Raw genomic sequence first — 142,710 nt, 5'->3', positions numbered from 1 at the left:
CAGATGCGAGACAAAATGGACACTCTCTATAGCCTTGCATTTTTGTTGCACCCATTGGTGCTCTGCAACAATTTAGATAAGAAAACATTCTCCCCTGAAATTATAGTGGTCAGACTTTTTTGTCCTGTAGCTAAAGAGGCAACTTTTTGATCCATTCCAGAATCTGTTTCACCTCTCATAGTCAGACCTTAAGAAGGAAAGTTTTCACATTCCCCTTGGGCCAAGACTCCATAATTAGCATAAGCAAAAGAAAAGGGACATTTTGAATATTTTCTTAAATACATCTTACAAATGTTATTAAGTACCTATCAAATGACAGGTACACTCTAAGCACAAGAGATAATGGGAATTAAGCCCCAAATGATTAATTGGGTTTATGCAGTGAATGGAGAAAGGGTTGTCAGAAGAGAATATTCAGGCCAAAGAATGTGGTGGGTCTTAAGATGAAGGAGAGCAAGGAGTTTGTGTGACAACATAGGACATAAAGGATCTTAATGACAGCCATGATCTTCTATTAGCCTTTGGAACATTTTCTGCCACAATGACAAGGATCAGGTCAATTTGTTGATATATATATTTGATCACTTCATAACATTTCCCATTTACATAATTACAAAGCTTAGGAACTAGACCACCATACAGGCCTCAGGGGTACACATTTTTCTGAGAACTTGATCTCCTTTCTCTGTCACTGTTGGTCCATCAGAGACCAAAAAGGCTGTTGATATGTTTGTTGGGGTTTGTCAGCACCCACAGATACAAGTTAATAAGATAATGGTGGAATAGCTGAGAGCCGGGCTGTCCCAGTACAAATCAGATGTTTCCAGATGAGTGGTTTGTATCTTAAGGATGAGTTCAACAAAATAGCTCTTCCTCACAGGTTCCACTGAATAAGGGAACACAGATATTGATGGTGCCACTTCTTCAACATCTAAATCCCATGCAATTGATGAAAATGTCATCTAAGATAGCTGGATAGACAGAGATCTTGGGGACTGACTTATTTTTATATGTTATGTGGAAGAATGAAGTGTACCAAATCATCAGGCTAGTTTTAAGTAGATGATATCAGGGATCCCTGGGTGGCGCAGCGGTTTGGCGACTGCCTTTGGCCCAGGGCACGATCCTGGAAACCCGGGATCGAATCCCACATCGGGCTCCCGGTGCATGGAGCCTGCTTCTCCCTCTGCCTGTGTCTCTGCCTCTCTCTCTCTCTCTCTGTGTGACTATCATAAATAATAAATAAAAATTTAAAAAAAAAAAAAAAGTAGATGATATCATTCTCAAAGATATTCTTGATACATTTTTTACCCCAGGCGGTAAGTTGAATTGTGCACCCCTCCCCACAAAAAAAGATATATTGAAGTTCTAACCCATGATCCTGGCAAATGTGGCCTTATTTGGAAATAAAGTGCAGATGTAATCAAATTAAGACATAATCATGGGGCACGCTGGGTGGCTCAGTGGTTTAGCGCCGCCTTAAGCCCAGAGTGTGATCCTGGGGTCCTGGGATTGAGTTCCACATCAGGCTCCCTGCATGGAGCTTACTTCTCCCTCTGTCTGTGTCTCTGCCCCCACCCCTCTCTCTCTCTCTCTCTCCCTCTCTCTATGTGTGTGTGTCTCTCATGAATAAATAAATAAAATCTTAAAAAAGAAAGACATAATCATACTGGATTTAAGTGGACCCTAATCCAATGATGAATGTCTTTAAAACATGAGGAAAATTTGGACATAAACACACAGGGAGGAGAATGTCATGTGAAAACACACACAGAGAATAAGAAGGCAGCTTTGTGAAGACAGAGGCAGAAAATGGAGTGATGTGGCTGCAAGCCCAGGAATGCCAAGTATTGCTGGCAAGCACCAAATACTAGAAAAGGGCAAAGAAAAATTCTTCTCCAGAACCCTCAGAGACAACATAGCTCTATCAATACTTTATTGATACTTCTATTATTAGACTTTGACTTGAGACTCTGGTCTCCAGAACTGGAAGAGAATACATTTCTGTCATTTTAAGCCACCTAGTTTGAAGTACTTTGTTACAGCAGCCCTAGCAAACTCACACACCCCACATTTTCTTCCATACAGATGCACTTCCCAAATTATGATGAGAACCACTAGAAAAGTGATGCAATATACCCAGCTTGCATTGCACAGAGTTTTCAGAAATTTATTCAATGCAAATGTGGGCTTAGCCCTTGAACATTTCACTAGACCTAGTTCCAAAGTTCACCCGCTGGTACAATTATAAGGTGGGAGCAAATCTGAGAGGTCCAGGGCAGATGGAGAGTCAGAGCTAGCTTCTCAGCCTCACTCATAGAAGATGGTAGTAGAATCTCTCTGACCCAGATTATATGAATATACTTAAGTGCTGAAGGGAAATGAGAGATAGAACAGTGGTGTTGACTGTATAAATATCTGGAACCTGCAGGATCCTCAAAATTTCTCCATCATAAACACTACCCTTACTTTTTAATCCATTAAACTGGGGCAGCCTGGGTGGTTCAGTGGTTTAGCACCACCTTGGGCCCAGGGCCTGATCCTGGAGACCCAGGATCAAGTCCCATGTCGGGGACTGCATGAAGCCTGCATGGAGCCTGTTTCTCCCTCTGCCAATCTCTCTCTCTCTCTCTCTCTCTCTCTCATAAATAAATAAAATTTTAATGCATTAAACTGTGTAATACACAGACATAGATGGCCAAGAACATTCAAGAACATTCAGCCAACACAAATGGATAGATACAGGCAGAGCCTCTAGCAGGTTTGCTAGAGTGTTTGCCTTAAGACAAAGGTGAGATCACTTTCCTAAGCACTGAGGATGTAAAATTAGTAAGACACATCCTTAGCCTGGAGGTGAACACAGGCTGAGGTTTAATAAAAAAATTTTTTTAATCTAAAGATTTCCAGCAGTGACAAACTAGGTTATTTAAATCACCCCTTCTATTGAAAACAATGAAAATGCTAGATAAGTACTAGACAACAATAGTATGTAAGTTGGTAAAATGTGAGCTGAGTAAATCTTCTAAAGCTTTGCTTTTATTCAGAAGGAAAGTAAAAGTTTGTATTATTATTAGACTTTGATAAGTTAAGAATTCATGAATTAATTGCTAGGATTGCCACTAGCAGAACAGAACCAGTATATTCCAGACTAGGATGGGGGAAATATGCTAATAAATAGACAATAAAACAAGTAAGATAAGAAAGAAGATAAAAGAGAAATATAGAACAAGGGAACAAGCTGCCTTATGTGGTTTGGAACTGGCTTTTTTCTTCTACTGAATACACCAGCTCCTGTCTTTCCTCTAAAGGTCTTTGCAGGTTCAGGAGGTTACTCCCTCCTTCCCTCTGCCCCCTCAGACATGAGAGAGGGTCAGAGACACAGGCAGAGGGAGGAGAAGTAGGCTCCATGCAGGAGCCCCAGGTGGGACTCGATCTGGGAATTCCAGGATCAAGACTTGAGCCAAAGGCAGACGCTCAACCGCTGATCCACCCAGGCAACCCGAGTATCATCTAGAGTGAAATTTACTTAGGTCGTGGTTGATATTCTTGACTCAGCCCACTCATACAGCCACTCTACATTCACCAAAATGACCAGAAGGAAGAACTTACCACAAAAGAAAGAATCAGAAACAGTACTCTCTGCCACAGAGTTACAGAATACGGATTACAATTCAATGTCAGAAAGCCAATGCAGAATCACAATTATAAAGCTACTGGTGGCTCTGGAAAAAAGCATAAAGGATTCAAAAGACTTCATGACTGCAGAATTTAGATCTAACCAGACCAAAATTAAAAATCAATTAAATGAGATGCAGTCCAAACTGGAGGTCCTAACGATAAGGGTTAATGAGGTGGAGGAAAGAGCGACATAGAAGACAAGTTGATGGTAAGGAAGGAAACTGAGTAAAAAACAGAAACACAATTAAAAGACCATGAGGAAAGGTTAAGGGAAATAAATGAGCCTCAGAAGGAACAATCTATGTATAATTGGGGTTGCAGAAAATGCCAAGAGGGACAGAGAGCCAGAAAGCATATTTGGACAAATCATAACTGAGAACTTCCCTAATTTGGGGAGGGGAAAAGGCATTCAGATCCAAGAGATAGAGAACCCCCCCCCCAAAATCAATAAAAACCATTCAACACCTACACATTTAATAGTGAAACTTGCAAATTCCAAAGATAAAGAGAAAATCCTTTAGCGAGAGACAAGCAGATTCTTAATTTAGATGGGGAGAAATATTAGATTAACAGCAGACCTTTCCACAGAGACATGGCAGGCCAGAAAGGGCTGGCATGATATATACAGGGTCCTATATGAGAAGAACATGCAGCCAAGAATACTTTATCCAGCAAGGCTCTCATTCAGAATAGAAGGAGAGATAAAGAGCTTCCAATGTAGGCAGAAATTGAAAGAATATGTGACCACCAAACCAGCTCTTCAAGAAATATTAAGGCGGACGTTGTAAAAGAAAGAGGAAGATACCATTTGATTTAGCTGAGAATCAATAACAGAAGGAAATAGGCCAAAGCATATGTGGACTCTTAATATATGACAAAGATGGCTGACATAGCAGCAAGAAACAGATAACCTTTCTACAAATGGTCCCAGGACAATAGTGTTTTCATGAGAAACAAAACAAAATCGGACCCTTACCTAAAACTGTACCTAAAAATAAATGAGTGGTGTATACTATATGTTTGCAAATTGAACTCCAATAAAAAAAATACACATATAAAAAAATAAAAATAAAACAAATGAGTGGGGAAAATTAGAGAGGGTGTCAAAATATGAGAGACTCCCAACTCTGGGAAACAAACAAGGGGTAGTGGAAGGGAAAGTGGGCAGGGGGGGTGGGGTGACTGGATGAGGGGCACTGAGGGAGGCACTTGACTCCAATAAAAATGTATATATATATATATATATATATTAATAAAAATAAAAATTAAAATTAACTTCACATGTACACAAATGTGAAAGGCAAATCTACAAAGCCTTTAAAAGATAATAAAGGAAAACATCTACATGACTTTGGAATAAAGAAGAGACTGATAAATTTGACCACATTAAAATTTGGAACATCAGTTCATCAAAACAGATCGATCATTAAAAGTGGAAAAAGCAAACTATAGAGTGGAAAAAATATTTAAAACATCTAGAACCAACAAAAGTCTAATGTTCAAAGATTTTATTAATTTCTACAAATCGATACAAAATAGACAACACATTAGAAAAATAGCAATAGGGAAGCCTGGGTGGCCAGTGGTTGAGCATCTGCCTTTGGCTCAGAGTGTGATCCTGGGGTCTTGGGATTTAGTCCCGCAGTGGGCTCCCCGCTTCTCCGTCTGCATATGTCTCTGCCTCTTTCTGTGTCTCTCATGAATAGATAAATAAAATCTTTTTTTAAAAAACATAGTGAAATACCACTGCACATCTATCAGATCTGCAAAGCGTTAGAGTCTAACAAATATCAACTGTTGGCAAAGATGTCAAGCAACAAGAACCACACCACTGAAAAGTAATTGAATTGGCACAACCATTCTGAAAAACAGTTTAACTTTACTAGAAGACTTGAAGATGCATATACCCATGATTCAGGTCTCCCACTCTAAGATATGAAACCTAGAGAAATCTATGCACATATACGCTAGGAGACATGTACCAGAAAATTTATCAACATTGTTTTTAATGGACCCAAATGAGGCATAATCTAATGTCCACCAGCAGTAAAATAAATCAATATATTGTGGTGTATTTTTATAAATGTAATTTTATGCAGTAATGAAAATGGATGTGATATAGCTTTGTACAAGTCTGCAGATGAACCTTAGAAGCATAATATTGAGTGAAAGAAGCCAGACATAAAATTACATATACTGATTAAAAGAGGTTCAAAACAGACAAAGGCAAATATATTATTTAGGAATGCATAAGGAAAACAGATTACCATATAAAGTTCAGGTATAAATTCCCACTAGGGGGAAAGAGGCATTTGTGACTGGGTCTTTGGCAACATTCTAATTCATCACCCAGGTGGTTCTCTTTATGAGTGTTGCCTTTATAACTAAGTGTTAAGCTAAACATGTGTGTCCAATGTACTTTTCTGTTTGTGTGTTACATCTCACAATTAAAAATAATAATAATAATGACTTAGCTCCGATTCCCCTCCTTCTTCACTGAAGTAGTTACTATCTGCTACTCTGAATCATGGTGTTTCTACTTGGACTTGGATTATCTGAGCTGAGTTATAAAAGGAGGAGTAGGAGTTCAATACAGGCATACCTTGTTTTATTGTGTATCACTTTATTGCACTTCACAAATACTGTTTTACAAATTGAAGATCTGTGACAACCCTGTATCAAGCAAATTTATCGGCGCCATTTTTCCAGTAGCATTTGCTCACTTCATGTCTCTGTGTCACATTTTGGTAATTCTCACATTTTAAACTTTCTCATTATTATTAGATTTGTTACGGTGATCTGTAATCAGGGACCATGAATGCTACTATTGTAATTGTTTGAGGTGCCACAAATTGTGCCCATATAGACGGCAAATTTAATTGATAAATGTTGTGTGTATTCTGACGCTCCACCAACTAGCCATTTACCACATCTCTCTCCCATTCCTCAGGTCTCCTTATTCCCTGAGGCAACAATACTGAAATTAAGCCAATTAATAATGTGTCAGTGGCCTCTTAAGGCTCAGGCAAAAGGAAGAGTCACACATCTCTCACTTTAAGTCAAAATCTAGAGATGATTAGGCTTAGTGAGAAAGGCATGATGAAAGCCAAGATGGGCTGAAAGCTAGGCCTCTTAAACCAATCATTCAGCCGAGTTGTGACTGCAAAGGAAAAGGTCTTCAAAGATATTAAAAGTGCTATTTCAGTAAACACAGGAATGATAAGAGAGCAAAACAACCTTATTGCTGATACGGAGAAAGTTTTCTCGATCTGGACAGAAGATCAAACCAGCCACAACATTCTCTCAAGCCAAAGCCTTATCTAGAGCAAGGCCCTAACTCTCTTCAATTCTGTGAAGGCTAAGAAAGGTGAGAAAGCTGCAGAAGAACAGTCGGAAGCTGACAGAGGTTGATTTGTGAGGCTTAAGGAAAGAAATCATCTGCATAACATCGAGGTGCAAGGTGACACAGCAAGTGCTGATGTAGAAGCTACAGCAAGTTATCCAGAAGATCTAGCTTAGATAATTAATGAAGGTGGCTACACTAAACAACATATTTTCAATGTAAATAAAACAGCCTTCTATTGGAAGATACCATCAGGACTTTCAAGGTGAGAAATGAGAAGTCAAAGCCTGGCTTCAAAGGACAGGGTAACTCTCTTTAGAGGCTAATGCAGCCAATGACTTTAAGTTGAAGCCAATGCTCACTTACCATTCCAAAAATTCTGGGGCCGTTAAGAATGCTGTTCAATCTACTCTGCCTATGCTCTGTAAATGGAGTAACATGCTTAGGCAAGAGCACATCTATTTACAACAGTTTACTATCTTAAGCCCACTGTTGAGACCTACTGCTGAGAGAAAAAAAAAAAAGATTCTTTTTAAAATATACTGCTCACTGACAATGCACTTGGTCACCCAAGAGCTCTGATGGAGATGGACGATAAGATTAATATTGTCTTCACCCCTGCTAGTACAACATCCATTCTGCAGCCCATGGATCAAGCAGTAATTTTAACTTTCAAGTCTTATAATTTAAGAAATACATTTTGTAAGGCTACAGTGCCATAGATAGTAATTCCTGTGATGGATCTGGGCAAAGTAAATTAAAAACCTTCTGGAAAGGATTTACCATTCTAGATACCATTAAGAGCATCTGTGATTCATGAGAGGAGATCAAAACGTCAACATTTATAGGAATTTAAAAAGTTGATTCCAACCCTCATGGAGGACTGAGAGGTTCAAGACTTCAGTGAAGGTTGTACTTGCAGATGTGATGGAAATAGCAAGAGAACCAGAATTAGTAGTGGGGCCTGAAGATGGGGTTGAATTGCTTCAATCTTGTGGTAAAACAAGAATGGATGAAAAGAGGCTTCTTATGGATTAGCAAAGAAAGTTGTCTCTTTTTTTAAGATTTTATTTATTTATTCATGAGAGACACACAGAGAGAGGCAGAGACATAGGCAGAGGGAGAAGCAGGCTCCCTGCAGGGAGCCTGACATGGGACTTGATCTCAAGACCCTGGGTTCACGACCTGAGCCAAAGGCAGATGATGCTCAACCACTGAGCCACCCAGGTGCCCTGAAAATTGTTTCTTTTAAATATTTTTTTTTATTCATGATAGTCGCACAGAGAGAGAGAGAGAGAGAGAGAGAGAGAAAGAGGCAGAGACACAGGCAGAGGGAGAAGCAGGCTCCATGCACTGGGAGCCCAACGTGGGACTCGATCCCGGGTCTCAGGACCACGCCCTGGGCCAAAGGCAGGCGCCAAACCGCTGCGCCACCCAGGGATCCCTGAAAATTATTTCTTAAGATGGAATATACTCCTACTCTCTCTCTCTCTCTCTCGAGTAAGGAAATGAATCTTTTTTTAAAAAATGGAGCACCTGGGTGCCTCAATCGGTTAAGCGTCTGACCTGTAATTTCAGCTCAGGTCAGGATCTCATGGGATGTGTGATTGAGCCATGCATCAAGCTCCACACTCACTGAGAAGTCTGCTTGATATTCTCTCCCTCTCTCTTTGCCCCTCCCCCACTCTGCCACTTGCATTACATTCTCTCTTTCTCTAAAAATAAATAAATAAATCTTAAAAAAAGAGAGAGAGAGAGAGAGATGGATTATATTCCTGGTGAAGGTGCTATGAAGATTGATGAAATGATAACAAAGAATCTAGAATATTATATTAATTTAGTTGATAAAGCAGCAGCAAAGTTTGAGAACTTTGGCTCCAATTTGAAAGAAGTTCCACCATGGGTACAATGCTCTGAAACAGTTATCACATAATACAAAGAAACAAACTATTCACAAAAAGAAGTCAATCAATGCAGCAAACTTCATTGTTGTCTTATTTTAAGATAACATCACGTCACCTCAGCCTTGACAACCACCACCCTGATCAGTCAGTGGCCATTAACATCGAGGCAAGCCCTTCCATCAGCAAAAAGATGACTCATTGGAAGCTGGAATAATGTTTATCATTTTTTAGCAATAAATATCTTTAAGACAGAATCCTATTGCACACTTAATAGACTACAGTACAGTGTAAATGTAAGTCTTATATGCACTGGGAAACCAAAATTTTCATTTGACTCACTTTATTACTGTATTCACTTTATCATGATGGTCTGGAACCAAACCAGCAATCTCTCTGAGGTATTTTTGTAATGAGTAATAAAAAAGGAAATTTTAGAGAAAAGCAATAGCAAATGCATAAGACAAAGAAGATGTGCAAATGATGAAGAATTTGGACAAATGTAACCAAACTATTGTGAACCAAGCATAGCAGGAAATGGAGGATTGATATGATCATAATGGGGACAAAATTTTGTTTCTCTATAAATTCTTTTGGATGGTATTACGGATGATCTTAAAATACTTAACAACCTGCCTGGCACAGGGCACCAACCAGAACTGACATATTGCTAAATGTGGAAGCCCCCCATGTTGTTAGGTACTAACCCGTTAGTTGTTGCATCAAGGAAAATTCTAAAGGGAGATCCCAAAAGATGGACTAGGGAAGCTGAGGAAGAGGTAGGGAGCACCTGAGGCAACTGCTATTTACTAATAAGTACAGAAATATTTTATTATACTTGTGCAAGTGATAGAAATCCAACCCAAGTTAGTTTATAGGGAGAAGGAAAAAATATTTTCATGTACTAAACAAGAAGCCAAAGAGATAGAGTTGGATCCAGGCTTACCTGGATCCAGGAGCTCAAATGATGCATCAGGATATTATCTCCCTCCTTCCAGGTTCTGCTTTCTTCTGTATTGGTTCCATTCTCAAGCAGGCTCTCTCCATATAGTGGCAAAAGATTACTCTGCAAGTGCTTTACATCCATGATCTCAGAAGGGAAATGACTCTTTCCCAATAATTCTAGTAAAATTTCCAGTGAGGCATGTCCCTGGCCCAGATCATTTCATATCCCTTTCCCTAAGCAAACACTGTGTCCAAACATGTTCATTGACTATTCCTGGATCATATGCTTACCCTTCAAGCCACAAACTGAGCTGCGAGCAGTTCCCAAATATAAAAGTTCTGTGGTCGCAAGAAAGAATGGATGATGAACAGGCTAAAACAATAACCACCCACCCTGTCCACCACTGAGCCACCCAATATCACTATACATTTTTCTTTTCAGATGTGCGATATCAAAAATACCTTCCTAACATAATGTAGCTATCCCACATACAACTGCACTCCCCCTCTTCCCAAAGAAAGACAGCCCAGCACTTTGTCCAATTTTGCATCAGCTTCAACTGAAGACTGTTTGGATAAGCAAATTGTGCCAACTCTACTTTCAAAATTTATCCAGAAGGAGAGGAGTTAAGATGGTGGAGAAGTAGGGGACCCTAAGTTCATCTGGTCCCTAGAATTCAGCTAAATCATTATCAAATCATTTTGAACACCTGTAAAATCAATCAGATACCTGAGGAAAGAAATAATGCAATTCTACAAATTGAAAAGCAACCACTTTTTGGATGGTAGGAGGTGCAGAGACTTGAATCCAGAGCCATATATCAGAGGATCATCAGTGGGGAGGGAGCCAGCTTAAGGATACCATGAAATATTATAAGCAGTGGAACACAAAATCAGAACTTTTTTTACAGTGGAAGATACCCTGGCCTAAAGGTGCTCAGGTGGCAAAATGGGGTAGAATCCCAGGCCGGACAGTGTGGTCTTAGGATCCCTGGGGTCACAAGAAGAACAGGGACAAGTGAGTAAGGCAGAGTTCCCAGGCATCAGAGCAGGGAAGCTGGCTGAAAATAGTGAGTTTAGGCACCAGTTTAGGCAACATCAATAGTGTGTTGCCATAAACCACAAACCACTGCATGGTCCCACAACTGCTCTCCAAGCAGGGGCCAAGCAAGCAGCAGAAGTCAGGGAGACATGGTGCAGGTCCACTCACAGGGATTCCATAAAGTTTAGCCACTTGAAATTCAGTCACATGCTTGAGATAAAATTGCTTGATCATGGGCTGGATGAACACAATTTGGATGGAAACCAGGGAGACAAGAGCGATTGACTGCTTTTCTGTGAGGACTTACTGAAGAGTGGGGGGTGCGAAATTTTAGTTCTGGGGCTAGAGAGCAGGGTGTTGACATTTTCATCCCCCACATTGGTGCTAAAAGCCTTCAGGAAGCAAAACAGTGCAGTGTAGTACAATCCAGAACCACTTAGACTAAGCCTACCCCCTGGCAAGGGAGGCACAGCTCCATCAGAGCAAGGACACCTGAGAATCAGCACAACAGGCCCCTCCTCCAGAAAACCAGCAAGAACCAGCTAGCACCAAGTTTACCGATCAGAGAGAACTGCAAACTTCAGCTCTAGCGAAAACAATATATAGCATTCATGGGGTTTTTTAAATTATTCTTTGGCCTTTTCAGGGTTTTTTTCCAGCCATATTCTTCTTTTTTCAAATCTTTTAAAAGTATTTTTAAATATTTGTTTATATATATGTTATTTTATATATTTAAAATTTTTTTATTTCTGTTCATTTTATTTTATTTTGTTTTGTTTTGTATCATTTTTGTTTTCTTCTGGTTTGTTTTGTAAATTATGTCTGTTGGTGGTGGTGGTGGTGTCTTTTCTCTCTCTCTTTCTTCTATTCTTTTCTGGATATACTGACGACAAACAAAAAACAGGAGGTAGTACTCACAGCCAGGGATCTAATCAATATGGATATAAGTAAGATGTCTGACCTAAAATTTAAAACAATGATTATAAGGATACTAGCTGGGCCTGAAAAAAAACATAGGAGACACTAGAGAATCCCTCATTATAGAACTAAAAGAACTAAAATCTAATCAGGCCAAAATTAAAAATGAGATACCATCAAAAATGGAAGCTCTAGCAGCAAGGATAAATGAGGCAGAAGTCAGTGATATAGAAGATAAAATCATGGAAAATAAGGAAGCTGAAAGAAAAGAGAAAAACAACTAGATTATGAAGGGAGACTTTGAGAAATCAATGATTCCATAAAGAGAGAAAATATCCAGCTAATAGAGGTCCCAGAAGATGAAGGAGGAGGGCAAAAGTTTTAAACAAATTATAGCTGAGAACTTCCTGAATCTGGGGAAGGAAACAGGCATTCAAGTCCAGGAGCCACAGAAAACCTCCCTCAAATCAATAAAAATAGGTCAACACCTCAACATATAATAGTGCAGCTTGCAATTTCAGAGATGAGAGAAAATCCTGAAAGCAGCTCAGGGACAAGAGGTCCTTAACCTACAAAGGTAGAAACGTAAGGCTGGCTGCAGACCTGTCCACAAAGACCTGGCAGGACAGAAGGGACAGGTATGCTAAATGAAGAAAAAGATGCAGCCAAGAATACTAGATCCACCAGGACTGTCATTCAGAATAGAAAGAGAGATAAAGAGTTTCCAGGACAAAAACTAAAGGAATTTATGAACACTAAACAAGCCTTGCAAGAAATATTAAAGGAGATTATTTGAGAACAGAGGGATCCTTTGAGCACAGAGAAAGCACAGAAAGTAACAAAGACCAGAAAAGAACAGAGACAATCTACAGAAATAGCGATTTTACAAGTAACACAATGGCACAGAATTCATATCTTTCAATAATTAATCTGAATGGAAATGGACTAAATGTTCCACCAAAAGACATAGGGTATCAGATTGGGTTAAAAAAAAAAAAAAAGCAAGACCCATCCATATGCTCCCTACAAGAGACTCATTTTAGACCGAAAGTTACCTCCAGATTGAAAGTGAGGGGTAGAGAACTATTTATCATACTAACGGACATCAAAAGAAAGCTGGAATAGCAATCCTTATATCAGACAAACTAGATTTTAAACCAAAGACTAAAATAAAATATGAAGGACACTATATAATAATAAAAGGGTCTATCCAACAAGAAGACCTAACAGTTGTAAATATTTATACACCTAACTTGGGAGCAGCCAAATATATAAACCAATTAATAACAAAGTTTAAGAAGCTCATTGATAATAATACAATAATAATAGGAGATTTTAACACCTCACTCACAGCAATGGACAGATCATCTAAGCAGAAGATCAACAAGGAAACAAGAGCTTTGAATGACGCACTGGGCCAGATGGACTTCACAGATATATTAGGAGCATTTCATCTTAAAGCAGAAGAATACACATTTTTCTCTAGTACATATGGAACATTCTCCAGAATAGATCACATACTGGGTCACAAACCAGTTATCAACCAGCACAAAAAGATTACGGTTATTCCATACATATTTTCAGATCACAATGCTTTAAAACTTAAAGTTGACTGCAAGAAAAAAATTCTAAAGGACCACAGATACATGGAGGTTAAAGAGCATCCTACTTAAGAGTTAATGGATCAGCCAAGAAATTAAAGACAAATTTAAAAATACATAGAAGAAAGTGAGAATGAAAACACAACAGTTCAGAACCTTTAGGAAACAACAAAGGTGGCCCTAAGAGGGAAGTGTATAGCCATACAAGTGTTCCTCAAGAAACAAGAAGTCTCGGGACACCTGGGTGGCTCAGCAGTTAAAGTATCTGCCTTCAGCTCAGGGTGCGATCTGGAGTCCCGGGATCAAGTCCCACATCGGGCTCCCTGCATGGAACCTGCTTCTCCCTCTGCCTGTGTCTCTGCCTTTCAATCTCCCTGTGTTTCTCATAAATAAATAAAATCTTTTTTTAAAAAAATTAAGCTGCTTGCTTATTAAAAAAAAAAGAAAGAAAGAAACAAGAAGTCTCAAATACACAACCTAACCTTACATCTAGGGGAGCTGGAAAAGACAGCAAATGAAGCCTAAATCCAGCAGAAGAGAAATAATAAATATTAGAGCAGAAATCAATGATACAGAAATTAAAAAAAAAAACAATAGAACATATCAATGAAACTAGGAGCTAGTCCTTTGAAAGAATTAATAAGATCAATAAACCTCTAGCCATACTTATCAAAAGGAAAAGAGAAAGGACCCAAATAAATAAAATCATAAATGAAAGAGGAGAGATCACAACCAACACCAAAGAAATACAAACAAATATAAGAGAATATTATAAACAATTATATGGCAGCAAATTAGGCAATCTGGAAGAAATGGATGCATTCCTAGAGACATATAAACTACCAAAACTGAAATAGAAAGAAATAGAAGACCTGAACAGACCCATAACCAGTAAAGAAATTGTATCAGTAATCAAAAATCTCCCAAAAAGAGTCCAGGGCCAGATGGCTTCCCAGCAGAATTCTACCAGACATTTAAAGAAGAATTAATACCTATTCTTCTGAAACTGTTACAAAAATAGAAATGGAAGGAAAACTTCCAAACTCATTCTATGAGGCCAGCACATTACTTTGATCACAAAACCAGACAAAGACCCCACTAAAAAGGAGAATTACAGAACAATATCCCTGATGAACGTGGATGCAAAAATTCTCATGAAGATACTAGCTAATAAGATTCAACAGAACATTAAAAGGATTATTCACCACGACCAAGTGAGATTGATTCCTGACTGCAAGGGTGGTTCAACACCCACAAATCAATCAATGTGATACACCACATAAAGAAAAGAAAGGACAAGAATCATATGATCCTCTCAATAGATGTAGAAAAAGCATCCTTAAAAAAAAAAAGAAAAGAAAAGAAAAAGCATCCTTTCTTGATAAAAACTCTCCACCATGTAGGGATAGATGGAGCATACCTCAATATCATAAAAGCTATATATGAAAAACCCACAGCTAATACCATCCTCAATGGGGAAAAATTGAAAGCTTTTCCACTAAGGTCAGGAACATGACAGGGATATCCATGCTCACCACTGTTGTTCAACAAAGAACTAAAAGTCAGCAATCAGACAACAAAAACAAATAAAAGGCATACATATTGGCAAAGAAGAAGTCAAACTCTCACTCTTCACAAATGACATGATACTTTATATAGAAAACCCAAAAGATTCTAGCAAAAAAATTGCTAGAACTGATACAGGAATGGAGCAAAATCACAAGATATAAAAAATGCACAGAAGTCAGGTGCATTTCTATATAAGTGTATAGAGGCAGAAGAAAGAGAAATCAAGGAATCGATCCCATTTACAATGACACCAAAAACCATAAGATCCTAGGAATAAACCTAACCAAAGAGGTAAAGGATCTGTACTCTGAAAACTATAGAACACTTATGAAAAAGATTGAGGAAGACACAAAAAAATGGAAAGACACTCTGTGGTCCTGGATTAGAAGAACAAATGTTATTAAAATGCCTCTGGTACCCAAAGCAATCTACACACTCAATACAATCTCTATCAAATTACCATCAATATTTTTCACAGCGTCATAACAAATAATCCTAAAATTTACGTGGAACCAGAAAAGACCCCGAATAGCCCAAGGAATGTTGAAAAAGAAAACCAAAGCTGGAGGCATCACAATTCTTGACTTCAAGCTCTATTACAAAGCTGTAATCATCAAGCCAGTATGGTACTGGCAGAAAACTGACACATAGAGCAGTGGCACAGAACACAGAACCCAAAAATGGACCTTAAACCCTATGGTCAACTAATCTTCGACAAAGCAGGAAAGAATATCCAATGGAAAAAAGACAATCTCTTCAACAAATGGCGTTGGGAAAATTGGACAGCCACATGTAGAGGAATGAACAGGACCACTTTCTTACACTATACACAAAAATAAACTCAAAATGGATGAAAGACCTAAAGGTGAGACAGGAATCCATCAAAATCCTAGAGGATAACACAGGAAGCAACCTCTTTGACCTTAGCCACAACAACTTCTTGATAGACATGTCTCCAAAGGCAAGGGAAACAAAAGCAAAAATGAATTATTGGGACTTCCTCAAATAAAAGGCTTTTGCAGAGCAAAGTAAACAGTCAACAAAACTAAAAGGCAATCTACAAAATGGGAGAAGATATTTGCAAATGACTTATCAGATAAAGGTCTAGTATCCAAAATCTATAAAGAATTTATCAAACTCAATACCCAAAAAACAAAAATCCAGTCAAGAAATGGACAGAGGACATGAACAGACATTTCTTCAAAGAAGACATACAAAAAAAAAAAAAAAGACATACAAAAAAAGAAGAAGAAGAAGAAGAAGAAGACATACAAATGGCCAACAGACACATGAAAAAATGCTCAACATCACTCATCATCAGGGAAATGCAAATCTAAACCACACTGTGATACCACATCACACCAGGCAGAATGGCTAAAATGAACAACTCAGGAAACAACAGATGTTGGTGAGGATGTAGAGAAAGAGGAATTCTCTTACATTATTGGTGGGAATACAAATTGGTGCAGCCACTCTGGAAAACAGAATGTAGTTTGCTCAAAAAGTTAAAAATAGAAGTACTCTGTGACCCAGCAATTGCACTACTAGGTATTTATCCAAAGAGTACAAAATAGTGATTCAAAGGGGCACATGCACCCCAATGTTTGTAGCAGCAATGTCCACAATAGTCAAAATACGGAAAGAGCCCAGAAGTCCATGAACAAATGAATGAATAAAGAAGATGTGAGATTGATATACATATCAATATATCATGGTTCATTCCTATACTTTCTTCAGTTCTTCCCTGACCAACCTGTCAAATTACCAGCTATATCCATAGCATGTATCACCCTCCCAGATATCATACATGTATTTGCTTATTGTCTGTCTTCCCCGCCTGGAATGTAAGCTCTGTGAGAGCAAGAACTCTACCTACTTTCCTCACTAATTGATCCTCTATACCTAAAACAGTGTCAAAGTAGATTCACAATATTTGTAAATGAGTGAAATGCTTTCTTCTTGATCAGTCCACATCTAGCTTCTCCTAGCCCACATCATAGCCCACTAGATGGCTAGTCATCCTATATAGTAATATAGGATAAACATTTAGCTCCACTAAAACATCCTATTCAGAAAAGAAACCATATCCAGAAGTACAAGTGCACAGTATACACTGGAGCATGTACTCTTTGCCCTGACAGTGGAGGGATTTCTTGGTTCTGCTTCTGGGAGAATTCCTCATTCACTGTTCTACTCTCTCATGAGAAGGAATATTGGGAAGAGACTCCTTCTGAGGAATGGGCAATTTATTGCATTTTTCATTGGCATCAGTGGGCTCTGGAAATTGTCTTCAGGTTTGAGCAATCACAAGCCATTATTTGCCAGAACTGAAGTTTCTCTGGCAATATAACTCTCTTAAAACAATAGTATAATTTCCATCTCTTGCATTTTACCAACTCAGTAGTTTTTGTTGGGTTATGGTCCTTCAGTCTAGACGTGGGACTGGATATTGCTGCCTTTTAGCAATAGACATCTTGCCCCCAATCCCACCGGCAGTCCTCAGCTGAATGGCCTTCATACTGGTTTCAACCAGCCACTGTATACAGAAGCTGTTGAAAAACAATTGCTTTGGGTGGACTTCCCAATCCCAGTCTACATCCCACTGGGAAGCTCTATAAATTGGAGTCATGTCTCCTTTGCTCTACAGGGAGTTCTTGGACAGGATCATTCAGGGGAGAGATGGGGTGAAGGGTGTCAGGCGTCTCCCAGCTCCCATTCTTACCATCATCTCTATGTTTCTAATCACTGATATGCTGGTAAATGTTTAACAATTAGCTCTTTAGGTGGAAAAAATCTCTGATTTGTAGCACCTTCTTATTTATCTGGTGTAAATACTCCCACCATAGCCCATGTCAAGCTACCCACATGACATCTCTGAAGGCATAATGGAGAAGAGATGTGCATAGTCGACTTGAGCCAGTATGAGCTTGCTCCAACACATTCCTATTTCCAACCATCCCACCCTTTCTTTAGCAAAATTAGTCTAGAACAGAAATCTATTTTTCCACTCTCCAAGATCTAGGACCCTAAGACCTTAGGATACTAGCCATAGCCAGAAAAGGCCTCCCCTTCTGCTTTCACATGGATCAGTTGAGGCCAAAATGTGCCAAATGGGAACCTGAACTGTGGATTTTTTAGTCTCTCAAGTAAACTAATTAAAGTCAATAAGTATGTTCACCTAGAACCCCCCACAACATGGACCAGAATGTCAGCTCCCTTCTTCATCTGTGGTGGCAGGTCCAAATCCTTAGCCTCCAGACAAATACTTCCTAGAACCCAAATATCAGCAATGTACTCTGTTTCTGTAAAATCACTCATACACTCCCTGAAGTGGAAATATGTTTGAAGTGTTCTTTTTTAGTGGCCCCAAATGAATCATCATCCAAGAGAGTTTAGGCAGAGAAAGGCGGGATTTGACTTTCTATATCAAATCCATACCAAGAAAGTTCATGTCTACTGTTGATCCTTTAAAACACCAGTTCTGACAATAGAACCAACACCAAAAACAAAATTCAGTCAAAATGATTCATTGTATGAAGATAACAAATTCTAAATAGGTATGCATGAAGAGGATTCACTTATTTTTCCTGACCAGAACTAAGTTAACTGATTACTAGAATGTGGCTGTTCCTGCTTACAGATTTAATTATATTATAAGGCAATATAAAGGTGTGTCTGTGTGTGTGTGTGTGTGTGTGTGTGTGTGTGTGTGTGTGTGCCTGTTGAATAATGATGCTTCTTATAGTTAGAATAGGGAGCCCCAGAACCTCTTGGAGGTTGAGGATATCTGCAAATGACCCACACAAAAACACTCAACTCATCAGGTAAGCAATATGGTGCTCTGGACGGAGTTCTGGAAGAGAGGACAAAGGGTTCCAATTTGATTCCAGGCCTTCCCTTGCTCACATAACATAACCTCTCTGAACAACTTTCCTTTCCTATACAATGGGAAATTCATCTGACTTTGAATACAACCATATGGCTTTCCTCTCCAAAGTCACTAAGTTCTTCTGCACGCAGGCACAGCAGCCCAACTGTGCAAAGAGAAGGGGAGATGTTGACAGCCTTGAGCACAACTCTCAACCAAAGCAGGACAAGAATTGTAAGACAAGTAAATACCCAGCCTCTTAAGCTTCAGACTGACAGTTTGGATTCAGGTTGATCAGAGGAGGCCAGAAAATCTGGTTACAGGACCAGCTTTTCACAAACCTGAGAATAAGTGCCCCATTAACTTTTGTGCTTTAGGTGACTCTTTCAGCTCACACTACCCCCTGTGCTACCCCTTTGCCCACAGCACTTCCAGCTATTTTTGGAGTTTCTCCCTTCCTGAGCTAACTCTCTCTGCTTCTTTACTTTTGCCACCTTCCAAAAACTACCTGCCCCCAATTCTTTGTCTTAGCTCCTGATTTGAGGGAACCCAAATTAAGACAAGCTCCCAGATATCCCATTGCTCAGAATTAGGAAGCTGCTTTCTCATGCTGTCCATATACCCATCAACCCCTTTGCAGGCTTGCTGTAATCTCATTACTGGATAAAAGACCACAGGAAGGGAATAACCTCCCTTAGGTTATGTAAGGTGTATGCAAGGCCCTACCCAGAAGTGATAATGTCATCTCCTTGTTCTAGATTGCTACCCATCACCCCCCTGCTTCTGATTGATGATGCTGGTGGGGCTCCTCTCCCCATCCTCTCAAGGTACTACTGAAGATTTGCTTTTGGTGGTAACTGCATTAGGACCAAATGGATCCTTGTGTCCCCTTCAAAACTGTTCTGTGATCAACAAAAGGTTCATTACAAGTTCAAGTTTTGGCTTTTCAGTACATCTTGTTAACTGACAAGATTCTTGACAAGACTAAAAGTATCTATGGTCCCTTTTTCCATCACTGTATTGTACTTGGCACCTTGAAAGTCCACAATTTGCAACAAGACCCTCAGGTTGAGACTTTACACAGAAGTTTTCATGTGCTTTTTTCTGGCATGTAGCATTATGACACATGGCACATGCTAAGTGGCCATTAGTAAACAAGTAGCTTTATTTGTGCCACTCAAACAGCAGAGGACTATAAGAGAAACTTCATGGATTCTGCTTTGCTATCCACTCCATAAAAGAAGTCAATGAGCATGTGAAGCTCTCTCCTGAACACCAAGAAATAAGGTGCTTTCATTCCAAGTGGCATCATATGTGTGACTGTCCACTATCCCATCTTTGGACAGAGTCTGCATTGTGTTTTACAAAGTTCTAAATCTCTGGATATGAATCTCCTTGAGGATAATAGAGAGCACTTCTAGATGTCTTTATCCTGCCAATTAAGACATTTCCTATAGCAACCAGTTCTCATAATCTCTCCCTGGATCTCTCCCATAGAGAATCTATAACCAAGACAAACTTCTCTTACAACGTGATGGGGAGAGGACTCTGGGTCATTCTTTGCCCTCCAAGAGCTGATGTCAAGTCATAACTATATGTGCAAGATATTAATTGGGTAGACCGTTATGAAGAATAAAAGGGAGGAAGCAGGAGTCTTCAGAGAGAGCCTCTCAGATTGCGATGCAAGTCTGATGCTCTGGAAAAAGAAAAGGAAGGAAGTAAGATTGGACAGGAAGAGCCTCAGACTGCAGTGCAGCTGTGAGAGTTGGTGAGGAGTCCCAGAAAAAAAAATACTGCCGGGGATCCCTGGGTGGCTCAGCGGTTTGGCGCCTCCCTTTGGCCTAGGGCGTGATTCTGGAGATCCCGGATCGAGTACCGCATCCGGCGCCCTGCGTGGAGCCTGCTTCTCTCTCCACCTCTCTCTCTCTCTCTCTCTCTCTCTCTGTGTGTCTCATGAGTAAATAAATAAAATATTTTTAAAAATACTGCCCAGTGGAGGACTGAGCAAAAATGGCCAAACCAAACTCTAGTTCTCCCACCACCTTCAGTCTTTGGTGGGAGTAGCACAGAGAAAGCAGAGCTTCTGCATCGCAGTAGATCCTAAAGGTGCCACAGCTGGAGTCCACCAGAGCAGATATTCAGCAATGTATTGTCTGAGAATTCTTAACCATATTGGACCAGAAAAGCTGTTTTCTAGTTGTATCTAGCAACACCTCCCGCCACGTGCCCATAGTTCTCATGGATTGCCCTCAGGACTGTGGAGCAGGGTTTCTGAAGCAGAGCTCCATTCAAGAAGCCCACACACAGTAATTTTGACCTTTCCCAGTATGCAGAGTACTTCAAGAGGAGGCTAACCTCCTCCCCTCTTTCAGGGACATCCTTTCCCCTTTAGTACCATCTACTGGGCTGGGACTAGAATGAGGCAAGCAAGGTGTCCTGAGCACAAAATTTAGAGAAGGGGTCATTCTCAAGTGCTGACCTTGCACTTGCACTAACACAAGAGTGAATGCCTCCTTAAATTTTAAATTTTATACCTGGCACCTTTTTTGCCTCATCCTAGTCCTGGACCTAATGACCAGTGCTTCTGATCCATCCACTGAACTTTGGGGTATCATCAGCAGTAAGTCTAAGGTTATTTTTCACCATTCATCAATGCCATGGCCCCTGGCTCACTATTCCCAACTCTTTTCTTGTCCTTTCTGAGTGATTTGTCCAAAACACAGATTTCTCAGGCCCAGTGATGCTATCCTCCACCCTACATTCACCATCCACTCAGGCCATCATATCCTGAACCTTGTCATCACTCGTAGCAACACAAATCTCCTAATTTTGCCAACTCTCCCTTCTCACATGTTTGCAAACATTTTCAAATGTTTGCCACCTTCTCCCTGCATCTTACACATCTGATAAAACCTTGAACTTCTCCATATAAACCCAAACTACTACCTTCTCTGCTCCTGCTCCAGCCAGTTGTTGGTCATTTCAATTTCATGACCACAAACTTTAGATGGGTTCTAAATACTGTGCAATGATCCCACTGCACAGTTCATTTTCCTTCTCACCAAACTGATATTTTTGAGCCTCTTTCTCTCTTCTCAAATCTCCAACCCTCCCAACCCCTGCCTTCTTCCCTGCCTTAATTCTCAGTTTATGCAACTTCACTTGTGTCGTTAACTGTCCCTAAAATTTTATTCGGGATGGAAATTACAACACTTCTGAATGAAATCTTGGATTATCCCATAACTTTTCTGATTACTTTCATGTAATAAAAAATCCACTGATCACTCTAAATCCAAAAATATAATTGATTTGATGTTTAGAATCTTGGTCTCAGGGCAGCCCAGGTGGCTCAGTGGTTTAGCGCCGCCTTCAGCCCAGGGCCTGATCCTGGAGACCTGGGATCCTTGCATGGAGCCTGCTTCTCCCTTGGCCTGTGTCTCTGCCTCTGTGTGTGTGTGTGTGTGTCTCTCTCTCAGCCTCTCATGAATAAATAAATAAAATCTTTAAAAAAAAAAAAAAAAGAATCTCGGTCTCATGTAAGATCCAAGGCTTCCATCTTCATTCAGAGTTCTGGCTCCTCCCCCTCCCTCAAGCTGAGGCCTGCTGCCCACTGCCCAGGAAGGTGCTCACTCACCTGCTTTCCCCTCTCTCATAGATACTCTGTTTGACTCTTGCCGGGCTTGGGATTGGAGAGACAAGGGAAGTGGAAAATCCTCTGCTCTCTGAGCCTGGGCAATGTTTAAAGACCACTTTTGTGGAGCTTTTATGAGTTCATCTAAAAGCTCTCATTCTTGGAGATATCTCAGCTACAGTTCCTTTGTTTGGAGTAGTGTGCTCTTCTTCAGCTCATCTGCCCACTCACTTCTTTCCACAGCCTTGAGAAACCCTGAGGTGATCCACCTCCAGATTCTGTCTGCTTAGAGGTGCTGCTACTAGATGATCTCAATCTCTCTTTCTCCCCCCGGCCCCCACCCCCATAACTCATATCTGATGCATGGGAACACACAAGGTCCTCTACTTGGACCAATTCTGGGAGGGTATGTCTATCACAACACAGCCACCCCTCCTTCAGCTTCTCTGCCAGCAGAGAGACATCCCATCTTCAGCTATTTAATGTCCCAAGCAGGAATTAAACACTAGCCACTATATCTCCCATCCACATGGCTCTTAAAAAGGACCTCCTCACAAGGTTCAGACAAAACACAAGCACCCCACAGAATGCCTCTCCCAGGCACAGGTCTCTAAACACTGTCTCAGTACACACCAGTCTCTCTATCAAAGAACAATCCTCAAAAGCCCTTCCACCTTCATCCTGACAGCCTTACTTCTTCATCCCTCAACGTGGATGCAGTTTAAGAGTCATGTAACTATTTCTCCAAAAATGTGTATCTTGGTCTAACACCTCACTTCAGCATGTCAGTTCTATTATATCTTGGTGTCTCAATCAACACTTTCAAGTGAACATCCTGTTACACTTCATTGAAAGAATAAGGTTATCGGATATCTTCCCACCAGCAAGTAGATGAATCCACTTGGCTCTATGCACATATTCACTGAATTCCCTGCTCTTAAAAAATGGAAAAAAAGAGTTTCAGCTCTAGTGAAGTCATTCTGTGCCCTGATCACATTATACCCTCATCCCCACTTCATTTGTCCTTTCTTCTTCATCATCAATGTCATCATTCCCATCAGCCTTCCAGGATGTTCTATATCCCATCTTAAAACACACACACTCTTTCTCCCTCATCCCCACATTTCCTTCCAGATACATGTCCCTGCACTCCTTCACAGCAAAATTGGCTAAAGAATTGTCTAGATTCACTCTTTACTCACCTAACTCTTATTTGGTTGCTTTGGAGGATTTCTTTATTTCCAATTTTTATTCTAACTTTAAGATATAGAGAAAAAGCACAAAGAACAATTCCACAAGCAACCACCCATTTACCTACCTCTTTGAATAAAAAATGCCAGCTCTTTAGTAGTTAAGGGAAGGGCTCTGGAGCCAACCTACCTAAAATCCAAATCTGCCCACTTGGGACTTCTGATGAGTTAGCTGATCTTTCCTGTCTCATCTTCCTCTCTGCAAAAAGGGCTAATAGTTGCAATCCACCTCATAGTATTGTGAATACTCAGAGACTAAATCAAAGACTCAGATCTGTTCCTGGAGCACTGTAACTGTATAGCAAATGTTAGCCATCCTATTTACTTCAGGTCTCTTCCTTTATTCTTGAAATGTATTAAAGATGAGTTGAGGTGCCTCTTGTACCCTTTCCCAATCTCTCTTTCCTCCCTTTCAGAGTGACTACCACTTTACAGTCCCTCAGCATCTCTGAGTGATTAATTCTCCACATTCTCATTAACGTTTGGTGCTATCACTATTTTGTATTTTAGCCATTGGAATAGGTGTACAGTGATATTTCCCCATGATTTTCATTTGCCTTCCTTAATGTTTAATGATGTTGAACATCTTTTCATGTTTTTATTTGCCACCTGTAAATCCTCTTTATGAAATGTCTGTTTGTGTCCTATGTTCATTTTTCTTTTTTCTTTTCTGGTGTTTATTCAGGGTTGTTCAATGTTTCCATGTTGGGATTTAAGAATTCTGTACATATTCTAGGTAATAGTCCTTTGCCAGATATATGGTTTGCAAATGTTTTCTCCCTGACTGTAGCTTGTATTTTCATCCTCTTAACAGGGTTTTGGGGGCTGTAAAAGTTTTAAATTTTGATGAGATACAATTTACCGAATTTTCCTTTTATGGATCAGATGTTTGGTGTCAAAGTCCAAGACCAGATTTCTGATATATATTTCTAAGGTTTTTAGATCTACATTTATATTTATGTGTATGATCTACTTTGAGTTAATTTTGTGATTTAGGTATACATTTTTGCCCACAGATGTCCAATTGCCCCAAAACCATTTGTTTAAAAGTCTATCTTTTCTCCATTAAATTGGTTTTGTACTTTTGTCAAAAATCATTTGAACACATTTGTGTGGGTCTATTTCTGAGTTCTCTGTTCCATTTTGTTGATCGATGTGTTTATCCTTCCACTGCTACACTGTCTGGATCACTGTGGCTATGCAATAAGCCTTATCAAGTAGAGTGATGCCCCCACTCCTTTAATCAGAGTTATTTTAGCAGTTCCAGTTCCTGGGCCTTTCCATATAAAATTTAGAATAAGCTTGTCAATGTCTACAAAAACTATTGCTAAAAATTTTTATATGAATTGTAATAAAAATATACATAATAAAAATAAAAAATATTAAAAAATAATTGTACTAAATCTATAGATTAATTTGGGCAGAATTGAAATCTTTACCATATTGAGTCTTAAAATCCACAAATAAGGTATGTTTCCACTTATTTAGATCTTCTTGAATTTTTTTATCCACCATTTTGTAATTCTCAAGATCTAGATCCTGTACATATTTTGTTATATTTCTACCTATTTCATTTTCTTTTTTTTAAAGACTTTATTTATTTATTCATGAGAGACACGGAGAGAGAGGTAGAGACACAGGCAGAGGTAGAAGCAGGCTCCATGCAGGGAGCCTAATGTGGGACTTGATACTGGGTCTATAGGATCAGGCCCTGAACTGAAGGCAGCACTAAACCACTGAGCCACCCAGGCTGCCCCCTGTTTCACTTTCTTTGGAGTAATTATAATGATATTGGGGTTTTAATTTCAGTCTCTTGTGCTCATTATTAGTATATAGAAATGTAACTGAAATTTCTGTATTGATCTTGTACCCTGCCATCTTGCTTAGCTCATTGATTAGTTCCGGGAATTTATTTTTGTAGATTCCTTGAGAATTTCTACACCTACAAATAGGGTCAGTTTTATTTTTTTCTTTCTTCTCTGCATACTTTTTTGTTTTTGTTTTTTTTGGTTTTGTTTTATTACCTTATTGTACTGGCTAGAACCTCCAATATCATGTTGAAGAAATGTGGTAAGAGTGGACATTCTTACCTCATTCCTAATCTTAGAGGAAAAAGCATTTGGTCTTTCACCATTAAATAGATTAGCTGTAGCTTTTTTGGTAGATGTTCTTAATCAAGTTGAGGAAGTTCCCCTCTATTCCTAGCTTGCTAAGAGTTTTTATCATGAATAGGAGTTAGATTTTGTCAAATGCTTTCTTCTGCATCAGTTGATATGATCATAACATTTTTCTTTTTTAATGCCTGTTGGTATGGTGATCACATTAATTTATTTTCAGAGATTCAAATTATTTTCCAACCAGCTTTGAATACCTGGAATAAATCACACTGCACAGTAGTGTATAATAATTTTCATATGTTGCTGGATTAAATTTATTAAACTTTTTAATGATTTTCACATCTAAGCTCATAAGAGATGTCAGTCTCTTTTTTCTTTTTTGGTACATCTTTGGTTTTTATATCGGAGTAATACTAGTTTCATAAAATGAATTGGGAAGTGTTCTCTCATCTTTCATTTTCTGAAAGATATGTAAACATGATTCTTTTTTAAAAAATTTTGTCATTTGGACTTCCTCTTCTATGGACTGCCTCTTTGTATTTTTTATCCACTTGTCTGTTGCATTGTTTGTCTTCTTCTAATTTGTGTGTCTTTAGGTATTCCAGATATAAATTTATTACCTACATTGAAAATGTCTTCTGGCCTATCTTCTCTCTTTCTAGTCTACTTAGGAATTAATTAAGAGCAGCAAAATATGATAGTCATGTATGTGGCCTCTGGAACTTGACTGCCAAGGTTCAAGTCTCACTTCTACTACTTACTAGGCTCATGACTATGAGCAAATGGCAAAGCCTGCCTATGCCTTCATTTCCTCATTGACAACATGCAGATAGCAATGGCACAGACCTCAGAGCATTGTTTTGACTATAAATATTTAATAACCAAAAAGAAATTCAGAACAATCTTAGCGAAGAATAAGCCCTCACCATACAAATTAGTTACTATTTCTTTATTTTTAATGATTTTTGTAAAAAAAATTTTTAATCTAAATGTAGTCATACATGCCAATCTTTCCCCTTTTGTGATTTATCTAAGAAATTATCCCTTATATAATAGAAAATATAAAGATATTTTTCTATGATTCTTCTAAAGGTTTAAATCTTTATGTGTTTTGCTTTTACGTCTTAGTCTTTAATTCATCTAGAATTTTATTCTTTGATATACAAGGTATATGTCTACGTTGGGTAGGATATAGCCTTGGCTGTTGTAACAAAAATAACCGTATTAACAGAGGCTTAAACAGTTAGAGGTTCATTTCCCTGTCACATAAAAGTCCAGACAAGAAGTGTAAGACTAGAAGGGTAGCTCAAGAATGATCAGGAGCCAAGGCTCCTTTCATCATGCTGTTCTAACATCTTCACCATGAAGCTTCCATCTCATGGTTCAAAAGGGTTGCTCTGGCTCCCACTGTTACATCCACATTGCAGCCAGTGGGAAGCAATAAAGGAAAGGGCCCATTCTGTCCTCTAAATGCATAACTGGAAGTTGCCTACATTTCTTCTCTCGCAGCCCCCACACAGCTAGATGTTGCCACATGACTAGGTTCTAACAAGAACATATTCCCTCCCAGGTTCTAGGCCTCCATTATAACTATCCATCACTGAAGACCAGCTCGGCTACACCCTTGGGCAATGGCACATCATTCTATTAAATCACTTCTGTAGGTCAGGTCTGGCCTACCCACAGTCTCAGCCAATGGTGACCAGTTCTTAAGACCAGTTCCAACCCACACTGTATGGTAAATTTCTCTACCACTTACTGGCTGCATGTTCCTTTGGTAACCATATCATCTTCAAATAGCCTTGGGGTGGCATGCTCCTAATAATTTTTTTCCCTCTGTCCTATGGTGGCTATTTGTCACATTTGCTACTTTTGGATCCATTAAAGTCTTCTATACTCCATTTAGTAGCTAAGCACTTTCTACTACTGTATAATACATTGTATTTTCCTTATGTGAGTAACTAGTGTGGTTTCTGTCTCCTAACAGGACCTTGACTGATAGAGTGGCAATGTTCCCAACTGAAAATTCTACTACTCTGAAAACAGGAGAATGGATATTGAAGGATAACCAATTATCTCTATCACCGAATTCAATATTTCTCTATATTACTTATCTTTTGTTCCAATATCATTTTTTTTTGAGAGCCATTCACTCCCCAAGTGATTTGAAATACCATCTCTGACATATGTAGTATTGTGTTCCTATATATGTTTGGGTCTGTTTATGGGCACTCTGTGCAATCCGACTAACCTACTTCTCTGTCCCTGTACTGGTAGCACACTATGTAAATTACTATTTACACTATGTAAATTACTCGAGTAACTCTGGCAAGCTGTTTCCGTTCCCTAGTCTTACTCAGAATTTTATTATTGTCCTGGCTTTTTCATTTTCCATATAAATTTTTGAATTATTGTTTGTTCCATAAAATCACCTGCTAGAATATTTATTGAAAATACACTGAATTCATAGATTATTAGGAATGAACTGACATCTTGAAAATATTCAGTCTCCCAATCCAATATCAAGATATAGCTATCCCTTTATTCAGATCTTTATGTCCTTCAATAACATCTGGAAGTAATTTTCATAAAATGCTTGCAATTTTTTATTATATTTATTCCTAGGAAATACTGTGCTGCCATTATGAAAATATCTTAGTCCAGTCAGGCTGCTATAACAAAATACCATAGAAGGGGAGTTTATAAACCAAAGAAATTTAATTCGCAAAATTCTGGAAGCTGGAAGTCTGAGCTCAGGGTGCCAGCATGGTCAGGTGAGGGTGTTTTTCTGGATTGCAGATCTCTCATTGTATCCTCACATGGAGGAAGGCGCTAGGGAACTCTTTGAAGTCTCTTTTGTAACAGCTTTAATCTCATTCATGAGAGCTCTGTCATGACCTAGGCACCTCCCAAAGGTCCCACCTTCTATTGCCATCACCTTGAGGATTAGATTTCAGCATATGAATTTTAGGAGGACACAATATTCAGATGATAGAAGAAAGGTACATTTTACCTTTTTTTGAGTACCTCCCATGATTTCTGCTATTAGATAGGAATGCTATTGATTTTCAAATGTTGATCTTGTACCTAGAAACTCTTTGAATTCTCTTATTAGTACTACGTTTGCTCATTCTTCTAGATTTTCCTTGTAGGAAAATCCTACAAGGATTTTGTCTTGTCTCTTCCTTTCAACCCTTCATCCTCCATTTCCTTTCTTCTCTTAATGTACTGAGGGCCTCTTGAGCCATGTCGATCAGTGGCAGTGAGAGTGGGCCTCATAATCCTGTTTCTGACATTAGCAAACAACTGAGAGAATGGAGTTCACAAGGCAACAATTAACCCATTATCTGGATTGAGACAGGCTCTGTAGAGAAGAACAAGACCTGAGCATTTGTGTAACAGGGACAGATCCTTGAAATGCCATATAAGCCAGTAAGAAGCCTGAGAGTATAAAGTTCTTGGAGGGGCCCAGAAATAGGGGAGTTCACACCCTCTCACACTTTTTTTCTCCAGGAACCCTCCTGGCTTTCACAGGGAAGATTAGGAAGGATCTTGATAAAGCTTCTTCCCTAGTGCTGGCTGGGGAAGGGGAATAGCAGCCACTGCCAAAATTCCACCCAGACCAGTGTTCCCTAATCACTTCTTTTTTTTTATATAAATTTATTTTTTATTGTTGTTCAATTTGCCAACATATAGAATAACACCCAGTGCTCATCCCATCAAGTGTCCCCCTCAGTGCCCATCACCCAGTCACCCCCACCTCCTGCCCACCTCCCTTTCTACCACCCCTTTCCCTAATCACTTCTGAAAAACAAAACCATATTCTACAAGGGGAAGAACAACAAAACATGAGCCTGAGAGCATGGCGGAAACTCACTACAGCTAGGAGACAAAACAAACAGACAAACAAACAAAAACTCTATGGGGGCTGGAGACACAGGAATATATGGGAGACCCAACATTCTATGGAGAGGCAAGAACACTTTGAAGGCTACCTTCCCAAGGTCTAGGTTCACATACCCTCCCAAGACTGAGGTTAAGTCAGTACATCAGAGGATATTTCCCTCCCTGCCCCCACCACTATGCTAGCAAGTATCCCATGAAAATAACCATAGAATTCAACTGAGAGCTGCAAAAAATTGATTCCCTCAGAAGGACAGCACAAAAGACCAAAAGCCAAGTAGAAGAAAGCTGAAATCTTCAAATTTAGCCCACCACTAGATTAGACTACCATCACCCCACCACTACAACCACTGCCACCTCTAGCCAACAGACTGGCAAAAGGAAGAGAATGCTCAACCTGTGCTACTTGGAGACAATGGTGGCCTACGTTTAATAAAGTTGAAATGACAGAACTTTCCTAACATAATATTAGGAAGTTCCTTAGCATGAAATGTTGGAGTAGATTTATTATGTGTGATCTGTGTATCAGCTTTTTCCAATATAACCTTCAAAAGAGCTCTCCCTTCCCCCAAGGCACTGAAAAATATACTAATGAAGGGGGATAACCAACATCCTTGAGAAGTTCTGTAGTATCAGTCCTCTGCAATCAGGTATAATGATAGTATATGTTGTCAGGGACCTGAGTACCTTGATTTCAGTGAAATGATGGAATTCCACAATAGCAGAGGCCAAAGGGCAATGTGTAACTGCCTTAATTAAAAGACAGGCGACTGTACTTTTACTATAATAGGCAGCAGAAGAGAAGAAGTAATCAAAATAACTTGCAACATAGCAATCACTGAGGATGGCTAATTGATGGGAATGAAATAGATGCGAAGCCTACTAAAATTCATTTGACCTACTCAACAGGGGAAACTCCAGATCCAGTGGCCGGAGACATAACTTGAGTCACCACAATTGAGAGTCAAGCCTCTCCTCCTTAACAACTTGACAAACTAAGATCCTTTCACTTGAAAGGAAGACAAATTCTCCTTGAAGAATGGTTTTGCAGAGCTCCCATAAATATATACTATTAATTTTCTACCAAGCTTTCTTCAAAGGGGTCTACAACCATTTACTATAGTAACTATGCACTGGGAAAAAGGAAATACTCAGACTTTTCAATGGTGACAAAACATTGACTCTGAAATGACAATAATTTGGGGGGACACGAAATGCCTCTGTGGTCTACCAGTCAAAGTGGGGGCTTATAAGGGTCAGGTGATGAATAGAGCCAAGGTCAAATCGTAGTAGACCAGTAGATCCACTGAACCATTCTCTAGTTAATGGATCTAGATCTGTGTACTTCATTGTAGTCACTACTAGCCAAATGCAGCTATTTAAATTTAAATTTCCACTATCACTGGAAGTTTTATTGGACAGCTCTGGTCTAGATTAAGGATTGGCAAATGATGGCCTATGAGCCAAATCTGTCCTTTTGCCTTTTTGTTCTTTTTGTTTGGTTGTCGTTATTGTTTTTGAAGTTTCATTTTGTTTTATTTATTTGTTCTTTGGTTTGGGGGAATTTTTTGGTATAGTCCACAAACTAAGAAAGGTTCCTACCTTTTCTTTCTTTTTTTCTACATCCCTGAAATAAATCCCACTTGATTGTAGTGAATGATTTTCTTAAATGTAGCATTGGATTTGGTTTGCTAATATTTTAAGAATTTTTGCAACTATGTTCATCAAAGATGTTGGTCTGTAGTCTTCTTCATTTTTTTCAATCTCTTTATTTGGTTTTGGTATCAAGATAATGCTGGCCTCATAGACTGAATTTGGAAGCTTTTCTTCCCTTGGAAGAATAGATATAAGATTTTTGGGGATAGTTTGAGAAGAATAGATAATAATTCTTCTTTAAATGTTTTGTAGAATTCATCTGGGAAGGTATCTGGTCCTGGACTTTTGTGTATTGGGAGTTTTTCAATTACTGATTCAATTTATTTATTTATTTATTTATTTATTTATTTATTTATGGCTGTTAACAACTGTCACTTTATTTTTGCTACAAAAACTGATTCGATTTAATTGCTATTAATTGGCTTATTTGAATTTTCTATTTCTTCCTGATTCAGTTTTGGAAAGTTATATGTTTCTAAGAATTTATCCATTTCTTCTAGGTTGTCCAATTTGTTGAGTACATTTTTTTTTAAGTTTCTTTTTTTTTTTTTTAGATTTGATTTATTTGTTCCTGAGAGACACAGAGAGAGAGGCAGAGACATAGACAGAGGGAGAAGCAGGCTCCTCACAGGGATCCTGATGTGGGACTCGATCATGGGACTCCAGGATCATGCCCTGAGCCAAAGGCAGATGCTCAACCACTGAGCCACCCAGGCATCCCAAAGTTTCTTTTTTTTTTTTTTAAAGATTTTATTTATCTATTCATGAGAGACACGGTGGGGGGGGGGGGGTCGGTGCATAGACACAGACAGAGGGAGAAGCAGGCACCATGCAGGGAGCCTGATGTGGAACTTGATCCTGGGTCTCCAGGATCACACCCTTGGCTGAAGGCAGTGCTAAACCGCTGAGCCACCTGGGCTGCCCTTGTTGAGTACATTTTTAAAGTGTTGAGGAGGAGGAGACAATTTTCTGTCCCACAAACATGTAGTATCTGGTACTTTACAGAAAATGTTTGCTGATCCCTGACAATTGGAATGACATAGTTGACAATAGGCAAAATCCCCACATTGACCCTTTGACATGTTATATAAGGGCTATCATAGTAGACAAGGCCAAGTGGAAGCTCCTTGAATTTGCTTTCTTTATTCAGAGAGTAAACCAAAAGTAGTATCACATTCCTGGGGGAATTTAAAAGATTAGTGCCACTGACAAAGACTTTAAAGATGCAGAGGTAATGACATCTATCACATTCCATTTAACTCACTAGTTTGTCTTATGCAAGAGGCAGATGGATCTTGGAGAATTACCATGGATTATTGTAAACCCAATCAGGAGGTGGCTTTAATGGCAGTTGCTGTTTCACATGTAGTAGCTTTACTAGAATAAATCAACATAGCCCCTGGCACCCATATGTAGCTATTGACCTTGCAAATGCTTTTTCCTCCATACGAATTTATAAAGATTACCAGAAGCAATTTGCTTTTACCTGGCATGGGTAACAATACTACTGCACAGTTTTGTCACAGGGCTAATAAACTTGCCTGTTCTCTGCAATGATTTAGTCTGCAGAAATCTTCATCATATTGACATTCTACACAACAGCATACTTCATTCTTGATATTATGCTGATTAGATCTGATCAGCTGGAAATAGCAAGTTCTTTAGTTGCCTTAGCAAGACAGATGTGAACCAGAAGATGGGAGATAAACTCCATTAAAATAAAAGGACATATAACCTCAGTAAAAATTTCCAAAGGATCTGAAGCATATTTAGATATTTCTTCCAAGATGAAATACAAGTTGAGATTTTTTTTTTAAATTACAATAGCACCAACACTAAATACTTGACATAAATATAACAAAATATGTATAGGAGATGTAAGTTGAAAACTACAAAACACAATGTAAGAAATCAAAGAAGAAATAAATACTCGTGAATTGAATTGTTCATGAATTAGAAGACTCAATATTGCTGTCAATTCTCCCCCAGACTGATCTATAGATTAACATTCTCAATCAATCCCAGAGTAATTTTCTGTAAAAATTGACAAGCTGTGGGATGCCTGGGTGGCTGAGTGTCTGCCTTCAGCTCAGGGTGTGATCCCCAGTCCAGGTACCAAGTCCCACATCGGGCTCCCTGTGAGGAGCCTGCTTCTCCCTCTGTCTATGTCTCTGCCTCTCTGTGTCTCTCATAAATAAATAAATAAAATCTTTTAAAAAAATTGACAAGCTGGTTTTAAGATTTATATGAAGAGGCAAAGAAACTAGAATAGCCAAAATATTTTTCAAGAAAAAAAATTGGAAAATTCACATTACCTGATTCATTTACTATAAATCAATAGTAATCAAGAAGTGCAGTATTGATAACAGGAGACACATGTAGATTAGAACAAAATAGGGAGCTCAAAAATAAATCCACATATATATGGTGAATTGATTTTTGACAAAGCCAATTCAATGGAGAAAGAATATTTTCTAAACAAATGGTTCTGGAACAATAGGACATCCATATACAAAGAAAAAAAAACTCAATCCCTATTTTGCATCATATATGAAGATTAACTCTAAGTGGACTGTCAACCCTAGAACTATATAACTCCTAGAAAAAAATATAGAAGAAATATGTTTTTACCTTAGACAAGGCAAAGAATTCTTATATACAACACAAAAAGCAATATATATAAAAAGAAAATAAATTATACATCATTAAAATTTAAAGCTCTTAGTCTGAAAAAAAACATTTAAGAAAATGAAAAGATAATCCACACAGTGGAAGAAATCTAGTAAAAGAATTGGATCCAGAATATATTTTTTAAAAAACTCTCAAAATTCAATAATAAGCAAATAACAAAAAACTAACGCAAAAAGTTGACAAAAGAACAGACACTTTACCAAATAAAGATATAAGGATAGCAAATAAGCACACAAAAAGATACTCCACATCATTAGTCATTAGGGCAATGCAAATTAAAACTACAATGATATACCACACATACAGAGTTAAAATTTTAAAAAACTAACCAGATCACATATTGGGGAGGGGAAAAGAAAGCACATATTTATACAAAGACTTGTACCAAATGTTCATAGCAGCTTTATTTATGAAAGCTAAAAACTAGAAACAAACCAAATGTCCATCAACAGGATAAACAGACTGTGTAATACAGCCATACAATAGAATACTATTTAGCAATTAAAAGGAATAACCTATTCCTTTATATATAAAACAACATGAATGAATCTCAAAATAATTATGCTTACAAAAACCAGACCCCCCCCCCCCAAAAAAAGAGTATGGCACAGACCTCTTTATATATATATATATATATACCTCTAGAAAAATGCAAATTAATTTATAGTAACAGCAACAGATCAATGGTCATCTGGTGATAGGGGCTGGGTGTAGAAAGGGTCACAAAGATAGGATTGCAAAGGGGCACAAAGAAACTTTTGAAGGTAATGGATATGTTCACTCTATTGTGGCAGTACATTCATGTATACGTACATCAAAATGTATTGAGTTGTGCACTTTAAATCTTATTCTATGTAAATTGCATCTAGTTTAGAAAAGATAACTCATCCCAAACTGTGATCCAAAGATCAGTGTTTGAGTTGTCCACTGATATGTAACAATCTCACCCAAACCTTTATGGGCTTAAAACAATGATCATTTACTGTGCTCATAAGTTTAAGGATTGGGAATCTGGGTAGGGCTCAGGTGGGTGGTTTGCTCCATGTGCCAAGGGCTGGGATCATTCACTCAGCTACATTCAGCTGGTGGTTGGAGGAACTGGAAGACCCAAGAAAGCTTTACACACATGTTGGCATCTTGGCATTCCTTCACATGAACTGTATCTTTCCACCTGGCAATCTTGGGATTCCTCATCACCTGGGAGTCAGACTTTTTCCATACTGTTTGACTCCAAGAGAGGGTTCCAAAAAATGAAAACAGGGCAGCTGGGTGGCTCAGTCAATTAACCGTCTGCCTTCAGCTTAGGTCACGATCCCGGGGTTCTGGGACCGAGCTCCACATAGCATTGGGCTCCCTGCTGAGCAGGGAGCCTGCTTCTCCCTCTGCTTCTGCCTGCCACTCCCCCTGCTTGTGCACACTCTCTATCTTTCTGTCTCTCTGTCAAGTAGATAAATAATATCTTTAAAAAAGGAAAATGAAAGCAGAAACTCAAACTTCTTAAGGCACAGCCCCTGAAGTTACCACAGGATTGCTTCTGCTACATTCTATTGGTCAAGTCACAGAACAACCTGTACGTCAGAGGAAAGAAAACATACTCTATCTCTTGATGGGATTCTGCAAAGAATTTGCAGCCATTTTAATCCACTACGATCAGGGAGCCACTGCAAGTGCCGCATGTTGCCTCTTCATACCCACAAATCAGGTCACACATCATTGGAATACTGACAAAAGCCCAGCATCCCCCTAACCACGCTTGCCAGTAACAGCCGAAGCACTAGGAAAATGGCTTCTGCTATTCAGATTTCCTATCGCACATCTAATTGGTGGAACCCAAATTCCAATCTAGGATTCTAGCTGCAAAAGAACCTAGGAAATCTAGTTTCTGGCTTGTGTACAGAAAGGTATACCAGAAGGATGCTAAGGTGGAAGCTGAGTGTCTGACCCACTATGTCCATCACAGCAGGGATTGGATGGTGCCAGAAACCATCAAATGGCTCTATTTTGTTCCTAATTGCCAGCTAACAGGTACGGACCAGGCATGTGAGTCAGGAGACAGATGGAGAGCAGCTCCCTGCTCTCCACACCCCAGAGAGTTCTTCTATAAAACCATAGAAGGCGTTCCTATTGGACGCTTCTCTGCCTGGGAAGGGCATCCCAGCTGGCAGCTGGGGCCTGAGGTTATAAACTGAAGGGATTCCAGCTGAGGTCTGGACCCCTGGGGACAAGTGAGAGCCATTCAATAGGGATTTTTGAAAGAACAAAAGCCAAACCAGTGTTCATCTTCTCCTCCAAGGGTCTGTTGATAGACAAGAGCGTGGCCCCGGGCGCTCCCCCCGGGCGCTCCCCGGTGTCAGCCCAGGCTGAAGCCAAGCTCCCTGGGAAGCGTGGCTGATCTGGTCCCCAACATTCCTCTCCCAGAATGGGGGTGGCCATAGGGATCCTGTCTCAGGAGCCTTTACAAGTGATAAGGCTGCCTCCATCAACAGATGAGCCCAGAGTAGCCCCACACTCCCACAGTGCACATCTGGAGTGCCATGTTCCCAGAACCTACCCCCCAGGAACTCCAGAAATGGCCACAGCCACTTACAGGCCTTAGGCAGATCACTGCTTGTCCTGGGCCTGTCTCCCACCACAACAGGTAAGGGGCTGCCTCTCAGCCCAGGCAGCCCTGATGTTCTGAGCCAGCAAGAATGGGAGGCAGCTCTTCTGTTCTCCTGTCAGCGCTCACTCGAAAAGCCTGCACTCCAGCCCCTGCCTCTTGATACGCTTGCAGACAAGAGGCAGCTTTTGTCAGTTGCTGCCAGTTCTGAGCATTTTCTGGCCTGAAGCATTGACTTGCAGTGAAAAAAACAATTTTCCTACAAAGTCTTCTGAATCCTCTTGTCAGGGCTGGCACCTTTGTTCATTTACTTCTCTTGGGAGCATGCAGATGACATAGGGTAGGCAGTTGACCAGCCAGGGCCAGCCTGGACTCACGCCCCCGGGACAAAGATGAGGATGGAAGCCCCAGGCAGAGTTCCTCTTCGGTGCCTGTGGACTCAGAGGGCTTCCTTCCTTCCTTACTGCTTACTGAACATTAGAAGAGGATTTCATAATCCCAAGGCTTTTCTCTTAGAGATAGAAAAACTGAGGTCCAGTGGAATCTGGCTGTTATTTTGCACAGCACCAGGGAATGAATCGATTGGAGCAGCTGACCCTACATCTAGTCCTCTTTCTGTAACCATAATATTTTGTATTTTTGGGGAGCTGTGGATGCTGGGTAGGGCAGGTGCTGAGGAGGCTCAGAGGTTCCCTAAGTGTGCAATGTGGACTCATTTGCTGCCTGCCTCCCCTCTCCTCTACCACTGCAGTACTGGGGAGGAAATATTTGGCTGGAAAATCAACAACAACAACACACACACACACACACACAAAAAAAACAAAGCAGAACCAAAAAAAAAACAAACCAAGAAACAACCAAAAAAAAAAAAAAAACCCCACCTGTCTTTCACTTCAAAGTCCATGACCCCTGTTTCTGGGCAACCAGAATCTCTAGCTCAAGCTCATAAACAGAGCAGTAGAAATTAAATACCTGAAGTCCAGGGACTGCTCCAGCTTTTGAGGGGCTCAGAACAGTGGCCCTGGCCACTGTCTCTTCAAAAATCACACATAACTTCCACTCACACACCCGCCCACTCACACATTCTGAAGGAAGTACCACCTCTGTTCAAAAAGGTAAAGATGTCTTCGTTTTTTATTTTAAAATTTTTAGTTTATTTATATCTTAATTTACATACAGGTAAATTCATGCTTTTTGGTGTACACTTCTATGAGTTCTAACAATGCAGAGCCACCACCACGGTCAAAATACAGAAGGTTATGTTATCCTAAAACATTCTCTCCCTCATACTATCCCTTTGTATTTAAGCCCACCCCTCCCTCCATGCCCAACCACCTGGCAATCACTGTTCCTCTCATTTTCCCTTCTCCAGAATGTCATATAAATGGAATCATAAAGTATAGGTAACCTTTGAGGCTGGTTTCCTTCACCTAACATAACACAACCGAGATTCATCCATATTATGTATATCAATAAAAATGCTTCTTTGGCGTATAAATATAAGGTGTGGTAGAAAGTCTGTGCCCAAGCACAGTGCCCATCTGGTGGGGGTGTCCAGCTCTGAGCACAGCTCACCAGTTCCTCTCTAACCAGCATCATCCCCCCGACCATCTCATTCCTGCCCTGACCTGCTTGCTCATTACAACCCACAGCCTGCCCAAGCCCAGAATTCCCAGCCCTCCATCGGCACCTGCTTACTGCTGATCCTAGTTCACTTGACCACAGTGGGTGCTCCAGAGTCCTCATGGGGCTGCTTGGCCCTAGTCTGGGAGAGAAAACCTCCAATCCCTGCAGAGCCATGCAGGTAATGTAAATAAATATAATACAACAAGGAACGGTGGAAACCAAAGAGAACTGTATGTTCCAGCAAAAGACATTCACAGTAGTATAAAGTATTTGAAACACTGTACCTGCCCCCCCTCCTCGAAATAAACTACATCTGTGGACTGCATTCAGGTGCCAGGACTCTGCCTACAACCTCTGAATCTCTGCACAGCTATGAACTATGACAGCACACAGGGCAACCATGTCACCGATCTGAAGGAGGCAGAACTCAGGGTGACCACGTGTTCCCCACGGAATGTAATAGAACATAGGAAAGCAGGTTGCCATATGTGGACTTGGGGTACTTCGGGATATGCTTCATGCAGGGAAAGCCATTAGAAAGACCAGCTGAGTGGAAGGATAATGCCAAGGAGACCCCACCCCAGCCACAGCAGTCTGGTGCTTCTTACTCTCAAGTACCCAAACCCATGGAGGTCACCCAGTAAACAGAATCAATCTTTGGCTTCTTATTCCTGCCATGTCACAGCCAAGAACACCAAGGACAACACACTCCCCCACATATGCAACTAAGGGTGGGGGGGAATGTGGAGAGCTACCCAAAGCCCCTCTGGGATAGAGGTACTGTGTCCCCTCCAGCTGTGAGGAGTGTGGCAGCCTAAGGCTCACAGCTGTGCCCTTTCCTGGTGTTGCCCTTGCCTCAGAGGGGAGCTGCTTCACCCAAGGTTATGGCTGCATGGCAGGAGCAGCCTAACACCATGACTGGTTGAAGGAGAGATAGAAAAGCTTGCTCACTCTCCTCTGGTCTCCATTTGGCACAACTCCAAGGGGTCATCCAGCTCCAGTCTGCTATGGGCTTAGTTGAGACCTTTACCACAACTGCATTGGAGGTAACTCCTCCCTCTGCCCAACCCTGCCTCCCTCATGCCCTGCACATGCAATTCCTGAACGCATCCCTAGAAACCACTTGCATGCAAGTCTCCACCTCAGAGTCTGTTTCTAGGGAAGCCAACCAAAGGCAAAGGGCAAACAGGCTTTAGTTAGTACAAATATCAAGTTCACCTGTAAGGCATTTCATTTCTCAAACAATTTTCTATATTTTATTTCGCTTGATCCTATCAACAACTAAATGAGGTGGGTGGGTGGGTGGGTATATAGCTACTCCATTTATACATGAGTAAAGGAAGGGCCAGAAAGGTTTTGTGTCTCATCCAAGGTCACACGGACAGTAATAATCTGACCTAAGCTTCTGGCCCTCCAAGCCCTGCTCTCTACAATGGCCAGAGCTTATGGGAGAGGGACAGTATTTTATAGGGAGATGGAAAAGCCAGTCGTAGGAGCAGGCTGCCATGTACACTTCTGCTTCACACAATCCTGGGGCACGCTGCACATTCCTAGACATCAGATTTGTGTCCATTTTCTCTCAACTGTCCAGCAGATGGCAGTCAAGTGACTTGACGAAGGGGCAGCTTTTCCTCATCTGCAGACCCAGCATCATATGGGCTAGTGTAGTGGGGAGTCAGCAGCAGCAAGGGGCCAGCACGTGTGTGTGTGTGTGTGTGTGTGTGTGTGTGTGTGTGTGTGAGAGAGAGAGAGAGAGAGAGAGAGAGAGAGACAGAGAGACAGAGACAGAGACGGAGACAGAGAGACACTAACTAGGGCAGAGGGTACATGTGGGAGGCAGCAAATCCTACCTGGCAAGAGTCCCTGAGATAAAAGAGTTAGCCTGTCCATCATTTAGGTATAGGAGGGATCGGGTCACCACCCCCATGGAAGTACGTCCTTGCCCTTGACAGTGAAGACATTTCTCTCTTTCTATGCCCCTCCTAAGATAGAAGGTCTCAATTGCTTGAGCTTCAAAATAAAGCAAAATCTCTTCTGAAGAGAGCGCTGACAACCCACGAGGGTAACCTCTGATCACTCCTTAGAATGATGTGGGATGGGAACCCAAATGGAGGTCTGTCTTCAGGAATACAGCGGAGTGCACCACCTCTTGAATTGTCATTAAAATGGAAGTGCAGTAATTTAAAAACACATAAACGTTACAGAAACAAAAAGTGTGGAAGAGGAAGTAACAGCAGGAAGCAACCATGACCACACTTTTTGGAAGTTGGAGAGGCAACTGACCTAGTAGGGCCGGAAGGCTGAGTTCCAAGTGCTCGCAGAGGGAGGGGCTCCAAGGGAAAACAAAAGACGTTCTCCTTCTCCTTGAAACCTTAGCGTGTTTCAGGGACTCTGCACAGACACAAGCCCTGGGTACCTTTGGAAGCTTGGAAGCGGGGAGGTGGGGGGCAGCTAAACAAACAAGAGGGCTGGACAACAGTTTGTATTAAGAGCACCTGGGCTTCCTGGTCCCTCCCCACCAGACACAATCTGCCTCCGACTTCAAAGAATCAGTCTCATTGATTCACGTACAGAGTGAAAGAGAAGTATGTGGGCTTGCAGTCGACTGTCCCTGGGGGTCGACCTCTGCAAATCTCCCGGCCTTACCCCTGCGCCTGTGCAATGGCTTTGCCAGCTCCAAGCATTGTGGCCTTGTTCAAGGCAGGAACAAGAGGGAGGAGGGAAGAGAGCTCATCCTGCTGCTCCTGTCCTCTTTTTATCAGGAAAGCAAATGCTTTCCCAGAAACCACTCCTCCTCAGTCAAACTTTGCTCAGGACCCATGGCCACTGTCCAGTCACGTGGTTGGCACTGGGTACAGGGGAAACAGGGAGGCAGGCACTTAGCATGTACAGCCTTCCTGGGAGAGACAGGCAAGGAGAAAGGGTGGGGATGAATGTGGAACAAGCAGAACCCCATGACAGGTGGGCTTTACAGTGGGGGTGGCTGGGTGCCCAGGATCAAAGGTCTTTTTCCTCAGGTTGGTCATTTCCTCATTGTGGAATTCCCCAGTCCTTTGCCAGAGTTCCAGCACCTAGCAGAGGTAGGGAACCAGGGATCTCACTAGGTCTCCTTACTCTCAATAAAGTCCCTCACCCTTGCAAGATGCCCCCTCCCAGAGTCAAGAGATAGTTGGCCACTGATGGGCCAGTCTCTGGCTGAGAGGGCAAGAAGAGGCATCTCTGGATCCTCCTGGCTTTTGTGTGAGCTTTCCACCAGGCCCTCTGCTTTCAGCCCCAACCTGAAGGATGCCTAGTCCTGAGTGTTTGTGGGTTCAGAGCCCCAGATCAGCTTGCTTCCTTACCTGCCCCAACCCCAGGTATGAGCAGAGTGAACACAACAGAAACACAAGCTATTTACCACTCTTCCCTCCAATTACCATCCTCTTTCTTACCTGCCGTCATTCTCTAGGGGAATGGATAAATAAAATGTGGTGGGTGCATAACATAGAATGCTCCGCAGCTGTCAGAAGCAAAGAACTAACTGCCCACACCACGATGTGGAAATAAAAGGAAGGAATATAGGAGCTCCAAAGCAGAGTGTTAGGGGAGAAACATAAGAAAAAAGAATGGAAGTTAGAACAATACCCATTTATATAAATGAAAAGCACATATACACAAATGGCCAATAAACCATGAAAAAGTGCCCAATTTCATTAGTCATCAGGGAAATGCCAATTAAATCCACAATGTGAAACCTCTGCACACCCACTCAAGTGGCTAAAATGAAAAAGATAAAAATACCAAGTACTGGAGGATGCTGGAGGATAAACCAGAACTCTCATATAGTCACAGCTGATGGAGTATATATTGGTAGAACCACTTTGAAAAACTCTTTGGCGGTGTCTACAAAAAGTGAAAACACTCTCTCACATCAACTCCCTCCCAGAAATGCATACTTACATTCACCAAAATTCGTACACTAGAGTGCTCATAGCAGTGCTATATGCAGGAACCCCACATTAGAACCTACCAAACACCCATCTGCTCTGGAATGGACAAATAAATTGTCATATAGTCACACAATAGAATTCTAAAAAGCAATGAGAACAAACAGCAATATGGATAAATCTCACAAACCTAAGTCCAAAAGAAGCCAGATACAAGAGTTTCTACTTAATGATTCCATTTCTAAAAATATCAGAACTAGGCAAAACTAACATGGGAGCTTCAGTGTGAGCAAGTATGGTAGCTAACCCTGGGGGAGAAGCAGGAGTGACAGGAAGAGGCTGTGGAGGGGATGCTGGTGGTGCTTGGTTTCTTGATCTGCGTGCGGGTCATACAGAGGTTTTCAGCTAGCGACAACCCTTGAGCTGAACGCTTAGGGTCTGTGTTCTTTTCCATGCATAAGTTATAATTCAGCAGTAACAGAGAAAGAAAAGCCCAGGGCGATAAAAACAGATAACACAGAGGTGCAAACAACAATATTACATATTTTACAAAGAGGCGTACATTTTCAAAGACCTGTTTGTTTGTTTGTTTGTTTGTTTTTCTACTAGGGAAGGAGCCTGTGTGGGCCAGGGAATGACTGTGAAGCGATTATGGTAGCCAAGGGAAGAAATAAAAGGAAGTAATATAGAAGAGTCTTGAATGGAAGCACAAATAAAATGTGCTCAACTCAACTCTTGAACTAGAAGACTGCTGACCGCATAGTCTTGCTTCAATTAAATGGGGCCTGGGGAAGAGAAGGAAGTCGCCTAGTTTGGCAAGGGCTCCTTGCGGAAGGTGTCTCCTCCCAGGCCAGTGCCCTTTCCAGCTCTGTCCCGCCCCCTGTGGCCTCTCTCAGACCACCAGGTATGTTAGCTGAATCTCCACGTGGTCAGAGCTGATTCCTCCTTCTCGTGGTCTTCCCTCCCCTCGTTTACATCTGGGGTGCCTTAGCCTACCTCTCTCGCTGGCAACATCCAAGTTGCTCAAGGCTAAGGAAGACCATGAAAATCCACACCCCTGTTGGGATGTAGCTGAAGCCGGGGCCCCAGCACCCTCTGTTCCAGCTTGGCCTCCTGCTTAGCCCAATGTCCATTTATAAGTTTGAATCTTCATCCTGGGGTCCAGAATCTGGTGGTGTAAAACCTCGGGAGGACCCCCATTCTACACCCCTCTCCTCCCACCTAGGAGGTGAGAGCTCGGGGAAGGTGGTCCTGCACCCCCGGCGGCCAAGATGACACCGCCTGCACTTCCCGCTCTGGCCGCTAGTGGGAGATGCTGGCCAACCTGAGGCCCGTCAGGGGGCTAGAAGCCGGCACGCTGTTTGTGATTCATCTGTCTGGCCAGCAGCCATCCTGCTCAATCCAGGGCCAGAAAGGGTCCTGTGTCCTAAACTTTCCTGCAGACGAACTTTATCAACCGATTCCCCCATCCTGGACTGGCTGTCCTCAAAGCATGGGAAGCTCCTCAGTGTATATGTAAGGCACCCTGTGACACCTGGTCCCAAAAGGACGATGGCCTCATCATGACCTCTCCAAGGTCCCAGTGACAGCCTGGGAGGGGCAGGTGACAGCCTCTGAGCTCTCAAACCCAGTACCTGGGTGCCTTCTGAGACAGCAGCACCCCCATTTTGCCCTCCAAGAGCAATTCTTGCATATTGGAGCTTTGAAATATGTCAGAAAAGTAAAATGCTGTTGGTAAAGAAGACAGCTCCAGGCAGTGGCGGTGACAACTTTGAGCAGTGGCCACTGTGCAGGGCAAAGCATATACCTTCTCTTCCAATTATGTTACTGGCCTGTGGAAAAAATCTGGTAGCCCGTTTTTGTTTTGTTTTTTAAAGGTGTGTTCCTGGGACGCCTGGGTGGCTCTGCAATTGAGGGTCCTTTGGCCCGGGGAAGTGTTCTTGGAGTCCCGAGAACCAGTGAGTCCCACATCGGGCTCCCTGCATGGAGCCTGCTTCTCCCTCTGCCTGTGTCTCTGCCTTCTCCGTGTCCCTCATGAATAAATAAATAAAATATTTTTAAAAATGAAATAAAAGGTGTGTTCCCGGACATGTTTCCCTATGGGTCAGCCTGGGCTTGTCAGCGGACGGGTCACTGAGTGTGAGAGAGGCAGTGGCTGTCTCGGTATCCACACGTTTGTGCCCCTGTGTGTAAAGGGCTGGGTTGCCTGTGTCCCGCAGCGCGCCTGTGGGTGCTGCTTTTGCCCTTGCTGCTGGTCTGTGTGTGCCGGTGCGCGTCGGTGCAGGTGTGTAGCTCTGCGCAGGGTCGTGTGTGCCGTGCGCGCTTCTCTAACGCATCGGGCCCTGTGTAAGTGGCGCCTCTGTGGCAGCGCGCGGTGGGTGCGCGCGGGCCATGTCAGTGCGTCTGCCTCTGTCCGTGTGGGCGTCTGCGTGTCGGGGTGTCTCTCCCGCCGTGCAGGTGTGCCTATGCCCACCGTGTCTGGTCGGCAAGCGAGCCTGCGTGTCCGGTGAGCCCCGCCAGGGCACGCCCGCGGCCAGGGGCTGGCCCTCCGGTGTGGGCGCCCAGGTCGGAGGCGACGCCCGTGTGCGCTCCCCGAGCGTGCGGGCTGTGCCTGTCCGTGCCCGCGTGGGTGGCTCCGCGCCGAGGCGGCCCTGGGTCGGTGAGTGCGCGCCCCAGCGTGGGCCCGCGTCCGCGGTGCCTGTGACGGTGCCTGCCCGTGCCCGCGTGGGTGGCTGCCCGCGGCGGGGCGGCCCGGGGCTCCGCGGGGGGTGCGCCCCGGCGGGCGCCCGGGTGCGCCCTCCGAGCGGGCGGAGCGCCACGTGCCGAGCCCGGGGCGCGTCGCTCCGGGGCGGAGCCAGCCCGGGGCCCCGAGCCCCAGGCCGAGCCCAGGCGGGGCCCGCCCCCGACCCCGCCCCCAGCCCGAGCCCGCGCCGCCCGCCGAGTCCCGGAGCCCGGGCGGAGCGGCGGAGCCGAGACGGCGGCGGCGCCCGTGGGATGCGGGGATCGCGCCCCCGGGGCCGCTGAGCCTGCGCCCGGTGCCCGGTGCCCGGTGCCCCGAGCCCCGCGCCGCGCCGCGCCCGCGCCGAGCCTCAGCCGCCCACCCCGGGGCCCGGCCGGGGGACAGCAGGTGAGCGAGCGCCCCCGCGTCCGGGAGCCCGGCCCGGCCCGAGCCCCGCCGCCTGCCGCCGCCCAACTTTCCTCCCCGAGGGTCGGCGCCCCAGCCCCCGCGCACCCCGGCCCTGCCCGGCGCCCGGCCGCGCCCTCCCCCACCGCTGCCCCCGAGGCTGGGAGGGGGAGGAGGAAGCTGCGGAGCCGCGGGGCTGCGGGGATCCCCGGGGGGGCGCCGTGGCCGCCGTGCGCCCCCTCCCCATCCCTTTCCTTCCGGGTTTCCCGGGGCGCTTTCGAGGGCCGGGAAGGAGGAGCTGCGGCCCCGGCTTCCCGGCGGACCCTGGCGCAGGCTCGCGGAGGGTCTGGGATTGGGACCCGGATTCCCGAGGCCGGAGACCCCAAGGTCAGAGCGGCGACAGGCGCGCGGTGCGGGTGGCTCGGGGAGCGGGGGAGCCGGCGAGCGGGCTGGGAATGGGGGAGGGGGCCGCCTCCCCGGGCTGAGCCCCCGGGCGGTCCTGCAGGGGTCTCCTCTCTGGGACAAGCTCTCCGCGCGTCCCGACCCGGGGAAGATCCCTGCGCCCTGCGGGGGCCGAGATCTGATGCGCGTGTCTTATCTCTGCGCTCCCCGACCGTGAGAGATCTCTGTGCCCTCTGACGCCCTTAGGGCCGCCCCCGGTCTCTGTCGCCGTGAAGGAGGAGAGATCTCCTTGTGCTCCCGACAAGGGAGGTCTCTGTGCGCGAGGATTAGGGAGAGTTCTCTGCCCTCCTCGAGATCGCTGTGACCCGGGCAGATCCACTCGCCCTGACTGGAGGGAGGGAGGTGGCTTGCATCCGCTGTGTTATTTGATCGTCTTTGGTGGCACCGGAGGAAGCCGTGGTGCCTAGCCTTGTGGAGGCTGGAGGGGTGGAGAGTGGCAGTGGTGGGGGAATGCAGGGGACGAGGCCTGGCCAGAGGCTCGCCTTGCAAACACCTGTTGGAGGCCAGCGCATGGATGAATCAGGAAGCCATGGCTGAGACGGGGCACGAGTCAGTCTCCTCTCCTTAGAGCCTTGAGACCAGTCCCAGGAGGGCAGAGTGAGTCTCCTCTTAGGGTTCTGGGCTGGCATTTCATCCCCCCACCTGTCTCCCCACCTCCTGCTGACACCCTGGTCACCTTCCTCCCTCTGTGAGCCTGGACAGCGGGTTGGAGGCAGACACACCATATGACCCCCATCATGCGGCACCACCTCAGCCGTCTCCCTGATTCCCACCAAACCCCTCAGGATCTGGAGGGGATCCCAGGTAGCAGAAGCCCAGACCACTGGAAACCCAGGCCCTTGGTGCTGTCCTCAACTCCCATCTTCTTGCCTTCAACTCCTCCCAGTTGGAATTGGGCAGGTGCACGTGAGTGGGTGGTAATGGAGCTGGAAGGCGGAATGAGGGTGGCACAGGCTGATAGCTCAAACCATGCTGCAGTCACAGGGGCATCGGGAGGGGAGGGTCAAGGGACAGCGGGACTGTGGAACACAGATTTTATGCTAGAGTGTCCAGCCCTGTGCTGAAATGGGACCCACTGAACTTTTAACGTAATCCTGTCATCACTGCCACGTTGTACGGGAGGAAACCGAGGCTGAGAGTGGGTCAAGGACTTACCCAAGGTCATCTAGAGAGTCAGTAGGTTTGGCGCACCACTCAGGGTGAAGATTCCTTGAGAACTACCTCCTAGGGGCCGAAATGACCAGGCCTGACCAAAGAGGATCTGAGCAGAAAGGGAATGGGCTCTCGGGTGCCAAGAACCAGTGTTCAGCCCCATGTGGCCTGGGCAGCTGCTGTGGCCCTGGGGTGCTTGACCCATCTCAGTGTGGTGATCAAAGCTCCTCTGGAAAACTTCCAGGATTGACTCACTCAGCATGAAGACTGAGCTCGGAGGAATGGTGGGAAGCACCAGAGACAGCTGGGAATTATGGAACAGAAGAGGCTGGTGCCTCAGCCATCCTAGGAGGGAGTCTTGGGAACATCCTGGAACAGTCTCTGATCAATGGCAGTCTCTGTTCTGTTCACAGGAGGCTAGTTCCCACTGACACTTGGGAAGGTTATTGGAAAGATGTGCAATGATAAGAAGTGTGGCCCCATAGCCCACCTGAAAGAGGAATGATTACCTTCAGCCAGAAGAGTCAAGAGTATCTATGTAACAAAAAGAACCTTCTACATGGGTTTTGAAGGATGAATAGGAGTTTTCTAGATGGAGATGTTGCAGTCTGGCCATCAGGACCTGCATGTACAGCGCAGATTTGTGAAAGAACGCAGTTATTAGTTCAGCGACCCGTTGGGTCTCATGGTGTGAGAGAGGGAAGAACAGACGGAAGCAAAAGCCAAGGTCACAGTCACGGGGGCCCTTGTGAGCTCTACTCAGGAATTGGGAATTTATCCTCAGTAATGGTACTAAAAATAGCTAACATTCACTGAGTGCTTTCTGCCAGCCAGGCATGGCACTAATCACTTTATAAGGGTCATCTCATGAATCCTTGCATCAATCCCGGAGGCGGAGGCCATATAATGACAGTATTGCAGGTGGCGAAACTGAAGTCCCAGAACAGTTAAATCACTTGCTCGCTGTCACACATCTACTAAGTAGTGGGCCTTGGGTTTGAGCCCAGGTGTCGATACATCCACTGTAGGCTGTACTATCGTGTCAGTGCAGACCAGGAGTGCCCTCAGAAGTCCTTTAGTTGAGGGAGAGGAATGGTCAGGCTACCACAGGTGGTAGGACCTGTGGCATCCCAACTTTCTTCTCTGTTCAGGGGTGCTTCTCCCAGCCCTCACTTTGACTGCTCATTAACTGAGATTCCTCACCAGTGCACCACACTGTGAGAGTGAAGTTGAGGTTGGCAGGCTTGATAAGGAACAAAGGAGAAGTGATGGATGTTTTGGGGTTCTGACTGGAACCTAGTACTTCCAGAGAGATATGTCAGCATCCAGCAGAAAGCTGGAGGAGAGGGTCCAGTGTTCAGGCAGGAGACCAGGGCTGGAGGTAGAAACTTGAAATTGTCTGCAGAAGCTGGCCATGGGAGCCATGGCAGTGAATTAGGTTGTCCAGCAAGAATGCAGATCAGTGGCCCTCAACCCTGGCCACATTAGCATCACCTGAAAAGCTTTTAAAAATTAAAAAAAAAAAAAAACTATGCCCAGGCACCACCCCCTTAGGTTCTAATTCATTGGACTCTTGGGCATCAGAAATTTTGAAAGCACCCAGGTGATCCTAATGTGTAGAGGGTGCAGAGACAACAGAGTTGAGTCCAGAGCCCTGAGGCATTCCCCAACACACAAGGCCAGAAAAGTCTGCAAAGGAGGCTGAGAAGGAGCAGTTAGAGAGGTGAGAGGCAAGCCAGGAGTGGGAGATGTCACAGAAAACAAGGAGAGAGCACGTCCTGGAGGAAGGGGAGTCTTCTGTTCCTTTCTGCTGAGAGTGAATAAGATGCATTCTGAGAAGTTCATACATAGATTGAAAAGAATGCATAATTTTAAAACAAATGTCCATTAGATTGAGCAACAGCAAGGGTGCTGGCGGCTCCAGGCAATAGAAACTTCCTTAACACCTACAGGATGTGGTGCCCAGCTCAGACAGTTGTTCAATGAATGAATGAATGAATGAATGAATGAATGAATGAATTGGTGAGAATAGGAGCCAGTCTGGAGTGGGTTCAGGAGTGAGCAGAAGGTGAGGACGTGGAGACAGCATGTGTAGACAGCTCTTTGCAAGAGTTTGATGGTTTAAGAGGGAGGCAGGAGATAGAGGGGAGCTGGCCAGGGGTGAAGTCCAGGGGGGTGGGGTTGTAGGGAGAGCCCACAGTGGACTCGAGGCATGTGTGTCCATGCAGTACAGCCACGGGAGGTGGGAAAATACTTTTACTCACAGTGAGGGCCCAGAGGTCTGAGTTGAAGTTGTGCCTCAGAAGGGGCTTTTTGATGGCAGGAACTGTGATTCCTCCTGGGGGCGGGGAACAGGAAAGGGAGAGAGATATTGCTCTGAGAAAAGTGTTCTAGAAAGCGGTGCCTGGGGACATGTTGAGGTGGTCTAAAGTAGATACCCAGGAATAGAGGGGCTAGGGTAAAACTCCTGTGGCAAACTCTATGAAGGAGGCAGAGAGAGGAGAAGGGATGAGCCAGGGGCAGCCAGAGGGCAGAAACTGGACGCTGCAGAGAGCAGAGCAGGGATGGGGGACTACAGAGTAAGCCCGGACTGGATGCCCACTGCCTTCTGCCACCCCAGACTGGCCTGGGGTGGCGGTCTGAGGCCGAGTTCAGCTTGGGGTGGTAGGGGAGAGCCTGGATAGGACATTCAGCACCTACTCGTGCCATGGAAGATTCTAGAAGGTGCATAATTCAGATACAATAACTGCTCTCATGAAGTTTACATAATATGGGGGAGAGACAGACTGGATACCACTAAACAAATAGATACAGAAGGCAATTTTAGATCATGACCAGAGCTATGAAGGAAGTAAAACTGGATGATGTGGTAGAGAGACAGGAGTGACCCTACATTGGCAGGGAAGGCCTCCTGAAGGAGGAGACCAAAAAAGAGACCTGAACAACAAGAAAGAACCAGGGGTGCTTGGGTGGTTCAATTGGTTAAGCAGCCAACTCATAATTTCCAGGCACTATCTCACAGGTCACAGGACTGAGCCCTGCATCAGGCCCTAAGTTGAGCCCCACATAGGGCTCTGCACTCAGTCTCTGCTTGAGACTGTCCCTCTGCCCCTCTCCCCACTCGCAGGCACTCTTTCTTTCTCTAAAATAAATAAATCTGGAAAAAGCAAAACCAAGAAAGAAGCAATCCAGAGGAAATCTGGAGAAAGAATGTCTTATAAAGAGGGAATGGCAAGTGCAAAGGCCCTGAGGCAGTGAAAGTCTCCTGAGACATGGTTGGCTACTGTGGCCAAAGCAGAGAGAATGAGTGGAGATGGAGAGATTCCATGCCTCAATTTCTAACCTCCTCCCCTTCCATCATCTGCCCCCTTCAGGCTGCCCCTTTTGTTGTGCACAGCTTATACCACTGCCTAGGGCTGGCAGTGGTTCCTGGGGATAAGACTATTTTTAGACACAACTCTTCTCTCCGTGGGCCTAGAACATACCGTGTCTTTTTAAGATGATCAATATGGAATGGGTGCTATTTATAGAGACCCCACGTCAATTCTTAGGGCCAGGGACCCTCAAATGGGGGAGGGAGTTCAGGAGCAGGCTTTTCAGGGGCAAGCCCCAGAGCTGACACAGCGTTGGAGTGATGTGACTCACGGACTCTTTGAAACTTGTGTCACCTCCCCTGGCAGGCCACCCTCACCCCATCCCTGCAGAGTCACAGCCATGGGCTGGGGAGCTGGGTACCTTCAGCTAGCCCACCTCCAACTTCATTTCCTGGAGGAGTGTCTGGTGTGCCCCAAGCCCAACAGAAAATGTAGTGGTTACTGAAGCGAGAGTCCAGTGGGACAGGTCTATGAATCTGTCTTGTCCATTCCTCACCCTGTTTACTACCCTGGATAGGCAGAAAAGGATACCAAGGTCCCTCCGGGCCTGGCAGGTTCACCCCCACGGTGAGAGCAAAGGCCGCTCAGGATAGAGGAGATTACGGTTGGAGTTGGGGGCTCAGCACACATACACACACTCGGTGGGGGTGGGGGGTCAGTGTGGCCCAGAGCTGCCAGGGGAGGGTGCCCAGAGGAGGTGTGATTAGAGCCCAGCCATGGCAGGTCACACAGAATTTGGAGAGACGAAAGGGATCGGGGCCTGTTGTGGGGAGAGAACGTTTCTGCTCTGGGGCTGGTGTTTAGTTCTTCCTTCCTCCGCTTCAGTTTCTTCCTCTGGCTGAGTCTCCAGGGGGGCAGTGGGAAGTCGAGCCCCACAGGGGTGTTTAAGTAAGTGAACGGACAGAGCCGCTCTCGTGGCGGCTGTGCCACGCGAAGGTCCCTCCCCCCTTGGAGATCCCACTGCTGTCATCCCAGCACACAGGGCCGTGTCCCTCCGGACCGTCCTGGAGGCCGAGCCGGTGCCGTCAGCCGCTGGCCTCAAGGTTACTCGGGCACTCGGGCGGCTGCGCTTGGGCCCATGTTGCCCGGCCCCACCCGGGCCTTGCCCAGGCAGTCCCCGTGCTTTCTGGGAATGGATTTTGAACAGCAGAAAGGCTCTTCCTGGCATCAAGAGGGTGGTAAATGCCTTTCTGGCGGGTATTGATTCCTCGAAGTCCTGTGTGAAGGAAGGGCCTGACTCAAGAGGCAGCGTTCAAAGGGATGGCAGGGCAGGGAGTGGTCTAGCTTGAGGCACTGATCTCACTTCTCCGGCTACGTTACCCGACCCTCCATCTGGCCAGGCTGGGAGATCTAACTAAGATCGGGAGAACAATAGAACTTGGGAGGGACCATCCCAGCCCCATCAATGCTTCCTGAGTGGCCATCACAGCCCCAGCCTCATCGACCTGGGCCAGCAAGTAACAGGGAAGTGGTCCAAAGAGCCCCTCAGAGCCAAAGAGCCCGCCCTCTGCTGCCCAGCATTGCTGCCTGCCTTGGGACCCAGCCCCGGCAAAAATCCAGGCCCCTGAGACCATCCCCCCTCCAAGGGATACCCAGCTGGTATAGGGGTGTGGGGAGCCAGAGGGGCAGAGGCCTGCCCACTACAGCCAGACTTGAGCTGGGCTTGCCATTTGCAGCGCCAGCCCCACCACCACCACCACCGCCACAACCACCCGTGGTGGGTCGATGCAGCACAGACTGCCAGTTAAATAAAGCGACAGCTCGTTGCTAACAAAAGTGGAAACCCAGGGAAAGCCCCCACTCGCTTGCTGAGCTGGGTGCCTGTTAGATGTATAATTGCTGAGTTTCTGTTTCAGGAAATGTCTGAGGGAAGGAGAGAAAAATACTCCCTAAGAATCCCCTGGGGGCGTTCATCCCCAGAGATAGCTGGACTTCAGGTTCTTTCCAGTCCTTGCCTTTTGTGATTGAGTTAAGGACCTGTCCCCGGATGGGTCACGTGTGGTCACAGTGCATTGCAAAAGGAACTCAGATGGCAGTCATCAACAAATACAAAGTAAACGTCTCAGAAGCGTTATGTCGAGAACATTTGACGCAAACAGCCCATGCATTATGTTTCTATAGATGTGAAGTTCTAGAAAAGGCAAAACTGATCTATGGTGATAGAAATCTGCAGAGTTCACCGGAAGGGGACACTAGGGAACTTTCTGGAGTGGTGGGAAGGTTTACTGCCTTAACTGGAGTGGTAGTAACGCAAGTATATGCATTTGTTAAAACTCATTCACCTATACGCCTAAAATCTGTGCTTTTTCATATATATATATATATATATATATATATAATATATAATACCTCAATTTCAAAAAGTAATGGGGGAAAAGGATTGCAGATATGCCTATACTATGTCATGAACACTTTTGTGGCATAGATTTTGGGTATGAGTGGATCGACGTATCTCTCTCTGGGGGCTAAGGGACCCTAAGCCCCCACCGGGTTTCTCTAGGGCAACTCTCTCTCCCTCAGTGCACATAGTAGGTGCTCCATAAGTGCTTCAATTGCCATGGCATCAGTGCACAGTTGCCCTGTGAAGTCCTTTTTTTTTTCTCTAGCCCAGGTATTGAGAAAAATGAGTTGAGAGAAATAGGGCTGTAGAGAGGCTTAAGATGCTGACTGCTGTCTCGTGGGCACCTGTTGTGCCACCAGGGTGCTTCCTAGGCCATGGGTGAGCACCCTCTTGCCTGACTGTGTGTAGTGTGTAGTGGGTAGAGATGGTCCACAGTCCGGGCAGCCCTGGTTGGTGGAGCCAGCTGTCTGACTTCTGAGTTGTGTGGTCGCATCATGGATCACCCAGGTCCCCACCCTGGAGACCCCAGGCCCGTAGGCAGCAGCCCTAGGTCTTGATCACCATCTCAGGGCCTCCCAGCATAATGGCACCGATCCTCTGTGCATGCAGCAGTAAATGGGGTTACAAGGCAGACTTGGGCTTGGGGGGAAGGGGATGCCACTTGCCCTGTGGAGGGGGCTCTGAATGACCTGGGGAGTTTGCAAATCCCCTGACCTGGCACCAGAAATACTAAACACCACTGAACTCAAGATGATTGAGCCACTTCCAAGCCCCCATCAGGCTGTCCTTACTGTGGGGAAGGAGGACTTTGAAAAAACAGAGGCTTTGGCTGAGTCCAGGGCTCGAGCCAAAGGTGCCCCCGCCCCATTCCAGCTCTCCCCTCAGCTCCCACTCCAAATAGAGGGGCCTGGTCTCAGGGACCCCATTTTATCCTGCCTGGGGAATCACTTCAGCAGAGCAAGCGGGTAGGGTTTTCCTGTCAGCAGAATTAGCCTCGGCTTCAGCCTGAGTGTTGGAATAAATGAGATGCAAATGCATGTAAATGAGGGCATCCCCGGCTTCTGGGGTGGGTGTGTTCGCCTCCAGAAGGGATGGGGGGGGGATGCTGCAGGACTTCCCCAGATTGGTGGGGGCTGGGCTAGGGACTGGAGAAGGAAAGCCCCCTCGGGATCGGATCGGATGGGGATTGTCCGCCCCAAAGATCGGGATCCGGACTAGACAGAGTTAATGCCTGTGCAGCCTCAAAGGAGTGGAGCCTGCAGGGAGCCGGTTAGCTGAGGCCTTGCACAAGGACGTGCCAATGTGCCTTTGATCTGGGAGCAAGGACCTGAATGCATAGGCCACGAGCACCAGCTGGCACCCCCACTGAGCCTTTGTCCAAGCGGTTACCCTGGGAGAGCCAGGACTGTGCAGATAATTGCCCGGGCTGGAGGGATGCTGTCGACCCCTCCCACTTCCCCCCCTCTCCCCAACCTGTGGCTCGGGGCTGCACTACCACTCCCGGCCGCTGCCCTGAACCGGGGTGGCCACTCTCTGGATTGCTGAAGACAACTCTCTTTCAACCTATCCCCACCCCCCACCCCCTCCGTTTCTCTTCCCTCCCCCACTCCCAGGCTTGCCTGAGGCCCAGCCTAATGCAGGTGGAACTCTGTAAGGGTTTAGGACCTGGCGGCTGGGAGGGAATGCCATCCAATAGAGACAGAATGCAAACTACAAATGCAAGTCACATATGCAATTTAAAATTTTCTAGTAGCCGTATTTTAAAAGTCAAAAGAAACAAGTGAGATTAATTTTAACATTTTATTTAACCCGAATATCCAAAATATTATCAGCGTAAATTGTAGTCAGTGTTTAAAAGTTAATAATGAAATAGTTGACATTTGTTACCATACTAAGCCTTCAGAATGGGTGTGGACTATACAACGGCACATCTTGATGGGCACTAGCCACATTCCAAGTACTCAGTAGCCAGGTGGGCTGGGTGGTTACCCTGTTGGACAGGGCAGTTGAACAGTCCCAGAGCTGGAAAGAAAAACTGCTGGGGAATCATTTCTGACAGAGAAACTGCTGACACTCTGGGCATTGGCAGAAATCGGCCAAGTCTCCCTGGGAGTATCTGCCCACGCGTGGGCATAGGCAGGTCAGGCAGCCAGGCTGCTGAGAGGGAAGACCAGCCTCGGAGGAGGCCAACAGGGCGGGACTCCTAGCTTTGTAGTGGGGATCACAGACCTGCCCCGCCCAGGGGGGCAGCCACAGGTAGACCTTGCCCCTCTGTGTCATCAGAATTAGGAGGCAATGTAGTGAGTTCATGAGACCTGGCTTCAGATAGACTGGGGCTTGCTTACTTAACCTCTAAGCATCAGGTTTCCCTTTGTAAAACGGATAATAATCCCCTCTCCCTAGAATTGTTGCAAGGATGAAATAAGGTGATCACAATAGTGCTTACAGCAGTCCTGGGCACATGGTGAGCACGTGATACTGCTGGAATGGCCCACCCAGCTCATGGTTGAGAAAACCAAGGTCCAGAACATTGCGACGTTGTCCAAGCTCACGGTGTGGCTTAGTGGCTGGGCAATAGGAAGGTTAATCTGGCACTCATTCATTCATTCATTCACCAGGCCCTTAGAGACACCTCTGTGGGCCAGACTGTGCTTTGGGAGCTCAGAACACAGCTGAAGGGAGAGGCAGGTGTGGAAGTAAATTACTCCATTCTGTGATAAAGTGGGTATGGGAATACAAGTGTTCTGGGAATGCAGAGAAGGGAAGGCCAGCCAGGCAGGGAGGGCTGGCTGGGGTGGGCAGCAAGACAGGTTTTTCAGAGGAGGATCCTCTGAGTTGGATCTCGTAGGAAAAAAGTAGTGACAACAACCACAATGATAAGAGCAACTGGCATTCATGAAATAATTCCCATGTGTCAAGCCTGTGTAAGTATTGATAATCTGTGCCTCAGAACAGCCCTGTGAAATTGGTATGATTATTAACCCCATTTTACAAATGGGAAAACTGAGGCAGAAACACATCAGTTGACTTGTCCAAGGACACATGGCAATAAGTGGACCCAGAACCACACAGGCAATCTAACCATGTCCTTACTCCACATAGAAACAGAATACCTTGCAGAGAGGGAATTAGGGAGGCCAAAGGCAGAAGCAGAGCTGGGCACAGGGCTGGGTTCTCTGGCCCAAGGCATCTCTTCATTGCCCATCTCAGCAAAGCTGAATAGAAATGTCCTTACGAGCTACCATGGAGCCTCTTTGCCGAGGACTGGTCCTTATCTCCTCATCATCACCTGTTGACTTAGGATCCATGACCTTGGGAAGAAAAGTATTCTGTGAAGTCATTTGTAGGACCATGTACACAGTGGGTGCTGATTAAGAGTTCACTGAATAGTCTGATTAATAAAATGAGCCTATGAGTTGAGGTATTAATTAGTTTTAACTCATTCTCCTCAAGGAAAAATGAATTCATTCCTAGTGCCCTCACCTCCACCTGTGGGAAGTGAACCTTCATGGGCACCACAGGCTCTCCCCTGAGCCTCTAGCTTTAGGACTGAGGGGCTGTAGGAGGCAGGGCCATGGCGCAAGGGCACAGATGGCCTGAACCTCCAGGGCAGGAGAGAGGAGCGAGGAGCAGAGGAAGCCAGTAGAGATTTTCTAGGAAGCCTAGGAACCACTTCCACAGAGCGCCTTGCATAAATTTACATGGCAAAGAATATTCTTTGCATACTGTGTTTCAGAGGCTGCGATTCCAAGGCGACTGAAATGCTAGAGGTGACTCAGGATGTTGGAGCATGCCTGCCTTGGGATCCCCAGGGGAAGGGTCAGGAAAGCACTGTAAGAAGAGGTTAGGCCAGCCCCTCTTCACCCCGCAGGGCACCAGCCATTCTGGTTTGTCCTGAACGGAAGGGTATCCCCTCTCAGGCTATAGGAATCTTAATGCTGAAACCAGAGAAGTCTGGAGCGTCATGCCCCAACCCTGGACAGTCTCCACAGCTGCACTCTGTCATGTTCCACGTTATAGCATTGTCACCACTATGGATTGAGCACCAGCTCTGTGCCCCATACATTCAGGAAAATCTTCCTTCAGGAAGGCCAACTGAAGAGTTAGAGGAGGCAAGTCCATAGGGCTCTGGTTTCTGGGCAATCCTAGTGTCCCTCATGGCATCTCCATCCTGTTGTGAATCCCCACATGTACAGGCCAGAGATTCAAGGGGGAGGGGGACCTGACCCTCCCCTCAGAAGAGGTTTTCAGGCTGTTTGGTGAAATCAGACTCCCCCCAGGGACTAACAGAAAGCAGCTGAGGCCGGGATGCAGGAAAGGGCTGGATGCCCAGAGGAGGGAGTTCAGTGTGGGTGGGCAACCATAGAAGGTGTCCTGGAGAAGGTGGGGTGGTGAGGAGAGCCTGAGGTGGCCCTGCCATCACACAGGGCAGAGGACAGGGGATGTGTTTGGGGATGGTTGAGACAAGGAGTGGTAGAGCTGCCTGTGGACAATGGAAGGGGAAAGAAGGGGGAGGCCAGTGGCCATGAGGTCAGCACAGTCCCAGCTGGGAGAGGAGGCCGGTCCTCCGGAGCAGCAGTGGGAGTGGAGGCTGGGGTGTTTGATGGTGCTTTGAGAGTGTAGCCCTTGTCAGAGGAAAGGATCAGGAGGAAAGAGTTTAAAAAGGAGGGTTCATGGGGCACCTGTGTGGCTCAGTGGTTGAGTGAACGCCTTCGGCTCAGGTCGTGATCCCGGGGTCCTGGGATTTAGTCCCACACTGGGCTCCCCGTAGGGAGCCTGCTTCTTCCTCTGCCTATGTCTCTGCCTCTCCCTGTTTGTCTCTCATGAGTAAATAAATAAAATCTTAAAAAAAAATGGAGGGTTCACATTTTGCTTCCCTGAACTCTTGGGAGCCAGCAGAACCTTGGGGGAGATGCCCCCAGTAACTGGAAATAATAAACTTGGAATAGGATGGAGTCAGGGGCCCCTTGCACTTAAGTCAGGCTGAGAAGAGTGGTCCCTTGGAAGAAGCTGTTTCAGCCCAGGGAAGAGCTAAGGGCCAGTGTAGACGGAGAAGCTGTCCTGGACAGGAGGAGACAGTCGTGGGGGTGTTGCTTCTAGAGGAATGGTCTTGGAATCAATCAGGCCCAGGCTTCCCCACATGTTGGATCCGTACAAGACAGAGACCCTCTGCTCTACCCCAGCCAGAAGTGGGGCCTCCCCTGGCCAGCAGAGGCCTGTCCCCTAGGCCTGCAGGGTATGCCTGGGCCTGAGCCTGGAGTGTCCTCGGACCGCCCCGCAGCCCCTCCTTACCCTGGCATCACCGGAAACCTTGCAGCCAGGGCTCAGCCAATCTCAGCCACAGACAGGGCGTGGGCCCTGAGCTGCTGAAGGAAGAGCAAGGCCAAAGCCAGGTGCAGGCAGGGAGAGAACAAGGGAGAAAATGGATCCATCCTGCCCGCCCACCACGCACCGCCTTCGGGGCCTGAGACAAAGGACACTCCTGACTGGTTTACTTTGCAACCTGAGGCTGCCTGGCTGCCCGGGCGCAGGGAACTTCCTCTGGGTTCAGAAACCACCGAGTTCTAAGGATTTGGGTGCTCCACTGGAGGCCACTGGGAACAAGACCCTCTCGACCTAGGCTCCCCTCGTCAGCACTTCTTTATTAACGTGTTCAATAATAAGATCTAGCAGTGGGTCTAATAAGCATTGAAATTCTTAAGTATCAATAAGCCTTCTTGATATTTGAGATGTTTGCGGCACCTGTCACGGAATAGGAAAATATGTGCAGGTTCTCTTGGTCACAGGCATTGCTAACGCTATCACTTTGCTGCCTGCATTCATAATTGAGGGAAGTGCTCAGTTGCAGTTAGACGTTGGGAAGAGGGAGAAGTGGTTCTTCCTGCCCTGAATTCTTTCCCATCCGTCCAGGAGGCTGTTAGGAACCCCTGAACTCCGCAGACAAGCAAAGCTATCTATGCTGTTAGCACTCAAGAAAGAGTGGTTGCCCTTGACCGGGGAGGGTAGTCAGCAACTGGAGGGGAATCCAAGTGTGAGGGACTGGGGACAATTTTTTTCTTGACCCGAGTGCTGTTACCAGGTGTGATTAGTTTGCTGAAATTCGCCCACCTGTACACTTAGGCTCTGTGCACCAATCTGCATGAATCATTGATTTCAATACACATTTTGAAACCACCTTTACTAGAATAGACGTATATGCAGGTGTAAGCTTGTATGTGCATGCACCTTCTCTCTCTCTCTCTCTCTCTCTCTCTCTCTCTTTCTTACACACACATACACACACACACACACACACAGTATATGCCGGTGAGCCTCTGCAGGTCCATGAGCATACACGTGTCTCCAGAACCCTTGCAGGCATGTGGACACAGATGGATACAGTGAGACAGAGAACACTATTTTTAGGAAATAATTCCAAGCCAAAGAGGAGGCTTCCTGATTTACTTGACTAGTGATTGCTGATGGTGGAGCGAATTGCCCTGAAAGGGCTGTTGTCATCCAGACTGGCTTTTTTTTTTTTTCTTTCTTCTTTTTTAAGTAAAGCCTAATGACTTTGTTGTTTTTATAAAAATAATACAAGATCAGCATAAGCAATTCAAGCACTGAAGAAAAGGGCAAAAAAGAAAGGTGTAAAATTACCCAAATGTTTATCGGTGGAGGAAAAAAAAGTCACCATTCACATTTGGTGATGAGTGTTACAGACACCTTTCTTGCTCACTCAAAGATGGAAGCTAGACAGGGACATGCTTTTACAAAATGAGAGCTTACTCCCCCACCTGCTATTTTTAACAGAGATGTTCCTTTAACTTGACTTGAATGAAACAGAGGAACAAGACCCTGAGGGATGGAGTGGGTCTTAAAGTGCTAGGTCCTAGGACCTCTCCTCTGACTGCCTTCACGCATTCCTTGCTGCATTTCCCTGGGGACCGGAGGAGCCCTCTTGAGGCCTGGCTGTGTTGTGCTTGCTCACTGTTTACCTGTCACCTGGCCAGGTGCCTGCCTCACAGCAATCCCAGGCCTGGGCCCTTTGAAGCTGTGTGCAGGGTCAGTGTGGCAGATCCCTGGGGTCACTGGTGACATGTTTCACGGGAGTGAGATCAAGGCAAAGCCTGCCTTTGGTTGACGGAAAGGGATTCTGTCCTGGCAGAGATCTCCAACAGGTGTCCACCCTGCCCTCTTGAGCTGGTGCCCGGCCATTCCTGGGTTTGATGTGGTAATTAGCGACACCGCCTCTCCCTTCCCGGTGGTGTCCCAGTCAGGAGCTGTGTCTGCCACATCCTGTTTTGTTGGGACAGTCAGGAGCACATTCTTTGTTCTCCATGTCATAGGCAGAGCATGTTCACACCAGGTCCTGGATCGTTTGAGGCCACTGGGGCCCACATTCTCCCGGTTTGGCGTCACATGTGTGTGCTGGTTGGATGCCCCAGTGGACGATGGTGACTATTTTCTGGTTCTGCTGTCACTTGGTATCAGCTCTCATTTGTTCAGATGGGGGAGGAGGGGATCAAGTGGAGAGGTGTGAAGAGTCCACGATTCTCTGAGTTTCCCATTTTTGGAAGGATGCCCATCCTGGGGATTTGAGGAGGGTCCTCTCAGCAGGGCTTTATCACCCATGTGTACCCCAGGGTAGCATCTGGACGACAACTCCAAAATTGTTACCCTGTTGTTTCCAAAAACCCATGGGATTTACCTGGGTCTCGTTGGGCGGACACAGATGCCCCTTCATGTGTTGGTACCTCCATGCCCCAAGTAAAGTCTGGGCACCCTCCCCCTGCAGGCAGATGGTGCAGTGGGGAGACAGACAGAGTATCCCCCACCCTTTGCCCCACAGCCCAGGTTGTATTTGCCCAGAAAAGAAGTGGGTGCTTTTGGGCGCTGACCCAGGAGGCCTCTGATCACCTTCCACAGGCCCCAGGGTTTCCTATAGAAGGGATGAGCTTGAGAGCAGGGGTGGCACTGGGTACCTTCTAATGCCTTTCCCTCACCTACATAATCTTCATCATTCCTACCATCATTCATTTGCTCAGGACCAGCCTTGCCAAGGATCTGGGATAAAAAGATGACAAGTCCCAGACCTGCCCCAGGGAGTATCCCTCCTAGTCCAGAAACTGTCAGTACCTTTGTGGCTTGGTTAAAGAACCAAGAGGTGCAAGTGTTCACTTTTGGGTTGAGTAGGGCAAAACAGAGGACTTGAGCAACACAGCCACTCTTGCCTACTTGCCATCAGATGTGCTCATAGGGATGGGAAGGGGACCATCTTTCGGGTCCCCATGCAACCCATAGCCTGGAGGACCTTGGGTTTGCCCAGGCCCGTGTCGGCCAGGTGTGCCTCTGGAGAGGTTGGGAACCGTGGCCTGGACCGTGTGGGCAGACCTCGTCCTTCCCTCCACCAGCACAGCCCCTCCGCAGCAGGTGTGGCCACCCTGCCCCCTGGGCCTGGACATAGCATCACGCACTGCATCTGTGTTTTCTGGCTTCCCCACAGGCCACACGAGGACTGCCTGTGCCCCAGAAGCAGGATGAGAAGATGGCAGACTTCCTGTTACCTCGGGGCACCAGCAGCTTCCGCAGGTTCACCCGGGAGTCCCTGGCGGCCATCGAGAAGCGCATGGCAGAGAAGCAAGCCCGAGGCTCGGCCGCGTCGCAGGAGAGCCGGGAAGGGCTGCCCGAAGAGGAGGCTCCCCGGCCCCAGCTGGACCTGCAGGCCTCCAAAAAGCTGCCAGATCTCTATGGCAACCCGCCCCGAGAGCTCATCGGGGAGCCCCTGGAGGACCTGGACCCCTTCTATAGCACCCAAAAGGTGACTGCCGCCCACCTCCCTGCCCACACCTTCCTGCAGCTCCCCTGTCAGCGCAGCATATAGGGAGAAAGCCTCGCCTCCATATGGGGCTGTGTTTGGGGTGGGCTCCCTGGGCTCTGGGGGAGTGAGTCATTGGGGATCTGTATTCCAATCATTTTAATTTTATTCCAGAATAAAAGCCAGAATTACGCAGCCTGATATGGTTTGGTATTAGAAGAGAAGAAGCGGGCAATCACAGTTGAATCTTGCCTCCTTGTGGTGTGCCTTCTGTGGGAGTCCTCTGCCGGTAGACTTTCCCCTTGGGCAGACTCCTCCCGTCCTGCAGGGCTGGCAATTTGGATTTGAGTCCTAAGTCCGGTCTTGAGTTGAGTCTGGGCTCCAGAGCACAGCACGTGGTCCCCTCTCCTACTCGGGACAGCATGTAGCCCACACCCTCCTGCCTGGAGAATTTGCTGGGTGCTGGCTGTGCCTGGGTAGCTCAGGCTGGGGCAGTGGCAGCAGCTGCTGGGCCTTGCAGGTGGTCTTGAGTCTGTGAAGGCCAACAGGAGGCCTGAGAGGGGTGAGGAGGGAGCTCATTCTGCCATCGTCCTCCTGGGTATAGGGAGAGGAAGCAGCTTTTGACCACCAAGCAGGGCAACTCAGGCTTTCTTCCAGCAGGGATTTCCACCTAGGAGGTGAATTCCCCTACCCGGGTGCCCTGCCCTGGCCTCACCTCTCAGGCCATAGGGCTCCTACAGAGGCCCGGTCCCTAGCCGGTTGCCCATACTTCTGGGCCTCACTGCTGGAGGGAGGAGGGTTTGCATCTGGTGGAGGCATTTCCCCAGAAGGCCAGGTACTGAGGAAGAAGGTAGCTCCTCACAGCACTGCAGTCAGTACCAAGGCCTGGAAAACGCTGGCAGGCAGACCGGGTCGGTGCTCACAAGGCAAGTGTGGGCATGCGGCAGTGTGAATCTTGTGTGTCCGTATCACCAGGCGCCTGAGTGTGTGTGACGTGCTGTAAGACTGAAGTTAGACCAAGAGCCTGGGGGGGAAGGGGTACACCATTGTCTCTGTGTGTGATGGGAGTGGGTGTGGGCATGAATGTGAGTGGCTAAAGGGAGAGCCCACCCAATCTATACACACAGATGGGAGCAGAGATCTTGAACCTGGTTGTGCTTCCCCTTGGTTCAGGTGATGCAGGTGGGGTTGAGGTCAGGGCCGGGGGTTACCGTTGGGGTCAGAGTGAGGCCAGAAGCTGGGATTAGTCAGGGTAGATAGGCCTAGGTCATGGTGGGTCACAGCTAGAAGAATTAGGGTCAGAGTGAAGGTCAAAGCTGGTGGCCAGTCCAGCTTTCAGTCGCCAGTCAGAGTGATAGCTGCGTTAGAGTCAGCTGGGACAGGCGGAAGGCATGGCAGGAGGACCCAACTGAGGATGGAGTCAAGGCAGGGCTAGGCTTTTGGGGGCTGGTGGCAGTTGAGCCTAGAAGCAGTCAGGGACCCTGTTTTCTAACCCTGTGATCAGGAATACTTGAACCATGGCCCAGGCATAACTCTGGCCTCTAACCTTCTGACTCTTCTTGCTGACCCCTGACCACATTGCCCCACGTCCCAAGGGGTGACACAGGCAGAGCTTTTGGTCTTGATATATCCAGTCAGCTGATCTCCCCAGCTCAGATTAAATAGAACTTTCTCTCACTAGCTCAGCCTTTAGAGAAGCACAACCCCAGAGCCATGCCACCTCAGCTGTGCCAGCCTTAGCCTGGGGAGCTGGGGAGGCACTGGGTAGCTCAGCCCCCAGCACCTCCTGTCCAGTCCCAGGCCCCATTGTGCTGGGTGGACTGCGTCTTCTGGAAGCTTGAGGAGAAAGTCCACCTTGGGCTGCTTAAGATCCTCCCAGGGGGAGACCCTAGGTCATCTCCTCTGGGATGGGCTAAGGTTGACACTTGCCCTGAACCCAGAGAGACAGGGCCTCAGGGAAAGCTTCTCTCTCCTGGGCTGGGGTCTACATTTTCCCGTCCCTACCACTCACCTGTTAGTCTTCTCTGCTGACCCAACTCCCTAACTAGCCCATCACTCCCCAGCAGGCAGGAAGGGCTCAAAAGGGTGGAGGGAAAGGAGCGGGCATCAGCCACATCCTGGCCTCTCCTGGGAAAATAATCTCAGCTAGGATCATGAGAGGCCCCCCTCTTGTCAGGACTGTAATTTTGAAACTAAACTCAGTCCCACCCAGCCTGACATTCCCCTAAACTTGACCTTATCCCACTATAGCCATGGGCAACACTGTGAGCCGCCGCTGACCTGCGGAACGGGCTGGCTGCCCTCCCTTGTCCTTTCCCCCTCTCTCAATCCCTCTCTTCCTTCCACCCAACCCTTAGCTAGGGTTCCACGGCTCAGAGTCAACAGCTGCCCCCCAAAATCCTCTCTCCACAGGGGTCTATGGGCTCCTGCCCCAACCTAAAGCAGCTCTCTGTTCACAGACCTTCATCGTGCTGAATAAAGGCAAGACCATATTCCGCTTCAGTGCCACCAATGCCTTGTATGTCCTCAGTCCCTTCCACCCTGTCCGGAGAGCGGCCGTGAAGATTCTGGTTCATTCATATCCTTTGCAGTGAGTCCCTGCCACGAGTTTCCTCTGGGCCCCACACGGGGGTGGGGTGGGCCGAGAGCAGTGCCCAGCCCTGTGGACCATCCAACACTGTCATCACCTAGTGGCTGGTTGGAAATGTAGGCTCTTGGACGTGCAGACCTGCCAAATAAGCATCTGCATCTCAGCAACATCTCAGGGGATTCTTGGGCACATGAAAGTTGGGGGAAACCCTGCTTCTTCAGTAGAGACACATCCTAGAAGCCAGTCTGCTGAGGATCCCAGAGGACAGGAGGTCTGTCAGTGTCCCCCGGCTCTGCTTTGGCTCCAAAGTCCCCTCCCACAGCCTCCTCCCCATCCCCTTGCAGGGACCTCGGGCAGGTCACTGGGGCTCAGCCAAGGAGAAGCCACTTCCCAGTAAAGAGACCTCTGGTTTATTCATATGTGGGCATCCTTCAAAGGAGGCAACACTTGCTTTTTGATTAGGTGTTGACAAAATGTTTGCAGTTTCAGAGTTATCTCAAAGAACTCTGGTTAGCGTTAAATTATATAAACCGCAGCCTAAAAAAGCTGCCGGCTGGGGAGGAGCGGCCCCTGAGTGCTGCAGTTTGACAAGGGACAGGACTGGCCTTTGGGCCCTCAGGGGGCCTCATTCAGGCCACGTGGGACGTGGGATGTGGGACGGGGTGCTAGCACCCAATCACGGCTGCTCTGCGGACTTCAGAAAAGGGGCCCCCCAGATGGGGAGGCGGGGAGACGGGTGTCTGCATGCAGCCTGAGGCGTCTGTGTCTCCCTGTGCGGGCCTGGGCAGCCTCCCTTTGGCTGGCAGCTGGCTGGGCTGTTAATTGAATCAATGCCGCTGGGCTCTGCAGCATGATTAGCCATGGGTGTGGCAGGCTGCCCACGGTCGCCCCTCAGATCCCCACTCTGGATGGACCTTTCCTGAGGCCAAGGCAACGACCCATCAACCTCCGAGGAGGGCAGGAGGCTTTAGGAAAACAGCTGCCCCATGAGGAGCTAAGTGACGCAGGCAGATGCTGACAGCTCAGGGGCCTTTTCTCTCCAGTCGGGGATGAAGGATGCCCCTTCCTGGTTCCCTGCCCACCTGTGCCCAGTCCCTGATCCTCACTGCAGGGGTTAATTGGAGGGGCTCAGTGCCAAACTTGTTCTCTTCACGTAGATGCTCTGTCCCCTCTTCTGGCTTGTACCTGCCTTCCTTGTGGGGTTCCCGAGATGTGTGTGTACAGGGCAAGTCCCACATGCTGCCATGGCTGTGGGAGCAGCAGGGTGGCTCTAGGGGGGGCATACACCGTGGGGAGGGGCTCTATTCAGGGGGCAGCCTGGGGTTCATAGCTACATCTTATTTTGTGAGCCAAGAATAGTTCTAGATTGAATTTTGAGCCATTCTGCAAATGTTCCTAAGCACTTAGCCTGGCACCCTGGGTATATGGAGCTGAATAAGACCCTGTCTTTGCCCCTTTGGGAATTTTACAGTCCTCTAAGAGCGATAAGACCTCTACAAGAATAGTTGTCATTCCTGCCAGCGTGTGGGCACAGCCTGGGGAGGACGGCATGGCGGGAGAAGGAAAGGCCAGCCTTCTCACTTGGTCTGAGCTGTCTCCACCTCACTCCAAGGGCGTGGCCTCCCTGAAAGAGCATGCTCCACCTCCCACCTGGGGCTTCTCCTCCAGGTATCTAACCAACCCAGCACTGTTTGGCAGCCACGGCAGCCCCCAGGGATGCAGCGGCAGCCCCAGGATTCCAGCAGGGCCCTGGACTGGGCCGGGGTGGGGGCAGCCAGATGAAGCCACCCTAACTGACATCCCCAGCCTGGCCAGAGGATCCACTGAGCAGTGGCTGAGGCTGTGTGGGGCTTGCCCCGCCTGCTCACCCCACCACCTGCTGCCCCCGGCGCAACCCACCCTGAGGCCTCAGAGCTGGCCTGTGTTCCCCAGGGCAGCGGCCCCAGGGAGGTGGCTTGTCATGGTTGAGGCCCTGCAGTGGGCTCCCAGGGGCTGCCTTGACACTCCACTGCCTGGGATTGGGAGCACTCCGCTGGCCCTCAACAGCGCCCCTTAGTGGTCTCGGGGGGCAATGGGGGGGAGAGGAAGGGTCTATATCTTGGGTTGCCGGGGAAGGTTTGGGAGCAGCCCCTCTGTGCCCTTGAGCCTTGCCATTCAAAGTGTAGCACATAGACCAGTAGCAGCAGTATCGTGAGGATCTTGTAAGAATTGCAGAATCTCGGGCCCCACCCCAGAGGCTGCATTTTTGCAAGGATCCCACAATCCGAGCACACACCACCCTAGGCAGTTGTTAGCAGCTGTCATTTTGTGAGGATCACCTTAGGCTCACCTGGGCAGTTTATTTAAAATGTAGATTCCTGGCCCTTACCAGACCAGAAGCTCCAGTGTGAAGCCTAGGAATCCCCAAACTGTCCGCGCATTTTTTTTTCTTAATTGAAATATAATTCACGTACCACACAACCTACCGTTTTTAAGCGTACAATTGAGTAGATTTTAGTATATTCCTATGGTGGTGCAACCATCACCACTCTCTAATTCCAGAATATATCATCACCCCAAAAAGGAATCCCGTGCCCATTATCAGTCGCTGTGAATTTTGAATGCATACAGATTCTGTGTTTCAAATAATGAACTCTCGCTCTGCTTACATTCTCTTGTATGGTGATGGGGAAAAAAAAGCCCACATAACATAAAATTTACTATCCTAGCCATTTTGAAGTGTACAGTTGAGTGGTGTTTACTATGTGCATATTGTCATGTAGCAAATCTCCAGCACTTTTGCATCTTGCAAAACTGAAAATCTTTACCCATGATTAGTTTACATTTTCATATCCATTCAGACACCTCCTGAGCCACACATGCAGTTATGTGTTAGACCCTTTGGAGAGGGCAAGGGGCCAAAGACAAATTTAGGAAGGAGCAGGAGGGCAGCGCCTGCTCTCAAGGAAGAAAACCCACTCACTACTAATGATGCAGGCACTCACGGCGACATGCTAGTGGCTTTTTCTCTGTGCTCCATGCTTGCAGTGCATCCCTGGGAAGTGGCCTAAAAAGTAAATATGGGTATGTAGAATTATTTTTTCCAATGTATTTTTGTTATAATCCTGCAGAATGTGTTCCTGCCAGGATTAAATAAAAGAAACCAACTGAACTCCCAATTCCACTGCAGTCACATTCAGAGAGGCCTCACGTTCACACGGAGCAGCTTTCTGCCTTCCTGGGTGCACAGGATCTGTTCACAAAATCCACCCACGTTTCTCTAGCAGATTCAAATGGGCAATCAAACCACATGTTTGTGTGTGTTTGTGTGAGTGTGTGTGTGTGTGTGCATGTTCATTGAATGGCACAAATATATGAAAATGCCCCCCACGGCATCCCTTCTGTTTGAGAGCATTTTTTTTTTTTTGACTCCTTGGGATCCAAAGACAGGCAGGCCAAGTTTCAGGCATTCCCCGCCACCCATGCAGACAGTCCTTACTGGCATTTTCATAATGAGGCTGGGAGTGGGTGTTGGGGCACAATGACACCACAGGATTGAAGATGTTCAGCTGAGCTCCACCTAGAGAGCTGGCCTTTGCCTCTGCCCATATGTGGGGCCAGCTCAGTCATCAACCTGAGACTGCCAGGCAGTGCAAACAGGTGTGCCCTGGCCTGGGGTACACTTGACTCATCTCTCTGGTATTGGCCTACTGCTGAGCTCCATGGGGGACCTGGGGATGCTTTGAGCAGAATCATGCACCTCTAGGTAGGAGGAGACCACACACATACAGGAATGACCATCCACGGGGTCAAGAGAGCCAGGCAGGGCTTCCAGCAGTCAAGGACCCCCAGAGTCTAGAGTTTGCTGCACCTTCCAGCACTCAAGGGCCTCCAGAGTCTAGAGTTTGCTGCACCTCACCTTAACCTGTTACTATGTCTAGAAAAGCCAGAACCCAGGCAGGCAGCTCCTGTCATTTCCCAGGATGGGCCCCAGGTCCTGGCTGGCAGCACTTAGAAGGGCTGTCTACTTTGGCTCTTCCCTAAGTCTTGCTGCTAGAGTTCAGCTCACCTGAACTCCAGCCAAATCTTTTGGCCCAGAGCAGCCTGTTCACACTGCTGTTTTCTGCCCAAGGGTCTTTTCTTCGCTCTAGTGAGAGCACTGAGAGGGGTCTCCCCCAGTCAGCCCACCTTGCCTCATCACCCTGACCAGTTGTGCTGATAGGTTGCTGAAGGAACCCTGCCCAGCATTGGGTGCCTGTCTAAATGCCTCCTCCTCCAGGAAGCCTTCCTGCCCAGCCAGAGACTGGTCTGGTTTCTCATAATATCCCATCTTGAAGCTGTTCAGATGCCTCCTGTCTCCCACCCAGGGCCAGGCACACATGCTCTTTAGGTTTATTCTTTAAAATAATGAACAGTTTCATCCCTCCCCTGGGTGGCAGTCTGCTCACACTTTACAAAACCTTTCACTCATTGGTTTACTGCCCTGTGAATGGTAGAAGTCAAGTTTGGGGTAGCATTTCCCCCTGAAGCAGGGTAACTCCCCCCAGCCCTTTGGTCTGGAGGCAGAGAGACTGACCCTTGGTATCATCATGCAGAGACAGTGTAGCAGCAGGGCTCAGTGTGGGGGTCCCGAGCTGGCCAGCCCGGGGCTCTGAGCTGGGCTGTGCCATTGACCAGCCTTGTACCGACAGTGTGTGACTGCTGCAACAAATGACCACAAACGTGGTTTAAGACAACAAAAATTTATTATCTTAGAGTTCTGGAGGTCAGAAATCCAAGAAGTTCTCACTGAGCTAAAATCGGGGTATTGGCGGGGCTGCGTTCCTCTCTGGAGGCACTAGGGGAGAATCTGTTCCTAGTCTTCCCCAGTCTCTAGAGTCTGTGCAGACTCCTTGGCTTGTGGCACCCCCATGTGCAAAGCCAGCAACTCCTGGTGCAATTATCCCACAGACATCCAACCCTCCTGCCTGCCTCTTTGACTTAGAAGGACGCTGTGCTGACATTGGGCCCACTCAGACAATCCAAGGTGCTCTCCCATCTCAAGACCCTGAATTTAATCACATCCATAAATTCCTTTTGCTGAAGAAATTAGCATTTGTGATTGTCAGGGATGAAGATGTGGTTGGGGTGGGCGGGGTGGGTACTGTTTCTCTCCCTGTTATAGTAACCTCCTGTCTGACCTTGTGCCTCAGTCTCTTCATGAACAAAATGGAGACAAATCCTCCCCACACACACACACTGCCCTTGGGTTGTTGGGAGAATTGAATTAGTTAATGGTTACAGAGAACAGAGCCTGGCACCTAGGAAGGGCTCAATAAATATTTGCTCTTAGGGTCATTACTTTCATATTTCAGGAATCACCTGGGATCCACAGTAGTGGATCTGGCCAGGTGGGGGTACGGGAGAGGGCAGTGAATAAAGCTGGTTGAGGGGCATATTAACTGTCTGCCCAGTAAGGACAGCCTTGGCACAGAGCCTGGGCGTAGGGAACATGTGCGTGTGTAAGGGAGAAGGGAGTGAGTCTCAGCCATGGAGACCTGCCCACAGGCAGAGGGATGGGCCACTTTCAAGCTGAGGGACATCCCCCTACACACACCTGGGCCTAGAGAGGTGTCCTCCCACCAGGGAGGAATCAGGGCTTCATGGAGCGATGGCCTCTGAGCTGAGCAGCTCTGCTATAGCTGAGGGAGGTTCCCAAAGCCTGATCCTCTTTCATCTCAGGTGAGAAATTGGAGAATTCATTATAAACTGGGGGTGGGGCTTCGCATGCTATTTCCTGATCCCCTGGATTCCCTAGCAGGAGGACTGAGTGTGGAGGGCATGCATCTAGATCCTTTGAGAGGACTCCCTCCCCTCCTCTCTCTCCCCAGATGGGACAGCATCACTGTCTCCCAGAAGTCAGCACCCCAGCTAAGCCCAGTCTCTAGGCTGACTGCACTGGTCTCCCCCTCAGACCTGAGGCCCCGCCAGGCCGTAGAAAAGGGTGGAGCTCTACTAGGGAGGAAAGAGGCAGGCCCCTAGGGCTCAATTACTTCAGCTCCCTGGCAGCCGGAGGGATTCTCAGGCGGGCAGCTGCTGCTTGCAGAGCTGGGACTGGGGCCACATCGTGAGCCTGGGGGCAGCCACCGGGCACAGGAAGCCCAGCCTCTCTTCTTGGGCTGAGGAGGGAATTTGTGAGAGCAGCAGGGTGTCTGTTCTGGCTCAGGCCCCTTGGAGGTGCCCTAGCCCCTACGCGGCCCAAGGTCTGCCCCTTGCTCCTCTGTAGGTCTGGCAGAGATGAGAGGGACCCATGGGGGTTAGTCAGAGCTCCATCCAGCTTGAAGCAGCAGAGAAGGAGCCAGAGAGTCAGGGATCAGACAAGCCTGAGGCAGTTCAGTTCAAGACCAGAGGCCCAGAAGTATGCCCACAACACAGTCCTGACATCTGAAGAGTTCCCCTTCTGGGGGGTGGGGGTGGGGGGAACAAATAGGCATTGACATTGAGGGATCAGCAGCACACTTAAAGAGAGATGATGCCCCATGCCCGGGGGTGTGGTCACCTAGGGATGGAGCAGCGTGCTTAGAGGGGGTGCTCCTGCCCAGAGAGGATGCTCATTCTGAGGGATGCCCCTGCTCAGAGGGGGTTCCCCAGCTGAGGAGTTTCCTGAAGGGAGAGGAGGAGAGCAGGAGGTGGAGCACGTGTGAAGGGCAGGAGGCAGTACTAGAAGCCATCTCCTGTGCCGTCTGGGTCGGTATGTCCTGACAGGGTGTATAAGTTTGGGCAGCAGAACACTCCTTCAGAGAAGTCCTGAGCCAAAGGTGAAAAGCCTCTGGGAAGGGAGGGGAGAGAACTGGGAGCCCCACTGTCCTCTCCCCCCAGCAGTAACCCCTGAGGAACAGCTTCTAAATCCCGCCTCCTTCTCGTGGGGCTAAGGACGGCACTCCCCCATGGCTGTGGGTAAAAGCCTTTGTGGTCCGAGGGTCTTCCTCCCTGCCCTCCAGGACCCTGTGTGGGACTCTGCTAATGGTGTGGTGTCTGGTGGCTGGCCCCCAAAGAGGCTACGGAGCAGGGCAGGGGTCCGGCCGCCAGTGCCGGGCAGAGGACAGGGCTGGCCTCAGTGAGGAGTTGTTGGCAGGGACTGGCCTGCCAGACCCTGGCAGGGTCTGTCCCCTCGGAGCCCCTGTCTCGTTCACCTGGCAGCACTGGCATGGCAGTGACAACCCCGGGGACAGAACCCTATGGCAGGAGAGGCCTGGCTGGCCCGCTGCACACGGCTTTCCTTGACACCAGCGCTACGCTATTCAGTATGCTCATCATGTGCACCATCCTGACCAACTGCGTGTTCATGGCCCAGCACGACCCTCCACCCTGGACCAAGTATGTCGAGTGAGTATCTTAAGGCCTCAGTAGCCTGCCCCTCCCTCCCTTCTTTCCCATTCCATACTGTGGCCCCAGAAGTCACCCCTGAAGTCACCGGCAGGACTTGCCCACCTGGAGAGACCTTGGCCCAGCCCCTTCCCTCTCTGGCCACTCCTGGTGCTGCCAGCTTCTTGCCTTGAGGATGAAGCTCTTTGGGTTAGCAAAAATGGGAGATACCCTCCTGACCCACCCTGAAGAGCACTGGGCCCATCAGAGTAGGCTCTGAAAGAAAACCCTGATAATTTATCAAGAACTTAGTGTGTGCCAGGCACACCTTATCCAATGGGATGTGGCCGGGGGTATAGCAGCTGGGCAAGGCCCAGGGCTGGCCCCACTTCAGGACTACCTCTGCGGCCTCCAGTGACCCTTTGCATGGTTTACTTCCAGGCCATCCTTCTCAAATGAAAAGTACCTTACCCACAAGTTTTAAACAGACCTGGTGGGCCCTTGGGGCGTTTGGTTTGTTTTCAGGGAATGGATGGAACATCAGGGACAGCCTCTCTCACCAGAGTGGCTTGTCTTGTGGCTGTGTTCGCACAGGATCATCAGTGCATCGGGGATGAGGGAAGCAGCGCCGGTGTGGCCGGCTCCCATCCCAGTCCGTGGGCCACGGTCCTGGCATCTAGGCATCAGGATTCTTCAGGCCACCCCGCCCAGCCTCAGGTGTTAGACCCTCAGCCCCCTTTCCAAGCCCCCGCAGGTAGCTGAGCATGGACCATGCTTCTGTCACTAGCTGCTGAGGACCCACAAGCGAGGGTGAGGGAGTGATAATGATCTGAGTGGCCTTACAGGGTAGACCCAGTGGCCACCATTTGCCTGTGTGCATGGCCCCCCAGGCTGGGGTGAGGAGAGAAGTTGAGGGTTTTTCTCATGCCAAAATAAGCAGGAGGGAAAATGCAAAATTCGGGTGCATGGCGAGCACTCAGCAATGCTGAGTAAACGTGTGAAGATGAAATAATTAGTCCAATGTTTGGACCAACGCTCCAGCTCTGCCATGGGGCGTGGCCGAGGGTCTCGTGTGAGGGCTCCTTAAGAAAGGAGCTACACAGGCCTCCTGCTTGCGTGTGAGGAGCCTGGCCAATCTGGCCCGCGGGCAGCAGCCTCCCTGAGAAACCTTGCGGGTCTCTCCTCCCAGGTACACCTTCACTGCCATTTACACCTTTGAGTCTCTGGTCAAGATTCTGGCTCGAGGCTTCTGCCTGCATGCGTTCACCTTCCTCCGGGACCCGTGGAATTGGCTAGACTTCAGTGTGATAGTCATGGCGTAAGTACCTTGCTCTCTGCGCCGTACTGTGCCATGCCATGCCGTAGTAAGGAATGTGTGCATCACCTCTGGCCCTGGGCCACCACCGGGCCCTCTCCCCACTGCTGCAGTCGGCATGCCTCTCTACAAGTGGCTGTAGAGCAGCCCACCTTACTGCTGTGGCAAGAGGGAGACAGGATGGGGGCCCCAGCTCACATGGTGGGCTGTGGAGGTCAGGCCCGCTGGCTCATCTGTGGCTCCATGGCAGCCCTGTGCTCCGCAGACATCATTACGATTCTGGCTTAGCATCCTCTGTCCTTTCTACCGAGGAAACCAATGTTACAATCCAAAACCTCTGGACCACTATGAACAATGACCTGGGTTCCAAGGTGATTAAGAATGAATCAGCAGAAAAGAGAAGGAGTGTGGAAAAGACCGGGCAACCCTAGGAGCCCATGCCAGGCACACCAGCACATCTGCCTCCACTCACTCCACGTTTGGCACATTCTAAGGCACCCAGTCACTGACATGATCCAGTGGGTCGTCACACCAGCCAGAGAGGTATCTTGGATGGGGATTCCTTGTCCCCATTTTACAGATGACAAAACAGATGCCAAGGACACCCAAGGAGCCTGCCAGAGAGTGAATGTGAATACCCCTGGCCTGCTGCCATGCAGGCTGGGGCCCCACTTTCTTGTCTAAAAAGAGCCCCTCACTGAGGCTGGGTGGAGGCATTCCCCTCAAGATGTGTCAGCAATGGGTGCTGTGCTGTGTTCTGACAGGGATGACTGATCAGGGTAGGCCTCCTGTGCAGGAGCTGTGGCCAGGGCTTAGCCATCAAACCCTTTCGGAAAGCCTGATGTGTGTGCAGGGCTGGGCACCACACATTGGCAGGGAGCAGAGCTGGTGAGGGCAACACTCCCTGCCCATGCAGAGCAACTTGTAGAAGGACAGTGTTGGCCTAGGTGGTATCAGAGGTTTGGTTCAGTTCTCACTTTCTAGGATTCTCGGATTCACTAAATCTACCTGTTTGTGACAAGATCTGCCTCACCCCAGACATGAGCAGCCCTGCTGTGAGCTCAGCCATGCGGGGGGAAGAGAAGGGAGAGTAGGCAGCCAGACCGTGCTGATGGGGTGCTTTCTAGTTAAGTGGAGAGTCTGATGGTTAGAAGATGCATCCAGGACCTGGTTTCTAGGTGCTCTGCTTGTAAGCTGACTCCAGCCCACCATTTTACAGGTGGGGAAACTGAGGCTCAGATGCTGCCACTTGCCCAAAGCCAGTGTAGACGTAGGCCTGGCCAGAGCTAAGTGAGCAAGGGAGAGTGTAGTGGACGGAAAGGCAGAGTGCGGGGAGGGGGGAGGCAGGGGGGCGGGGGACAGACTTGTGGCTTGGCAGGCTGTGGTAAGAGCCCAGGGTGGCAGGAGCCACCAGTGGTTGAGAGCAGGGAGTAACTTGACCTGAGCTACGTATTATAAGTTTACCCAGCAGCTGGGGGGCTATTTTAGTAGCCAGGAGAGAGATGGCTGGGACATCTCTCTCAGAGAGTTTAAGTAGAAAAGCTATGGGACACGGTCAGATTTTGGATGTACTTTGAGGGTAGAGCTGATAGGACACCCTAAAGTGGTTTTGGCCTGAACAGCTGGGTGAACAGCATTACCATTCACTAAAATGGAGGATGAAGGGAGGAGCTGGTAGAGGGAAGGAGAGAGGGAATCAAGAGTCTAGATTGGAATGCATTAAATTTGAAAGCATCCAGGGTGAGATACAGAATAGGCAACTGGATATTCCAGTCTGGAGTTCAGGAAAGAGGTCCGAGGTAGAGATATATATTTAGAAGCCATCAGGGTGCAGATGAGACTTGCAGCCAGGAGACCGGATGAGTGAATCATCTAGAGTGAGCACGGCCAGAGAAGGGACGGTGCCTGGGAACTGTACCACGGGAGGCTCCAACATCTCGAGGTCAGGAAAGAAGGGGTGAGCCGAGGAGTCTGGAGGGCACTGCCGTGGTGGGTGGGGGAAGGCCTAGGCAGAGGACTGTCCTGAAAGTGAAAGCCAGCTCAGGAGCATGACTCCACTCGAAAGATGTCCTGAGGAGGCTGAAGACATCCAAGGCATCGACCATGGCAGTCACGACGTGACACCCCTGAGGACCGTGATGCCGCTGATGGCCTTGACCGGACATGGTGGGGGACATACACCTGATGAGATAGGGCTCAAGAGACGGGACCAAGTATAGACATTTGGCTTGTGGAGTTAGCTGTAAACCTTGAAAATAGAATGCTGGGGGCTGGAGAAAATGGGCAGGGGAGAACTTCTAAAGACAGGAGGTGTCTTTGTAAGGGGGTGGGCACAATCCAGGATAGAAGAGAAGCCCGATGATGGAGGGGGCGGGTTGCAGGAGCAAAGCCCTTGAGCTGGCCTGAGGGCTGGGAATCACGGGCCCAGGTGGAGCACTGGCCTTAAGAGCACCGAAGGCAGAATTTCGAGTGGGTTGGTAGAGTCGATAATGAGAGAGGAGAATTTCTCTCCTGATTGCTTCAATTTTCTCCATGGTAAGATGCAGGATCATCAGCTGAGACCACAGAGTAGGGAGGCGTGTCCGGGGTCTGTGTCTTTCCTATCTTCCCATTCCAGAACCTGAGCAGGACTGTGTCACAGCAGCGATACCCCCAGACCCTGGGTCCCCTGCCTAATAGTAGGAGCCAGGCATTGGCCTGTCTTCAGCCCATGCCTCTGGGAGATGCTCTGTGTGACCTCAGGCCTTCAGTGAGTCCTGCTGTCTTGTCCCATGAGAGAATCTCTGTCTCAATCCCCACGGGATCCCATGGGGAACCGCTTCTTCCGCTTGGAATCACAGAGCAGGTGTGCCTTCCTCAGCAAGGCTTGCCTGCCTTCACTCTGTACGAGAACCAGGGGTAACAAAGCAGAACAGACTCACAGGCCAGCAGACTATTTCCAAGTCCTGGGTGTCTCACAGAAACTGGCAACCCACTTCCCCTGGGGCTGCATGGACCCACTGGAACGTCAAGTTTCTGCTCTGGGCTGGGTTGGCCTGGCAGCTCTGATTGGTGGTGGCCCTGCCTTAGGACAAAAAAACGGCTCCCCTGGTAATGCAGTGGAATGCATCCTGCTATGGTCAGAATGGCTCGATAATGGGGACGGGGCTCCTAGAATCATTGAAGGAGCCTGGGGTGGCAGAAACCATCCATTCACTGAAACTCCCCCTCCTCCATTTCACAGATGGGGAACTGAGGCTTGCCCACAATTAGGGAATGAATCAGCAGTCGCGTCGGAACTAGAACAGGTCTCCTTGCTCGAGAGGCACCCCAGGGCTGATGTTTCCACCTGAACCCCCCCCAACTCAGTGTAGAGATGGTGGGAGGGTTGGGGTTGCCAGGAGGCCTGCCAGGCAACCCTCTCGCCAGAGTTCTTCCTGGGGCCCCTCCCGGCTGGGCATTACCTGCCAGTTAGCACGGCCTCCCACCTCCAGGGGTTGTTATGGAAACTGAACCTAGAGGGGAAGGGAGGGAAGGCAGCCGGGAGAGGGTGGGCTCTACCTCTGCCCAGCAGCCCAGAAGGGGCCTTGTGATGCAACAGGAGAGCTGCGCAGGAAGATGGGGGCGGAGCAGGAGGAAGGCCGGGGTCTCCTGCCTCTGGGTTCCTCAGCTTCCAAGAGGGCTTCTCCCTGCCCTCCGGCTGGGGTGCTAGATGAGGCTCACTTACCGGCCTCTGCTCTTTCTGTGTCAGCCCCGTGATCCGCCAACTCAGCCGTCTGCCCCTACACAGTAGCTTGGCCAGAGCAGAAGGAGCAGAATGGCTTGGAGGAACGTTTTGCCAGCCTGACAGGGGCAGAGCTTGAGCCCCAGCCTGGCCCCTGCTGCAGCTGGCCCTTTCCCAGATACAGGGTCTCTTAGGACACATCCCAGGGCCCTGAGAAAGGCCTTACTGGGGCTCTAGGGCCCCCACATGGGAAGCAGCCAGGCCAAAGGTTCTGAACCAAGTAAAAACGGCAGCAGCCCCCATGGCACAGACATGCAGAGCACTCGCCCAGCCCTGTGTCTCACCTTCGAGACTTCCTACTTGTCAGGACTGCCCTCCCACATGTGTCCTGACCTCACAAACACCCTACCACCAGCCCCACTCCTGTTCTCAGCCACTCAAGCCAGCCTCACAAGCCTGCTGCGAACACACACTTGGGATCTTGGCTTCTCTGAGCTTAGCACCAGCTGCTGAGGAGGCGGACCATGAATGGAGGGCAAGCCTGGGGGTGTGGGAAGGCGGGTTCTACAGTAGGACAGGCAGAGACACAGGATCCGAGCTGCAGACATGCAGGACTTCACTGGAGATGGGAGGGGGAGACAGGGTCTGTGAGGGACAAGAGGGGAGAAGAAAGGACAGCCGGTTCCCTCCAATTTGCACAATGCTCTGATCACTCCCTGTGACCAGAAGAGACTGGTGTCACAGGCCATGCTTATTTGTCTGGCAGCAGGAAATGGGGCCCAGAGCCACCAGCAGGCTGGACCCATAGCTTGCATGTGATGGCAACATCAGCAGTGTTCTGAGCTAAACCTGACAGTCTTATGGCAGCACCATATCTGGATGGAAAGTGAAACCTGAGAAGAATGTGGGACAGAAATTTGAGGATCTGAGTCATCACAGAGAATGGAATAGCCATTAAAAGCAGAGAGGGAGCTTGGACCAAATTAATAGGTGTGTATGGGCCAGAATAAGGGAGGTGACTTGTACTCTTCATCGGGAGTTTATAAGCTGACGTGAGTCCAGAGGAAAGAATGGAAACCACACAAAAAGAATCTGGTGTAGCCAGAAGAAAAGCTCTGAGGATGTGTCTGCTAATTTCTCACCTCTGAAGGGATGTGGCAAGTGAGGAGGGAGCAGGCACGGACCACAGGACCCCATGAAGATGGAAGGGCCCCATGAGTGGACATAGAGGAAGTTGGTGTCAGCCCAGTGTCAGAGCCAGAACAGGCAGGACCTACCTCCCTCCAGGACATTGAGTCTCTTGACATAGCCTACAAGTTCTTCCCTGCGGGAACCCACAGCTTAAAAGCAGATTCAGAAGCTCTGAGCAAAGTAGAAGGGCCTGGGGGTCCAGACTGACTGGCAGAGTGAGTCCAGCTGCACTATCCACCCACCCATGACACTTACCCAGGCCCGCTGGTTTGCCATCCTGGGTCTGATGTCACTCAGATACCAGGTCAGACACACTTGGTTAAAAAATCAGACATCCTGAGTCCACTGTCCTTTGTTAAACATCAGACGCCTTCACTTAAATGTCAGCCATCCTGGATGTGAAATCTTTGGTTAAATATCACAAGTCACTTGCCACTGTCCCGATGGTTCTGGTCACACACCGTCCACCCAGCTCTTAGACATTCTGGTCACATGGCCCATTCATGCATGTCCTCACACTCTGCTCAGGCAGCAGCCTGCCCCCCAGAATCCGACCCCTTCCTCCTGTGCCTATGAAGACCACAGGCGGATGACTGTCCGTGTTGTAGGATGGAACGTCTCTCCCACTCAGCCCTGCTGAGACCTCCCTCCTGAGGTCACTCCTCTTGTGAAGACTCAAGGCCATCCTTGGGGGTCTCTGGAGGTCTTGGGATGAGACTGAGGGGGACTGGGCCCCCAGAGACCCAGCTATGCCTCCGTGATGGTCTCAACCAGGCCTTAAGGCTCCACAGATTGGGGTAGCTGGGCACCAGCTGATCACAGACGACTGATGGATGATACAGAGCAAAGCTGGGACCGGAACCCCGCCTTGGCATCACTGTCACCCAGCCTGACATCTTGGAAGACCGTTTCCCTATTCACCTTGCTGTGTCTCCAGCCATAGTCCCCGCCGTGTGGTTTCATGTCGCCATCCCGCAGGGCATAGACAAGAAGGCAGAGCACCGGTTATTCGCAGGACCGTCACCAAGAGAGCCGCCTCCCGTGTGGAGGCCTCCTGTGTAGACGTCCCTAGGTCATGTCGCGAGGGCCTGGTGTCAGGAGGGTGGAGAGGAGGAAGCAGACACCCGGGAGGCCTGGGCATCCGCAGCACCCCCTGCCCGAGGGAGAGGGGGAGGGGGAGTGGGTGGGGCGGGCAGGCCAAGGTGCTCCTTTACGATTCCCAATAACTGTGGTTTGATTCTGCAGGTATGTATCAGAAAATATAAAACTAGGCAATTTGTCGGCTCTTCGAACTTTCAGGGTCCTGAGAGCTCTAAAAACTATTTCGGTTATCCCAGGTAAGATGCCCGGACTCGCCTCTCGGATCTCAGCTACAAGTGACTCTCTCTCTGTCTCCCCTCCTCCCCTCCCCTACCGTGTGTCTCCTGCTGGCGTGTCGTCACTGTCCCGTGTGTGACTTTCCCCTGTTACAGATACACAACAGAATTTGTGGACCTGGGCAATGTGTCAGCCTTACGTACCTTCCGAGTCCTCCGGGCCCTGAAAACTATATCAGTCATTTCAGGTGAAAATCAGGTTAAACGCCAAGGCTGGAGGGACTCACGCAGGCCTTCCCAGCCCCCCCGGGCCTGAGGCGACCCTGGGGAAGGCCCCTCCGAATGTGCCTGTCACCAGAATACCTTCCCCAGAGCTTGGTGGCGGGGGTCCGGCGGCGGCGGCGGACGTGGCTGGCCCCTCAGAGCTTCCCGAGATGATTCGGGATGCCCCCCCCCAAGCAAAGCCTGCTCTCAGAGAGGCTGGGGGGACACCTGGCTCCCATGGCAGGGCCTGTATCGAACCCAGATTCTTCCCAAGATAATGATGTCCTTCCCAAACTGAGCTCAGTGCTTTGAATAGCGAAAAGCTTGCGTGTGGATTGCTTCAGCCAGAAGCATCATCCTCCAATAAGGAAACCAAAGAACTGGGTTTGAGGCAAACCACACGCGCGCGCGCGCACACACACACACACACACACACAATAAAAAAGGAAAACTCAGGGCTGAATGCCTAGTCCCTGCATTGTGTCCCCTCTTGGTGACAAAGGCACAGCCGCCACCGCCACCGCCTCCTTTTGTGAAACAGAGTGTATTCTGCGGACAGGTGTCATCGGGCCTTGGCGTCTACCAGCCCTCGCTGCATGGTGCGGTAGAGGTATAGCAAACCGTGCATGGTAGCCTCAGGAAGCAGTTCTCCTTGACAGATGTTGGCAATTGCACCCGGGAATTCTAAGCCCGAATGGCCTCTCTAGAAAGCCGGTCTACCCCATCCATCCAGGAAAGTTCTCAAAAGGCTTATGATGATTTCATGGCCCACAGGGCAGTGCCCAGAAGTTTCTTCCAGAGCCTTTTTCTGAATGCAGCCACACTCAGAATTGGAGATGGCACTTCTTTTAAGAAGGCAGCTGGAGACAGGTTGTATGCCACAGATCTGACGAGGTGTCAGAGCTGAGGGAAGAATTAACTAAAGCAGATGGTGGCATCCATTCCTGATTTGGAAAGCCCTAGGTCCTGGCCCCTTGATCTCCATGTAGCTCTTGCTGCCCGGGGAAGGCATGGGCCCTGCTCTGAGCTCCTTGGAGGCGTTCAGACTCTCCCTTGGTGGTGTTAATTATCTAATAAGACTACCCCCCCCACCTTATGCTACGTTCAAGCTGAGCCTCAGACTGTTGCTCCTGACCTCTGAACCCCATAGGATGTGCACAGGGCCACTTGTCCCATGCTCTCCAGTGGCCCAGACCCCCACTAAGAGCCAGTAGCAAGTGGGCAGCGTGCCCCCAGTGTACAGTCACCTCCATGGAGACGAGTGTTGTCATTGGCCTGGGTGCACACATACATGCTTAGAAGCCTCAGGGTCTGTCCTCTAGGATGCTGGGGACAACCTCACATCATACACCCACAAGATTAGAGAAGCACACTGGCCATAGCAGTTGAGAAAAGGCATGTTCCGGTCTGTTTTGTAAGAAAGGCTAGCAAAGGGAAATATCTCTCTGTCCTGGAGTAATGCAGGAAGCCTGCCAACCTAAGCCCGGGCACATTGGACCTCTTCAAAGCTGCCAGCAACCCAGTGAGAAAGCAAACAACAGACCCTGAAAGTGGTCATTAGAACAATGCTGTGGTCGGCATTATGGAAATCCCTCTGGAGGAGGTGTCCCCTGGGCTGAGGCTCAGAGAGCCTCGGCCTTCTCCAGATCTCAGTCTCCTCTCCCGCAAGATGGAAATGAAATCAGAGGGGTTGGTTTCCAAGGGCTCTTTGGCCAGCTTGTTAGACCTTCAGTGGCAGGAGAGTGTCCCAGTTGATGCCAGGGATCTTTCCCTTCTTGGGTCTTTTCAGAAAGAATCCTGTTACTTCATTGGACTCATTCTTGTCAGAAGTGAACTCTGTCATCAATATGAGAAATATTTAAAGGACTGGATCTATGCTCACCAGCTTATTTCCCCCCGCTGGATGCTATGTCCACAGACCAGGAGGTGCTTTGCTGGGCCTTGAACTGGATGCTCTAGTCCAAAGATCCTTTAGACTAACAGTTGAGGCAGTGTATGCGGCCCACCACCTCCTGCCCTGTGCTCCCTGCCACATACATTATGGGCAGGGTCTCCAGGCCCGGTAAGCAGAACCAGAGTGTGCTCTCTGAGGGGTCCTAGAACCTCTGCTAGAGCTGAGGTGTGCTGGGCTACCAAATGGGAATCCTACTACCACCACCACCCCAGGCCCATTCCCTGCAAGGCCCACACCTGCCCAGGGCAGTTGCCAACATCTGTCAGGACGATTTCCACAGAGCACGCTGAGTGCCTCTGAGCTGTGGGCAGGCAGCAGCGCTAGTGGCACAGTGGGAGGACTTCCTCCCCTGCTCCCATGTTTGCCCATCGCTGCCTCCCTGTCTTGAGGTCATGGGCATGGCAGCTGTGAGCACGGCCACCACAGGTGCTCCTAACACATTAACCAGCTGGACGATGGATGGATGGATGGATGGAGCTTAATCTGAGATCTGGCCGCTTTGAGCCTGTGGGCTGGGGAGTGGGGGCAGGAGGCCGGGCTCTGCTGCTGGCAGAGAAGCCCCCTCGCTCCCGATGCTCTGCTCGAACTTGTCATAGGACAATAGCTCAGTGTCAGACCAAAGGTGTCTACACATGCTTTTCTGTCACTTTGCTGTGTGGTGCTGGCTTCTGCAGGGAGCTGGGCCATGCAACTAACACATCACGGCCTCTTGGCTTTGGGGAATGGGATGGAAGGGGATGGGTCCTGGAGGGACAGGGCAGAGGAGGAAAATGCAAAGTAAGTCAACCCCTCCCCTGCCCTTGAAGCCTTCCCAAAGGTGGGATCCTAGCCAGAACAAACCCCTTAGGACATTACCCACCATGACCTTGCCAGGCCTCCTGATAGCCCCCCATCACCCAAGCACACACCCCATTCCTCTACCAAGAATGACCTGTGCCTCTCCATCTCAAGGATCACGGCCAGCGCCCTTCCATTGCCCTGGAATGGGCCTGGACCTGTGTCCCTTCTGCAGATTATATTTAAAGGTATACCTAGGGACCAGCTGGATGGGGACAGGCTTTGAGTGGTTTTTTTCCTCAAGAAACCAGCATTTCCCACACCCATTTAATATATGTGGCTAGTGGAGAGCAAAGAGGACTGGGTCCTCCTGAAAATACATGGCCAGACTGGACTTCCACCCCGGTGGGGGGGGGGGGGGGCAGGACAGAATCTCAGTAGCAGAGGAAATGTGGAGGCCTCCTTCTCTTGCCCCTGCTTCATGATTGCCCATCTGGCCCAGCACCCCCTCAGGCCTGGCCCCCCACCCAGTGGAATGAGGAGCACGGAGCCTGTGGGTGACACCCCTGCTCATTCTTGCTTTCCCCAGGTCTGAAGACCATCGTGGGGGCTCTGATCCAGTCTGTGAAGAAGCTGGCCGACGTGATGGTCCTCACCGTCTTCTGTCTCAGTGTCTTTGCCCTCATCGGCCTGCAGCTCTTTATGGGTAACCTGAGACACAAGTGTGTCCGCAACTTCACGGCGCTCAATGACACCAACGGCTCTGTGGAGGCTGACGGCCTGGTCTGGGAGTCACTGGACGACTACCTCAGCGACTCAGGTGCAGGCTCACTCTGTGGGCCCGGGTCGGGCTTTGTAAGGCCACACAGGCCTTACCAGAGGGTAGACCGTCCCCCATGGCTGGTCAAGCTGTACTTGGTCCCCCAGAAACCCCAAGATATGCTCCGGGATCCCAGCCCCTGCCCTTTGGAACTCCAGGAGAGGACGGGAGGGGTGAGGACTTTGGGCCTGCCCTCATGAGTTCTTGGACTCGATGATCAGACACTTGAAGAGCAGGAAGGAGGAAGTTAGCTGGAGAGGCTGACGAGGGACAGCAGGTGCTGAGGGTGAAGGGGGGACTGACCCCAGAGAATTGAGAAGGGAAAGAAGACTGGCCTACCTATCCAGAGAGGAGCATTAGCCAGAGAAAGGGTGGGACATGGAGCTGGGGTGGTTTGTGAGCCTTCAGAGTGGAGGTCCCACCTGCTTGGCATGGGATGTTTCAGCCAACTTCAGAATTCCTTGCCAAGACGTTAATTCCATACATGTGCCCCACAGAACCCCAAGAGAGGGTTGGAACAAGCCGGGAGATTGTACAAAGTCACATGAGCCCCTCCTGCCATTTCAGTGATAGGTGGCTTTCAATGTTCCAGGCCAATGGCCAGCACCTCTGACCAAGACCATCAGTCTGGTTCAAAGGTAGACGCTGGTGCAAGGGCAGATTGAAGGCCCCAAGGGACATTCTGAAGTTAGGGCCTCTTCGCTACACCAGCAGTCCGCTTTGGAAAAAGAAACGGACTGAAGCGCAATGACTCAATTTGCTTATGGCTTAGCTGTGGCCAAATAGCAGCAGTTCCAAAACTTTCATTTGTACCAGCAGGGCTCCAGGAAGCACATACTGTAGCTGGGCAGCACCCCCAGAGTTCCCAAGTCAGCAGATCTGGGGTGGTACTCAGGAGGTTACATTTCTAACCAGGTCCCAGTTGTCTGCTCTCGCAGGGTGGGGACCACAGTTGAGAACTGCTGCCTACAACTAAGGCGAGTAGTGTTAAGTAATGGGGCCTGACCGCTGGCCGGCGGAGAGGATGGGACTATGTGTCCCATATGGCATCTGGTGCAGCCCCAGCCCCGTCTGAACATACTGCAGCAGCATCACGCCATGGTGACAGTAGCAGGTATCACTTGTACCACCTTAGGCACAGAGAAGTGGTGCAGATGGAGCCGGGTGGTAGCCTGCCGAGACCAGGCAGTGACTCAGTAGCTGAGCTGGGCCTCCGCCCAGACCCCTGCCTCCTGGGTCAGGGCCTCTCTTCACCCCAGCTATCCTCCTGAGTCCTCCTCGGGGCAGGGGACAGAAGCTCCCTATGGGGACTCCCTGAGTCTTCTGTGAGTGTGGGGGACACTGGCAGCTAAACATCTAGGGGGGAGCAGGAGGCAGGCCAGGGAAGCAACTGGTGTTGTTCCTCAGGTGTCTACCCCCACCAGAGTCCTGGGCACAAAGCGGGAACCCCAGGAGTCTGGGCCACACATGCTCTTCAGCATCGGTCATTCCCCTTTCAGGAAACTACTTGCTGAAGAATGGCACCTCCGATGTGTTACTGTGTGGGAACAGTTCTGATGCCGGGTATGTGGTGCCCAGCCCCCAGGGCCACCTCACCGGGTAGGGGTGAGGTGAGGTGAGGGTGGCAGGGGAGGAGGGAGTCCCCTGGTACTCTGTGGGGCTGCAGTCCCACATCTCTCAGTATGAAATTCCAGCCCTTCCTGTAGCCAAAGAGATTTGTCTGGAAGGTCTTAGGACATTAACAAGGCACAGAGGCTGCACCCTCACACTTGCTGAGTACCCCACCCCCACCCTCCATCTCCCCCACTCGTGAATCCAGCCCAGCAGTCTCTCTTTGGGAGAGAGGCTATCCCATCCAGCTCTGTGAGTCATCAGTCCCCCTCACTATGCCTGTGTGCATGGTCACATAAAGGGGCACATTCTCCAGGTGTGGCCAGACCCCAGCCTGTCCACCCCAGAATCACAGCCTGTCCATCCATCCGCCCCACGGGCTGGCATTTGCCCCAGGCTCCGTGCTGTTCAGCCTCATGCTATTCAGCCAAGCCTCACTGCCCTCCCCCCCCCCCACTGCATGCCTACTCTGTGCCCATCTCCCTGTGGGGTAAGCAGCCAGAGGAAATCACTGTGAGCCAGGCCTTTGGCACTTCCTCTGTGAGGGGAGAGGTGACTCATGTCACAGCGGGGATGGTGTATAATGTGGGCAGAAGGGAGCTGGATTCAGGCCTAGCTGATACAGATGGGGAGAGACAAGGCGAAACCGGTGTCCCAGGCCGGAGGCACAGTGTGGAAAGTCATGGCAGCAGGACCAACCGTGTGGCACTAAGTTTGTGAAAGTCAGCCTCATGAAGCAGTGGGGCACGTGTTGGGCCACCCAGGGAGATGAGTCAGGCCCAGGGAGCATCTTAGGGGGCGGGCCCTTCACGGCAGGGGACAGAGTCTGTGTGTCTGACTGCAGGACATGTCCCGAGGGTTACCGGTGCCTAAAGGCAGGGGAGAACCCTGACCACGGCTACACCAGCTTTGACTCCTTTGCCTGGGCCTTCCTTGCGCTCTTCCGCCTAATGACACAGGACTGCTGGGAGCGCCTCTACCAGCAGGTACATGGGTGCATGGGCGGGAGGAACACCAGGAACTGGCTAGGGACCAGGATGCACAGGTGATTAGCTAGAGGCCCCAGCAGCTTCTCCACTGGCAAGAGCTGGGGAGGCTCAAGGAATAAGGGACAGGAACCCTTGCATCTGAGGAATGGGGACAGCAAGCAAAGAAACTTCTTGCTGGTAACCAAGTACCCTTCCCTCTGTATGGGGCTCACTGTGCTCTGTGAGTAGGACACTTCTCTGCCCTATATGATGGAATAGTTGCCTCTATGCATGCAACATTTCCTCTGTTGACTGGAACATTCTGCCTCCCCCCATGGATGGGACACTATCCTCTGCATGTAGGTCATTCTTCTCTATGGGTTAGAATACTTACCTCTATAGGCAGGATATGCTCTACTCCTCCCCAAGCTGTGGCCATTTGAACTCTTGGCGTAGCCTGACTGGACAACTTGAAATTCCAAGACCATGACCATGACCCAGAAAGGGCCCCAGTGAAGATAACCTCTGTTGCCTTACTCCCCCAGACCCTGAGGTCTGCAGGGAAGATCTATATGATCTTCTTCATGCTTGTCATCTTCCTGGGCTCCTTCTACCTGGTCAACCTGATCCTGGCTGTGGTTGCCATGGCCTACGAGGAACAAAACCAAGCCACCATTGCTGAGACAGAGGAGAAGGAAAAGCGCTTCCAGGAGGCCATGGAGATGCTCAAGAAAGAGCATGAGGTGAGTGAGCATGCAGCCAAGGAGCCTCCAAAGCAAGTCCTCACCTGATTCTGGGTGCCTATGAACCTGGTGCCTGCTGGGCAAAGCTGGTGCCTATAGGGATGACACCTGCTTCGTAACCCTGGTGCCTACAAACCTGGTACATGCTGGGTAAAGCTGGTGCCTGCTGGGTAAAGCTGCTATCTGTAAGTGTGGCATCTATAGATAAAAGGCAGGTCCTGCTGGGTAAAGTTGATACCTATTAACCTTCTCCTTGCTAGGCAAACCTGGTGCCTGTGGTCATGGTGCCTGCTGAATAAAGCTGGTGCCTATAAGCATGGTGCATGCTGGGTAAAGCTAGTGTCTGCAGATGTGATGCATGCCAGGTAGAACAGGTGTCTGTGGGTATGATGCATTCCGGGTAAAGCAGGTGTCTGCGGATGTGATGCATGCTGGGAAAAGCTGGTGCCTTCAAGTGTGGCATCTACTGGATAAAAGACAGTTACTGTTGAGCGATGCTGGCGTCTACTGGGTTAAAGTATTTCATGTGAATGTAGTGTCTGCTAGGTGAAAATTTGGTACCTGGTTAAGGATAGTGCCTGTTCATGAGGCACCTACTAGGTAAAAGTCTCACTGGGTGCAAGTGGGTGCTGTGAGTGTGGTGCCTGCTGAGGAAAGTGTTCCCTATGACCATGGTGTCTTCTCAGAGAAAACAGTGCCAGCTGGGTAAAAATGGTGGCTGCTAGGTAAAGGTGGTAGCTCCTGTGTAAAGGAACCTAATGCATGCTGGATAAAAGAGAACCACATGTCCATGGACTGAGTTTATCCTAGTCAAGGGATGTCTTCTGGAAGCTTGGTGAGGAAGGTCCAAGGTTGGAGGCCTGACCCAGCTCGGAAAATAAGCCCTGGCAGTGCTGCCCTGGTTACCCATCGCTCCACACACAGGTACTGCAGGCTAACTACAGACCAAGCTGTTAGAAGCCATGTAGACATTCACTTTCTTCTCATTGCCCCACGCTACCTCCCCCATCACCAGTTTTGGCCAACTGAACCTTCTAGAAGATGTCCTGCCCTCTAATTCTGTTGCTTCCTCTGCTCACCAACATCCTCCCACCTCAACTGTCCCTCACACTCCCCTCTTCCTAGAGCTGCCCACATCAGCCACTTCTTTCCTCTTCCCTGGACTTTGATTCTTTTCAAAACATGCTGGGTCTGTCTGAGCTCATCTCTCCATGATACTTTGGTCTGGGGTTAAGTGTGCAAGTCTACTTCCTGATGGGGAAATGGAGATACTGAGAGTTGCTTGGCCTGCCTTAGCCTGAGGCTGCACAAAGTCTCAATAACCAAAACACCCCTCTTCCACCTTTTCCAGGCCCTCACCATCAGGGGTGTGGACACTGTGTCCCGCAGCTCCTTGGAGATGTCCCCTTTGGCCCCAGTAACCACCCATGAGAGAAGAAGCAAGAGGAGAAAACGAATGTCTTCGGGGACAGAGGAGTGTGGGGATGACAGGTTCCCCAAGTCCGACTCAGAGGATGGTCCCAGAGCAATGGTAATAATCCCCGGCCGTGGCTCTGACCCTTTCAGTGTGGGTCTGGCATCAAAAGCCCATCATGTTGGGCCCCTGGTGCAGCCCCCCGTGGTTGCTCCCCAAGGAGACTATCCTTGAGCCCCCTTCCAGCCCTTCGTGTTTCCCATGACCATTCTTGGACTGGAGGAGGTCTGGGCAGAGACACCAGCTAGGTTTGGGTGTTGTGATGTCGCCAGCATTGGGGCTGAGGCTAGGACCAGAGGTTACCCTGTGGTGTAGATTAGTAGGCACCCAAAGACATACCCATTTGAGTCAAGTACATGGCTGATGGCCCCAGGTCCTGCTCAGGCCAGGCCTGTTTGCACCACCAGAAGCTTTCGTGCTTCCTTCTTCTCCTGCCCAGCCACAGCCACAGCTTCAGGCCCAGGTAAACTTGGATCTCAAAGCCCCAAAGGCACAAGCTTTAAGTGAGCAGAGATCCCAGATGATGCAGGACCAACTATACCCCCTCCTCTGAACACACCCTGGCTCAGCGCCCCCAATTCCCGAGTGGCCAGCAGAAGCCTGGGTGGCTCCGTCAGTTAAGCATCCAACTCTTGATCTCAGCTCAGGTCTAGATCTCAGGGTCATGAGTTCAAGCCCTGCTGGGCACAGAGCCTGCTTTAAAAAAACAAAACAACAACAAAAAAAAAACTCTCATTGCTCTGAGACAACCTCTCAGTCTCCGAGAACATCACAGGGGATAGGCTGGGAGCACATAAAGAGCTGGCTTGGTGGTGTGCCTTCTCCCTGTATCCCCAGAATCGCCTGAGCAGCACACATGGCCTCAGCAGGACCTCCGTGAAGCCACGCTCCAGCCGTGGGAGCATCTTCACCTTTCGCAGGCGAGACCTGGGCTCGGAGACAGATTTTGCAGATGATGAAAACAGTACAGCGGGAGACAGCGAGAGCCACCGCACGTCCCTGCTGGTGCCCTGGCCTCTGCGCCAGCCTAGTGCCCAGGGACAGCTCAGTCCAGGGACCTCGGCTCCCGCCCTCAATGGTAAAAGGAACAGCACCGTGGACTGCAACGGGGTGGTCTCCTTGCTGGGGACAGGTGATCTGGAGGCCACCTCCCCAGGGAGCCACCTCCTCCGTCCTGTGATACTGGATCGCCCCCCAGACACGGTGAGCCAGCCCCGTGATGCAGCCCCAGGGCAGATCTGGTCTCCCAGATTCACTTAGTATTTACTGAGTACCTGATGTATGCTGGACTCTGGATGAATAAGCGTGGCAAAAAAAATCTCTGCCCTCATAGAGCTTCCATGCTAATGGGGGCAGGCAGGCAAAAAAAAGAAAGAAAGAAAGAAAGAAAAATAGACATATATGTATATGGTGTATAACATTGAGTGATAGGACTAACAGTTAAATATTTAGTAACCAATAAAGCCCTGGCACCGAGATGCCATGGTGGTACAGGACCGGAGTCCTGAAGGCCCTGTGTGTGTCAGGTGTTAACCCATAGGGTTGCTGGATCCTGGGCAGTGCAGGGGGTTCTGGGAAAGGGACCAGAGTGGCAAGGGGATACTCACAGGGTTCTGGGCAACAATTATTCACCAAGCCTTAAATACTTCAGTACTTTACAAACTGGTAAACATTAGCCCAAGTAGTAAGTGCTGTGGGAGGGCAAAAGTAAGCATGGGGGAGCGGGATCCCGTACTCCTTAGGAGGCATTGAAACGAAGACCTACAAGAGGCAGGGGTGGGAGCCAGGCTGCTTTCTGAAACTCTGGGGGATGATTGAGCACCCAGATTCCAGACACAAACTGGGTTTGAATTCTAGCTCATAGCTTACCAGCTGGATGGCCATAGGCAAGTTTCTTTCTGTTTGTGCCTATCATCTGTAAAATGAATTGAAAACACCCATCTCAGATTGTTGTGAGGATGAATGGTCTCATATGGGTCCAGCAATCAGGATGTTATGAGTATGTTGATGCTGTGATAATGTTATAATAATATACCATCATTATATCATCTGAGGGAAGCATGTTCCAGGCCTAGAGAGCAGCCAGTGCAAAGGCCCTGAGGCAGGAATGTGCCCAGCATATTGAAGGAAATGCCATGAGGTCAGAATGCCCGGAACTCAGGGAACAAAGTCAAAAGGAGTTGGAGTTACCATCAAAAAGGTAGCGGAGGGGGCAGCCCAGGTGGCTCAGCAGTTTAGCGCCGCCTTCAGCCCAGGGCCTGATCCTGGAGACCCGGGATCGAGTCCCGAGTCAGGCTCCTTGCATGGAGCCTGCTTCTCCCTCTGCCTGTATCTCTGCCTCTTTATCTCTCTCTCTCTCTCTCTGTCTCTCTTTCTCTCTCTCTCTCTCTCTCTCTCTCTGTCATGAATAGATGAATAAAATCCTTTAAAAAAAGGTAGCAGAGGGATGGACCAGAGCATGAAAGGCCAACCAGAGCTCTGATCATTCAGTCAACTGAGCCCATGACAGACATGACTGCCCAGCAACCCTGGAGTGTCCTTGCTGACTGCTGCCCCCAACATTACCCCCCAGGGCCACCCACCTGGAGAAAGGGCAAAGGTGTGGCTTACATCCCAGAACCTGCAGGAGACACAGGAGGGGAGACTTTCTGAGGAAGCTAGGACAAGACAGGGAGCCTTGATCAGGAAGGTGGAGGTGGGGCTGAAGAGAAATGGCTTACAGCCAAATGGTCTGTTCTGCTCCAGCTCAGACCCTGGCTCTGGCTACGGGACTTGGCGCAGGTTAAGGAGTCGCTCTATGCCTCGATTTCCTCATGGGTTAAGTGTAAATAAAATTCGTATCCACATCAGCAGCTTCTGCTGAGGACTAAAAGGGTTAAAAATATGTCCGGTGATTAGACCAGTCCTTGCCTCATGTTCGAGTGATTACTATTATTATCTGTTAGCTCTATTATTGAGGCAGGAGGAGTGAAGACTCCTGGGGCACACTGCAGTGTGCCCAGGGCCCTCACACTCTTCTGGAGCAGAGTCAGGGAGATGGTCCTGGGAGCACCTGGGGGCAGACCACAGTGTCGGGTGGGCCTGGAGGGGCCTGAGCCCTCACCTGGAGGGTGGGATGTCTGGCCTTTCAGAAACAGCAAACCCTGGTGGCCTGGGCCCCCCTGCACATCCAGCCCTGGAGGCTTAGCCTTGTGGAATCAGGTCGGCAGCCCAGAACACTAATAGAATTTCCTAATCTCATTAGGGAGAAAATCATCTCATTGTGCTGCACATGTCAGGAGGAATGCAAGTTCAAACACTTCATTACCCGGAACTCTGACTTCACCCTTTCTCACTTCTGTGGGGCCCATTTGTAACCTCAAAGGGATTAGCAGGCCAAGGGGCTTATTTGCAAAGTTAAGGGAATTACCTAGCAGACCAAGATGGAGACATTGTAAAGTTAAAGAGATTAGCAGGCATTCGGCCCCTGGGAATGCCTTCTCTGCCTCCACTGGATACCTGTCTGCCCAGTTTGGAATCTGAAGGCCGAGTACAGTGTGGAGCCCATAGTGGGTGCTCAACCAAGACAAGAGAGGAGAAGGGCCAGCCCAACAGACAGCTCATATTTAATTTATCCCAGTTGAGAGAGTAGAAGGTGAAGCTTTCCTTTGTCCACCGTCTATATGAGAGTGCCTGGCCCAAAAGACCAGAGGGGGTGGGGAATGACCATTCTTCTTCCTCCTCCACATGTTAGATGGCGTCCCCCTTTCCTCTGGTCATTGAGCAAATTAGATGCAGGGCTAGAACTTAACCCACGCCTTCTGATTTCTGAGCAATTATCCACGCAGCCAACATTTGCCCAGTGCCAGCCTGCTGCATTGAGTTGGAGGCTCCAGGGATATAGTGGTGAGCAGAGCAGTCAAGAGCTCTGACCTCACAGAGTTTACTCTGTAGTCAGGAAGACAGATGGCAAACTGGTCGATATTTCCAGGTTAGCAATAAGGGTCATGAGACAGCATGTTGCTAGGGTGAGGGTTGGGGATGGCTCTTAGAATACTCAGGAAATCCTGCCTCTGGAGACGACATTAAAATGGACAAGCAGATGATTTTAGGAAGCCAGCCACAAAGATGTGGAAGAAGCGTGTTGTAGACAGAGGGAACAGCAAGTACAACAGCCCAGAAGAAGAGGAGGCTTGACATGTTCGAGGCATGAGGGGGCCAGACAGGGTCAGGTGTGATGGAAACAGCAAGAAGGGGTACAGTTGATGAGTTAGGATTTGGACTGTACTTCTTTGTAGCCAATAGAAGAGTTTGAATTTAGTCTGAGTAAGATGGAAAGCATGGGGTGAGGGGAGGAGAGGATTATCACGACCTGATTTACCTTTTAAGGGAACCCCTTTCGGGGGGCACCTGGGTGGCTCAGTGGTTGAGCGTCTGCCTTTGGTTCAGGGCGTGTTCCTGGAGTCCTGGGATCGAGTCCTACATTGGACTCCCTGTATGGAGCCTGCTTCTCCCTCTGCCCGTGTCTCTACCTCTCTCTGTGTCTCCCATGAATAAATAAAATCTTTTTTTAAAAAGGGGGGTGAGCCCCTTTCTACTGTGTAGAGAAGGGAGAAGAGGTAATAGCTTGTGCTACGGTGATGTATCAGTCAGTGGTTGCTACGTAATGCTGTGTAACAAACTACCCCCAAGATCAGTGGCTAACAGTAAGCCTTTATTCTTGTGCTGACTTATCGGCAGGATAACCATGGCTTGGCTGCTCTAGGTGGGGCCTGGCTGGGCAGCTCTGTTTCAGGCTGCACCCTGGCTTGGCTCCACGCCGTGGGTCAGGCTCAGGGCTGTTCCATGTGTCTCTGTGCTGAGGCTCAGGCTGGACAGGAGGCAGCTACCTGAGGAAACTATTTTCATAGATGATTGGAGCATGAGAACACCGAAGAAGCTGTGGTTCACATCATGTCCACTCACATTCCAGTGGCCAGGGCCAGTGTGTCATTTGTGGGACAGGGAAGGGTGGAAAACGAATGAGTAAACATTTGCTAAAGTGCTAACTCAGACTATCGCAGGTAGTTGAGGAAGAGAAGAGAAGCCGGCAAAGTTAAGACACATTTGTGAGTTAAGCTGGCCAGGTTTGTGGTTGCCTCGGACTTCAGGTACTACTGTTACTGGCAGCCCCATCAGCCCTCTCAGGTGCCTCTGCTTGCATACTTCTGTGACCAGGAGCTCACTCCCTCCCTAGGCATCATTTTAGGGCAGTCCCACCAGTTGCAAAGGTTAACTTTTGCTTGAGCTCAGATCACTTTGATGACCACCCCTGGCCCTGACTCTGTTGCCCTGGGTAGCCTAGGCCCCTCTTCCTTCTGATCAACAGAGATTCTAGAGCCTTATGCTTGCATGCTGAGCCCTATGCCTTGCATAGCCCCAGCTCAGGCTCTTGCACGGTGGTCACATAGGACCCTGCTAACACGTACTGGGTGGCGGGGCTCTGAGTAAGCTTCGAGAATTCCTACTGCCATCTCCCTCCGTCGGGCACACCACATCTCTGTCTGCAGATCTGGCTCTTTTGCTTATAAAAATGATGCCAGCACATGGACAAAAAAATCCCATGGTACAGGAGTGTATGAGTGAAAGAAGACCTCGCCCCACAATCCCACTCCCCAGATATACTCACTTTAATGATTCCGTGTGTATCTTCTTGATCTTTTTGTTTTTTTTCATCAAACTGTTTGTCTAGGAGGTGCTCCCATGGGAACGCACAAGGAACTGCCTCTCACTCTTTATTGACTGTATCAGGGACCAGGGTCAGATTGTATCCATAATTGATTTTAGTATTCTATTGATTGGTCTTGTCTTTACGGTATTAGGAACAACGCTGCAATGAGCATCATTGCATATGTATTTTTGGTGCACGTGTATAATTATTTATGAAGTTAGATTGCTAGATGAGGAATTGCAGAGCCAATTTAACATTTTCTTGGTAGATAGAGCCAAACTGCCTCCACAGACGCTCCCACTAGCCATGTCTAAGCATTGTGCTTTATGCTTCTATTAATGTCACCTTAGAGCCGGGTAGATTTTTTCCCTTATGTTTCTTTATGCTGTCGACTCTAGGGAGCTTGTGGTCAATTAAGACTCCCAGATTGTTTTTGCATGTGCTAATGTATACTGACAGCATCTGGTTGATAGAACTTGGTACATGTAGTTTCCTGTCCACACTCAAGAATTACCACTGACAAGAGATGTTGAAGAAAGGAGGATGAAGAAAATGATTGGCAAGAGGGATGGGGGATGTTACTAACAGGGAGGGAGTTGGGAACCGAGAAACCCAGCATCTGGGCCCTGTCAAGACCCGCATCCTATCTCCCCGTGGGTCCTCCCAACCTGAGTCTGGGACTTCTGTCCCAGGCCCAACAGCTGCCCCAGGTTCAACAGGACCCCTGTGCCCTCATGCATATCTCCTGGTTGCACCCAGACCACACCGTCAGAGGAGCCAGGCAGGCCCCAGATGCTGACCCCACAGGCTCCATGTGTGGATGGCTTCGAGGAGCCAGGAGAGCGACAGCGGGCCCTCAGCGCAGTCAGCGTCCTCACCAGTGCACTGGAAGGTCAGCACCCCTGCTATCATCCACATGCCCCCACTCCTGCCTGAGGCCCCCCTCCCACATAGCCTGACCTGAGACTCTCCTCCCCTCTGCCCCCCACCAGCTGCTGGGCTTGCCTCAGACATCCCCAGAGCAGGCCCAGACTTTCCAGTCCGTGTTACCCTCAGGAACCCTATCTGTGTTTCTTCCAAACATCCCCACAGCTGTCCCGGCCTGTCCTGGGTGCTCCCTTATCTCATCCTGTCCACTCCCAAGCAGCCCCATGCCTTCCTGGGACCATCCTGGCCCAGACCTGCCAATTCTAGCCTATTCCCAGTCATTCCCTGTCTACCACAGGCTCTTCCAGGCATCCTACATCTGTCCTGGCCAGTCCCGCCCCAGGCGACCCCCAACCGTCCCAGTCTGAACTTGACACCACCCCCCCATCTTGTTCCCTCCTGTCCCATATGTGTTCACATCTTTTCTGGCCTGTTCCAGGCACCACCATCTGTCCAGCATGTCCCAGATGCCCACGTCTGTTCTTCTTGTTTTGGTTGTCCTTAGAGCTGAACTTGCCTGTGTCAGATGTTGTCTTGTCCTTTTCAGCCTGTCTCCTGCTGGGTGGCCCCATGTCTGTGTGAGACTGTTGTCTTAAGGAACATCCATCCCGACCTCCTGTCCCTGTGGCCCTCCCCTAGCAGATTTCCAGAGGCAGGGGCCGCGACATAAGCCACATCTTCCCTTAAGCTTTCCTGTCCCTCTCACTGTCCCCCTGTCACGTAGCAGCCCTGACCTCTCCCCAGCTAATTCATATGTCTTTTCTGGGATACCAAATTATATGTGAGTCAGTCCACAAAAACAAATCAGCTCACTGGCTGCCCCCCACCCCCACCCCAGAGTTGGAAGAGTCTCACCGCAAGTGTCCACCATGCTGGAACCGCTTCGCCCAGCGCTACCTGATCTGGGAGTGCTGCCCGCTGTGGATGTCCATCAAACAGAGAGTGAAGTTCATGGTCATGGACCCGTTCGCCGACCTCACCATCACCATGTGCATCGTGCTTAACACGCTCTTCATGGCACTGGAGCACTACAACATGACAGCTGAGTTTGAGGAGATGCTGCAGGTCGGAAACCTGGTAAGGGCTGCCACCAGCCAACTCTCAAATGGGCATCCTGGTGTGAAGAGCTCTTGGCCAGCTGGCACAGCCTTCATGGATGGTGAGGGGACATTCAGAGCACAAAAGGGTCTTCTAAAGGTGGGAGTCACCGTGGAAGACCTCTTGGAACAGGAAGTGTCAGGATCAGGTTTTAAGGAGCTGAGAGATGTAGCTGGGAGTGAGGAGTTGGGGATAAAGATGCCCAGAGGTTAGAAAACAAAAGTGAGTTGAGGGTGAACTTGAAATGCACCGGATGTGAGATATGGCAATTAGTAATGGAGGAGGAAAATGAATGCAATAAGCAGCAGTTCTCTCAGGGGAAGGATGGATGGATAGAGAGAAGGGGGAAGGACAGAGTGGATGGATGGATGGATGGATGGATGGATGGATGGATGGATAGTTGGATGCAGTGAGTCAATCAGGCAGAGCCAGATTTGAATTCTGACTCAGCTCTAACTATGTGACCTGAAGCAAATTACTTAGTCTCAGTCATTGGCACAATAAGTATTTGTTTAATTTAATAAATGTAAAATTAGTATGACAATATCAAGCCCATAGGAAGCTAATGAGGATTGAATAAGATAATGTGTATAATGTGCTTGGCTCAGAGTTTGATAAACAGTAAGCACTCAAAATAAATGATAGCTGCGGTCTGTGGTTATTATCACTGGCGCTGTTATTAAAGAGACTTCCCCTGGAAGTCAGAATGTCTGGGTTCTGATTCTGATTGGTTTTTTTTTTCCTTGAGATCAGATCAGGTCCTACCTCTTTATTCTAAAGGTGGGGAACTGAGGCTCAAGAGGTAACATAATGGTGGCAGAGGTGGGCATGTAACTACTGTTTCCTGACTCTGAGAGACAGGGCCCTACTGGCTCTGCCCAGCTAAACACAGATAGCCTTTCTCCAGGGGATCCCAAGTCAGGTTGGCCAAGAGCCCAGTAGCCTCTGAAAGGAGCTCCCAGGATCATCACTGAGGTAGGATGGAGGAGAGAGCCATTCAGTCCAAGCTTTCTCTTACTACAGAGCCAGTCCTATCTCAGTCTCAGCGGCACAGGTAGCCCCCCAGGCAGGCAGGTAGGTAGGTCTCCTACACTATGGAGCCTCATGATTTTCTTCCTTTATCACTTCTCCTAACTAGAACTCTAGATAGTTATCTCAAAGTCTATTCAATTTTTTTTTTGTAAACATGAGTCCATTTTGCTATAATTCTACTTTCTTTCCTTCTATATACAAACAGAGGGAAAGCTCTCGTATAGTCTGTAGGTGTCTCAAGCATTATTGTACCTGGTGTGTTGGGTGGTCTTCAGATGGTGGTTATGTAGGATTGCAGTTGAATGTGGTTTTATTGGAATGTGACCACTGAGTTGCTCTGTGCAGCATATCAAGGTGATAAAGAACAGTGGTGGCTTCCCTGGATCATTGAGTTGTGATTGAAGCTGTGTTAAACTTGGGGTTCTATTGTTAGTAATAGGTCATGTAGTTGGAGTATAGCTCTATTTTGTTTCATTTGGATAGCTTTATTACTACTGTGAAAGGTTTTGATTGTCGAAGTTAATATATTCTCAGTGGTTTAAATGTTACTTGTAAAAAAAACAAAAGCACAAAAATAAGCATGGGAAAATAATCTCGGTATGGGAAAAACCTTTCTAAGCATGTCATTAAAGACCATTTCTATAAAAGAGAAGATGAATAGATTTGACTTTTAGCTCATCATCTAGAAAGCAAATGCAACTTCTATTCCTAACATTGTGGACCAAAAAACCTGAAAAGTCCTCCACTAGGAAACAACTAAAAATACAGCAGATATTCTGAAATGCATATCAAAGCTCATGAGAAAGTAACAAAAATCCCCTAGTGCCAGAAACAAAGAGGAACTTAAAAACCATAGCAGTAAACATGTGAAAGGGTTCTGTAGTTGCCCTGGTAGGGGTCGGGAGCAGGTGATATTGCTGATTTGGGTAATCTGGGGATTTGGATTTTAGTGAACGTGTAGAGACAAGGCAGGTCTTTAGACAGTGTGGGTAAGGGTTGGAACTGAGTAACCATGGGAATATAAAACCCTAGTTCAGTAGAATGGTGAACCAGAAAAAACTCCTGGCACCAAAACTGGGAAATGATAAAGAAGGAAGCTTGTCAGTCTTGGCTGGGGCTGAAGATGAGGAGAAAAGGAACCTCTGGAAGCTTATGACTGTAAATTTGGCCTTATATAGATTTGGAGTTCAAATTTATAGCTAAATATTTCTGGAACCTGTGCCTAAAATAAAAGATAATGTGACCCTGTGATATCTTGGGGCCACTGCAAGAAGCAAACACAAAACTTCTCTGGGAAGACACACTTTTAACCCAGGCCAAGTCTGTTCTCCAAATTACAAAGCACACAAGGAAATAGTCCACTATGAGGAAGAGTCAGCAGACCGACAGACACACATACACATATACAGAGGCTTATCCTCTTAGGAATGTCTTATGATAAACTGTCTAATACAGATTATAAAACAAGAATGTTCATAATAACTAAAGACATAAAAGAAAGAATTAAACAGGGCAACTGGGTGGCTCAGTTGGTTAAGCATCTGCCTTCGGCTCAGGTCATGATCTCAGGGTCCTGGGATGGGTCACTACATCAGGCTCCCTGCTCAGTGGGGAGCCCACTTCTCCCTCTCCTCCCTTCTTGAGCTGTCTCTTCCTATCTCTATCTCTCTCTCAAATAAATAAATAAATAAAATCTTTTTTAAAAAGAAGGAATTAAACTTTAAAGAATAAAACAGCTTTGGAAAAGAACCAAATTGAATTTCTAGAAATGGAAAATATAGCCACTGGGATTAAAATCTCAATGTATAAATCAAATAGCACATTCATATAGCTAGGGAAAATTAAATTAATATAATTATAGATCTAAGGAAGTTGCCCAGAATGTAAAGAGATGAAGAGATAGAAAATCTGAAATCAAGGTTCAGAGACATGGAGTCAAAGTGAGAAGGTCAAGCATAAAGCTGATAGGAGTTCCAAAGGATAAAAAAATAAGAGAATGCAGACAAAAGAATGTTTAAGAAAAGAATGGGTAAGAATTGATCAAAGAAATGAACCCTCAGATTATGGAATTACAATAAGTCCTGCACAGGATAAATAAAATATCTGGACATGGTGAACATCAAAAGATAACATACAGCAACCAAAACAAGAAAGGTTGCCTACTAAGGAACAACTGTTGCATAGATGGGAAACTCCACAGTAGCTCCAACCAAATCCAGAAGACAGTGGAATAATCATTTCAAAGTTCTTGGAGAAAACAGTGGACACCCTAGAATTCTAATTGTCCTACCATTTACAAAGGATAGTAAGTAAAGACCAAGAGTCCACCACACACAAATTGTCTCTCTGAAACAATAACAAAAATTTGTACTTTAGAAGAAAGTAAAATGATAGCAGAAGCAGTTTTGAGAAGAACCTGAAAGGAATAGTAAACATGTGGGTAAAGCTAAGCAAACATTAACTGTAAAAACAATAACAATGGGCAGCCCGGGTGCCTCAGCGGTTTAGCGCCTGCCTTCAGCCCAGGGCCTGATCCTGGAGCCCCGGGATCGAGTCCCATGTCAGGCCCCTGCATGGAGCCTGCTTCTCCCTCTGCCTGTGTCTCTGCCTCTCTCTCTCTCTCTCTCTGTATCTCTCATTAATAAATAAATTTTAAAAAACCAATAACAATAAGGATGACTGGAGGGTATAAAAAGTAGTAACTAAAACATTGGAACTATAATGTCCCCCCACTTCTTGGGAAGCCACCATCAGCACTGCTCAGTGGCCCTCCTGCCAGGCATGGAGCAGGAATTGGAGGTAGGATGGTCTGAAGTTCATGTACATTCTGAAATATTAATTAATTTAGGTGCTATTAACTTAAGCCTGATTTTTAAAACTTGTAGGGTAACCTCTAAGAGAATAGGAATGGAAAGTCTTAATTGCCAAGCCAGTAGAGAGGAAAATGAAGAAATTTTACAATTCAATCTAATAGAAGAAAGCAAAGGAGAGAAAAAAAGGAAACAAAAAATAGAAGACACATTGGGTGATAGACATTAAGGAGGGCACGTAATGTAATAAGCACTGGGTGTTATATGCAACTGATACATTATTGAACACTACATCTGAAATTAATGATGTACTGTAAGTTGGCTAATTGAATTTAAATTAAAAAAATAGAAGACACAAAATAAAATGAAGACATAGGTCCACATATACCAGAAATCATAATAAATAGTGGTAGGGACTGCAGTCACCAGTTAAGTGACAGGTTGTCAGTTTGCTAAAGAAATAGAATGCGGCTATATATTTTTACAGAAGATACCTAAATATATTGAGATCCAAATCCCTAAAAGAGATGGGAAAAAGAGAGAACAGACAAATACTATCAAGAAAATTGATGGAGTTGTGTTATTATCAAACTTTAAAGAAATAGTATTATTGAAGGATAAAGAGATCCAAAACATAAAGATGAAAGGAACAGTTCACCAGGAACATACAATTCTATCTGTATGCACCAAATTACATAGCTTCCAACTATGTAAAGCAGATAATAAGATCAGTTTAACAAGACCACAATCTTAGTGAGAGACCATCCTCCATAACTCATGGCTCAAGCTTGCAAAACATCACCAAGGGTCTAGAGGACTTGAATAACAGAAGTAAAAAGCTTGACTTAATGAATGCGCAGAGCACAGCACCCAGTAGTTCGAGAAAATACGCACGGAACATTTGCAGAATGACCACATTTTGTGTCTCAAGGCAAATTGCACCAAAGACAGGGTATCATGAAAGCTTCAATCTCCAACCATTGTGCAATTAAAATATATGTGTCAGAATCTCCAAAAATGCTCATTGACTATGCAATTCCATTTCCAGAAATTTATCCTAAGAAAAGAACTGGGCAAGATGTCTCAAAACAAGTATGTGGAAGGTTATTTATTTATTTATTATGGCAATGTTTTTAATAGGGACAAAACAATGCCTCAGAGGGACATACTATGGCACATCTGTATAGTGGAATATTCCACAACTGTTCAGGAAGGGAGGGAGGGAGGGAAAGAGATGCCGTAGACATGTTTAATTGACATTGAAGGATGTTCACAGAAATGAAGTTTTAAAAGCAAGTTTACGTTAAAGATATTAAATATGCAAGGAGAATTTAAGTTTCCCAAAGGTCCCCCCACTTCCTGTGAAGCCGCCATCAGCACTGCTCACTGGCCATCCTGCCAGGAGTCAGGGAAAGTGGGTCTCCACCCTCACAGTCTCTGCCTGCCAGATCCCAGTGAGCCTATAAAACATGCAGAGTTGTTTGAAGCAGCCCTGCGCCTGGCACTCTCGGCCACTCTCATCAGTCATAATAAATGCTGCCCATGATAACAATAATGGCCCGCCAGTAGGGAGCATCTGCTTTGCATCCATTAGCTCTAACTCTTAGAAACTTCCTATGGAGTCGTCATCATTCCCATTTTACATAGGAGGATACTCGAGGCTCAGGGAGATGAGGAAACTGGCCCAAGATCACACAGTGGCAGACTTAGCTTTGGAACCTGGGTCTCCTGCCATTCTCTACGTGTCTTAAGCCATCAAGCTTTGATCACATGGCCTTAGAAAGCCTGGGCTGATCCTTTGGAAGGAGGAATCTGGCACCAAAATGTATGCACTTGTAAAGCAGTGCTTCGAAAGCTTAGCAGTATATTAGCATCACCTAGGAAGTTAAACGACAACAAGTCAATCCCTGGACTGCACTCTAGTCCAAATTAACTAGAATCTCTGAGAGTAGGATCCAAGCATCAGTATTGTTAAAGCTCTCGGAGGAGGGGGGTGCGCCTAGGTGGCTTAGTCTGTTAAGCATCTGCCTTCTGCTCAGGTCATGATATTGGTGTCCTGGGATCAAGCACCAAGTTGGAAAACCAGTGCTGAAAAATAGTACTACTTAAACTTCTGATCTCCTGGGAACCTAATCAAAATGCAGGTTCTGCTCTAACAGGTCACGGATCTTCAAGATTCTGCATTTCTGAAGAGCTTCCAGGTGATGCTGTTGATTCCTTATCATGTCCCCAAGAGTCATTGCATTCCCCAAGAGCTTCTGCTGTCTTTTTCTTCTGACTTCCAGTGGCAACTAATATCTGCTCTCTTGCTGTCAAAATAGACTTGCACTTGGGCAAAGACAGGCTCTTTCCTGAGCTCCCTTCCCAGAAATGAGTTAGCACTCATGGGTCTGCTGAACAGGCCTTAAGAACACACCCACCCTGGCATGCTCAAACAGGTGATGGGGGGAGACCAGAGGGTCTAGTCTCCCAGGCCCCACCCTTAGGGGTTCTCAGGGAGACCCAGTGCAGGGAATGTGGCTGGCAGGACACCAGACACTGCAGGAGCCTAAGGTCAAAGGCCCAAGTATTTGTATGTTTATTCAGCAAACATCGGTGGATTGCCTCCTGGCTGCACACAATTCTTGTACCAGTAGGCAGAAAAGGTCCCTCCTATGGAGCTTACAGTCTAGCCAAATCTGTAGCTACATACACAGTATGTCACATGGTGGTAAGTGAAAAAAAAGACAAAGCAGAGAAGAGGGAGGAGGAGTTTGGTGGGAGGAAGTCCTGATTTTAAACATCAGGAAGCCTCATCCATTAGGTGGCTTTTAAGCCCCAACCTGAAGGGAGTGAGCCCTGTGGGTGGCGGAGGGCAGATGGCCCAAGGAAAGGCAGCAGCATATACAAAGGCCCTGAGGAACGACAGTGAGGAGACAAGCTGGAAGAGCAGGAGGAGATGCAGTCAGAGATGCAGTCAGAGGGATGGAAAATGTTATGGATACAGAACCCAGGGACAGGCCTGGGTGCTGAGGAAAGGTGCAGAAGAACCCAAGGATGCCTCCCCACCATGAGGGGATCCCAGGCATCAGAGCTGAGACTGAGAGATTTCAGGGGCCCTCCCTTCCCTAAGATCCCAGCTGGTGTAAGATCAGTTCTCTGGCACAAGCCCTAAAGGGACCATTGAAGGCATGAGGGCTGGCTGGTGGGCGGTGCCTTGTGTGGCCATGCACAGGTACCTGCCCACCTGCCATCCTGGTGCCCCACTCCCTGGGCCAATACCGATCCCTGCCCCCCAGCCCACCACCACAGGGCCTTACCTGAGCAGAGGGGGAAGGGGCCAGTCCAGGTATCTCTCCTTCTTTCCTTTCAGTACAGAGCTCTCACAGGGGTTGCCAAGGCCTGGGTGATCACCTCCTGTTTGCTGACCCCAGCAAGCTACTCGGCCTTCCTGTCTCTGACCTCTCCTCCCTGGCCACTGCCGCAGCCCTGGTACTGTCTCCAGGAATGCTCTGGCCCTCTCACCTCAGCCCTCACCCATAGAAGACCTCCGTGACTCCTCCCCATCCTCACAATAACCCCCTCAGCTCCAAATGGCCTTGTATGCAGGCCCAGCTTCCTGCCAGCCACGCCTTCCTAGGACATCCCCTCCTGTGGGAACCAAGTTCCCTGTCGAGGCAATTGGCACACCATGGAGCAGTTGGAAATGGTCACAGCTCTGTGGCCCACCACACGAAGGGCTTCTGGACCACGAGACTCTGCTGGCCGAGGCTGGGTGGCTCCCAACTCTGTGCCAACAAATGGAGGAAAACCGAGCCCCTTCCCACCTCAAGAATATTTCCAGGAGGCAGAGGGGGTTGCTCTAAATCTTAAAGGACAACACTGAGTTCATTTTCTGGTTCTCCAGCATACCAGCTATGTATGGTACTTCCATACAGGCAAAGTACTTAACATGTCGGTATCTCAGTTTCCTTACCTGTAAAATGGGAATGGTGATACTTTCCTCATCGGGTTGTTAGATGGATTAAAAGGAACAACACATACAGAGCATTCTAGCCCAGGACTGGCACATTGTCATGCCCTCGAGAAGAGTTGGCTAGCTGTTATTACAGACAAGAGTTCAGTGTGTGGACAAGGCGGAGCAGCAACAGCATGGGCAAAGGCCCTGAGACATGAAAGCCGAGTGTTTGCAGGAATACGTGTATTTGGCACATGTGGAATGAGAGTACTTCCTGTGGTGACACGGGCTGGAAGGTGTCAGGCTGGGTTGTGTCACCCTCACCTCAGCCTCCCCTGCCCCCCAGGTGCTTCCTGAGCTATAAGTCTCTGTGGGGCCTGAGAGGGATCTGGCTGTTTCTGGCAGGCTGGCAGATCGTGGGTAGTGAGCCAAAGAGGAAGCTGGGGCATCAGGCTGCAGGTATCCCCAAGGCCCTGGGCCATGGCCAAGCAAGCACTCCCTGGGAGCCAGGGTACAGTCAGAGCTTGCAGCCCAGGAGGGGGACCCTGTGGGAGCAAGAGTCAGAAAGCAGGGCACCCCTCCTGGCCCAAGGGTCTTTCCAGCCCAAATACTGGGAACCCTGATCTCTCTGTCCCTCACCAGGTCTTCACAGGGATCTTCACCGCAGAGATGACTTTCAAGATCATCGCTCTGGACCCCTACTACTACTTCCAGCAGGGCTGGAACATCTTTGACAGCATCATTGTCATCCTGAGCCTCATGGAGCTGGGCCTGTCCCGCATGGGCAACCTCTCAGTGCTGCGCTCCTTCCGCCTGGTACCCAACTGGGTCCACTACAGGGGGGCAGGGTGGGGGTCTGGGGCACTAAGGCAACTCCCTCTGAGGTCACCGCTCAGTCACCCCTACTCTGATCCATCTTGACTTCGTCCAACAGCTATTTGCAGGGTACCTCAGTGCTGGTGATGCGGGGAGTACAGAGGGGGCAAGATGGGAGACATTCCTCTGGGGAAACTATTGGGATGGCCATCCTGATGACTTGCAAAGCCCTTTATGGTTCACCATGCCCCATTTAGTCCTCATAGGATCCCAGGAGAAGAGCTAGTATTCTACATACCCATTTCACAGATGAGGAGACTAAGACTCAAGTGAAATAAATTTCCCAAAAGCCACATGGCAAATAACAGGTAGAGTCAGGTCTGCTGACAGCTCTCCTGGGGTTCTGCATGCTGGTTTCAAAGTCAGCATTTTGGAAACTCTAATGCACATACAAATCATCTAGGGATCTTGTTAAACTGCAGATGCTAATTTAGTAGGTCTCAGGTGATGCCAAAGCTTCTGGTCTGTGGACCACTCTTTGACTCCACACATAGGACTGAAGGTAGATCAGGAATGTCTTCCTGGAGGAAGTCTGGGCAATGTTACTGGGTTCACTGGGGGCTTGGAAGGCAGGATGGTAGATGCAGAGAAAGTCCAAGCTATGGGTTCTCATCCTGACTCCACTGCCATGAACTAATGGACTTAAATAAGTTACTCCACCTTTAAGGGTTGGCTTCTTCATCTGTCAAAGGGTTGGCTTCATCTCAAGAGGTTACTGGGGCTCTGAATGAGGTAAGCCATCCTAAGCATGGGCTGGCACAGCAGGTATTCAAGAGATGCTAGGCACCTGCCCTCTTTGTCTGTGATAACTGAGAGGAGAGAAAGTTAGAGGCGGTTGGGCAAATCAGAGATGGTTTGACCTGATGAAGATGAGTCTGGAAGAGGAAGGACATCCCGTGTTGGAGAAATCTACTAAGGAGTTCTGGGAAGTGAGCCTGAGGCAGGTAGGAAGCTGGTGTGGGGCTGAAGAGCAAGGCTGAGTTGGGGAGATGAAGCTGGAGCTGTTGTCCTCAGCTGAAAGGTCAGAAGGGATAACTCAGCTGAAAGGTCAGAAGGGATAACTAGCCAAGAAAGAACATCTATGTAAAAATGAAACTGAAAATTTAGTGCTGGTCACAGGCCATGCCCCAGAATGATACATTCATAGGCATCATCACGTGAGAGACCCAAGAGGCCCTAGGAGTGACCTCTCCAGACCATTTTATGTGACATCAAAGTACACTCAGTTTAGGGAAATATCTAGACTTGCAGTCAAACTCAGGAACACTAGCTGTTACACACACTGACACTCAGCCTATGCACCAGTGTGCAAACATATACACACATATATAATATTTCCTGATACATTCATGGAATGTCAGAGCCCTTCCATCAAGTCATTAGTGTCTCCACTCCCCAAGCCACTGTTCAACAGTGGCCACCCTCCCTCAAGAGACCTCTGTTCTGTTCTACTTCCTAATTAAGAAATTATTCATTTCCCAACAGTGGGCCTCATGAATGCCCGCTGTTGGGGGAGCTGGCTCTCTTTCTACCTATGCTCAGGAAATGGCATTTTTCACTCCAGGAGGCTTTAGTTCAGAGAAAGACAAACAACTGGTCAATACCATCCTGGGTCAGGGCCATTCCTCCATCCTGGCCTCAAGAGAGCCAGCAAAGCTGCCTCAGGCTGTAGAGAGAAACAGCAGTGAGTGCTCTGGGAGAAACAGGTGTCTGTGGGCCCCCTGGGTGTTTAGGCAGGAGCTAGCAGTGTTAAGGGTGTCCATGGTAGCAGGAACTAGAGCCCCTCACAGTGACACCTCCCTCCCCAGCTGCGGGTCTTCAAGTTGGCCAAATCCTGGCCCACCCTGAACACGCTCATCAAGATCATCGGAAACTCAGTGGGGGCGCTGGGGAACCTGACGCTGGTGCTGGCCATCATCGTGTTCATCTTCGCTGTGGTGGGCATGCAGCTCTTTGGCAAGAACTACTCAGAACAGAGGCACCGCATCAGTGACTCGGGCCTGCTTCCCCGCTGGCACATGATGGACTTCTTCCATGCCTTTCTCATCATCTTTCGCATCCTCTGTGGGGAGTGGATCGAGACCATGTGGGACTGCATGGAGGTGTCTGGGCAGTCACTGTGCCTGCTCGTCTTCTTGCTTGTTATGGTCATTGGCAACCTTGTGGTAAGTTGGCCAGTGGCCTCACATACACCACACACACATTCACCCATCCAGTCATCCCCTCTGTCCATTCACTTAACTTCCTTCCATCCATCCACTCATTCACTCAGCCATCTATCAAACTATCCATCTATTGATCATTCTCTCATCATCTGTCCATTTACCCACCCACCCACCTATTCATTACCCATCTTTCCATCTATCTGTTCATCTATTCATTCATCCACCCACCTAGGTGCCCATTTACTCATCCATCTGCTCACCATTCCATCTATTCACTTATTTTTCCATCTCTCTACTCATCCATACATCTCCCTATCCAGCCGTTGATCTACTTATCAGTCACCCACCCACTGACTTACCATCCATCTGTCCACCTCTTCATGAGTCTGTTTATTCAGTTACCAGTCCTCCTATCTATTCATTCACTCACTCACCCAGCCATCCATCACCCCCACTTATTCATTCTCATACCCATCCATCCTTTCACTCATCTGTTTATCTGTCCATCTTATTCATTCACTCACTCACCCATCCATCCATCAACTTCTCTTCATAAACACATACACACACCTATTCATCCATCCATTTGCCCAACTATCTGTCCACCCATCCATTCACTCATCCACCCATGATCTATCCATTCATCTATCACCCATATTTTTACTCTCTTATCTATCCCTCCTCTCACTAATACACCCGCACATCCATCTGTCAACCCACAATCTATTCACTCATTCGCCAGTCCTCTCCATCTACCCATTTATCCAACCAGCTCTCTACTTAGCTATGGATCCATCCATCCACTTGCATCCCTCCTCATTTGCTCATTCATTCAATCACCTACCTAGGTACCTGTTTATTCTTTATATACTCATTTTATATTCATTAACTTATTTACTCATCTGCCAGCTATTTTATTAGTCATTTACTGTCAGTGATCTATCACATGGTTTTTCAATTCAGCTTAACAGGCATTTACTGAGCCCCTGTTGCATGCAATATACTGTGGCAGATGCTGCTGGGCATACAGAGGTGAACATGGCCCTCACATTGCTCACCAGTGGGAGAATGGGGAGATGGAGAGTTCAAACAGGCCTGAGATAACTCTCAAGCTGGTTTGAATGATCAGAGGCATTAAGGAGGAGCCCGTGGGTGGTGGTCCCCTTCAACAAGGGAAATCAAGGAAGGCTTCCTAGAGGAGGGTTTCATGATGCTAGAGTGGGAAGGAACAACGGGAGCACCGCATAGGTGCAGCAGGTGGTCCAGGTAAGGCAGGGCCCACAGGGGCTTGTATGTCACCCTGGCTCACTATGGTGGGAGTCCCCACTACCCTGTCATGAGCTACCCTTGCTTCCCTGGCCACCTGTGTCCTAGAACAGGTGCCTTTTGCCTTGTATCTTAATAATGTGAGGAATTCTGGAGTTGAGAGAGATCAAAAAGCCAAATGCCAGAGAAGGAACTATGGGAAGAGGCAATGTTGCGGCAAATGGGTGGTTCAGGAAGGAGTCAGTGTCCACGTGGACAGGGAGCTACCTGCCTGAGCACACAGGTGGTCCACATGTGCTCAGACATCACACCTGCATAATCTGACTCTCGCTGCTGTGGGCAGTGTAGACTCACATCAGCTCAGAGAGGGTTTGTGGGTGGCTCAAGTACTGTGGGCTGCAGGTTCCAGACAGAGCCCTTCTGCAAACCTGGCTGCTTCTCCTCCAGTGTGCCTTAACCATGCAAGGGTGGCCCCCGGCCAAGTTGGGGTCAGGCCCCCTCCAGCCCCACTGGTGGAGCCCCGAGAGGGGATAGGGCATCGGTGCATGGTGCCAGTAGAACCCAGTTCTTGGGCTGCACCCCCCTGCAATCCTCCAACTGACCGCCCCTCAGGATGGAGCCTGCTCAGCCCTGGGCCAGCTCCGGGAGCCGCCAGACTATGTATTCTAAAGAGGATGCGAGTGCACCAGGCTCTCAGCCCAGGGCCAGGCCCGCTGCCCTCATGCACACAGCCCTGCGATTTCCTAGCGGATCTGCCTGGGGATGAGAAGATTAGAGGCTGCTGGAGGAGGGAAGCTAACGCAGCCCACGCAGCCCCCTCCCTGGTCGCCTCAGGAATTGGGCCGCTGCCGGGCGTGGGTGGAAGCAAGATTGCCATTGAAATGGGAAGTCATGATCAGGCAGGGGCTGGGGAGCAGCAGCATGATTGACGGGGAAAGCACTGGAAGAAGCCAAACCTCAGAAGCAGCAACAAGGGAGGACCTGGCATTCTTGTGGGGGTGGTTGGGGCTGCCCAGACACCCACCTCTTCCAGCCTGGGCCCTAGATACCTGGAGGTGAGGCACGGGTGAGGGCAGAGGATTCAGGGTGGGCAGCTGGGAGTGGAGGCAGTCCAGGAACCGCGCCAGAGGTCAGTGTAGACAGCAGCATTGAATCACATCAAGTGCCCTACCCCCCAGGGATGACATTAAAAAGGCTGCCAGGTGTCAAATGTGATCGTCTCCCCATATGGAATGCCAGCTCCTGCTTCTTTACCTTGCCATTCTGTCCTCGTGAATGTGCATTGCTTCTTAAAGCAAAGGCGTGTTTCTGACTCTTGGCACTCCAGCCTTGCCACTGCTTCCTTCAGAATTCTCGTCCCTAGCTCCTTGACAGGCATGAAGCGTGTCTTAGGGGCTTGTGACAAGCCGAAGAGAGGCCTAGAGAACCACACACCCACCTTCACATACCTCCCTGCCGTAAAGGTCCCCTGTTCAAGGGAACCCTCTTTTGGGGGTGTCTGGGAGAAGACACAAAGCCCAAGGTGGGGAGGCGGTGTCTCTGGCCTGTCAGCCTCAGGAGCCAGTCTGACCCATGTGTGGGAACAAGCCCACCGTCACTTCCATTTGCCCTCCCTGAGGCTGGGAAATGAACACAAGGCCACCCTTCTGTCATTCAGCTGAAGGTCTCTTTATTCAGAAAAGCTAAAGTTTTACACTGGCAGGATGGTTTAACAACATAGGGGTGGAGGCGTCCAGAACCATGCCAAGAGAGATGGGTTTTGCACACCTCACTTAAGGGAGTCTTCAGTCCCTAGCCCCGATAGGTCACCTGAGTGAAGTACTGTCCCTCTGGCACCCCACAACCTCAGCCTCTCCCCCAGCTCCAGCCGTAGGTGCCTCCACCCCATCCCAGTGTCTGGTCCCGTACCTAGCACCCATCCAAGCACCCGTCACCACCTAGCCAGCCACCTCTCTGTGTCCTGACCTTGTAGTTACAGTCCCAGATGCCTGTGCCTTTCTTCTCCTGCCATTGCCCCTTCTCAGCTCTGTCCTCCATGTCCCTCACCTGGAAAGCATAGTCACACCTGGGGACACAGGTAGGGTGTACTCCACAGCAAGAGCCCTTGATGTCCAGGTACTGAGCCAACTCAGAGACCCCACCACTACCCCCTCCTTCACCAACAGATGTAAAGGCCCTTTCCCAGGAAAGCTCCCAGGAGCTCTGGATTATTTCTGGGTGGGGTTCTGTTTTGTCCCTGGTGATCCCAGATTGGATTCCACTTCCTGGGGAGCAGCCTCCCACTACTCCCAAGGCAGCAAGAGCCCATCTGCAGGCTTCATCACTGGATGAACCCATGGTTCTCCCGTGGACCCTGGGCCAAGACCCAAGGGATCTGGGGCCATGCAGCCAAGTGCCCTCAACCCAAATTGTATCTGAGCCCTTGGGAAAAAGGGATGAGAATTTATTATCTTTTGTTTTATAGCCAAATGCACTAGATTCAAGAGAATTAGGATTTAGGATGAGGGCCCAGTGGTTTGACCCTAGAGCTGTTGGCCATCACCGATTCTTAAGGTCCCCGGGACTCAGTTGCCTGACAAGCCTGATCCATTGCCTCCACAGGTCTTGAACCTCTTCCTGGCTTTGCTGCTCAGCTCCTTCAGTGCAGACAACCTCACAGCCCCTGACGACGACGGGGAGATGAACAACCTCCAGCTGGCCCTGGCACGCATCCAGCGTGGCCTGCGCTTCCTCAAGCGGACCACCTGGGACTTCTGCTGTGGACTCCTACAGCGGCCTCCAAAGCCTACGGCCCTCGCTGCCCATGGCCAGCTGCCCAGCTGCATGGCCACATCCAGCTCCCCACCACCCCCGGAGTCACAGAAGGTGCCTCCTGCCCGTAAGGAGACACGATTTGAGGAAGACAAGCAGCCAGGCCAGGGCACCCCTGGGGATACAGAACCTGTGTGTGTGCCCATTGCCATGGCTGAGTCAGACACGGACGACCAAGAGGAGGATGAAGAGAATAGCCTGGGCACAGAGGAAGAGTCCAGCAAGCAGGTGAGTGCCCCCCAATGCATATATGCAGGGCCCAGGGCTGTGCTCTCCAGCGGTCCCAGCCCCTGCCAGACTGCTCCCGGAGTAGGGTGGAGGTAGAGGCAGCCTCACCGAGGGGTGCCAACCCTGTTTTCCCAACCTGACCCAGAGAGGATCTCGGAATGGACTATTGTCCATCATTGATCTGATGCCAGCCACAAGCAGCTAACTGTACAGAAAGGGGAACTAGGTGTGGCAAGACAGAAACTTGCTAGGAGTGCCCTACACCCCTATGACAGAGCCAGCACTTCTGGTCCCCGCCCACCATTGTCCCCCTCCAGGACTAACAAGGTGGAATGTCTTGGTGAGGGAGGAGTGCAGTCTCCTGACCTCCTGACTGCCCTTTCCCCTCCTCCCAGGCCCAGGGCTAACTCTGAGATTTAAAAATAAGCATCCCTAAGATGGCAGGTGTCAGAGACAGCACTATCTTATCTCCCAACCTGTTATTTTTAACACTTAGGACCAGAGTCTGGACAAAAGAGACAGTGCCCCCCCCCCCAACCCCCTCTGTTTTCCTGTGGCCCGAGCCAGGCTCAAATGGCTCCTCCTTAGGTCTTTAGGTCAAACAGTGAGTGGTTCTCTGTGTGGTTGGGCCCGTCCTGGCTACTTCCTTTGGGCCGTGTACTGGGCAGGTTTGCTGTGAAGAGGAACTGCCCCCACCCGTGTGTGGAATTAGAACTGAGGTTCCAGGCTTGCTTCCACATCTCTGTGCCTCCCGGTGGTCCCAGAGGCCAACTTCCACCCACCCCTTGAGTCAGGCTGTGGGACAGTGATGGTGTATGTTGGGGGAGGGGAGGATTGGCATTGCCATGACCACGGCTACCAATTATCTCTAGGATGCTCCCTTTTCATCCCCTTTCTTTCTCCTGAGCCTGTTGACTCTGGCTTCCTGGGGCCTGTGTGTGTGTGTGTGTGTGTGTGTGTGTGTATGTGGGTGGGGAGGGGGGATACACGTGGCAAGCCATGGGAGCTCATGGGGATGTCGGTATGTCATTCCTGAGTGGAGTTGCCAGCATTTGGACAGTGGGCATTGGCAGCCCAGCTGCGCCCTTCCAGGGAGTGGGAGGAGGGGGAGATTGAAGCCAGGTTGACCCGGAGCTGTCTGCCTGGATCTTCTGGAGGCCTCCCAGCTGCCCACTCCGGGCCCTTGAGGGAGAGATCTTCAGTGACATGAGGCCCCATGAAGAGGGCAGGAGACCATGTTCCAGTTGCATATGCGGGACCCTGGAAACACTCTGGCTGGGTCACTCATGGGCTGGGGTCTCTTCAGCAGGAATCCCAGCCTGTTTCCGGCAGTCCAGAGGCCGTCCCAGAGCCAGGGGCCTGGAGCCAGGTGTCAGAGACTGCCTCCTCCGAGGCCAGTGTGGCTCAGGCAGACTGGCGGCAGCAGCGGAAGGTGGAGCCCCCGGCCCCAGGGTGCAGTGAGGTAACCCACATCTTTGTTCCTGAAGCCGGCACGGCGCTGCCACTTGGACTGGAGCCAGGCCATGAGAGGTCCTGGCTTACACCTGCACCTGCTGGGGGAACCGTAGCCACCGTCACACGCAGTGTGGGAGACCCATTGGCAGAGGGGAGCATGGGCAGCCCTGTCCTGGCAGGGGAGGGTTGGGGTGGGGCCCAGAGCTTCTGGCAAATTCTGGAAGCAGCCAGCTCAGGCTCCTGACGCAGGACTAACCCTACACCTTCATGTGTTCACCCCACCTCACTCAGTCCCCGTGCTTTGGTCCTCTTTGGCAAATGTTTGTCCTGTGAATTACCCCATCCCAGGGGACTTTCGGGGGGTTGCTGAGAACAAGTTCCTGGCACATTGGCGACCAGCTGCTTCTCCCCTTGACTAAAGCAGAGGCTGCAAACAGAAGGCCTAGTGTAGAGTTTTGTTCTGGCCACAGAAGGGTTTTAATTTCAATTTACTACCAACATTTAAAACCCAGTAGCTTTTATATAAAAAGACGAAAACAAAAACCAAAAAACCCAAAAGCCAAAGTAAAAACAAATCTGCATTTCTGAAATGTAGAAAAAAGTGGAAAAAAATGAAAAAACATTGGAAGAAGAGCCACCCTGCTGGAGACAAGTGATAACCGCCTCCTTGACGGATGAGCTGGAGCTCTCTGGTTTGCCACAGACCCCACTTGCCTAACTTCATTCCACTACCTACAAGCATTCCACCCCGTGAGCATTTGTGTCCACAACCCCTGAATAAAGGACTGTGGTGTGTTTACCAGGCCCCCACCCTGCATACCCGTCCCCGCTTACACCAAGCACTGTGGAAGGTGAGGTCAGGTGTTCAGAGACAGTGTCCGTGGTCCTCGGTCCCGCAGTTGTGGCTCCCTCCAACGGAACATTGCACGTGCTGCCTTGTCCCTTTCATGGGAGGGGCTTATGGGAGGCTTTGTGATCATGATCAGCTTTGGAGCATGAGCGTCTGCTGGAGTCTTCATCCCACCGGGGCAGCTCACACCTCTCCGCTGGAGGGTCTGGCACACAAAGGCACATGGGAACAGGAAGATACAGGAGGGGCACAGGTCACAGAGAGAAGGGGCTTTCGTACTGACATGATGAAACTTCTTCCTCTCAAATCTGTTCGTGGTGGGACCCATCAAAGGGAGAGAGAGGTGGGCTGAATTCTCCTGAGAAAAAGACCCCTCCTCTCACCTGCAGCGGGATCCTGAGAACTTACCTCCCACCCGATGGGCTGGGGACTTTATGCGGCTCCAGTGCCTGAAAAGCACAGAGACCTCCTCTGGCTTGTCCCTTTTCCAGCTCAGCTGCCCAGTGAAGCTGTGGGCAGAAGGATGAAGGCTTCAAAGCCACAGGGACCCCGAAAGGTCTAAGGCTCTATCCTATACCCAGGAGCCCCCTCAACTCTCCCCGCAGCGTCCAGCCCTTCCCCATCACAAACACCAAAACTAAAGGGGACTTTGCTGTTAAGCAGAGTGAGTCACGGAAGGAAGGGAAAAGAAGACAGCTTCAGGAGCAGAGGCAGGCCCGGGAACTCAAACCAGCTCATCTCCAAGTGGAGCCTGAGACAGAGCGACACGGGCATCCCCACTTAGCGGGTGGCATGGACGGGATCCAAGACCACTGAAGCCTCCCCTTCCTTCTCAGAAGCCCCTGCCTTGCCCGTCTGCAGAGTAGGCTCCTAGAAACAGAGCCTAAGACAGGCTGCCTGTGCAAATGATTTACTGAGGGAGTGCCCTTGGAGAAGCTGATAGGGAGGTGGGAGAAGCAGGATGAGGCCAACAAAGAAGCTTCGGAAGGCCAGGTACCGAATTCGGGTTTCAGCCTGGTCCAGTGGGGAGCCCTGGAGCATGAGCTCCACATGGCATTGCCCCACCCCGAGGCTGGCCTTGTGTCTTCCCATGTCAGTGCAACACTGGGTGTCAGTCACCCCTGGCTTGGGTTGTAACCCCCAAGCCATTACCAGGGACAGCCACTCCCCGGCTATAGACTGTTCTAGAGAAGGGGCCAGCTCAGCAGCCTGCGTTCACAGTGCAATGGCATAACAGGAGGAACGGGACAAAGCACCCACAGTGAGCACTGCTGCACCCCCCCCCCGACGTTGTCACCCACACCTGACAGACATAGACACTCACAAGGGCATACCGTATGCACATGCCTCTCTAGAATCAGATTATGCAAGGTCAGGGTTCGAGAACCCTGTGTGGCCAGGCAGAGAAGTCTCCGATACCTTCTTGCTTTTACTGCAGACTCTGCCCATCACACCAGCATTCATGAGTTGGGTGAGAAGTGTAGGCTGGGTTGCTGGCCTGTGCTCTGCACGTCTGACCTCACACCTGTATGTGCCTGTGGTCCTGGTTGATTCTGTTCTGGGTGTGGCATGCCTGTCTCTTCCGTGTGCACCAAGCTACCACCGTGAGTCCTTTTCCAAGTGTGAGTCCATGTTGCTGCCCAAGTCTGTCTGTTCCCAGTTGGATGCATTCCCCATCCCCGCTGTACCCCATCCTAGACTCCAGCAGACCAGAACCACAGACTCAGGAGCCCCTGAGGTCCAGCCTCAGTTCAACCCCAGGGCAGGTTCCCTCCCACCCACCCTGGGCTCAGATTTCCAGGTTATGCAAAGGAAAGTAGTCTGGGCACCTCCCCTCAGGGAGCCCCTGACTGCCCCAGACTCTGGGCTGAAGGCTGGAAGCTTCCACATGGCCCTCACCCACCCCACCCCACGGCCCTGTCCACAGGCTCCAGAGGATAGTTACTCGGAGGGGAGCACGGCAGACATGACCAACACAGCAGACCTCCTGGAGCAGATCCCTGACCTGGGTGAGGATGTCAAGGATCCAGAGGACTGCTTCACTGAAGGTACACAGCCCCAGAGGGGCAGAAGACCCAGCAGCTCCTTGGGGCCCAAGGCCATATTGGACCCCACTCTGACCCCAATGCTTGCATCCCTCCCCATTCCTGGTGACCCTGGGGTCCCTCCTTCCACCCAGGACCTAATGACAAGCCTGCCTGTGGAGTGCCAATCTGGGTGGCTGTGGGTCAGCTGTACTGAAGACCCATGACCCCACATTGGTAGAGTGATGCCCCCCTCAGCAGCAGGGACTTCATCTTCTTCATCTGTGCCCCTGGCACAGAGCCTAGCCTTTTCTGTAAATGCTCATGGGTGTGACATGTGACCATGTTGGTCATCAGTATCTGTAGCTTTTATGAATCGGTGGTATATTCAGAAGGCAGCTGGGGGTAAAATGAGAGTTTGCCCTCCACATGGCTACCAGTGAGGGGGTTGCCATTCTCAAGGCTTAAAAACCGCAAACATGGAGAAGACCCAGAAATAGAGTACCCCAGGGGTTCTGGAATATTCCCCCAGGGGGAGAGTTTCCCAGATGAGCGGAGGAGAAACTGGAGCCCATCCCAGCCCCAGCCTTCCCCCTGCTCAGATCTCCCAGGCCCTTTGCCCTGGGTGCCTAGTCCATCTGGCTTTTCCATGGAGTTCCTGCTGGGCGTGGGTCCCTGAGGACAGCACCATGGTGTTCCCCACTGTCCCACCACGCCTGCCCACCATGTCACACTGTTCATAACTGCTTTCTCAGTCACCCCTTCCACCATCCAACATTTTGCGATCAGATGTAGTCATATGCAGGCCCTGACCTGGGCCTGACCCCACCTCCCTTCCCCGACAGGCTGTGTCCGGCGCTGTCCTTGCTGCGCCGTGGATACCACACAGGCCCCAGGGAAGGTCTGGTGGCGACTGCGCAAGACCTGCTACCGCATCGTGGAGCACAGCTGGTTTGAGACGTTCATCATCTTCATGATCCTGCTCAGCAGTGGAGCACTGGTATCCTCCTGGGGATGCAGGGAGAGGGATGGAGAAGGGGGGAGGGCAGGGAACGGAAGTCTCCAGCTGGAGAGCCAGGCCAGAAACTGGGGCAGAGCCTCTGCTGAAGATGTGCTTCCCCTGGCCCCCGGAACAGGAGTCAGCTCACAAAATCACAACACCACACACATACAGAGGTCATCGGGCGGGCCCCTGTGTTCCACCAAAGGGGAATGATTTCACATTCACAGTGTACAGCTGGCATAGGTCTCAAGTCACCAGCCTTCTGCCCCCATGCTCTGGTGACACACCCACCTGCACATAGCTCCATTAGGCCATTTCAATGCAGTTACCAATGCTGGCTGAGATTGCACTGGTAGCTCCACTTTTTCTCGTGTTCCAGGGCTAGAGGCCATGCTATGTAGTTCACACATTGTCACATTTGATCCCAACAATGGCCCTTTGTGGAAACATGAGGTAACCTGCCTAAGGTCCCACCACTCACAAGCAGCAGATGTGGCATTTAAACCCAGGCATCAGGTCCTTTGTCTTGACCTTCCATTTGGTCAATAGATCTTTCCTCAGTTCGCCTTGTATCTAGTCCTGTGAGCCATGAGGAGCAGCAGGAGGAAGAGACCCCAGCCTCAGCCTCAGCAACTCAGAGTCTAGTTGAAATCAGATTCCATAGTTTTGAGATAGAGATCAGGTCAGGAGAGAAAACTGAATAGGAGTGGAGCAAATGACCAGGAGGCCAGGGGAACCAAAGCAATCAGGAAGACTCCCTGGAGATAGCAGGTGAAGCTAAACTATGGAGGACAAAGAGGTTTGCTGAGACCAGGAGGAACAGGGAGGCCCTCCAGGAATGCCCCATGTGGCTCCCAAGCACCCTCTTCTGATCTCTCAAGAGTCCTCTTAGGAAGAGATGGGACAGCCCTGGAGAGGGTTCTAGAAGATGCTGGTGAACAGGGAGATGGGTAGCCAAGAAGGCAGGAGAGATCACAATTTTCCTTACCTGGGGAAGCAAGCACTTAACATTGTTGGGGAGGTGAGAACCCCATGTTTGAACAACTACCAGGGAATGCTTTGAACTATGGAGCAAGAGAGAAGGGCACTTTGACCCAAGGCTATATGCTGCCTCCTGGGGGGCAGGCCATGGGGAGGTACCATGACTGTCACTCCTAGATCTCTGGGCCTCCCACCTCATCCTGTACTGCCCTCCTCTGTTCCAGAGTGGGCCTGGAGCCATGACTTGCAGGCTGCATGCTGTTTTACCATTGGCAGCTAGAGCCAAATCTCTGTAGGCTTCAGAGAAGGATGATTTGACAATATGTTAACGAGTTTTGTTTTTAAACAGCCACAAACAAGGGCAGCCAGAGCCATGTAGTCTGGGCTGTGGAGGAAAAAACTCAGCCTGGCATAAGTGAGGAGGAGTTTTGGCAAGCAAATGGTGAATCTAATCAGGGTAGACAGCCAAGCACGGTTTAAAAAAAAACCACGTCGATGATATATTGAGAAAAAGAAGTCTGAGTGTGATATTTAAAGTTATAAACTTGTTTAACAGAAAGCAAACTATATATCCCTTCCAAATTGTTGAAGGGGATTTTCTTTTAAAGAAAACAGAGCTCTTACAGCAAAAGAGAAGAGAAAAAAGAAGGAACAAGGAAACATTAAACCAGGAAACAGAAAATAATATGGCAGAGGCAAAAGCTAACACGTGTTTTAATAATAATGGTAACTGGATAAAATTCATATTTTCAAAGGAAAGGACTCTGGATGGATTTTTTTTTTAAACTTCACCTTTGTGCTCTTAAATGACAAACCAAGACAGTGTCCCTCAGAAATATTAAAAGTAAAATGATAAGATATATCAGGCAAGTGCAAACAATGACAACAAAAATCAGTGTTCTTTTTTTTAAGATTTTATTTATTTATTCATGAAAGACAGAGAGAGAGGCAGAGACACAGGCAAAGGGAGAAGTAGGCTCCATGCAGGGAGCCTGATGTGGGATTCAATCCCGGGACTCCAGGATAATGACCTGGGCTGAAGGCAGGCGCTAAACCACTGAGCCTCCCAGGGATCCCCAAAATCAAAGTGTTTTTGTTTGTTAACATTTAACAAGGTTGAATTCAGCATAAGAAGCTCAAGATAAAATAAGGTGGGTCTAAGCCATAATAAAAATAAAACGATTATATTTTTGCTTGGGATTGCATAGCACTTATATCAAACAAAAAACAAAAGAAAACAAGAAAAAAAGTGGCAACAGTGCAATAGTACAGGGAGATTTTACCACACTTCTATTAGTTCTTGACAAAGCACATAGATAAAGACAACAAAAGGGCAGCTGTGTGGCTCAGTCGGTTAAGGGTCTGCCTTCTGCTCCAGTCATGATCCCAGGGCCCTAGGATCAAGTCCCACATCTAGCTCCCTGCTCTGAGGGGGAGTCTGCTTCCCCCTCTCCCTCTGGCTGCCACTCCCCCTGCTTGTGCTCTCTCTCTCTCTCTGTCAAATAAATAAATAAATAAAATCTTTTAAAAAAAGAAGACAATGAGAGATCTAAAAGTATGTATATAGTTAACAAATTTGATCTAGCCTAATAATAATGAAAGCAGTAACATTTAAAATAGCACCCACCATGTGCCAGACCCTGTTGTAACCATTTTACAAAGATTAATTCATTTGAGTCTCACAATAACTATTGTGTTGAGTTGTACTGAGTACTTAATTAAGTACTATTATTAAGTGTATTTTATAGATAAGGAAACTGTTAGATATAACAAAATAGAAAGATTAAAAAACAATCCTTAGAAGTGTAAAAGTAATTCTTAAACTTTGGATCAAACAAAATAGTTTGGTGGTAGGTTCATGGGTGTTCATTATATTAAAAGTAAGCAAATAAATAAAATCCAAAGGCTACTCATGGACCAAAGATGATCGTGTGTTGTAAGTCAAAGATTATGATTCAACCAATTCTATCCACCTGAGATCCACCTAAGAAAAATAAGAAAATTAGAGGTAGAGAAAAAAAAAAACTGGCTGGAGGGATTAAAAAAAAACTAGAAAATAATAATATCGAGAGTACTGCTTATAGGATGCAGCCACAGCTGAAATAAAAGGAAAATACATAGGGGTGCCTCGGTGGCTCGGTCAGTTAAGCTTTTCACTCTTGATCTCTGCCCAACTCTTGATTTCAGGGTCGTGAATTCAAGCCCCACATTGGGACCCACACTGGACATGGAGCCTACTTAAAAAAAAAAAAGAATCATAGACTTAAACACTTTTATTATTAACTAAAAAGAATGTAAATTAATTAGTTAACTCAAGAAATTATAAATATAACAACAAAATAATCTTAAAGACAAGGAAAAAATAAAATTTTAAAAACAGATCAATCAATTAGAAAATAAATAATAAAACTGATATGAAATTCCAAAGCTGATTCCTTGAACAATTAACAGTAAAATAGATAAATCAGTAGCTAATTAGATTAGCTAATCTCTCACATCTCCAAGGGTGGGTTCTTTTGCATTCTCAAACAAGAAAATAATTGCAATCCTGTTTAAATGTTCTAATGTATGAAGAAAGATGGAAAGTCTACACATCCTTTTTATGCAAGCTAAATAATGCTGATTTTTAAAACCTCAAGTATATCAACAGGAAAACCGTAGATCAGTTTTAATACTCCATTCTTGGGATGCCTGGGTGGCTCAGGGGTTGAGTGTCTGCCTTTGGCTCCGGGCATGATCCCAGGATCCTGGGATCGAGTCCCTCATCAGGCTCCCTGCGGGGAGCTTGCTTCTCCCTCTGCCTATGTTCTGCCTCTCTCTGTGTGACTCTCATGAATAAATAAAGAAAACATTTAATACTCCATTCTTATTAATAGTGTCACGAAAATCCTGAAATACATGCAAATATGAACAAGCAATATATTTTAAAAATTGAATAAGTCATAACCAGGTGTGTTCTAAAATGGTAGAATGGTGCCATACTAGGAAATCTATTTATATGACTAGAACAGAGATGGAAAACCAAATATATATATCTCAAATCATTGAGATATAGTTATCTCAATGAATGCCTGATTTCTAAAACTCTAGTAAGAATAGAAATAAAATATATTTCCTTAATTTGGTGAAAAATATATTCTCAAATTAATTTCTATTATCATCATTAGTAGTAAAACACTTGAAACATTTATATAAAAGTCAGGAGTAAGAAAAGGATAATTTCACTACTTTTTAGCTGTTGTTCCATTATTTAATAATAATCTTGAAGTACTGGCCAGTGCAATTAATCAAGAAAAGTGAAGATACAAAATAAAAACTGGAAAATAGAAGAATTGAAGTTAATAGAGTGAAGTATAAAATCAGTTAAAATAATAGAAATAAATAGAACTATAGCATTAATGGTAGATAATAATTGCTACAAAAATTTTTAAACCAATTAAAAATATTATGTAGCCAGTTATAAAATAAATACCGAAAGAATTGTTGCTGTGGTTGTTTTATACCAACAGAAACCATTTAGTCATAAGTAATGTTTCTGGATTGTCCTTATTTGCCAGACATTGTAAGCATAAAATAACTGGAAATAAATATGACATGAGATGTATAAAAGGTACATGAAGAAAACTCTAAAACTTTGCTAGGCAGTATAAAAGAAGACCAATCAAAAAATATACTATAAGTATACTCTGGTCTTGGGTAGGAAGACTCCAGATTAGATCCTAATGCAGTTAATAAATTCAACATAATAACAATAAATTTGCAACATTTTTAAAGGGAATTTGACAAAAATTACTAAATTTTATTTTGAAAATTACTAAAAATGGCCAGGAAAATTCATATGATACTAATTCAGGAATAGACAGCAAGAAGTAAAAGCACACAGAGAGGTTTAGTAGATTTAAACAAGTATAGAAATGTAGTTTATATAATAAAATTGACTTCTAATCTATGGATTTGAAGTGGATTCTTTAATAAAGTAACAGTGACAAGCACTCTGAAAAACATATTAAAATAGATATTTGCTCTTTACCAACATATATTGGATTTTTAAAATTGTAATGTAAAATAATGAAGCCAGAAAGTTCAAAAGAAAGTAAAAGAAGAGAAGAAGTGTCATTTTTTCCACCAGCCTTAGACTAGGTAGGGGCTTTCTTAATGTGACACTGAAGGTTCTACTAAATGAAAATGATAATAAATGATATAATTACATTAAATGATATAATAATAAATGAAAAAAAGTGTGGAACTAAAGTATGGTAAACAAAATTAAAGATTATTTTTATAGGTTGAATTTATTTAATTTTTTTTCTTTTCCAAGCTTTTATTTAAATTCCAGTTATTTAACATACAGTGTAATATTAGTTTCAGGAGTAGAATTTAGTGATTCATCACTTACATAGAACACCCAGTGGTCAACACAAGTGCCCTCATTAATATCCATCACCTATTTGGCCCATCCCCACACCCACCTCCCTTCAGCAACCTTCAGTTCTTTATAGTTAAGAATCTTTTCTGGTTTGCCTCTCTTTTTTTTCTCTACGTGTTCATCTGTTTTGTTTCTTAAATTCCACAAGTGAGTGAAATCATATAGTATTTGTCTTCATTTGACTGACTGATCTCACTTAGCATAATACCCTTGAGCTCTATCCCATCATTGCAAATGGCAAGGTTTCATTCTTTTTGATGGCTGAGTAGTATTCCATTATATATACATACCACATCTTCTTTATCCACTCATCTGTCCATGAGAACAGTAAACAAGATTTACAAGGCACACAACTAGGGTGGAGTATGTAAAACAAAGAGTTCATGTCGCAGAATAAATCAGGCACTCAACTAAAAAAAAAAAATTAGACAAAGAATATGAACAGACAATTTGCAAAAGGAACATTGCAAATATCCAAGGAAGTGATGTCAGCATTACTAGTAATAAAATAAGTTAAAATGTAACACAATACAACTTTCATTCTTAGTCTAGGAAAAGTGATGGAGGAGAGACCCCACCACCATCGGGGGAGTGGTGAGGAAAGAGCCAACTTCATGCACTATGGAGGAAGTGTCTGTGGATGTCCCCTGCTGGAGATCCTATACCCAATCTGTACCCAAAGTGCACCTTTGACCTGGCACCCCAATTCTAGAAATTTCCTGAACAGATAATCAGACACATTGTTCACTGCAGTGTTGTTTCTACCAGTGATAAATTGAAAACAACTGAAATGTTCGTTAATAGGTGCTTTGGCTAAATACACAAGAGTATATGCAAATAATAAAATATCGTGCAGCCTTTTAAAAGAACATTACTGTGTGCATTCACATTGTAGAGTAGATAAACACTCACAAAAGATTGTTTAGTGGAAAAGAAATTTAAAAGCAAATTATTTAGTATACCTTAGAGAAATGTGTACTCATACACACACAGAAACAGTGTCAAAAAGAATCTCCACTTAAATGTTGGCAGTGGTTACTATAATGTCATGAAATCGGAGGTGTGTTCTGTTCTTTTTATCATTTCTTTATTATTTAATTTTTTGTAGGAAGCACACATTTTTATAATCAGAAAAAAAAAACACCTACTTTTTGTCTTGAACAACTCCAAGAGTCCATTTTAGGACCTGAATCATCCTGCCATGCTGTCTACACTGACTGGATTAGCCATATGTATGCCTAGGCAGTGCACACCGAGGCTGACAGTACTGGCCACCGGGGTCCCCATGGCTCACATGGGCCCTACGGGCTGCCAGGGAGGCCCATAGTGACAGGCAGAGGCAACTCCCTGGGGCCCCCAGTGACGTGTTCAGTTGCCTAGATGGGGAGCCTCTGAGCACACGGTGGGCGGGGAGAGGTGGCTTGAGAGACACGGGTACAGATCAGGACAGGAGCTACAAGAGGGCACCGGGGAGCCTGCAGAGTTCCTCCATTGGCTCAGGAATTCAGGTTGAGGCAGATACGAGGAGGTGGAGAAAGGCACCTTCTAGCATTTTAAGAACTCGGACAACTGGATTCTGAGGGTTGCAGGAGCTTTGGGATCCCCAGGAGATCTAGTCGTGCCTTTGCCAAACTTCTTATTGACAAACTGCTATCACCAGCATTTATTGAAAATTTTGCTTTAGATCAACTCTCACTGGTTTGTGTGTGTTTACATAAACTTATTGTAAAAAGGAGACCTTTAATGATTGTTCTTGGTGGACACCAGTTTTGTTTCCTATGAGAAGTAGGGAACTGCATAAAGTAAAGAGAGTAAAAGCACAGTGGAATGAAAACAGCCAAAGGAGGGGTTCTATGGGGTTTTCAGCAGAAGGCCCCGAGCTGAGCCTGCACACACTCTCCTTGTTAACACAGATCAGCAAGTTTTAGCTCAGAACTGAGCCTCACTCTTCCTCGTGAAGGAAGAAGTGTTCTCACTACACATTGTGTGTTGTCCACATACCGCGATCCTTTCTTGAGCCACCCGTGGAACACAAGGCTCCTAGGGGAGCATGCTGTTCTAGTCCTCTGTGATTTCCGAGGCGCCCCTCCGCCACATGCCTCCCCTGCTCCTGCCCTCCTGGGCAGCGGCTGCTGTTAGAAATGAAGTTTCTCGAGGGGTGGAGTTGGCAGTGGTCGGGACATCCTGTCCCCCTTGTCCGGCCTGATCTGTAGGCCTTCGAGGACATCTACCTAGAGGAGCGGAAGACCATCAAGGTTCTGCTCGAGTATGCCGACAAGATGTTCACCTACATCTTCGTGCTGGAGATGCTGCTCAAGTGGGTGGCCTACGGCTTTAAGAAGTACTTCACCAATGCCTGGTGCTGGCTGGACTTCCTCATCGTGGATGTGAGTGGGCCCAGAGGGAAGAGGCCAGGGGAGATCGGTTGCCCGTGTGGGGAGGAGCTGAGGCAGAGGGCCGGAAGGACAGAATGACAAGGCAGGTGGGGCCAGCAGGCTGACGTGAAGGCACTTAGCAAAGCCACAGAGCAGATGGAAGGAGGCCACAGTCTCGGGTCACAGGAGAGCCCCAGGCCACTCATAAGGTTCCCAGTCTGGGAGGGATAAGAACCTGGGTCTGAGGACACCTGGGTGGCTCAGTGGTTGAGCATCTGCCTTTGGCTCAGGTCGTGAACCTGGGGTCCTGGGATCAAGTCGCGCATCAGGTTCCCCTGCTTCTCTCTCTGCCTAGGTCTCTGCCTCTCATGAATAAAATCTTAAAAAAAAAAAAAAAGGAAAGAAAGAAAGATAGGAAGGAAGGAAGGAAGGAAGGAAAAAAGAAAGAAAGAAAGAAAGAAAGAAAGAAAGAAAGAAAGAAAGAAAGAAAGAAAGAAAGAAAGAAAGAAAAAGAAAGAGGAACCTGCGTCTGGCCATCAGAACCCCAATTTTGAGAGACAGAGGAGCAAGGGAGACCTAAGCTTCTGTGGAGACTCGATCCACTACAGAGGAGAGTGAGGAACAGTCCAGGCAGGAGTGTGAGCCAGGGCAGGAGCGGGCCACCCCCACCGTCCCCTCAGGATGGCCAGAAGTCAGGGAGCAGGCGAGCCTGTATCACAGCACTCGGCACACGTGTTGTGAAGTATCTGTCAGGTCCACTAGGTAGGAGCCAGTTAAGAGCCTCCGTGTCCACACATGGTGGAGGCTGTCTATACCGGGGAGATATGAGCCCAAGGCCAGAGGGGACAGGGTTGGTGAGGGATTCTGGGAAGGCAATGGGGGGACCCTCCAGGCTCAGGTAGAAGGTACCCCTGGGGAGGATGAGAGAGGGGTAGGCACCTGTGAGAAGGCAGCAAGCTATGAACACTGGTTGCTGCTGTGGACGCTGGGGCAGCTGGCACAGCTTCCCTTCCTGTCCAAGGAAGGCCTAGGGCAGGACGTGGCATGTTCTCTGAGTACCCAGTTGGCAGATAGAGGGGAAGCCCTCTGCCCCACAGCCCCCGGGGCCCCAGGACCCTGCTGGGTGCCAAGCAGGGTGAGTGCAGTTGAGTGGGAGAAGAACCAGAGAGGAAAATGAGACCAGAGTGCAGAGCAGCCTTGGATCTGCACTCACTGAGGGCAGGGGGAACAGGCAAAGACGAAGGACTCAGGTGGGGGCTCACCATCTGGTTGTGGTGGGTCCTGCAGAACAGAATGTGAGTCAGCATCTGCAAACTGGGAAGAGCTTTCAGAGGGACCCCATGGCTTCTGGGCTTGGCCTCAGGGTCCACCAACCAGCAGGGGTTGTCCTTCCTGTGGTTGTGCAAGAGGCTCGGGCCTCTGTTCAGGCCTCTGTTTGGTCCCCACACCCCACTCAGAGGCCAGAGGGAGGGGCTCAGCCTGAGTGGGAGGCCAGTCCACCAGTGACCATGGCAGGAGAGGCTCCTTGGGCTGGGGCATGCATGGAGACACAGATCTGGGTCCTTGGGCCTCTGGTCCAGGCCTCTTTCTGTCACCCCCAGTGACGGAGAGAATGCTGATGTTGGGGTGAGGGGTACTAGGGTGGCAGAGAGGGAGGGAGGGAGGGAGGTCTACCTGCTTTACAGCCTGGAGTCCTCAGAGCCTCCCTGAGAGGAAGGAGAGGACCCGGGAGACCTCCTGCCCCGTGGCTGTGGGAGGGCCCTGAGGTCCCTCACCCAGCGATTCCTGCAGCTTCTTGGGAAGTTGAGCTTGCTGAGTGACTCCCCTCAGGGAAGGCAGAGAGATTTGCAAACACTCCTGGGCCACCAACCTGCCACCTTGAGGAACTCAGGGCTGAGGCCGGGCAGTGCTTCCTGTTCCGCTTCCTGTTCCGTCCCAGAACTGGAAAGCTGGCCCATGAAGAAGGAAACCGGGCTCCCAGCAGACAGGGGTTGTGCCTAAGGTCAGGGGGAAGGAAGTGGATGCTGGAACCCAGCTTTCCTGATGCTGGCCGTGCTGTCCCCCTTCACTTCATGGTAAGGGTGGTCTTTGGGCCTCAAGGTCTGGAGAAGGGTATTTCCAGGATGAATTCCTTCATTTATTTTTCCAATACATACTATACTATTGTAGATGCTGGGGATCCCAGAGAACAAAAGAGACTAAAACTCCTGCCCTCATGGAGGAAGGCAACTGCAAGCAATAAACGTACTCAATAAGCCAGCATTGTACGCTGTTAGAAGGCGAGGTGTGCCAGGGAGGATAGGAAGCAGAGAACAAAAGGGAATTAGGAGGGCCAGGACTCCGGCAAGGGGAAGGTATAGATTATAGCTTTAACTAGGCTGGCCAGGAGGGATCCACTGAGATGATATTGCAGCAAATATGAAGGAAGTTGGGGTCAGCCAGGCATACATCCGCAGAACCTTCCACACAGAGGTTGGAAGAGCAGTGCAAAGGTCCTGTGGTGGGAACATGCCTGGCGTACTTGAGGAACTGCAAAGAAAACAGAGTGGCTGGAACAGTGATTGGGGAAGGTAGGTGCAGGAGATGAGGCCAGGCTTCAAAGGGCAGAGGGGGCAGAGCCTTTGAAAACCACAGGCTTTTATTTAGAATGAAGTAGGAAGACATTGTGACACCCCGAGCAGAAGAGTGACATGAAGTGACTCCTGCTACTGGAGGAGCACAGGGGTTGGGGGGTGGGGCACACATGGAGGCAGGCCGAAGAGTCAGGAGGCTGTGGCCACAGTCCAGGGGAGAGTACACAGTGGCCTGGCCAGGATGGTGACAGTGGAAGTGGTGAGAAATATTTGGACTTCTGATGTATTTTGAAGGCCGAGCCAACAGGAAATCCTGCTGGGTTGGATGTAGGGTATGAGGGTTGGATGTAGGGTATGAGAGATGGAGAGGAGGCAGGGATGACGCCAAGGCTTGTGGCCTGAGCAGCTGGAAGGATGGAGCTGCCACCAACCGAGATGGAAGGGCTCTGAGTGGGGCAGGTGCGTGAGCCGTGACAGCACAGAGCACAGGGGTGAACTGCTGGGACCTAAGTGGGCAGACTGGCCAGACCTGGCCGCTGGGCCATAGAATTTGCTTGCGGTTCCCCTCTCTGAAGGCGTCCGATGAGCGAAGTCTGGCTTTGGGGAAGAGCCCCAGGATCGTCTCCCTGCTCATGGTCAACCCAGGATAGCCCTTCCCCAAAAAAGACTGGGGAGTGAAGGGGCAGGTCCAAGAATTTGGCTGGAAGGAAGTCCTGTCGGGACAAAAGCCCAGGCTTTATGTGCCTGCTCCTCCACACCAGTGGCTGGCTTAGGAACTCGGCTTTCTATCCGCAGAGTAGGGATGATGCATCCCAGGTCCTTGGGTTAGTGACTGCACACGGCAGGCTCTCAGCAAAGATCTGAAAGCTAGGACACACTTGTCTCCCTGCCCACCCCCAGCCTCTTGGGCCCCAGGAAGGCCAGCCCAGTGCATGGTGGCCATGCAGAGGATGTAGCCGGAAATAACAAAGACAGGACAGTGTGGGGAAGCCTGCTGGCTCTCTCACACCAGCCCAGCTTTAGGCGGGCCAGGAGCCCTGCCACCGGTCTCTAGAGCTGTCCCCATGGCGCTCACTCCCGCCTTGCCTCCCACAGGTCTCACTGATCAGCCTCGTAGCCAACACCCTGGGCTTTGCCGAGATGGGCCCCATCAAATCCCTGCGGACACTGCGTGCGCTCCGACCCCTTCGAGCCCTGTCACGATTTGAGGGCATGAGGGTAAGGGGAGTGACTGCCAGGGCAGTGGGAGGTGACTCCCTTGGGATGACCCCCAGGTTCACTTGCTGACCGAGCGGCCCAGCCTCGACCTGGGACTGTGGCCCCCAGCCTGGCAGGAGCTCGGTGCAAAATCTCCAGGAGAGGTTCATCTGGGCTCGCCGGCCCAGGGCAGCAGGGGGTGAAGAGCTGTGAGAGCCCTCCCTCTAGGCCTGTCGGCCTCGGGGGCCCGGGAGCCCCTCTGCTTGTGCCGCGGGGTGGGAGGCCATCTGTATGCTCTGCGTCCTGCGTGCCCTGCCTCCTGGCAGCCACAGGCCATTTCCTCGGTCTGCGATGGGCAGTAGGGCTGTGCCGGGGAAGGTGAAGGAAGCTAAGAGGGAGCAGCTGTATACTCACCATCACGTAGCTGTTGGCATTTGCTTAGCAAACGCTTTTGCACTGATTTCTAACTGCAGAGCCCTGTGCATTTTTCAAGTCATCGAATTTTACCAAGGAATATGTGCATATGAGGCAACTTTAAAACCCCACCAAGAAAAATCTTACTTGTAACGAATAGCAAGAAAACCAACACATAGATACATTTGTGTGCACATGTGTTTTGTGTTTTGTGCTTTTTTACAAAACACGCATAGTGCTGCTGTGGCTTCAGCAGCCACATCTGTGTAACTCTCGCTGACCCAGCAGGCACTGTCACATGGCCCCCACTTTGTGGATGGTTTTAAACTTTGCCCACACCCCCAAAAGAGAAACAAGTCACTTATTCCTGGTGGGAAGGCATTCACAAGTGAATCATCCTACCTAAGTCAAACATCGCTCAGGAGCAAGGACATTTGATTCCACAGGGACGTGGGGGAGATGTGAGTTGCCAGGAATGCCTCTGTTGTGCTGTCGGCCATGGAGCCAGCCAAGGGCAGACCTGGGATTTGGGTTTCCCACCCTGTTCACCATGCCCGCTGGAGATCAGGGACACCCTCTCACCTGTACATGCCAGCATTACCCTTCCCAGCACCGTGATCACCACATGGCCCCACACCAGCCTCACTGCAATCTGGGCAGCAAACACCTTCGTGACTCCCGGGGGGCTTGGCCCCGGGTCCCTCAGTGGAGTAGAGCACACCATACACTTTTGCCAAGGAAGCCTCTCCTGGGTGCTGTGAGTCTCCGTGAAGAGAACAATGCCAGGGCTCCACGGGGTCAGAGAGCCGCTCCGGGAAGGGCAGAGCATGGGGAGCTCCACGCCACACCCCCTGCCCTCCCGGCCCGGCTCTCACCGCAGCACTGGAGGGCTGCCAGAGCACCTGCCAGACACGCCACGGGGAGGTCCCCTGGGCGGACTTCAGGGAGAACACCCATCCTTCCTAGTAGCAGCAACCCCAAAATAAACCAGAAACTTAGCTCAGAGAATGCGTCTCCAGAGGCCCTTTCCCATCAGACTGCTGGCAGATACTTAACTAGAGAGACCCTGTTGAAAATTAAGTTTGAAGGTCGTGAACTCAGGATAGGACCAGAAGGGAAAAGCAGAAGTTCTGGACTTGGTCAGACATTAGTGTGCAAAAACAAACAAAAAGGTGTGTATGTTCTCTCCCCCAGGCTCCCCATCATCTCTCCCTTTATTCCCCATCAGGGCTTCCAGCCAGGGCTAGCCCTTCCTTGGGGACAGGAACTCTTCCACCCCCCATTCCCATAGGGGCCTGTAGGAAAAGAGTTCAGTGAGGAAAAGGGCATGGGTAGGCGGGTCTTGACAAGGGCCCATGCTCTGGGCATCCCCAGGAACTGAGCTTCTTCTCTGTCCACTTGAGGTTGTGGTCAATGCCCTGGTGGGCGCCATTCCATCCATCATGAATGTCCTCCTCGTCTGCCTCATCTTCTGGCTCATCTTCAGCATCATGGGTGTGAACCTGTTTGCGGGGAAGTTTGGGCGATGCATCAACCAGACTGAGGGAGACCTGCCTTTGAACTACACCGTTGTGAACAATAAGAGTGACTGTGAGTCTTTCAACGTGACTGGCGAACTGTACTGGACCAAGGTGAAAGTCAACTTTGACAACGTGGGCGCCGGGTACCTAGCTCTTCTGCAGGTGGTAAGTCCTGGAGAGGAGGGACTTCCTCCCTCCCACAGGCTGTCCAGCATCACGCACCTGCACCCATGGCATGTGCAGGTGGGGGACCATGGGACTGCTCTGGGTTCTAACAGTAGGGTCACGCTGCCCAAAGGAGGCTAAGGATTTTCCAGAGACTTCTTGGCTCCTTGGGAAGTCCCCAGATTTTCCACTCTAGAACAGATGCCGCATTCTCCAAGGTGCATGGCATGGGGGTTCAGCACTGAGGCAGAACTAACCTCACAGCCAGTAGTCAGGTTGACAACCTCATGCTATCAGTTTGGCAGTGTGATGGCACAGGTTAAAAGGCAAAGACCATAGACACACAGAGATGAAACTGTTAGCCACACGGTGAGTCCAGCCTTCTGTTAGAAAAGGTAACAATGCCTCTGTGCAGTTTCTGGTGTGTAAGATGTGTGGTGTTGAAATGCACATGACGCTACCCCATCCTTCCAAAGTTTCCATTGATTTGTGAGGATGGTGGCTTCAGTGAGCATGATACATGGCATAAAATTAGCCTACAAGTAGCCTTGACAGCAGACATGCGGACAGACTGTAACACATAGAAGCACAGCTTACTTCACTTACTATCCCAGTGTTAAGCCCAAGTACCTGTCTCTAGTCCCCAAAGTAGAGGAGCACTCAGTGGGCTCCCATCTGAAAACTTAATGCACATCTACTCGCACCTCCAGCCCTCCCTTAAATCCCAGAGGTAGCTTTCTTCAAAGGCTCCCCTGAAATGCCTCCTAGAGAAGATTAGAGCCAACCCCAGAGACCCTCTGTCCCTGGGGCCTCCCTCTAGATGCCAGAATTTGAGGGGCACTTGGGCAGCTGAGTCAGTGAAGCGTCCAACTCTCGATGTCAACTCAGGTCATGATCTCAGGGTCATGAGATTGAGCCCTGTGTGAGCCCCACATCAGGCTCTACAGGGAGTCTTCTTGAGATTCTCCACCCTCTCTCCCTGCCCCTCCCACCCCACCCCCACGTGCACCCACGTGAGCACAGTCTCTCTCTCTCTCTCTCTCTCTCTCTCTCTCTCTCTCCCTCTCTCTCCCTCTCTCTCTCATAAATAAATAAATAAATAAATAAATAAATAAATAAATAAATAAGATGTCAGTACCTGGAAGGAAAGGCCCTTTTGTAGACTGGGAGCTGACAGTCATTGCAGATAGAACAACACAGTGGCCAGAAAGGCAGTCACAAGCATCTTAGCACCATCAGTGCTCTCCAGCCGTTTCCAGAGCATTTCCAGCCCTCTCTTCATAGGGCAGGGCTTCCTGGCACAGGGAGCTGAAGTAGTTCGCCTTCTCTGGAGCAGCCTCAGTTCCCCCATCTACCTCCCAGTGCCATAAGAACTCTCAGACATGAAAGTTGTGTGGACAGTCGTACCCTGAAAGGAGGCTTGGGGGAAGATCGGATGTTGCCGAGGACACAAGTGAGACTCACTGGAAGTCAGCCTCACCACCCAAGCATGTCTCTCAGGCTCTTCCTGAATCTTCGTAGCAGCCCAGACAGTGTAGCCAGCACCAGAGCCCTGGATCATTCAGCCTCTTCCTTTACCGCCTTGGGGTGGCCAACTGGAGCAGGCTTGTGTAGGCTCACAAGAGCAGATTGTTGCATTTTCAAATATTTTGCAAGCCATGATTAAAGATCAGATTTTATAAACTTATAATTCACTAAGTGATATTGAAACAAAATCAGGGGATACCTGGCTGGCTCAGTCAGTGGAGCATGCTACTGTTGATTTTGGGATTGTGGGCTCAAGCCTTATGTTGGGTATAGAGATTACTTTAAAAAATAAGTTTTTTTTTAATCAAAATTCACCATTAGCGCATATTATCATCTATGCTTTTAAGGTTATTTATATGTGCTGTATCCATACCATGGAAATACTATAATGCTATGCTCCTCTGCATCTCTTCCCAAGTCTGTGTTCAGTAACGGCCAGTCAATGACTTGAAATTGGCCGTAGTGGGAGTGTTTACCCAGAGAAATTGGCAAACATGGCAATCAGGGCTTTGTTTTCTTCTGGAAAACCATTTGTTAGCCCCTTACTGACACACCACTGACTAAAGGACCCCTTAAGTACGAGGGGAGGTTGGGATGCTTCAGGGCCATCCTGAAAAGTCGTGGAACAGAAGCCACAGGGTTCTCCAAGCTGCTTGACAGGGGTCCAGGTTAGCATTAGGGTCCCCCTCTCTGACCCTGACACCCACTGTAGGACTGCATCGTTTCAGAATCTGGAATGAAGGTGGATCTGAAAGGCAGACCTCCTTCGGTCCTCCTCAGTGTCCTGGCTAACATCGAGAAGCTTCCTACCCCCCTCCATGACCCCCTTGGGCGGGGGGCTTCCCCTCCACCCCCAGTCCTGAACCGGAAGGCCCTTCCCGAACTGCCCAGTCATGTGAACACGGCCGAAGGGGCGGGGCGGGATGCTTGCTTCTCAGAGGAAGCTATTTCCTGGCCTCACTTGTCTGGATAGGACCCCAGATAACTCAATAAGTGCAAGTCAAATGATTCTTACTCTTATCTTTTCCTTCCAGGCAACATTTAAAGGCTGGATGGACATTATGTATGCAGCTGTGGACTCCAGGGGGGTAGGTAACCATACTGGCCTCTCCCACCACATCAGGCACATGAGGTTTAAGACACTTGGCACTAGGGAATCAGTGTGCACCCTCAGAAGCCCACCCCATAAGGGCCAGATCTCTTGTGCCAACCTGCAGTTGAGCATCTCTGGAATGCCAAGGCCTGGCCCTGGGGCAAAGTTGCATGGTCTCCCCAGGAGCCCCAAATTCTCAAATATCTTTCAAATTAAATTCACTGCCATTTACTTAAATCTCAGTCTTACCCCAGAAGATACAGAATAGAAGCAATAGAGATGCAGATCAAGTTTCTTTTTCATCCTTGTGCCCTGCCCAATCACAGTGACCATTCAGTGAAGGCGAAGGGGCGGGTGGGGGTGAGGGAATGACAAGGACATGGACCTGCTACACTCACACTTTCTGTTGGGCAGAAGCCAGGCAGTGCCACATCAACCCTGAGCCATCACTCTCCTGAACCCCATCCCCACCCTGGCCGGCCCCGCTCTGCACATGCACGCACACACAGACACGCAGCCCCGACTGGTGACCTCCCTCTGGACACACCCTCTCGCCCAGCCAGCCCCTTCCCCTTCCTGCCTGCCTGACCCCCATGTCTGATTTCTCCCGCTCAGTTTGAAGAGCAGCCCCAGTGGGAATATAACCTCTACATGTACATCTACTTTGTCATTTTCATCATCTTCGGGTCTTTCTTCACCCTGAACCTTTTCATCGGTGTCATCATCGACAACTTCAACCAACAGAAGAAAAAGATACGTAGAGCGCCTGCTCCCCCTGGGTCAGCAGGGTGGGGTGGGGTGGGGTACCAGGGGGCTGAGGAGCCATTCTGGCCCCTGGCCCCATTGTGCCCTCCTGCAGGGGATGGGCCTCCCCCCCACTCCCCACAGATACTGGAGTGGGCAGGAGAGGGGCATGTTCATGAGGTGACACGTCCAGTCTTTAAGAGTGGAAGTGGGGGCCTGTGGCTACCTGACAGCTGAGGCTCCTGAGAGGAGCTGGGCTGATGGTTGGGACTAAGTCACCTGGTCCACGATGGAGACAGCAGCCCAGGGTCTCTCCAGAGCTCCAACGGTTGGGCCATGATTGCGTGGCAGGCAAACCAACTAGGCAGAGAGCACCTCCAGGGTGGCCGGGCTGGGCAGGGGAGCGGGTGGGGGATGGGGACTGGATTTGCACCTGACAAAGTGAGAGAGGCCTCAAAGTGAAGGGAGACAGGGACCCTGTGAAAGCAGATTTGCAGAGGACTCTCTGGTGCACGATAGGGAGAGAAAGTGAGAAGGCCAACCAAGGCACCTCATCAAGGAGGCAAGATCCCTATGCCCCCCCATGCTAGAACCCCTAAGGACCCCAAAATGAGGTTGGTACCTGTCTCTCTGCACTTAGGGGGCCAGGACATCTTCATGACAGAAGAGCAGAAGAAGTATTACAACGCCATGAAAAAGCTGGGCTCCAAGAAGCCCCAGAAGCCCATCCCTCGGCCTCTGGTGAGCCAGCTCCCAATCCAGCAAGACTGGGGAGGGTGTGCTTGGGGTGCTGGGTAGCCCCCACCCCCCGGGACCAGCCATCAGGACCTCTAAACAGCCTTTCAGGCTAGCCCAGGGCCCTTGGTCAGTGCAGGGAAGGAGGGGCGCTGTCAGGCACCTGACCACATGCACGGGCCTCAAACTCCTGGAAAAAGTGAGGAAGGCATGGGGGGGCCATTCCAGCCAGGGGCACTCCTTCCCACAGGGGCCCCTCTCCTCTGCGCCCTCCTCCCCCGCCAGAGTGAGCAGGGTAGCCTCTGCAGGCCCACCCCCATTTGCAGCCTCTTCCTAGCCACCTCTGGGTGGGACAGACACAGCCTGGAGTCCCCTGGCAGGTGGCCCCAGGAAGACACTCAGTCCCCCTTGAGGCCGACTCCCTTGCCTGACCCAGACATTCTCCAATAAAGGGCCCAGCAGCAGGGGGCAGGCAGGCAGTACTCAAAGTAATTACATGGCATAACCCAAAATCACTAGCTAAAGTGATTTGGTTACTTTCACAGTCCCAGGTCTTTAACCCAGTTCATCAATATTATCTAGTTCCTACCCTTTCACCATGCTTTGTTCTAGATTAGGGGTGTGTGTGTGTATTTATAATTATTTATAATCTTCTCTCTTTCCCCAAATAATCTGAGGTGGCAAACAATTAAAGACACAAATATAGTTGATAGAATAAACCAAATCAATTCCATAAAGGGTGGAGGACATCTGTTAACCTAAGGGCTGATCCAATTACTAGGACTGAACTTTAAATTTAAGCTTGAGCCATCAGATAGTGGGAACAAGAAGAGAAGCCCAGTGAACAGTGATGTGCTAGGGAAGCTCAGGGTAGGAGAAATCCCTTCCTGAAGGTTCAGAGAAGACTCCAGGGAAGAGGGAGCCTGAGGGCCAGGCCCAGAAGCAGGAGTGCCAGGCTGTTTCAGCCTCCTGACTTTCTCACCCCGGGTAGAATAGGAGGGTGGATGGTCTGGGTCGAGGGACAGCCACAGGGGGACCTGCTGGCCTGTTTCAGGTCCCTGCTGAGCCCATCCTTTGCCTCTCCTTTCAGAACAAGTACCAGGGTTTCCTATTCGACATTGTGACTAAGCAGGCCTTCGACGTCACCATCATGTTTCTCATCTGCTTGAACATGGTGACCATGATGGTAGAGACAGATGACCAGAGTCCCGAGAAGGTCAACATCTTGGCCAAGATCAACCTGCTCTTTGTAGCCATATTCACAGGCGAGTGTATCATCAAGATGGCTGCCCTGCGCCACTATTACTTCACCAACAGCTGGAACATCTTCGACTTTGTGGTTGTCATCCTCTCCATCGTGGGTGGGTATACAAGCTGGCCCCTCCTCTCGTCTGGGGTCTGGACTTAATGCCAAGTGTACTAGGCTCCTTTGTTCCTTTCTCTGCAATCCACACCTCTCCCCTGTCACAAATGCAGATACACACACACACACACACACACACCCCTCAATAGAGAATTTGTCTAGGAGGCCCACTCAGGCCAAGGAGGCCATCCTCACAGAGGAGCCAGCACCCACTCTTGGCCCCACTTTCCATGGGACCCTAGAACACAGTTTTCTGTTCTCTGTGAGAGCTTCAAGAATGAGTCTGTAAAGGGAGTGAGAGATGAGCAGGTTTCCCTGCCCTCCCAAAGCTAAAGGAAGAAGTGGCTTTCTAGGGTGTGGTGAGTCTCCAGAGATGGGAGCAGGTGGCCTTCTTGGGTAGAAATTATCCCTGGAGATGGAAAATTCTAGAGTAAAGCCACCAACATGTGTGCCAGACTCCTTCAGACATCACCCACCTCATGCATCTGACCTTACAAATTCAGCATTGAGGGACGCCTGGATGGCTCAGCGGTTCAGTGTCTGGCTTTGGCTCAGGGCACGATCCCTGAGTCCCGGGATCGAGTCCCACGTCGGGCTCCCTGCATGGAGCCTAATTCTCCCTCTACATATGTCTCTGCCTCTCTCCCTCTCTCCCTCTCTCTCTGCATGTGTGTATGTGTGTGCCTTTCATGAATAAATAAATAAAATATTTTTTAAAAAATAAATAAAATCAGCATGGAGGCAAGGAGATCATAAAACTAGGAACAGAAGAGATAGGATTCACATTCCATCTGTTTGGGCTGCTATAACCAAACACCAGACTGGGTAGTTCATAAACACCAGAAATTAATTTCTCATACTTCTGGATGCTGAAAGGCCAAGATTAAGGCACCAACATGGTCATGTTTTCTGGCGGGGATCCTTTCCCTGGTTCATAACCAGCACCTTCTTTGCTGTGTCCTCACAAAGTAGAAGTGGCAAGGGAGCTTCCTAGGGCCTCTTTTATAAGGCACTGATCCCACTCATGAGGGCTCCACTCTCATGACCTAAGTACCTCCCAAAGGTCTCACCTGCTAACACCATCATCTTTGGAAATTGGGATTTCAACATATGAATTTGGGATTCAAACATTCAAGCCATAGAATACATCTACATGTGTTTGACCTCAGGACCCAAACCCTCTTTTGTTTTTGTTATTTACTTATAGAGTGAGCAAGCGCAAGGCAGGGAGGTGGGAGGAGCAGAGGGAAAGGGAGCAGACTCCACACCCAGCCCAGAGATCATAACCTGAGCCGAAATCAAGAGTCAGATGCTTAACCAATGGAGTCATTCAGACACCACTCCCTTTTTAAGTAACAATTTTATTGGGATACAATTCACATACTGTAAGATTTACCCTTTAAAGTTTACAATTTAGTAGTTGCTAGTATATTCAACAGAGTTGTGCAACCATCACACTACATCTGATTGTAGAATATTTCCCTCTCCCCAGGCCCTGAAAACCATTAAATCTAAAATTTTGAGGGGCTGCCAAACTGTTTTTCCACTGTAGGTGCACCTTTTTACATTCCCGTCACAACGTATAAGGGTTCCAGTGACTGCACATCCCCACCAATACTTGTTACTGTCTGTGATTTTTTATCATAGGCACCCTGGCAGATATGAAGTGATCATTTTGTTGAGGTTTTGGTTTACATTTCCCTAATGACTAATGACACTGAGCATCTTCTCATGTGCTTATTGGTCATTTTCTATGGTATGTCTTGGCCTATGATGGGAGAAATGTCTTGGAGAAATGTCTATTCAGATCCTTTGCTTATTTTTTAGTTGGCTTATTTATGTTCTTGTTGATGTGTGAGAGTTCTTTATATATTCTGGACACCAGTCTCTTACCACACAATTCGCAAACATTTTCTCCCTTGCTGTGAGTTGTCTTGTCACTTTCTTGGTTGTGGTCTCTTGAAGCACAAAGCTTTTTGTTTTGATGAAGTCCCAATTTATCAATATTTCTTTTTTCTGTTGCTTGTGCTCAGAGCCCAAATGCTTGACCCTTGCTCTGTGGAACTCTGCTGTGTGGTGGATGACTTTCCTCTTTCTGCCATACACATACAGCCTGTGCCTTCAGTGACCTCAGAGGGAGACAGGGGCTGAGTCAGGGGCCATCGTAGCTGTAGTGACAGATGGTTAGAAGCTAGATGGAGGGTCAGGAAGTACTCTGGGGGGTCCCAGGCAGGGGTGAAGGTGAGCATGCCAGGCAGGACTGGAGACAAGCTTTAGAGAATGCAGGATGTCAGCAGCCTCGAGGGGGCCGATGAGGGACAGTGTGGGTGAGCTTTGGGAGGAGACGTGGCATGTGCCTCAGGGACACCTCCTGGTACTGGTGCCTGGCTGTGCTGGAGGGACATGGTTAACAGGTCAACCTGGAGCCAGAGTGTCTGAGTTGAATCTCAGTGTTCCACTGACTAGGTGACAACTTGAGTAAGTTACCTCACCTCTCAATTTCCTCTTCTGGAAAATGAGGATGATGGTATCAGCTTACCTCCTCGGGTGACCGGAAGGGCTAAATGGATAGATATAAAATGCTCAGCCCAGTGCCTTATTGACAGTGAACATGACACGTGTCAGCTGGTGACATGATTACATGAGGAGTCTGGAAAGGTCACTCAGGCCAATACAAAGTGAGTTCATGTCATTCTTTCTCATATAACTTGTATGCCTGCCTCTCAAAACTCCAAACCCGGAGCTGTCAATAGAGACCAAGCAGCAGGAAGCCCTGGAAGCTAGCAGGGTTGGGAGGGTGGCAGGAACAATCTCAGAGAGGCTGAGGTGTTGCAGGTGTGGCAGAGAACACAGGCTTGTGGGCCAGTGGCTTTCCAAGGGTCATGTGCCCTTCCGTGAGCACATGAATTATCTGGGCTTATTAAAACACAGTGGGACTGGGGGTGGAACGGAGCATCCACATTTCTGAGAAGCTCCCAGGAGAACCCCAGGGCTGCTGATCCTCAGACCCCACTTTTGAGTAATGAGTTGCTGAAAAGCCTGAGCCTGAGCTCTGGTCCAAGCAAGGCCACCCAGATGCTGAGCAAATCCTTTCGGGTTTCGGAACCCAGGATCTAGAAGATGGGCCCAGTACAGCTCTACCGGACAGGTGTTCTCAGAAGACTAAGGGAAGAGAGGTCTGGGAAGCACTTTGTAAAAGGTGTGGGTACTGTGGGTCCTCATTCTCTGGGTCACAGATGAGACACGGAGACCCAGACAGGGTCCTTGCATGCCCCGGTCAACCCAGTCCTCCTGAAAGGGCCTCCTCTCCTTAGCTCCTTGCCACACAGAGATCCATACAGTGAGGCAGGGCCAGAGGGAGGACAGAGACCCATTGGTGGCGCGGCCTCTGTTGTTTCCCATAGGTACCGTGCTCTCAGACATCATCCAGAAGTACTTCTTCTCCCCAACGCTCTTCCGAGTCATCCGCCTGGCCCGAATCGGCCGCATCCTCAGGCTGATTCGAGGTGCCAAGGGGATCCGCACACTGCTCTTTGCCCTCATGATGTCCCTGCCTGCCCTCTTCAACATCGGCCTGCTGCTCTTCCTCGTCATGTTCATCTACTCCATCTTCGGCATGGCTAACTTCGCTTATGTCAAGTGGGAGGCTGGCATCGATGACATGTTCAACTTCCAGACCTTCGCCAACAGCATGCTGTGCCTCTTCCAGATCACCACGTCGGCTGGCTGGGATGGCCTCCTCAGCCCCATCCTCAACACGGGGCCCCCTTACTGTGACCCCAATCTGCCCAACAGCAATGGCTCCCGGGGGAACTGTGGGAGCCCGGCTGTGGGCATCCTCTTCTTCACCACGTACATCATCATCTCCTTCCTCATCGTGGTCAACATGTACATCGCCATCATCCTCGAGAACTTCAGCGTGGCCACCGAGGAGAGCACCGAGCCCCTGAGCGAGGACGACTTCGACATGTTCTATGAGATCTGGGAGAAGTTCGACCCGGAGGCCACCCAGTTCATCGAGTACTCGGCCCTGTCCGACTTCGCCGACGCCCTGTCCGAGCCGCTGCGCATCGCCAAACCCAACCAGATAAGCCTCATCAATATGGACCTGCCCATGGTGAGCGGGGACCGGATCCACTGCATGGACATCCTCTTTGCCTTCACCAAGAGGGTGCTGGGCGAGTCTGGGGAGATGGATGCCCTGAAGATCCAGATGGAGGAGAAGTTCATGGCGGCCAACCCGTCCAAGATCTCGTACGAGCCCATCACCACCACGCTGCGGCGCAAGCACGAGGAGGTGTCGGCCACCATCATCCAGCGCGCCTTCCGGAGGCACCTGCTGCAGCGCTCCGTGAAGCACGCCTCGTTCCTGTTCCGCCAGCAGGCCGGCAGCAGCGGGCCGTCTGAGGAGGCCCCCGAGCAAGAGGGCCTCATCGCCTACATGATGAGTGAGAACTTCTCACGGCGCCTAGGCCCACCCTCCAGCTCCTCCATTTCCTCCACGTCCTTCCCCCCCTCCTATGACAGCGTCACCAGGGCCACCAGCGATAACCCCCAGGTGCGGGCGTCCGACTACAGCCGCAGCGAGGACCTCGCGGACTTCCCCCCGTCCCCAGACAGGGACCGCGAGTCTATCGTGTGAGCCTCAGCCCGGCTGGCCAGGAGGCACCGAGAGGCGGCCTGTCGCATCGGAGCAAATGTGACTGCAGCCACAAGCCGGCATCTGCTGGGCCTTCCTTGGGCTCCGGGCGTGAGAGCTGGGCCTTGGCCCCACGGGTCAATGAGGCTGAGTCCTGTGGCACCCACGTGGATGGCCACAAGCAGGTGGCCGGGCTGACCGTTCTGGGTGGCCTGTCACCGGAGGCCCTAACACACCAGCGGCGGGGCTGGTCAGGCCACACCCGGGGGCCTTGAAAAGCCACACCACCCCAGCTGCCGAGGAGAACTACAAAACTGAGACTATAGATGTTGTGAATGGGCTTTCATAAATTTATTATATTTGATATTTTTTTACTTGAGCAAAGAACTGTTTTTTCCATGGACGATGGCAGTAGTTCACACTGCCTTTTCTTAACTCCAAACACGAGTGTCTGTGGAGCTGTTGGAACTCTGTTCTCAAAGCAAAAGTGACACCCAGTATGACCTCCCCAGGCCTTCGATGCCCTGGGACCAGAAGGGGATCCCCTGCTGCTCACGCCACGGTGCCAGGAGAGCTGAACCTCTTTTCTCGCACATGCGTGTACGCACAGTCCACACACGGGGGCCACACTTGGGCTCCCTGTGGCCCAGGCTCCCCTCAGGCAGGTGCCAGGCAGAGGGGTTCTCGCCAGTGGGGGCTCACGCTGGCCTCCCACTGTCCCCAGGGTCCTATATGCCCCCTTGTGTTTTTATGCAGGCCATCCTGGGGTCTTTTCTAGGAAAACACAAAGCTTCCAGAAAAGAGCGGCCTGGGTCCCAGGGCTGGTCCTGGCTATGATGTTGCCTTTTCCTCCTGGGAGAGGCCAGCCTTCTGCACGAGTATTAATATTAAAGTGAAGGGCATGAGGGAAACGGCCCCACGTGTGGCCAGCCCCCAGCTTGTCCTTGCTCCCCAAGCCGGCAGGCCCTGCCCCACGGGCCAGGAAGAGCAGTCTGAGCCCCGTGCCACAAGGGCTAGGAAGCTGACCAGCCCTCAGCCGTGGGGCCCCAGCCCATCCGAGGAAGGGAATCTGTTGTCATGGCCAGGGCTCTCTTTCCAGACCTTTCTGCCTCTCGCCCTGTGTGCGATTGGGGGGTGGGGGTGGGGGACTCCTGTGTGGTGCCCAGCAGCTCTCCAGATGGAGTGGGGAGGGCAGTGTGAGCCTGGCACCAGGAAGGAGCCTTGGGATGGTCAGTTCCCTGCCCTGCGAGGGGGATGGACTCCCTGGGGAAGGGGAGCCATGTGGCCCCAGACCAGCCCCTCTGGCTCAGCCGGGGTCCTGGTGGCACACACCCGCGGGTCAACCTGGGGCAGGGTCTAGGCGGTCCACAGGTCTTATGAGAAGGCCTTTTCAGGGAAAAATACTTTTTCTAGTCCAATTACCCCCAGGGCCTCTTGAGCTGCTGACAATCCTATTTAGCATATGCAAATCTTTCAACGCAGAGACCTGTCACCCCCGGGAGTGACAGTGTTGGGGGGCGGAGCCTGAGCAGGCAGGGGCTCGGCCCATCCCAGCTCTCCTGTGGAGCCCGCCGCTGCCGCCACCTCTGCCACCGCCTCCCGGCAGCCCCCCGGGAGCTGGAAACTGGCTGCTCCTCACCTACCTCGCCGAGCTGTCGGAGGGCTGGACGTTTGCGAGCTCGTGGCGGTGCTGAGGGGGCATTGCCGGCGAGTCAAGTATTACGTTTCTTTTTGTCACTCCGAGTTCCCTTGGTGGCAACCCTAGCCCCCGCCCCAGCCGTCCCGGTGATCTCTTCTCCCGTGCTGCCCTTGAGTCCAGCGTGGGACATGGCTCTGACCATCCCAGACACACTTCTGAGTGGAAATCTTATTTTTGTAGCTGTCTGTGCTTTGCTCTCGAGGCTTGGAGCGGCGTGTGCCCCTCCCTGGCACTAGCACCCACCGCAGCCAGGAATGTGGTTTGGGAGGCAAGCCGGCTGGCTGCCCAGCTGGCCGGAAGGGAGCTGTGGTTTCGTGTGTGTGTGTGTGTGTGTGTGTGTGTGTGTGTGTGTGTGTGTGTGTGACCCAGGAGCCCTGAGACAGGTGCCTGGGGCTGAGGCTGAGGCAGGGTGAGCTAGGCCCAACTCCTTAGCTTTTCGCGTGGCTCTCATTTTTTTTTTTCCAGAACCGCACGATGGCCAGCAGGAGGGGAGGAAAGGGTAGGAAAGGAGGGAGCATCAGGTGCCAGCTGTTGTCTGAGCTAATCGAGCACTTCTCACCAAACTCCGTGTATAAATAAGATACATATTTTTAAAACAAACCAATAAATGGCTTACATGACCTGGCCTGGACTCTGTTCTTATGATTTGACCAGGGCAGTGGCAGCGGCCCAACAAGCCCAGGCGATGGCCGTGGTGCAGGGGGGCAAGATGAGACCCCAAGAACCATGCAGGACTTCCCGTCATTTTCCCAGGAGAACAGCGGAGAGTGTGGCTGGTCCAGGGAAAGTGGGGGCACCCGGGTCCTACCTCCCAGGACCCCCAGTCTGGGGCACTGTGAGGGGGGTGTGCTTTGGGGCTCCCACAATTGGAAAGGTTGGGGAGAGGGAGGCTGTGGAGAACAGCCAGATGGTCAAGATAGGCCCGGCCCTGTGGCACCTGACCCTGGCTTCCTCGCTCTCACCCACCCCAGCTCCTCACTGCCGCCCCGCCGCCCCACAGAAGTGCTCCGCAGCCAGCAGGGGCATCTTTGTGGCCAGCTCTCTGTGCCACCTTGCAGAGCTCCTCCACGGCAGCTAACTCAGCAGATGGCAGCCCCCTCTGGACATCCTGTCTCCTTGGGGCTTCTGTGATCTTGGAACCCAGACCCTCCTCCATCTCTGCGAGTGCCTCCTTAGGGGGCACATCCTCCGGGATCTCACCGAACGCCCGAGCACGTGGAGCCCCGGCCCGCTCCCCGGAAGAGGGCAGGAACCCCCCCCCCGCCCCCTCCCTGCCGCCACACTTAGAGTCCAGTCTTTATCTGGAGCCCAGTTCCCTCCACTGAGCTCCAGGCCGGCACATCCGGCTGCCTCCTGGGACATCTGCGCAGCTTTCAAGCCCGGCCAGCCAACCCTGGGCTCGTCCGTCTCAGCCCGAGCCCCACACATGCCATCTGCAGCCGCAGGATCCTCCTCGCCCACGGGCCAGCCCAGGCCCTGCTGGCACTGCCTTGCCTGCATGTCCTTCACTCACTGCTGCCGGGGT

General features: G+C 48.9%; 1 protein-coding gene across 9 annotated transcripts; it reads left to right on the top strand.

The window, feature by feature from the left end:
* The first annotated feature begins 44,384 nt into the window (after nt 1-44,384).
* SCN5A (sodium voltage-gated channel alpha subunit 5) lies at nt 44,385-141,805 on the top strand. Of its 9 annotated transcripts, none has more exons than XM_072726488.1 (28): nt 44,385-44,610; nt 61,203-61,517; nt 63,974-64,092; nt 71,359-71,448; nt 72,617-72,745; nt 78,882-78,973; nt 82,537-82,767; nt 84,267-84,330; nt 85,223-85,364; nt 85,892-86,089; nt 87,441-87,620; nt 88,401-88,766; nt 94,012-94,144; nt 95,018-95,256; nt 103,699-103,872; nt 105,741-106,097; nt 109,965-110,402; nt 111,712-111,864; nt 114,635-114,755; nt 115,577-115,731; nt 123,355-123,528; nt 127,185-127,307; nt 129,104-129,385; nt 131,947-132,000; nt 132,621-132,762; nt 133,390-133,490; nt 134,575-134,845; nt 138,252-141,805. In XM_072726488.1, exons 2-28 carry the CDS (start codon nt 61,245-61,247, stop codon nt 139,487-139,489), a joined length of 6,039 nt encoding a protein of 2,012 aa, XP_072582589.1. In that variant the 5' UTR covers nt 44,385-44,610; nt 61,203-61,244; the 3' UTR covers nt 139,490-141,805. The 9 variants fall into 9 exon arrangements, with proteins under 9 accessions (XP_072582589.1, XP_072582593.1, XP_072582588.1 ...); XM_072726492.1 differs by lacking the exon at nt 44,385-44,610 and adding an exon at nt 45,233-45,391 and having other exon boundaries at nt 111,709-111,864; nt 132,621-132,758; nt 133,386-133,490; XM_072726487.1 differs by lacking the exons at nt 44,385-44,610; nt 78,882-78,973 and adding exons at nt 45,258-45,391; nt 79,109-79,200 and having other exon boundaries at nt 132,621-132,758; nt 133,386-133,490.
* The last annotated feature ends 905 nt before the right edge of the window (nt 141,806-142,710 follow it).

The sequence above is a fragment of the Vulpes vulpes genome, chromosome 11, assembly GCF_048418805.1.
Source record: "Vulpes vulpes isolate BD-2025 chromosome 11, VulVul3, whole genome shotgun sequence".
Classification (NCBI taxonomy): Eukaryota; Metazoa; Chordata; class Mammalia; order Carnivora; family Canidae; genus Vulpes; species Vulpes vulpes.
The sequence above is the reverse complement of the archived record's forward strand: the minus strand, read 5'-3'. Positions and strand labels throughout refer to the sequence as shown.

Bases quoted from the DNA above. Each gene is read 5' to 3' on its own strand.
- SCN5A (XM_072726492.1), top strand. From the start codon at position 61,245: ATGGCAGACTTCCTGTTACCTCGGGGCACCAGCAGCTTCCGCAGGTTC. The intron at 61,518-63,973 runs GTGACTGCCGCC...CTCTGTTCACAG, and splicing joins CCTTCTATAGCACCCAAAAG to ACCTTCATCGTGCTGAATAA. The intron at 82,768-84,266 runs GTGCAGGCTCAC...TTCCCCTTTCAG, and splicing joins CGACTACCTCAGCGACTCAG to GAAACTACTTGCTGAAGAAT.